This window comes from Macrotis lagotis, chromosome X (assembly GCF_037893015.1).
Source record: "Macrotis lagotis isolate mMagLag1 chromosome X, bilby.v1.9.chrom.fasta, whole genome shotgun sequence".
Classification (NCBI taxonomy): domain Eukaryota; kingdom Metazoa; phylum Chordata; class Mammalia; order Peramelemorphia; family Peramelidae; genus Macrotis; species Macrotis lagotis.
In genome coordinates, this window is record NC_133666.1 from 48,398,865 (window position 1) to 48,520,429 (window position 121,565).

Consider the following 121,565-nt stretch of genomic DNA (forward strand, 5'->3'; position numbering starts at 1 on the left):
TCAGACCAATGCTTGTTGTTATCCTTTTGGATCCTGACCCTTTCATCCACTGTGTTAGGGAAATCTCCCAGCTTTGATTCATCTGTACATTTGATGAACCTTTGTCATGTCATTGACTCCTCTGGAAATCCAGAGAAACCTGGAGACCCCTTTTCAGAACTCTGCGGTTTTAAAAAAAAATTCACAATTGAAAGAAATGCTAAATTTCAGCTAGAGATTAGTGAAAATAAATGTAAAGGGTTTTCCCTTCCAAGTATATGGACCCTCTGAAATCTGTCCCTGATCTATATCTTTATCCAAGTCATTGATAAAGAGTTTAACAGCCCAGGGACAAGCACAGATCCCTGGAGTCCTCCACCAGAGGACTAAACCTTGAAAAATGACTGAGTCTGGCTATCCAACCAGTTCTGAATCCATCTGATTATGTTATCTGAGCCATCTCTCTCTTATCTTCTCCAAAAAAATAATAAGATATTTTGTCCCATACTTTGCTTAAATTTTAGGTAAACAATATCTATAGCACTACAGCCATCAGAAATTTCTCTGATTAGAAAAAAGTGAGGAAATGTGGCAAATGGAGCTTAAGCTACAGAAATCATAAGGTGTGTCCTTTCCCCTTTCATTGGGAGGCACTGCTCCTGATACCAAACCATTTCAGTTTTGAGGGCCTCTGAGTGACAACTCAAACACTAGTTAGAGTGAGGGAAGAAAAGTCCAACTAGTTTCAACGTCCAAGAGTGTTCTAATTAAAGGGGCAAGGAGAAGGAGACAAGAGATGAAATTTCTTGCCCTTTTCACCAAATTTAGGTATTAGGCCTCAGGAAACAAGATATCCCCAATGATCTCCAAAAATAAAGACGAATAAATGTCCAGCCAAGTAGGAAGGGCTCCTTGTTGCATTCTGAAGGGTGAAGCCTGGACTGTCAAGGACTTGGAAGCATGAACAGACTTCAGTCTGGGCCCAGGAGGAGAAAAGCTCCCTCCATGGCCTGAGATGAATTGAATAGAGATCAAGTCCATGCCATTTCATTTTGACTGGGAGCCATCAATGTTTGGAATACTATCTTGAGCCTTCAGTAGCCACTAACCTTGCCTTTTGGAAGCTTCCAGTCAAAGATTACCCTGGAGAGAACTCCATCTTCTTTACTTCCCAGATTAATGTCTTCTTTAATATCCCCAAGTCAGGAAATGATTCTTCTGTGTCTTCTGACTGTGCTCCTTTGAAAAGCATTTTGGGAAAGGAATGGCTGCTTGGAAGAGCATTGGGACTTAGCTGAACAAGAAGAAATGAAATTGTCCAAGATAGAAAGGATGACCAGAATGTCCTGGAAGAGGTCTGGAAAAGGTGGGGACCAGAAAGAGCAAAAGCTGCTGCTCCAACATGATCGGGGGCTATCAGGAATGTGTATGACCTGAGTTGGGGGAAGAGTGTGGAAGGAGTCTCTGTGGGTGTTTAGTTTGGAAAAAACAAAGGCTCAAGAAGGATTTTGACAGCTGCCAAATATCAGAAGGGGATTAGACTGGTTCAGCTCGACCTCAGAAAAGGGGAGCTAGGTGGCACAGTGGAGAGAGTGCCAGGCCTGGAGTCAGGAAGACTCCTCTTCCTGAGTTCAAATTTAACATTAGACTCTTACTAGATGTGTGAGCCTGGGCAAGTCACTTAACCCTGTTTGCCTCAGTTTCCTCATCTGTAAAATAAGCTGGAGAAGGAAATGGCAAATCACTCCATTAACTTTGCCAAGAAAATCCCAAATGGGTCATGAAGAAACCAGACATGACCAAAAAACAACAACAGTAAAGTTTGATTTCAGAGAGCAAAACAAGGATACAGGATGTCAAATTTCCATTCAAAAGCAAAATTATATTGTTACTATTATATTCCCAAAAAGAGAATCCTAGAACTGGGATGCTATTAGAAGAGAGCAAGACAGAAGTAAGAAACCTTAGTCAGAGAAGATAAGAGCTGGGAGGACTTGAGAATATGGAGAGTCAGAACCAGGAGACACCTTAGAACAGAGAATGTCAAATTTGATAAGGATCTTAGAATAGGGAATGTTGGAAGGAACATTAAAAATCATCCAGTCTAACCCCTTTATTTCACAGATGAGGAAACAGAGTGAAGGAGATGGAAAGTGATTTACCCAAGGACACAAAACTAGTTAGTGTCAAAGCCAAAACCCCAAACCAGGTTTCCTGACTGACTCAAAGTACTGAACTCTTTCTACTATACCACACTTCCTTCCTCCCATGCTTTTCAAACAACCCATCAACCCAAATCCTTCCTTCCAGGGTATCTCCAGAAGGATGAGGTGAGACTTATTTTCTCTACCATTCATAGAGTACTATGAATCATAAACATAGTGCTGGAGGGGGCAGTTAGGTGGCACAGTAATAGAGTACTGGCCCTGGAGTCAGAAAGACCTGAGTTCAAATTTGACCTCAGACATTTAATACTTACCTAGCTGCGTGACCTTGGGCAAGTCACTTAACCCCATTGCCTGGCCAAAAAAAACACAATGCTGGAGCTAGATGGAACTTTAGGGATTGTCTACAAGATCAACCATCTTATGGATGAGAAGATTAAAGTCATAGAGATTAAGAAGTTTATTTGTCTTTGTTAATCTTTGATGTGCATCTACAGTATCTTATCTCCCCAACTACACTATCAGCTTCCTGAAGACAGGGATCAAATCTTCTCCCTCATATCAAAACTTAACATAGACCTAGCTACATAGTAGATGTTCACCAAGGATTTCATTGATCTCCCTGCCTCCAGGTTCTCCTCTTCTCTAATCCATCCTTTACATAGATACCAAATAATCTGCCTAAGGCAACATGATTATGTAGTGCTGTGAAAAGGAAAAGTCTGAAGTCAGAGCACTTGGGTTCAAAGGTCAATCCTTCTGTGCCTTTGACACAAGTCATCTGACCTCTCTGGGTCTTATGTGCCTCTTCTGTAAAATGAAGACATTGCCATCAATGACCTTCCTTTTCAGCTTGAAAAATCCATGCTTCATCATTCCCTATTGAAGAAAGAAAGGTTTTGGTGGCTCCCTATTGCCTCTTAAATAAAATATGAAGGCCTTATCCTGGCATTTAATGCCCTCCAGTGTCTGCTTGCAAGCCAAAAATCCAAGCTGTCTCAAAGCCAAGCAGGTTGCCCCCAGGGAGTAAGCTCTCCCTTACTAGAAGCCTTCAAAGACTTTTGGATGTTGTAGAGAAAGGATTCTTGTAGAGGTCTGGGTTAGACTAATTAGCCACTAAGCTTCTGGGATAGTCGAATTTGGCAATTTGAGACCAGTCCCATTTCTTACAGTCCTTTCCTAGGATCCCTCCTTTGCCTGAAATGCATTCTCCCTTGAATCATACCTATGTATGTATGTCTCGTATCCATCCTTGAATCATACCTATGTGTGTGCCTCTCAAATTCATATCTCTTCCCATATCCCCAGTAGAACATACTACTCTTTGCAAGCAGGGACTGCATCATTTTCCATTTCTATATCCCTAGCAGCAAACACAGGCTTTACACATATTGGGAGTTGAATAAATGTTTTTTTAATTGAATGCAATTGTACCAGTGGCTTAATTCAGTTGGGGGTGGAGGAGTGTCTCTCTATTTATGAGGCCACACATGCCTCAGGGCACTCTTGGAAAGAACATGTGACCGAAAATTACACTTCCAGAATAGTCTGAGCCTGTGGAAAGATCTTTTGATTTAGAGTCCAAAGACATGGGCTCAAATCCCAGCTCTGTCACTTCCTAGCTGGATTCCCCTGGGCACATCTCTTAACCTCTCTAAGTCACAGAGCAGACCCTCCTTCCCCACAGGGCCCAAGGTCCCTTGGTTTCCCCTTTCCAGTGAGGGGAGGGTCACAGAGGACCAGGTCAGAGAACTTATGGTCCTCACCACCAGGCAGTCAGCACCATTCTCTACAGTTCTCTGTTGATCCTGGACCTGATCTCAAGGCCAGACAAAAATAGGCCCTTGGCTGGGAAGACTGACTTTCCACCAACCAATCACTTCCCAGTGGCCAAAACAAACGAGGCTGGGGCTAAAACCAAACAGGCCGCTCTGGGCCATCAGCCATAGACCATGGGCCATGGGCCGGCCAGTGTGGATAGAGGAAGGCACTGAATCAAAAATACAACCAAGGACCTTTGGGTTCTCACCTTCTGGATCATCCTCCAATAGGTCTCCCTTCCGGGTTTAAAAAGAATACACTCTGCCACCCCCAAATTAGCTCAAGGCTCCAGGTAAATACAGCAATGGTTTCTATAGCAGTTATGGAAGGATATAGAAAAAGCACATTGAATAATAGTGTTTAGAGCAGAAAGTAACCTTAGAACATTAAATGTTAGAGCTGGAAGGAACCTTAGAAACCACCTCATCCAACTCATTCATTTGACAAATGAGGAAACTGAGAACTAAAAAGGAAATAACATGCCAAGGATCATAAAGTCAGTTAAGATCAAAACCTGGGATCCAACCCAGTTCATCTGACTCCAAATTGAATGCATTTCCCACAATACCACACTGTCTACATCCTTACCCTTTCTATCTCAGGGAGAGCCAAACACCAATACATTCTCCCTACCATCATATCTACCACTTCCTTGTCTGTATCTACGACAGGAATGGGAAAATTAAGATGAGTGGGCTTGGAGTGGGGGTGGGGGGTGGAGAGAGGAAAAGTCCTAAATTCTACTTTGGACATGTTTAATTCAAGATGACTGCAGGATATTCAGTTTGAAACATCCAATTGTAATTGGCTAAGCATAAGTGAAGTACAGGGGAAAAAAACAGAGCTGAATATATCTGGAAAAAAATATACTAGTCAAACCCATGGTAATTGATGAGATCACCAAAAGGGAGTAGAAAAAGAAGAGGGTCCAGGACAGGGCCTTAGGGGGCACCTACATATAGTGAGTATGACATGAATGATGACCTAGCAAAAGAGATTAAGTAGGGAATAATAGGGGTGGTTAGGTGGTACAGTGGATAGTGCTGAACCTGAAATCAGGAAGACTCATCTTCCTGAGTTCAAATTAACCTCAGATATTTACTAGCTATGTGATCCTGAGCAAGCTACTTCACCTTGTTTGCCTTAGTTTCCTCATCTGTAAAATGAGCTGGAGAAGGAAATGGCAAACCACTCCAGTATCTTTGCCAAGAAAGCCTCAAATGGGGTCACAAAGTGTCAAACACGACTCAAGTGACCAACAACAGGAATAAATAATCAGACAGGTAGGTAACAAAACCAGGAGAAAGCAATGCCACAAAAACCTAGGGAGGAAAGCTATCCAGAAGAAGGAGGCAAGGTCAAAATAGTCAAATGCTTCAGAAGGATCAACAAGGATAAAAATCGAAAAAAGGTCATCAGATCTGGCCATTAAGTGACCATCACTGATGACCTAAGAGACAGATAGACATGGATATAGACAAAGAGCAGTTTCAGTTGAGTAATGAGTTAGAAGCCAGATAGAAAAGAACTGAGAGAGGTTACATGAAAGGAAAGGAAATGGAGATATTGTGCATAGACAGGAGCTTAGCTCTGAAATGAAGGAAAGATCTAGGACCATAGCTTGAGAGGATTGTAGAGTCAAATAAAGGTTTTTAAAGAATAAGATACACTTGGGCAATTTTTAAGGTGGCAAGGAAGGATTGAAAACATGAGAAGAGACTGAAACTTAGGGAGCAAAACTCAGGGTATAGGGTCTATCAAAGGAGACAGGAGGGGATGGGATCAAGGGTTGGGGTTGGGGCTGGGGTTGACCTTAGGAGGAGAAAAACCATTTATTCAAAGACTGGAGTAAAATATAACAAGGGGAATAATGTCCAGGGCTTTTGAGTGGAACGGGGAGAAAAAGGAACTTACGGGGAATGATTGTTGTTTTCTCAGGAAACTATGGATGTGAGATCCTGAGCTAAAAGGGTAGGGAGAGACAGTATGATAGGAAAGTTGAAGAATTAGTTTGGAATAGCTCTAGTGGGGAAGGGGGGGGTGCCAGAGAAAGTCAATTTGGAAGGAGTATAAGAATTGCCTTGCTGCAGTGAGGTCCCAGTTGAAAGTAAATAACACAAATTTGTAGTGTACCCAATCAACATAGTTCTGTGACTTCTTTGAGGCCCATTCAGCAGCATGTAACAAAAACACTTCCTAACAATCAGAGCTGTCCAAAAGTAAAATCAACTGCCTCAGGAGTGACTCCCTGTTACTAGAAGTCTCCCTCTCAGTAGAAGCTGGATGTCATAGCGATTTCTGTTCAGGTTCACATTGTATTGTATATCCTTTGAGGTCCCTTCCAAGATGCTCAAACCAGATAATCTCTAAGGGTTTTTCCCCCAGCTCTAAATCCTATAATTCTGTGATTTCTTCGCTAGAAAATCATAGACCCAGGAGGAGAGGAAGATGGGTCAGGGTAGAAGGTGATCTGACACTTCACTTGGGCAAAATGTAACAAGTGAACACAGAATTCTCACTTCTTTGCCAAGTGGGCATGTGCCCACTTGGCTTTTCCCTCTCTGTGGTAAGATCCAAACTATTTTCTTAAAAATAAAAGCACCAGTGATTTGATTCAAGTGTCCTAAGAGCTTGAGACCAACCCATGCAACCCATCATTTTACAGTAGAAACTGAGGCTCAGAGTTTGTCTTCTGCCCAATGTCACAGTCAGATATTGGCAAAGATTCCATTTGGGATGAGAGAATCATGAATTTAGAGCTTGCTAGGACCCTGAAGATCCTCTAGGCCAAAGAGGTCCATGCACTTGATTATTTTTACTACTTTTATAACTATTTCAATATAATTTCTTTCCTTAAAATCTTTAAGCATGAATATTTGAAAATATTCTGAGAAGGGTCTCATTGGCTTCATCAGACTGCCAAGAGATCCACAATGCAAAAACTCCTGATCTAGTTCAATACCCTCATTTGAAGTCAGAAGAGTGAAACAAAACAAAGTGACTTGCCTTGAGTTCCATAGATTAGTAGACAGCACAGCCAGTGTTTGAACCCCAGTCTTCAGACTCCAAATAAGTTCCTATCTCTGAAATTATTAAAAGGAAAGCTGGATGGGTGATTGTTGGGTATCTGAGGTTGGACTTGGACCTGGGTGCTCCTGACTCCAGGGCCGGTAGTCCAATGTGCCACCTGGCCACCCCTACTACTACTACTACTACTACTACTACTATTATTATTATTATTATCATTATCATTATTATTATTTTATTTTATTTTATTTTGGGTTTTTTTTTGGTTTTTGCAGAGCAGTGGGGTTGGGGTGACTTTCCCAGAGTCACACAGCTGGGTGATTGTTGGGTGTCTGGAGCTGGATTTGGGCTCGGGTGCTCCTGACTCCGGGGCCGGTGCTCCATCCAGTGTGCCACTTAGCTGCCCCTATTATTATTTTTTTATTTTAATTTTAATTTTTTCCTCTTTACTTTATTGCTCATGAGGGTCTATATTTTGGGGGGAGAGGGGGTATTATGTTTACTCTTAAACAATATTTTAATAATGTATAAAAAATCATTTGTACAAAAATAAAAGAAACATAAATAATAAAAGAAAATAATACTGAATACTTATCTGCAGATGGAAAAAAAAAGGAAAGTTGGATGGTGACTTGTAGAATTTCCATCCTAAGATGTCTGTCAAGGACATTGACCTGCCAGTATTGCCCAGACTCCTGGAGCATGGATCTCACTGCAGGGTGAACAAGGCAATGGTCCTGTAGCTAGGAACCTATTGGAAACAAACCCAGAAAGACAAGATAGCTAGGAAGAATACCCACCCCTCAGTGATATGGGTCACTTAGGTTAAATGAAAAGCCAAATAATCCTGGATAATATTAGCCCAACAGCTGCAATTAGCTCCCTTGCAGTAGCACATTCTGGGAAGGTTCAAACTAAACTCTCCTTTTATAGCATTCAGCTGGAAAGCAAAGCAAACTCCAAAGTCCCAGACACAGCCTGCCCTGAGCCATTTTTTTAAAAAATTTAATATTTCAGGGCAGCTAGGTGGCACAGTGGATAGAGCACTGGCCCTGGAGTCAGGAGTCCCTGAGTTCAAATCCGGCCTCAGACACTTACTAATTACCTAGCTGTGTGGCCTCGGGCAAGCCACTTAACCCCATTGCCTAAAAAACAAAAAAAAATAATATTTCTAAAGTGAATTTGTTTGGTGGGTTATGAGATGGATTCACTTGGAGAATTTAACTGGAGGAAGGATGGGTATCGAATGGGGAGGGAAAAACAGTTACCTAAGTTCTTGGAAACCACCTTGTCACCTGGCATCCGAAAAACTAGCCTACCCTGCTTAAAATATTAGGGAACTTTAAAAACATAGAAACAGAATATCAGAGCAGGAAGGTATCTCAGAGCAAAGAATATTAAAACTGAGAGGGAATTATACAATAGAAAAAAAGTAAATGCCTACTCACAAAGAAAGCTAAGAACATAGAAGCTAGAGTACTCTTCCAGTCTCTATCTTATTTTACAAAAAAAAAGGAAATGAGGCACAAAGAGGTGGAGTAGCTTGCCCAAGGTCACTGAGTCTGTGGCAGAGCCAAGACTAGAACCCAGGTCTCCAAAACTCCAATACAGGGTGCTTTTTGTCAAATCACTTCTTCTGTTTGTGCCACAGGGTACAGACTCCATCCTTGATCTCACAGAAGAACCCACTGACCAACTCCAAACACAAGAGGGCAAGGGAAGCAGTGTCTGAAGTTGATGAAGTTGCCACTGAGGTGAGCACTCACTCCAGAGGACAACGGGGTCCAGGGGTGTGAAGTTCTTTACCTACTGGTGCTTTCCTAAATAAATGATGCTGTTAATGGGTATATGCCTAGTCCCCTAATTCCTACTCCAATGTCCACACACACACACACACACACACACACACACACTGGATTATGGGCCTCTAAAGTCCATCCCAAAGGACAAGAAGAGGAGAACCTGAGACATAAAGATGAGAAAGTGATGGAGAGAACAGGGTGGGGCAGGGGGAGAATGACAACACAGGACTTTGGGTCCCTTGCTAAAAAAGCATGCATATAAGTCTGTGGCTGCCAAATGAGGTGGAAAAAGGTCCATCTCCAAGGTTGGCTCAAGTTGAGAGGGGTACTAAGTACCCATGAAGGCCTGCCCCGAAAAAATATCCACCCCTTCTGGAAAATCCTGGCCTTTCACACATTCCCCAGGATGATATCAGCAGGGGGAGCCCTGCCAAAAATGTGACTTTCACATTTCTGCAACAACAGAGGATCCCACCACCAACTTACTCATGTCTCAGCCTCCTGCTCTGCCTCTTCCCCCCTACCCTGTTTCTCCTTTTCTCTCTCATTTCAGATTCTCCATTCTCCCCATCACTGTGCTCTCCCCCTCTTTTACTCTCCTTTTTCTGTGTGTGTGTGTGTGTGTGTGTGTGTGTGTGTGTGTGTGTGTGTATGTGCATGTGTGCATAAAGGATCTGGTCAACTGTTCCAAAAAATGTTAATATTAGTAATTATTAATAGAAGTGAGTGACTGTGCCTTTGAAAAATGTTGTTTGATGTACTCCTTTTCTGGTTCTTGAGAGGAGATTCATACTTGCAACCATGCTGAACTGAAATAATAAGAACTGACACAATGACCACACCGAAATGGATTTTTCCCCACTTGATTTATATCACTAACCTTGCCGGCCGTGAATGTTCCAGTTGATCTGCCCAGTAAATGTCTCTCAGGCTGCTCACGGGGCTGGACCATGCAGAGTTCACAGTGTCTGGGGACCTGATCCATCAAGGAGGCAGGAAGAACAACAGTGCCAAGGGAACATAACTGAGACCACCTCAGAGTGGCATAGGACTCCCCGGGGTTCAACAAAGAGATGATTGGTTGCTAAAAATCAGCTCCCATCACTAGTCTCTATCTTCAATAGCTGCTGTTTTGGTGACCTTCCCTGCAGGCAGATTGACCTCCCTGCTCTTATCTGGGGGATCTTGATTGGGTCCCATACAGAAACCCATGTGGTGAAAGCACAAGGGAAATTTAATAAAGTTAATGTAGAACCTGAAGCCCCTCACAGTGAAAAAAAAACTACTTGAAAGCTCAGTGGTTTTCCCGCTGAACTTTGTTTGTTTCCACATCCCTCTGAGCTCCCAGTTATGTTGACCCTGACCTACCAGCTGGGTTTGCTGCAATGCTACCTGGATCAGAAGGAAAGAGACATCTGGCAAGAAGGCTGGATGAAAGATTGGGAAGAAGGCCAGCCCCCTACCTCAGTACCTCCAAATGGCTAGAAAGGCATCAAATACTTTGATAGATCTATGATCCATGATAGTACAAATCATAAGCCATCCATGTTCCATGCAAAGGAAATCTTGCCCATGTCCTCCCATAAAACTGCCACAAAGGATTCACCCAACAAGCTGGGGTCCTTCTCTACATCTCTTAAAATATGTATACCAAAGGGGAGTATAGACTATTTATCAGCTATCCTTTACTTTTAAATGTTCAGTTCATCATTTTCCCCCTTTCCACATTTTTCTAATGCCACTTTCACTGTATAATACTTCATTTGTAATATTGCAGCTGGCTCACACTCACTATGTACCTATAACTGTTTTTCAATTTAATTTTTCTTTCAATTGACCAAAATTGATTTCTCTCTCTTCTAATGTCATGCCCCTTCCCAATGAAAAAAACCCCTGGTAATAAATATATAAAGCCAAACAAAACAAAGTCCCACATTGACCATGGCAAAAAAAAAACCAACTATGTTTCATTCTGCATCCTAGTCGATCTTTTCTCCATCTGGAGATGGGGTAGCATATTTCCTCATAATTCCACTGGAATCATATTTGGTCTTTGCACTGATTAGAGTTCTAAGTCTTTTATAATTGTTTGTCTTTGCCATGTTGTTGTTATTTTATAATTTGTTCTTCTGGTTCTACTCACATCAGCCTGCATCATCTCATACAAATCTTTCCAGGTTTCTTCAAAGTGAACCCTTTCTTCATTTCTTATACCAGAGTAGTTAATATTCCATTACCTTCATATATTATCATTGGTTCAAACATTCCCCAACAGGTAAGCACCCCTATTAGTTTCCAGTTCTTGGCCACTACAAAAAGAGCTGCTATAATATTTTTACATGGGGTCTTTTTCCTCTTTTTTTGATCTCTTTAGGGTATAGACTTATACTGATATCACTGAGTCAAAAGTTGTGCACAGTTTAGTAACTTTGGGGGTATAGTTCTAAATTGCTTTCCAAAATGACTAGACCAGTTTACAGTTTTACCAACAGTGTTTTAATGTGTCTGTTTTTCCACCACCTCTCTAACACTTATTTTCCTTTTTGGTCAACTTTACCATTTCATAGATGTGAAATAGAACCTAAGAATTCCTTTAAATTGCAGTGCTTTAATTATTGAAACGTGTTTCATATAGCTTGAATTTTTTGTTCTAAAAACTACTTGTTAATACTTTTTAGTCATTTATCCAGAAGGGAATAATCATTTTTTTCAAAAGGATCATAATATGATCTGAGATTTTTCCAAATCTTTGACATCTTTCTTTCATACTTTGAGAATCAATCCCTGTATTGTAAAATATTGTAAAAAATACATTACTTTCAGTATGAACCTCTGTGTATAATTGGTTCAATTAATCTTACTATGTTTGTTTTCTTCTGTGCCATCTCCACTTCCTCATGTAATAGTACATCTAGGATTGTGATGATTTCAATTAGACTGATGGTTTAAAAAGTTTGTTATAAAACCTTGACAGAATTTTTCCATTGTTCATGTATTTGTCATCCTACATCCCATTTTATCGTTAAAAATCTTCAAGCTGACTGCTAGTTTGGGTATATTACAAATTCTTTAAAATGTTTTCATTGGTTAGAAAGCTATGAGATCAAATTAATTAAAGGAGAAAAACAAATAAAAAAGAGAAAAGGAAGAGGACTTCTGGCAAGATGAGACTAAGTTGAAGTTGTTGTGAAGTTGAAGTGTTATCTAAGTCAACTATCATTTCAACATAGCAAGAACTGTGCCAGATAAAGTGAAAGAATAACAAACAAACAAGAGAAGATAATTCACAACAAAAACCTCAGAGTAAAACCAGCTGAACAATTGATGACAAAATAAAAGTCAGTAAAAAAAATGCCAAATACTGTACAGTAAAAGGAATTTAACTTTGGGGAAAAACCCCTAAGGGAAAATACTGTGATAATTATCATGAGATCTCCAGAAATTATAATAAACAATTGAAAAACCTACAGAATGGTTCTGAAGTGCAATAAAGACTTAAAAGAAGAAATGAGGCTGGAAATTGAAGCTCTCAGGAAATAAATTTAAAAAGCAAGCAAGGGGGAGGGTAGCTAGGTGGCACAGTGGATAGAGCACCAGCCCTGGAGTCAGGAGAATCTGAGTTCAAATCCAGCCTCAGAAACTTAATAATTACCTAGCTGTGTAACTATGGACAAGTCACTTAACCCCATTGCCTTGTAAAAACTAAAAAAAAAAAGAAGAAAGCAAAGGAATAGACAATTTAGAACAAAATTACTTAATATCTCTTGCTGAACAGTAGATTCTCTGAAAAAATGGATGGAATATTTGTTAATCAAAAATACAAAGGCTGAAGATTGACAATAAAATTAAAAGACAACAAGGCTGAAAGAACAGATGAATTCTCTGTTAGCCATGACAAGTGACTTTGAAGATAGAATGTGCAAAGATAATCAAAGGATCATAGGTCTTCTGGGAAAAAATGCTGAATGAAAAAGTCTGAATGCTATACACTTCAGCAAATCACACAAGAAAATTGCCCAGAAGTATTAAAAACAGAAAGTAAAATATAATGCAATAGAATCCACAAGATTGGGGCGGCTAAGTGGCATAAGGGGTGGCTAGGTGGCAAAGTGGATAAAGCACTGGCCCTGGAGTCAGGAGTACCTGGGTTCAAATCCAGTCTCAGACACTTAATAATTACCTAGCTGTGTGGCCTTAGGCAAGCCACTTAGCCCCGTTTGCCTTACAAAAACCTAAAAAAAAAAAAAAAAAAGAATCCACAAGATTCTAATTCCAATGGTAGAAAGAAACCCTGAATTTAATTCAGTAAGAAATATTAGATGAGTTTCCTGCCTACAGTATTAAACTATAAGACTTGTAAACTGTTACCAAAACAAGGCTCTAATATTCCAAGGAAAAACAGTCCAAAGCTAATATGCAATATGAGACATGCATTTTTGGAATGACCAATATAGGAATTGGTTTGGGTTGACTTTGCATATTGGTTGCAAAGGTTTTGTTGTCTTTTCTTTTTTTTTCCTTCAGTGAAGGGGAGGTAAGAAGGAGAAAAAATTCCTCATAATTGAAAACTAAAATTTAATTTAAAAAAAATCCAAAGCATCTAGTATAATAAAAAAATAATAATACTATTGAAATTGATGTACAGATTTCAGCATCACACAAGTCAAACTACTAAGGAGTTAATTTATAGAACTAGACAAATTTTTTAATTCATTTGGCAGAACAAAAGGTCAAGAATTTTAAGAAAAATAATGAAAAAAAAATAGGAATGAAGGAAGCCTAGGATTACCAGATCATGAATTACATTATAAAGCTGTAATCATCAAGAGTATTCGGTAATGGTTACAAAAATAGAAAAGTAGATCAGTAGAATAGTCTAGCCAAGCAAGATCTAGAAGGAAACAAACATAGTACATGCAAAAACACAAATGACAGAAGGAAGGGCTCTGTATTCAACAGCTGCAGGAAAAATTAGAAAGCTGTTTGGCAGAAAATAGGATTAGACCAACATCTTAAGCCATATGCTGCAAGAAGTTCCAAATGCATTAGAAATGAGTAAATCAAAAAAAGGGTTCCTACCAAGTTATTAAAAAATTATTTTAGTTTTAGGGGGTCAAAAGAGAAGATTAAAAAAATGAGTTCTAGAATATAAGGTAGTACCTTATATTTTCACTTAGACAGTTGGGGAAATGACTGCACAAACTTATACATGAACTTAAGAAAATATTTTTGTGCCATGAGAAATAATGAAAGAAGTTATTTCAGAGAACGCTGGGTAGGAAACAGAAGCAGAAAAACAATTTATCCAATGACAACAATATTATAAAGAAAAACAGCTTTGAAAGACTTGAACTCTGATCAATGCAACAACTACCCCCATCTCCAGACATAATATCCATCTCCCGATACAGAGGTGATGCATTGAAGGTACAGAAAGAGACATACATTTTTTGGACATTACCACCAGGGGAATTCACTTTTCTCTCTGATGTTTATTTCTTACAAGGGTTTTTTAAATTTTTTTCTGTTTTTAATTGGGGTAAGTAGTCTGGGGGAGGAGTAGGTCGAAAGTGTTACCAGAAAAGAGAGCCAGGGAAACATTTTTTTAAAGAACAGAATAGATCAGAAGTAAGCACAGACAAGGAAGTCTGGATGTATATGCTTTTTTCAAGTAAGTGGCATGAAATGAAGATTAATGGTTTCATATAGAATTCTCTTTTTGTGTTCTGCTATGTGTGTAAAAATGCTCTTTTGGGGGATGTTTAAGTTCAGAATATAAAACTAAATTTACCCAAAGAAAACACTGTCTCCTCACTCTGTCACTTCTCAAGCCCTTGAAATCTGGCTTGTGAGTTCATCACTCAAATGAAACTGCTCTCTCCAAAGTTACCAAAACTATCAACTTTTGTTTGCATGTGTGGTTGATGAACGGTCAGAATACTCTACTGGTACCCTCCATATATAAAGCAAAATGGAGGAAGTCTACTCTGTCCTCATCTTTCACAAAGATGAGGTTGTGAAGGTCATGGAAGATAAAATGAATGTAGTCAATAAAGCAGCAGGTGTAAACGTGGAAGCATTCTGGCCTGGTTTATTTCTTTGCAATGTAAATACTGGAAGTCTCATCTGCAATGGAAGAGATGGTGGAACTGCCCCAGCTGCTGCTAGCACAACTGCCACTGCCCAGGAGATGAAGAAAAAGGAAGTCAAAAAAAAAAAAAAAAAGAATTTGAGAAGTCCAGTGATGGCATGGGCTTTGAGCTATTTGACCAAATACTATTTTTTTTAGGTTTTTGCAAGGCAAATGGGGTTAAGTGGCTTGCCCAAGACCACACAGCTAGGTACTTATTAAGTGCCTGAGACCAGATTGGAACCCAGGTACTCCTGACTCCAGGGTCAGTGCTTTATCCACTGCACCACCTAGAAGCCCCTTGACCAAATACTTTTTACAATACTTAATAAAAAGCTTAACTCAAAAACAAAACAAAACAAAACCACAACTCTTGGGAAAATGCAGATATGTGTAGCACAGGATGGACAGGCCTGGATGGCTTGTCATCTACATTGAAGTAAAGTCCCAAATCGGTGAGATTGCAGGTGCATTTGTTCTGAGCTTGTCATGTACATGCATGTCTTTCCTTTCCCATTTGAATATAAGTTCCTTGAAAGCAGGGATTGTTTTTCTTTTGGTCCTTTAGTACTTTACAGAGTTTAGGACACAGCTAGTATTTAAAATATGCTTGTGCATTAATTTATCACCAAATCCACTGTCCTTTTCCTCAATTCTCATCCTTCTGGACCTCTCAGATTCATTTAACATTGCTATTTTCCTCTCTCCTCCTGGATATTCTCACCCCTGGGTTGACACTTGTTCTCAGGTTCTTTCTCAATCTCCTTCACTGGCTCCTCCTAAGTGTAGATAGACCCCAAGGCTCAATCCTGGGTGCTTTTCTTTCCCATGTTGATCCTAAGGGTTTAATGATCATCTCTATTCAGATGACTCCTAAATCTTGTCTGGCCTCATCTCTTTCTCTATCACCAGCAACTTACTGGACATTTGCAAATGGATGTCTTATTACATATCAAATTCAAAGTGTTCAAAATAGAACTCATTCTCTTTCCCAGAAAAAAAACCATTCTTCCTCCTAGCTTACTATTTCTATGGGGGCGGGGGGGGGGGGGGAAGGTGAGCAAGGGCAATGAATAGAGCACTGGATTTAGAGCTGGGAAAACCTGAGTTCCAATTCGCCTTCAAACACTAACTGAAAATGTGACCCAGAGTAAGTCTGTTAATCTCTCCGCCTCACTTTCCTCATCTGTTAAATGGGCATAATAATCGCTTCTATCTCTCAGGATTGTGGTGTGGATAAAATGAGATAATATTTGTAAAATGCTCTACAAACCTTAGTGTTAAATAATGCTGGTTATTATTATTATTATTATTATTATTATTCCAGTCACCTAGGTTTGTGCCCTACAAGTCATTCTTCACTCCTTGCTCTATCTATCTATCCTTGGAGTCAGTAGCCACCTTGTCTATTCCAATTCTGCAATTTCTCTCACATTATTTCTCCTCCACACAAGGGTCATTATTCCAGTCCAGCCCTCCTTACCTCTCACATGGACTTCTGCCATGGACAACTGATTTGTCTCCATGTTTCAAGTCTCTTTCCTCTTTGATCCATTCTCTACAGGCCTGATGATATTATAAAGCACAGCTTTGATCACGTCACTTTTCTATTAGGTAGGATCAAAAGGCCCCAATGATCCCTGATTGCCTCTAGGATCAGACTCCAACAATTGACTTTTAAAGCCCTTCATGTTCTGACTCTGGGCCTATCTTTCTGACCTTAATACATCATGCTCCAATCAAAGCCTACTGGTCTCCTTGCTGGTCCTCACCCTTAACATCCCATCTCCCATCTCTGGACCTTTGTACTGACTGTTCTCTCTTCTCATCTGGTGTATTTTTTTTACTCTTAGTGGCCTCCCCAGATCACCTTTACATTTACTTTTGATTTATTTTGTCTCAGTAAGCTCCTTTGAGGACAAGAGACTGTTTGTTTTGCTTTTTCTAGTACTTAACATTAGAGCGGGCCTTAATAAATGCTTGTTACTTCATTGATGGATTGATTGCTACCACTTCCCCCTGATTTCTCTCTAGGGCAGCCATTCTGCTTTCGTAAAGTTTTGAATGGAAGGTCTGAATTTTGAACCTAGGCAGCCGAGATTCAGCCAAGTCCAGGGCTACTTCCAAACTCCAATGGGCTAGCAGTCCCTCTAAGCAGCTAGGATTCCTAATATTATTTCCCAATATCACTTACTGAGTTACTATCTCCTCAATATCAATTAACCAATTAGCATCAGTTAGCTGTTACAAAGGAATAGTTACTGGAAGGTATGGCCAAGCCCATGGTCTGTCACCATCTCTCCAAACAAGGAGGCTTACTCTCCCCTCTACACTCCTGCTTGGTCCCCAAGGAGAATGAATTCAATGTGGTTGCTACAAAATATTTTCCCCCACCACCAATGAGGAACTAGATCTTTCCTAACCATGGAAGTCCTTTTCTCCCTTTTTGGAATCCCCACCAGGTTCAGTCCTGATTGTGGTACAGCCAAGGGAGAAGATGCTCCCTTGCTTAGATAGCATGGCCAAATCTTGGCTGAATTAGATCAAACAGGACACTTCAGGAGTGATGGGAAGTCTACAGGATGACTCTGAAGGAGATCCCAATCTTACTGGCCAGCTGAGAGCTCTCCTTGAGAGTTCTCCCAGTCCCACCTATTACCTGAGTACCCCCATCTCAGGATATTCATTGACTTAAAATCAGGAATGAAAAGTCCCAGCAGAAAAAGAAGCACCATGTTTGTTCATAGATACAAGAGCTCAAGCTAGGGAGACAAGCTAGCAGCTCCTCTTGCTCCTTGGATCCAGAGATTTACAACAGAAACCATCAGAGATGCCAGATAGTCTGCTCAAAACTTTTGTATGAACATTCAGTTGTAGCTCAGCAACCAATCAAAAGGCTTTTTGTCATCAGCATTAAACCAACAGGAAACTTCAGGAGATACCTGCAGGTGGTCTGAAGAGGGAGAAAGGGGGGTGGGTAGAAGGCTGCCAAATTCTTATGTGGGTTGGAATAAAGCAAGGAATTCTGAGCCTGCTCAAAAGGCTGGGCCCTCATTGGTCAGTTCCTGTCCATCACCCAGGCCACCCTATTGCAGAGGAAAAGCAGTAGAGTAAGGATTGGAGACCTAGCCCCACTGACCACCAACCTAGCATTGCCTGCCTACCATCTACCTTGTCAGTATGAAAAAGCATTTATCACCACACACTTTCCAGCATCAGTTTTCTCCTCATGTATACACAACACATTCAATTTTCCAGGCCCTGTGCCTCCTCTGAAACATTGCCTAATGGATAATAGTTTGATAAGGATAGCAACCCATTTCTTGGTTATAAATGGAATTTTATTTGAACAGCAGCAGGCTGGATTTTAAATAAGCAATCCAAAATCACCCAAAAATAGCAAAGTATCCATTCTGAAGTTTGTTGAGTTTGGGGGGTTGTTGTTTTATTTTTTCCAAATCCTTCACTTAGTCATTAGGCACACATTCAGTTCCCTGATACTCAGAAACATAGGATTTCTAAGTAGAAGCAGAAATAGGATTTCTAAGTAGAAGCAGACTTAGAGACCATGTAGTCAAACCTTCTCCATTAACAGATGAGGAAACTGAGGTCACTAGAAAGGTTAAGTGGTTTGTCTGAGTAAATCAGCACTCTCCTCACACATCAAGTAACCAAAATATAATAGTATCTGTGACTATGGATACAAAATTATAATATAGTCTTCAAAGTCTTTAATACCAAACTGAGAAACTATAAACTTAGGCTGATACGCTATGAAAATCAATATCCTTATGTAAAAATGAAATGCTCACACAGTCTAAGTATCCAGAGCAAAAAGTTCAATTTTTCTTTCATTTAAAATGAGGAAAAGAAAGAAATCTTCCCCTGGCCTTGCTTCCAAACTTTTGGCAGGAATTATAACATTTTTAAAAGAAACATTAGAAATGTTTTCCCTTTTAGAAAAATCTAGAGGAGCCGAGTAGCAAAAAAGTATAGCTGAGTTTTACCACATGACTCCTCCAAACAAATATAGAAAATCCACCCGTCAGACCTTTGTTTGGGAAAGTCAAGATAAAAAAAAATCACACTGAGTAATTTTTCCAGGGCAGATTGGCAAAGGAAGAAATACACAGAGGTTTATGGACATAAAGGAGAGGGTCTAGCCAGGAGCATTCCAGCACAGGGAAAGGCTGTGGACAAGGACATTAAGAGATTCCAGATTAGTACAGAAGGGTCTAACCTTGTACAGGATGGAAGATTTGGTGCCAACTGCAGCACTGTTGCTCACTATCTAGTTTTGACCAGAGATACTGGGCTAATTAAAGAAGGGACTTGAGCATTCCAAGGTGGGATGGTGCCAGAGAAGGGAGTGGCATTCCAGGGTGCGGAGTGGTAACCAGTCCTATGTTCTGGATTGATCCAGGGTCTAGTTCAGAAGCAAGGGGCAGCTGTGTGTATGGTTCTGAACACAAGAACACAGCAGGGTCTCCCACCCCTAACCCAATCTGAAGCCTGCAATAGTATAGCCAGGACAAAATTCTCAGACTTGGAAACAGCAGAGTTTTGCAGACAGATGGCTGATAGGGGTTGAATCCAGCAGCAGTCAACTGAAACTAAACTAGGCAAGTTGATCAGATCAAAACCCAGGACAAGAACTTTCAGAGTTCAGACCTAGAAGGCAGTGATTATACTTTGCCCATTGAATAGACAACACTGAGAGCACTAAAATCTTAAAAGTCCCCAACCTGAGCTGTTCCTGGAGAACCTGGAAAAAGGGCAACATTCCAAGAAAGTAGCAGCAGGACCAACTAAGATATTTCCTGTGACAGTACACAGAATCCCTAGCATAAAATTTTAATTCAGGAAGATGACTGGAAGTATGAGCAAGCAAAAGAAAACTCCACTATAAAAAGCTACTGTGGTGACAGAGATGCACAACACACATACTCAGAAGATGAGAATGACTCTAAATCATTCTCAAGCAAAAGGTAGAATTCCTGAAAGAGATGAAGCAAGAGATAAAAACAAAGGAGTTTAAAATGTTTTTAAAAGGAAGCAAAAATTCTAGAAGAAAAAAAATTTGAAAAAAAGAAATAAGAGGAGCAGCTAGGTGACGCAGTGGATAAAGCACCAGCCCTGGAGTCAGGAGTACCTGGGTTCAAATCCGGTCTCAGACACTTAATAATTACCTAGCTGTGTGGCCTTGGGCAAGCAACTTAACCCCATTTGCCTTGCAAAAACCTAAAAAAAGCTATGAAAAATAGAATTGGAAAGGGAACCAAAAGCTTGGCCTAAAAGGTATAAAACCTTGTCCAAGCAACAAACTCCCTGAAAATTAGAATGGACCAAATAAAAGATATTTATTCCATGAAACAACAAGAAATATTAAAAAACAAAGTCAAAAGATTGATAAAAATAGATCAAAATGTAATATCTCATAGCAGAAATAACTAACCTAGAAAACAGATCAAAGACAGATGATTTAAGAATCATTAGACCACCTGAAAACAATGATCTAAAAAAAAGCCTAGATATCCTATTTCAAGAAATCATAAAAGAAAACAACTCATATCTCTTAGAACCAGAGGGCAAAATTGAAATAGAAAGAATCTGTTGATCACCTCCCCAAAGAAATCCTAAAATTAAAACTCTCAGGAACATTATTATCAAACTCTAAAGTTTTCAGTAAGAAAGAATTCAAGTACCAAAGACCCATATTCAGTATCACACAAGATTTAGCAGCCACCACCTTTAGAATACAATATTCTAGAAGGCAAAAGATAATACAGGCTTATATTAAGAATATCAAAGAAACATTATGGAACACTATTGTTCTATTAGAAACCAGGAAGGATGGGAATTCAAGGAAGCCTAGAAAGATTTGCATGAACTGATGCTGAGTGAGATGCGCAGAACCAGAAGAACACTGTACACCCTAACAGTAACATGGTAGTGATGATCAACCTTAATGGACTTGCTCATTCCATCAGTGAAACAATCAGGCACAATTTTGCGGTATCTGTGATAGAGAATACCATCTGTATCCAGAGAAAGAATTGTGGAGTTTGAACAAAGACCAAAGATTATTACCTTTAATTTTTTAAAAACTGTTATCTTATTATATAATTTTGCTATCTCTTATCCTTCATTTCTTCCTTAAAGATATGATTTCTCTCTCATCACATTCAACTTAGATCAATGTATACCATGGAAACAATGTAAAGACTATCAGACTGCCTTCTGTGGGGGGGGGGGAGGAAGTGAGATTAGGGGAAAAATTGTAAAATTCAAAATTAATAAATGAATAAATTTTTAAAAATTAGTAAAATCAAGGAGTTAGATCACACAAAAAAAGAATATCAAAGTAAAGACTGACAGATTGCTTTCTGTGAGGGGTGGGGGAGGGAATTAAGATTAGGGGAAAATCATAAAACTCAAATAATATCTTTAATAAAAATTAATTAAAAAAGAATATCAAAGGAATATAATTCTATAGGAAAAAATACATCTTCAGTGAAAAAGAAGACTCTAAACATTCCTGAGGAAATATCAAAGGTGCATAGAAACTCTGATGTGCAAATATAGGAGTCAAGAGAATCATAAAAAAGTAAGCAAAAGCAAACAATGATAAGGTACTAAAAACAGAATAAACTGTTGGGGGCATCTAGGTAGTACAGTGAATAGAGTACTGGTCCTGGAGTCAGGAGGACCTGAGTTCAAATCTAGTCTCAGACACTCAATATTTGCCTAGCTGTGTGACTTTGGACAAGTCACTTAACCCATTGCCTTGCAAAAACAAAAAAAAAAAATAAACTGTTTACATTCTAATATGAGGAGATGAAACAAGTGCTCCCTCAGAATCCTATGATCATCAGGGATCAGAGAGGGAGTCTAATTATACAGAGGAGTTGTTCTGTTTTTAATGATCTTAAAAGAATGGAAAGAGAGAGGCAAAGTAATATACTGGGGTGGGGAGAAAGGATGGGGAAAATATCTCAAATAATTGGGATGCATAAGTATAAAGTTTGTACAAATAAGGAGGAAGGGATAAGGGAAGTAATTGATACTTGACTCTTACTTTCATCTAAAGTAGTGAGAGGAGGAAAAAATACACATTCACATACAGCTGAGTAAAGAAATACATTTCACTCAACAGAGAATCAGGAGGGAAAGGGGAAAAGGGAGGAAAGGATTAGTCTTAAGCAAAACAAAGTCCAAGGATATGTAAAAATATTTTTAGCAGCTCTTTTTGTGGTGGAAAAGAATTAGAAACTGAGGGGATGTTCATCAATTGGTGAATTGTTGAACAAATTATAGTCCATGAATGTAATGGAATACTATTATGCTGTAAGACATGATGAAGAGAATGGTTTTAGACCCAGGAATAAGTGCATCAAAATGATGCAGAGTGGAGTGAACAGACCCAGGAGAATGGTTTAGACAGTTGACAATATTGCAAAGATAAGAAATGTCAAAAGACTTAGAAATTCTAAATAATAAAATGACTAACCACAATTCTAGAGAACTCATGATAAAACATGATAAAGAAGTCCATAAAGTTCAGAGTACAGACTGAGACAGAATTTTTTTTTGGACATAGCCAATGTGGAAATATTTTGCTTGATCATACATGTTTGTAACAGGGGTTTTGTTTTTCCTTCTTTCTCAACTGGTACAGGGAAAAAGAGGTGAAAGGGAGAGTAGGACTTTTGTTGATTGAAAGAAAATAAAATTTAATTTTTAAAAAATTGAGAATAAGCCTTCTTAATATTTTTTTATATATCAGAGACCCCTTTGACAGTCAAGCGAATCTATGACCTTCTTCTCAGGATAATATTTTTATATGCATAAAACCCCAAAAGATTATAAAGGAAACCAATTATATTAAAATAGTTATCAAAATATCATTTTTTAAAGTTTTTTTTTGCAAGGCAATGGAGTTAAGTGGCTTGTCCGAGGCCACACAGCTAGGTAATTATTGTCTGAGGTTGGATTTGAACTCAGGTCCTCCTGACTCCAGGGCCAGTGCTCTATCCACTGCGCCATCTAGCCACCCCAAAAATATTATTTTTAAAACAAGCTCACAGACCCCAGGTTAAAACCTCTGACCTAGAAAGTTAAAGGGGTTTTTTAATGTTATTTTCCCCAAAAAAGAGCAGAATTTTTAAATGAGTTATATCATTACCTCCCAGGACTTTGATAACCATGAATATTGTGTTTTTAGAACTCTAAAGTTCTGGCTGAATAGTTTTCTTTTCCTTGTTTATTTTCCTATGAATATAGGCATATGGTATGTTTCCTATTTCTCTGACTCTATTAAAAAATTATATTGTTTTTTGACTTATGCATGACTCTTTATTGATTTTTTTCCTATAGGTCAATCCCCTTCAAAAGAAGAAAAAAAAAAGATTCTCTGTTGCTGCCCTCAACAGGCCTTAGGCAGGAGGGTTGCAGTTTATACAGGAAGAATTATCCTTCCCCCCCCCCACCTTGCTGCTAAAGGACATCTGGGAAGAGTGACTGATGACACTAATCTAACAGAGGAGCTCCAGCATTTCAGACCATCAAGAAGTAGGCAGTCTACTGTTGTCAGTGGCCAGAGTGGTTGATTGAGGTCAGCCTGGGTCGGGTACTGCCAAAACGTGCAAAGATCTAGTAGTTGTGGTGATGAGCTGGGCCTTTTGGTGTGAGAGCAGTGAGTGATTGCACAAGGAGCAGAAAAGCCTGGAGGTCGGATGGGGCACGCTGGGAACCTCCTTCCCCTGAACAGCTGTCATATAAAGGAGTGGAGCTGGGGGAGGGATCTGGATGTACACAGCTATTTGCTCAGAGAAAGGCACATGATTTGACTGCCAGCCTCCCTTACCCAGGATAGAGAAAGCAACGATTGGAGAATTACCAAAATGGCAACCAGAAGAGGCTATGGAATTCATCTTCCTCATTTTACAGAGGGACACAGAAGAGAATTACTTTACCCAATGTCATTCTAGTCTAGTGATAAGTAGCAGAATCAGGATTCAAATCCAGATCTCCAGATTCCAGATTTGGGGAGTAAGGTTTGGACAGTAAGAACTTTACACATATCTCATTTGGTCTTTACAACAACCCTAAGCGATGAGTGCTTTTATCATCTTCATTTTACAGATGAGGAAACTGAGGTATACATAGGTGTTCTGACTTCAGGCTCAGATTTTCCACTATACCAAGCAGTTTCCCCACAGGGGCTACAAAATCTGCTTCTGTCTACTGCAACTTACCTATTATTAGGTATGAAGCAGGATCTCACCTCTAGTTTTCATGCCTCTTTGAGTTTTGTCTGGTAATCAGGAGTGGGGATCTGAGTGATCTAATGATCAGAAGTCTTGTTTATTGCACTGTTCCTGCAAAGAAGGTGAGAAAGAGAAGCGTGGAGGAGCAAGGTGGGAGGCTGGGAAGGGAAGTATAAGGCATTTATTAGAATCCCCATCCTAGTTAGAACAGACCTGACCTAAGGGAATAAGGGAGAGTGAGAGTATATTCACCTTCACCCATCAGGTCCCAAGATTCTATGCAAGATCCCAGCAGAGAATTGGAAATTGAGGGATGCCCATCAATTGGGGAATGGCTAACAATTTATGGTATATGAATGTGATGGAGTACTCTTGTTCTGTAAGAAATCATGAGTAGTCAGACATTAGAGAAGCAGGGAAAGACTTGCATGTACCAATGCAGAGTGAAGTGAGCAAAACCAGAACATTCTATGTATTAATTACAATATTGTGAGATGATCAACTATGATGGATTGCAGCTCTTCTCAGCCTTTCAGAGATCAAGGACAACCCTGAGAGACCTACTATGGACAAAAACCATCCACATCCAGAGAAAAAACTGTGGAGTCTGAAGACAGAGCAAAGTATACTGTGTTCACTTTTTTAAAACTTTTATGTTTTTCTTTTCTTTCCCATGGTTTTTTCTTTCCTTTTAATTCTTATTCTTCTTTCACAACATGACTAATATGGAAAAGTGTTAAATATGATTTTACATTCACAACTTTACCAGACTGTTTGCTGCCATGGGGAGGCAAGAGGAAAGCGGGGTAGAAAAATGTGGAACTCATAAATTTGCAAATGGATGAATGTTGAAAAATACTTTTGCATGTAATTGGAAAAATAAAATAACATTTCAATTTTTAAAAAAAAGTACCTAGCAACCATCAAAAGCTCCAGTCCATAATCCTTCTCCCAATCAAGGTGTATTTTTTTCTGCTGCCTAGGGAGAATTGGCAATACCACTTTCCAAGCCCCAGGGAAATCCTGCCTGAGTTGATTAGAAAATCCCACACAGCCAGCACTGTGGACCATCTGAGACTCATCCAACAGAATTAACAAATTATCTCATCTAGCTGTAGCCAGACTTCTGAGAGATTCCTCTCTCCACTGAACAATCCATGTTTCAGTCATTGCTCCCTGCCTAGTAGCCAATAGGGAGGCCTCTATCCCTCTCTCTATTCAAGAACCCAAATCTTGGGTTCACAAAGCCCTTTTCCCTAGGAACCACAATGAGGCTCCAAAAGGGACAGATACATTTCCCTCTTACCCCACCCCCAACAAGAAGGCGAATTGAGAATATGTCCTTTGGGGGAGGAGCAACCATTATGGTAAAGGGACTTGAAACTATTTCACAGGAGCAACCAAAGATATTTGATCTGGAGAAAAGAAAAGAAAAGAAAAGGTCATGTCACGCTTCTCAAAATTATTCAGTAGGTGGAGCTGAAGTGGATAGAGTACCAACTAGCCCTGGATCAGGATGGTCTGAGTTCAAATTTTACCTCAGTATCACTGTGTGACCCTGGGCAAATCAGTTCACCCTGATTGCCTCAAAAAAAATTATTTAGTGTCTCCCTATAACCTATTGGGTAAAAGTCAGTATCCTCTTCTTGGCATTCATGCTCCTTCTTAAACTAGAACTACCCTAACTCTCCAGTTTTTATCCTCTGCTCTCTGCTCTGGAAATATGCCCTATGGAGGAATCTCTGGGTCTTTGCATACAATGTCTCCTTTGCTAGAAATGCACCCTCTTCCCTCTCCTTGCCTTGCAGAATTGTTATCCTATGAACCCATCATTTAAATCTGATTTCTAAGAATCTGATATCAAACATCTCCCTTAGATCTTGTTGGTTCCCCACAATTGGAGACTGAATGACCATTTGTGAAGGATGCTATCAAGGGGATGCTTGTTGGGGCAACTCACATATTTCAGGACAAGATGACCTCTGATGTCCCTTCCAACTCCAATAATCGATGACTCTGTGAGGTAGTGCTGGTTGGTTCTTGTCCTTCATTATCAAATAAGACCCAACAATGACTATGTTAGGGTCTTATGGTGTTCCCAACTATGTCTGGGCAGATCAAATCAAGCTCAGAATGCACTACCACAGGTAGGGCACAAATAGACCACGTGAACATATGAGGTGGTAGTGCTAGAACCACGACCCAGTTCTCAGGCCAGGTCTCAATTCAACCAGGTTCTTCTTCATCCTTTATCTAGTGCCATACCAGAGATATACCAGAGAGTGGGTATAATTCTGGATTGAGTGCCTCTAGAAAGGCTTCTAAAATATATGTACAGTAAAACTTTCTTGCCCCCTCAAATCAAAGGGGATTGATGGTGGACCCCCAAAGTAGTAAGGCAGATAGGATCAAATATAAATCTGACTATATACATTCATGGATGGGAAAATAAAATTTAGACTCCCAATATCTAATGAAAATGAATATAAAATCCCAGACCTTGGAGTTAGTTGAAGGTAACCTAAGAGCTCATTGAGTCCAAATTTTTAATTTTACAGATATGTAAATATGCAAGAGGAGTTGAAAAGAGGAAGGTTGGAGGCAGGAAGACAGTAAGGAGGTTGCAGCAGTACTCCAGGTATTAGTTTATTAGGCCCCAGACTAGAATGATGGCCACAGAGATATAGAGAAAAAGACAGAGAAGAGGAATAATTCTAAGGTAACTTAAACCTCCAAATGGAGAGGAGTGGTCTACCAAAACCCTCATTCAATGCTTCATTGGCACATAGAGTCAACTCTGGGTTCTCAAAGGTTCAACCAGTAGGTCATAAGCTCCAGCAGATTTTGCCAAGCTGTAACAACTTTGAGTCTAGGCCTGGCCACAAGCTATATACCTGTCATCTAAGGCTCAACCTAGTTGAGTTCTAAGAGGCTCATCATCAAAAGGTTGTCCACTAGGAGATGAGGGGTTTTTTTTCACCATAGGAGCTCAAAAAAGATTTTTTACTAAAGCAGTAAAGGGTTGTAATCCATGACAGAGAATAAAACAACCATGTGGATAAAATCATTTATCCCTAAAGTACTCAAGTACATAAGGTGAGCATTTTTTGGTCCTCATAAGAGAAAGCTGAAAAGATGTGTATAGGAGAAACTGAAATCCTCAGCCTTCTGGAATCACTTGTTCTTCCCTTGTCCCCCGTGCATCTGGAATAGGCGTAGGTCCCCCTTTTCTTGGAAGCATTAATTGGCTGACTCTTCCCATCTCTCTCCCCAAGTCTGGCACTAACGAACATTTGGAGCCATTCAAGACAAAGGGAATTCTGACTTCATCAAAACTGAGGAAATAAAACCCCCACAAACACGTCACTAGCACTCATTTGGAACAGCCCAGGACCTCCAAAATGCATGTAAATATCATTCACAAAATGACCCTTTCCTAAATCTAGCCAAGCTTTGGGAATCCTGCCAGTCTGCGCAAGATGCTGCTTTGGACCTGAGATATTGACATAGTCCGTCTCCTTCATCAGGATCCAGGATTTCAAATCTCCTCAGAGCCACAAACTCCTTTACGATTCATGTTCTTCATGGTCCACTGAGCAGCTGCGTGACCTTGGACAAGTCCCTGCCCCTCTCTAGGCCTCAATGTCCTCCTCTGTGAGATGAAAAGGTTGGACTACATGTGTTCCAAGATCTCCAACTCTGACATTTCTCTTGCTTCATTCTTGATTGGGTGTGGTTTGTACTAGATGGCCTCTGGGGTCCTTTCTAACTCTGACATTCTGTGAAGTATCCCCTCCATAACAACATCCTTGACAGGGTGTCATCCAACCTTTGCCTCAAGACCTCCAATGAGAAATCCATTACTTCCCCAGGCAGCCCAGTGCACTCTGGGGCCATTCAAATTATTAGGAAGGTTTTTCGGTCATCAAACCTTAATCCATCTGCCTCTCTGCACCTTCTACCCATTATTTGGTTCTTCCGAATGGGGTCAAGCAGAATAAATCTTACTCCCTCTTGCACAAAACAGTCCTTCATATACTGAAAGACTGCTGCCTAGTTCTACCACTTCCCTTCCCCAAATCGCTTCTCTAGGTTAAATGTCCTCAGTTTTCTTCAAATGATCCTTGTGTGACATTATCATGAGGCTTTCACCATCCTAGTTACCCTCCTTGGTAGGCCCATAACATAATACTCCAGAGATGGTCTGGCCAGAGTAGAATATAAAGGCTCCTTCTCAGACTTTAACAATTTTGACACCCAGGGCAAGCACCAGGAAATGGACTCTTTTATTTCCCTCCTTGCTCTCACCATCTCCTGCTAATCTGCTGAAATAGTACAAGTTTTACATTTTTGCACTTCCCAATTTTCCAATCTTGGGAAAAACCCTGGTGCCCCAAGCTCGTTACAGCGCTTCACTTTCTTATTCTGTGCACTATGCTTCTCCTAATGTAGACCTAATATTGCATTATTTTGACTTCTAAATCATAATGCTGACCTGTTTTAAGCTTGCAGTCCACTAAGACAAAGATCTTTTTAGACAAACTACTACCTACCCTTCTTGCATTTGTGAAGTTTATTATCTGGAATTCAAGTGTAAGGTTTGAATTTTATTTTTATTAGATTTAGCTCAATATTCCAGTTGGTTAGGATCTTTTTGGAAACTTGTCTGGTGTGTTAGTTATGTCACCCAGTTTTATGTCCTCTGGAAACTCTAAGAATCTGTAACCTACCCATGTGTAGAGAAATAATAAAAATCACAGAATAAGAGAACTTAGAACACAGAACACCAAAACTAGAAGCATTATTAGAAGAGAACACCCTAGTTCAGGTCCTCATCACCTCTCACCTTCAGATTGGTCTGACTCCAGTTTCTCCCCTCTTTAATCCATTCTCTATGATATTCCTAAAATGCAGGTCACTCCCCTATTCAAAAAGCTCCAATAGGGGCAGCTAGGTGGTGTAGTGGATAAAACACCCACCTTGGAGTCAGGAATACCTGGGTTCAAATCCGGTCTCAGACACTTAATAATTCCCTAGCTGTGTGGCCTTGGGCAAGTCACTTAACCCCATTTGCCTTGCAAAAACCTTAAAAAAAAAAATCTCCAATGGCTCACTATTGCTTCTGAGATCAAGCACATCTATTTTGCATTTAAGATCATTCCCAGGCTATTCTGGCCCCACCCTATCTTTCACAGGTTTATTGTACATGACTGTATTTCTCTTCATTCAGTCTATGGGATAGTCAAACTAACCTATTTGCTATTCCCCATACATCACATTCCATCTCCTGCCTCCACACTTTTGCATAGGTGGTCTTCACAGCCACCTCCTGGAACCCCTGAGTTTATCTCAAGCTTCAACTACCTCCTTATGAGATCTATTTAAATCCCTGCAATTGCTAATGTCCTCCACTACTTTATTGGTATTAGCTTTGTATGAGTTTTGTATTGATTTAACTGTGTACAACTAGTATCACAACTCATGAAGCGTTATAACCTCTCTACTTCCAACTGAACACATATGCCAGCCCAAACCCTGAGTGGACTCTCAGTCTCATGATGACAGTAAAAAAAAGGGACTGGAGGGGGCAACTAGGTGGCATAGTGGATAGAGTACTGATCCTGGAGTCGAGAGGACCTGCATTCAAATCCAGGCTCAGGCACTTCATAATGACCTAGCTGTGTGACCTTGGGCAAGTCATTTAACCCCATTATCTTGCAAAAAAAAAAGAAGAAAGAAAAATGGAGTGGATCAATTTTCAAAAGGAGATCATTTTCTTTTCTCAGCTCTAGCACATATATTGACCTAGAAGAACTCAAAGGTGGACCTCAGTCTTTGTTGCCACTTCTATTTGGCATTCATTGCCTAAGTATATGTGATCAAACAGTAATACTCAGATGAACATGTCTAGTCTTGGAGATGACCATGTCATTTCAAGAGGTCTATACCTGGTCCATTGGTCAAAGGTGAATGGCAGCTGAGGAGTTTCTGCATTGGAGAAAATAAAGACATGTACCTAGAAGGAATTGTCTGGATAGTGCAGAGTAAAGTGAAGTGTAAATTGCCTATAGTAGTACTGTAAACTACATTGTGTTCTGATGGTTAAGGCATGTCTTCCTGGCAAAGTATAATAGTAGTTTTAAGTTATTATATCCTGTTTTGGGCCTCTGTCAGTGTCTGTGTGTGTGTGTGTGTGTCAAAAATAAATAGCTAAAAAAAGAGAAAGTTAAAAAGAAAGAAAAGAAATTGCTGTCCCATACATGACTTGCATTATACATTGTAGACTTTCTACTCTCCTTTGGGGAGATGAGTCATGCAAATATCTAAAAGAAGCAAACATGCATCAGTGAAGACTAGAAGAAGTGAAAATCACATTGACTTCCAGCCACAAGGAACCATGGAGGTCCTGAAGTCCTTCATTTGACAGATGAAGAAACTGAAGTCAGGGAAGTGATATGATCTGCCCGAGGTCATCAATCGAGTAAAGATACAAAGAAGTAATAATGATAATGATAGCTAACATTTATATTGTGCCTACTATGTTCCCAGCTCTACAATAAGTGGTAAACAAATATTAGATTCATTTGATCCTCACAACCCTGGGAGGTAGGTGCTGTTATTATCCCCATTGTACAGATAAGAAAATTGAGGCACACAGGTGAAATGCCTTGCCCAGGGTCACAGAGTTAATAAGTGTTTTGAACTGTGGCCTTTCTGAATCCAGGTCTAGTGCTCTATTCATTCTCAATCTCACTGCCCCAAGTAGCAACTTGCCATAATTGGTATATAGCTGAAGGGGAATTCGACCAGAACTCTGACTTCTAACTGAAATCTTTCTAGAGAGCTGGATTTTGTACTCAATTCTCTGATATCTATGTCACTGCAAGTCATTCAGCTAACAATTGACAGTCCAGGGACTAGAACCTGGCTATTCTCTCTGCAAATTCAGTGGTCTTTTCCTCATATTGCGCATCACTTAGGGCTTTATTGTTTGTATGTTGGGATAAAAGGTTCTAATTCCAGAGCCCAACCACACTGCTCCTAGCATTTTTTTCATGATCTTTATGGGGTAATGGAAAGAACATTAGAGTTGGCATCAGAAAATCTAGGTTAGAATCTCATACCTGTGCAATGAAGCAAATCATAGCCCCTTCTTTCAGACTCATGGGTTTGGACTAGATGACATAAGGATAGTGTCCCTCCCTCTCAGCTCTAATTCCTTGAAAAGGGGGAGACATGACCAGAAGTGGGAGAAGAGTAAATCTGATGTGCACCCCAAGTGGTCCATGGGAGAGTCACCAAAAACAAAGTACAATATGAAACAAGCAGAAGCAATAAATAAAAGCTGCACACCCTGGAGAACATGGCAAGATGGGGCAGGAGTCATTTGGGAACAAATAAAATTTAATTTATACTGAAGTAGAACAAGATTGGAGACTTGTGGCACATTCTTCCTGGGGAGCATTTCTTTTTTTAATATGTTTTTATTTCATTAAGTATTTCCCAATTTTGTTTTTTTTTAATTTTAAACATTCATTTTTTAAAATTTTGAGTTCCAAATTCTTTCCCTCCCTTCTGGTCCTCCCCCATCAATTGAGAAAGCAAGCAAGATGATACTTCTTAACAAATTTAACAAACATATTTCCATATTAGCCATATTGTGAAAGAAAACATACCCACACAAAAATAAAAGAACCAACAACAAGAAAAATAAACTGAAAAGGTCTACTTCAATCCCCACCCAGTGTTTATCAGTTCTCTCTCTCTCTCTGGATGTGAGATAGGAGTATTCATTATGGATGCTTTGGAATTGTCTTGGATGATTGTATTGATCAGAGAAGGCTAAGTCTTTCACATTTGGTCATCATCACAATATTACTGTTACTGTCACAATGTTGTCTCCTGGTTCTGCTCACTTCACTTTGTATCAGTTTATATAAATCTTCCCAAGGTTTTCTGAAAGCATCCTGCTCATCATTTCTTACAGCACTATAGTCTTCCATCAATTGCTCAGTCATTTCCCAATTCATGGGCATCCCTGAGGAGCATTTTTGAAATTTAGAGTCAAGTAAAAGTCCTCCTGTGTGGGGTCTGGGGAAGAAGAAGGAATGTATAGCATTCTCTACATGGTCACACATCCTATAGGGCTGGTAACTAAAGTTAGGGCATGTAATACTAACCAGTTTTTCCAGCTCAAGGAGTGGTTTTCACTTATTGCCCATATACCTCTTATGCCTAAGAGGTCATGAATTGTAGTACAAAGAGTAGAGCGATGAAATAGGCAAGGTCACACATTAGCAGTGCCAGGATTTAGGTCCAGCTTTCCTCGACTCCCCTCTTAGCACCTAGGCTGGAGAGCACTGGTCCTGACCACAAAGACTATCAATTTAGAGGTATAATGGAGTCATTGATTCTCTTTGAACAAATCTCCTAGGATCCTGAATGGATCCTGTAGCTAGAGGCTTCCTTATACCTATATTCTTCCAATGTAGGGACACATCAGGCCATAGAAGGAGCCCTCAGACTTGGGGGAGGGAAAGAAATCAAAGGGTATCCTCTGTGCTAGGCCAAGGAGAAGAGAACTCTCATTACTTAGTAGGCCATACTATTTTCTCTAGAGACCTCAGAGTCATCAGGAGCAAAAAGGGAAAGTAACCAGCTCCAGTGGTCTCAGCAACCTCTCTGGTTTTGACCCTAAGCAGTAAATCTCCTACATTGCTACTTGGTGAGGGATGGGGGTTAGAGAAAGGGGGGCCTCCCCCAAAAGGCACTAAGGAATGTCCCCAGAGGCTGATGGAGAACTAAAGCAAGGGGGAAGAGCAGAACTGTCATCCCTGAGTACCTAGACATTTAGCCATTATGGGACTCTTGGGAACAACTCTAGCCATTATGAGGGATAGCATCCTGCCTCATTCTTATGCCTATAAAAAAAGAAGTCATAAGGTAAAGCCTAGAACCCCTTTCCCCTCATTCATTTCTGGCTCTGAATCTATATCCTGCTACCAAAATGCATAGAAGTATAGAAGAGCAGTGTCTAATTCAAATAGAAACAGAGGTTGCTAAACTGTACGTCAGGATTCCTGCAGACATACATTGATATAGACAACCACATATTAACATTTTTTATTTATTTTGTTAAATATTATCCAATTACATTTTATTCTAGTTCAGGGGCATGAGCAAGTCACAAGCCAGAGCACTGACCTCGGAATCAGGAAGACCTGGTTGTAGGATCCTGGGCAAGTCCCTTTACTTCTCAGGGCCCAAGGCAACTCCCTAAAACTAGAAGTTGCAGAACAGGTGCAGTCTTGCCCTGGTGGAAAGAATATCTTCTCTTAGAGTTCCCAGTATCAACAACATCATAATTCCAGTCTGAAAATAATTATCCTAGAATAATAGGCTCTTCTAATGCTAGAATGACTGAGTGACACAGTGGTTAGAGTACTGAGTGTAGCTGTGGGACCTTGGGCAAAAAATCATTTCACCTCTCTCTGCCTCAGTTTTCCCCAGTCATAAAATTGAGATAATGCCACCTATTGTAAGGGTTATTGTAAGAATCAAATGGGATAATAATTGTGAAAGACTCGGCATACTGTAGGTGCCTATTCAATGCTTGTCTCCTTTCCACATGGAAACTTTAAGCTCCTCTGATCCAGAAAACAGGCCCGGAGTGGGCAAATATTTGGCCAAGGTCCCACACAGTCAGTCAGGGGCACGGTTAGGCTGAATGCCCCTTCCGTCTATCAAAAGTCCTGCAGCCCTTGAGTCTGCCCTCCTCTCCCCATCACCAAATCCTACTCTGGGCTCTGTTTGGCAGTTGGGGGTGGGGGAGGACATACAGAGCCTGCCATCTATGCTGTTAAATCAGTCACTCTTTCTGAAACATAAACAAGCCTTGAGCTGGCTCATTTCAAGCATTTTCCAAGTGATCATATCCCCAAATCCCAGTATCACCTCTAGTGGGGGGTCACTGATAGAATGCAAAAGCAATATTTTCCATCCACAAAGACATCAACACTTGTGCATGCCAAGACCCCGACCTTCTGAGCAGTGAGTGTCCAGTGAGATCTGAGTCCAGGCCTGTATTCAGACAGGCCCAAGGCCTCTCACCCATAACATTTCAGGGATAGAAGAGGAGAAGGATACCCAGCCCGGCTAGAAATTTTTGCTGAGAAATGACAAGGACAAGCAGGGTGTGAGAAAGTAGAATGCAGGCCTAAGAGGTTGAGCAACAGATCCAGGAGGGCACAAAGGCCATGCTTTATGATGCCACCCATATCAGATATGGACATGCACAAGTGGGAGGTTTTGCTTCGATTTGGGTTAAGATGCATTGTGACCCCAGATGTCCTCACCACCATTGGTAGATACAAGACACAAGTGGCTCCAGCTGAGCCTCCACTGATGCTGTGATTGAAACCAAAGGGAAGTTTACTATTCATTTCCCAACTTCTTTCGAGGTTTGGGAATCTTGCACAGACCCTGACCAATGGGTTATGAGCAAGACAGGAAGAGGGCACCAGACCTGGGTGCCTTTTCTTGGAATGGAGGAAAGAACAACTCAGAAAAATTGTTGTAAGCTAATTCCTCCTACGGTCAAAGGACCTGAGATCTGCCACTCATTAGTGTGTGACCTTGAGCAAGTTACTTCCTGGGCTTCAGTTTCTTCTTCCTTTCCTGTAGCCAGACTCCTCTGACTGGTCCTGCTCTTAGGAAACTCCTTCAGACCTTTTGAGGAGCAGCCTCCTCCAGGAAGCCTTACCATATCAACTCCTCTCCCACTGACCTTGAACAGATTGAAGGCACTGAAGGTTTATCACACTGCCTCTCTTTCTGGTTTCATTGATTATGCAAGGGACTTAAGAGGAAACCGAGCCTCAGAAATATTAAGTGGTTTGCTCAGAGTCATACAGGCAGCAAGTGACCTAGTCAGAATTGGAAACCAGGTCATTTGATTTCAGAGTCACTGCTCTCTCCTCTGTCTCACATGGTTTCCCCATTTATCTGATGGAGCATTGCCCCTTCACCTCCCTGCCACTCCATATCTTCCCAGATTTAGGCACAGTGGGAGGTGAGGCAGTGCTCCTAGGCACAATAGGAGGTGAGAATTTCAAGATCATCTCATCTAATGATGTCATTTCACAAAAGAGGAAAAAAGGAAGGTACCATGAAATAGCAAAGCCAGGATTTGAACTCTGGTACCCTGACTCTTAGTTTTGGGGTCCTGGCAGGCAGTGCATTGTACTGCAAAGTTTTAGGATTTGAAATGAAAAAACCCAAGTCCCACTCTTGATCTGATACTTACTGGCTATATCACTGTGGGCAAGACATTTTCCCTCTCAATAGCTCAGTTTTTTGCCTCTGTAAAACAGGGGGAATAACACTTGTACCATCTACCTCAGGCTATTGAAATATGAGAACTGAGAAATATAATTATAATGTGCTCTGTCCCAAAACATATAACAACTGGCAGAATGTAGTCAGACTGTGGCAGATCTCAAATACCAAGCTGAAGGGTTTGGGTTTTATTCTGCGGGGACTGGGGAGCCATGGAAGGTATTTGAGGTAAAGGGTGAGACAGATTTGCCATTTCACCATTCCTTACTCTACTCTTTGAACCAAAGGGTAGTGTGAGTCTGCCATCCCCATCCACATATTCCAGTATCAGAGCCTGGGAATTTACATTTCATCTTTCACAGGTTTGCTAGCAGCTCCATTGTTACCTTTAAAGAAACCCCATCCTGTCCCATCTGCCCTCCATTAGTACCTGTTTTAAAGGGAACCCAGGGTGGCCTCGTGACTGAAATTACTAGGAATGCCAGTTTGTCTAATCTTCAAAATCTGATCCAAATAGTCACTCTGGACATGGAGCACTGAAGTGGTGATTGAGTTCTTCCTGCACATTCTTGTCAAACATGCATTTCACCTGGCCCTTTCTCTCTTTCTCAGAAAACATATGGTGCACGGTTTTCTCTTCTCTTCTCCCACCTACAGATGATCCTGGAAACCAAGAACTTTCTACATGCTCAGCTAACTTTCTCCTAGTTTTGTTCCTCAGAAAAGAAAATCAGGAAAGTCAAGATGACATAACAAGGAGGATTTGATTGCATGGCAGCCATTGCAACCAATGGGTCCCACTCAAAATGATCATCTCCCTCTGGCCCAAGCCTAGGAGCTTTCCAAGTGCCCAAAATGGCACCACTAAGATATCTCCTACTAGCTATAGCTTGGTAACAAGAAGTATCATCCCAAAGTAGAGTAAGCTGCCTGGGGTGGGGGAGGGTGTATGGAAGTGGTTTCCTTAGGGTCCTTCAAGCAGAGACTGCCTGGTCCCCATTGCCGTGTTCCAGAAGTGTTTCTTGGTCTGTATGGGCTGGAATTCTGAGGTCCCTTTGGTTCCTGAGATCCTCTGATTCAGTGTGATTTCTTTTATGGTCAAATGTAAATGTGCTGTCCAAGTGGGGAAGTGCTAATTAATCCATCCCTATTCCTTAGCCCCTTCTCACAAATTGCTTCATCAAGGGACACAAGATAGGCAAATTTTCATGGTAGCCACAGGTCAGAGGACTGGGGATTCAGAAAGATAGTCAAGGTTTAGTACAAACCTGAAATCAAAGACAGGAAGGGATTTATAGTAAGCAGGGTATAGAGGAAAGAGGTTTGAACTTGGAGTCAGGAGAGACCTGGATTCAGATACTTCCTAGGAGCTTCACCATAAGTGAATCACTTAACTAGGGAAGCAGAATGGCAATGGATTGGGAATCAGAGGCCCTGAGTTCAAATTCTGACTACTTATTGACCCTACACAAAACATTTCCTCTGGCAGGGCCTTGATTTCCTCATTTGTAAAATTAAGAAGTTGGGCCAGATGACCCCTAGTAGCCTATGATCCTTGCATTTCAGCTTCCTTATGTGATAATAAAACTTATTTCATAGAATTGTTGTGAGACTCAGATAGTAAGTAATATGTAGCTAAATACTACCTATGTGTTGTTATTATTATTATTATTATTATTATTATTGAAGTTGCCCATGTTCACCCAATCAAATCCATCTCTCTCTCTCTCTACTAGGAATAGACAAGGCAGGAGGTCATCTACAAAAGTCGACAACATGTTTGGAGACTCAGGGATCATAGAAGAGGCAATGCATGGGAAAAAGGGAAACTGACCAAAGAGGGCCCAGTCCTTGGCAAATGCACAGTATGTCCTGCTTAGTACCATGTGGAGGCTCCTCAACTTTCAAACTCAGAGTGGATGTAGACCAAAGACTCCAGCTAGTGATTTCTCACTTTCTCTTCCTTGGAAACTCAAAGTGATGAGAAGGAAATGCTATAGGCCCCCAGGTGAGGGGAGAGGTCATGGCCATGAATGATTTCTCTCCCCACCTGGCTGTAAATACACAATGCCTCTACATTTCTTTTGTCTCAAACTTACTTTTCCTTGTTCTTGTCACACCAAGTTAGGACCTTATGAACATCAGAAGAACAGAAAATTAAAGTCCCAGCAAGTGATGCTGGCAGCAGTGTTCAATAGCTACCACAATCCTGAGGAGTAACTTGTTCTACCCAGCCCAACAAATAGCCAGCCCTGCTAAATGAAGAATAAAGATCTGTTGATTAGCTGTCACACCCAGGTGGAAACTTGGTGGAGATTCTGAGAAGAGGGAAAAATATTCCTAGGGTCAGGACCAAGTAGAACATCCTTCCAGGTTTGGGGGGGGGGGGGGATGAAGTCCTAGCAATAACTTTTTTTAAATGTTATTTAAAAGTTATTTTCAGATTCTCTTCCTCTCCCTTCCCCTCCCCCACCCCTTGAGAAAGTGAAGTAAAATAAAACCCATTACAAATATGTATAGTCTTGAAAAACAAATGTCCAGAGGCCTTTGAATTGTGTTGATCATTATGTTGATCAGAGTCCTTAAGTCTTTTAAAGTTGGTTATCTTTACAATATTGCTATTACTGTATAAATGGTTCTCCTGGTTCTGCTCATTTCACTTTGCATCAGTTCATGTAAGTCTTCCCAGGTTTTTCTGAAACCACCCTTTCATCACTTCTTATAGCACAATAGTATTTCATTACAATCATACACCACAATTTGTTCAGCCATTCCCCAATTGATGAGTATTCCTTCAGTTTCCAATTCTTTGCTACCACAAAAGAGCAAACAACCACTTTAAATTTGAGTCTGCTTTCCCCAGAAACTAAGTAGGAATGTGGAAAGAAAAGTACACCTCCCAATTTGGAGAGATGCTGCTGTATTTTGGTCATTGAAAGAATTCACTAAATATGCCTTTGTAAAAGGTATTGTAGCAGCAGCTAGGTGGAGCAGTGGATAGAGTCAGGAGTACCTGAGTTCAAATGCAGCCTCAGACACTTAATAATTACCTAGCTGTGTGACCTTGGGCAAGCCACTTAACCCCACTGCCTTGCAAAAAAAAACTAAAAAAAAAGGTATTATAAAATCTGATTAATGTTCATTTGTTCAGAGAATTAATATTCATTTGTACTGAGGGACTATCAACTGGTTAGATGATATTGGGGAACATTGGTTAAGAGGTTCATGAATTATAATATTAGAAGTCACAACTTCTTGGGCTCACCCTTAGAAGTAAGTAGCTGCTTCTAGGTACTAGTCCAAGTAGAAGTTTGGAAAGTGAGCCCAGAGTCTGTGCTGCACATTCATTTTCGGTGATAGAACGTTCCCTTCTTCATGGCCCTGAAGGATTAATTTGGTGCTGCCAAGTCCACTGGAAAGTGTTACAGAGAAGATTAAAAAGCTCTAATGGATGCAGGGGTCTGCATTTTTCCAAAATGGCCTAAGGCACACAGATGCCTCTTTTCAGACTCCAGTAGTGGGCCAGATTTTCCAATTGGGACATGTGGTAAGACAAAGGATATTCCCTTTCAGAAGATAACAGAATGTCAAAGCTTCAAGGGTCAAGATATGTAAAATTTTGTAAATGAAAAAAAAATGTTAAATTTCAATTAAGTGTTAATAAAAATAAAGGTGTAAGGGCAAGCTAGGTGGAGCAGTGGATAGAGCACCAGTCCTGTAAGTAGGAGGACCTGAGTTCAAATACATCCTCAGACAATAATTACTTAGCTGTGTGACCTTGGGCAAGTCACTTAACCCCATTGCCTTGCAAAAAATAAAATAAAAAATAAAAAAATAAAGGTATAATTTTTTCCTACCCAAGTTCATGGATTCCCCCCACCATGAAATCTTTCCACAACCCATTCTACCTCCAGTAATATGAACCTCAGGTTAAGGACCTGAGATAGATGGTCAAAATAAATTCTTTGAGCAATCAATTGAGCTCTAGACCAACTCCCTCACTGAACAGATGGAGAAACTGAGGACCAGATGGAGAATGGGCTGGGTCGAGGTCACACAGTTTATATTTCAAACCTAAAATTTCTGACTCCAAATCCAAAGCCTTTTCCATTACTCTAGATAACAAAGCCTCATTAAGTCTGGGCTAATAATGATTCATATTTCTCTAGCACTTGAAAGTAAATAAACCACAACCCCTCCCTCCTCATTTCCACCTCTCTGAGTCCTTCACAGCCCAGCTCACTGGTGTGGAACCTCCTCCATGGAACCTTTTGCTATTACTGCCTCCCTCCAGCTAACAGGACCTCATTGGCCTGGAGTCCTTTGGCTGATCTCTCCTGTACTCTCTTCACTCACTCAAGTCTCACATACAGATCCCAAACGAACTCCACCCCTCTCCTCTTCCTCATTTCCCAACCATCCTGCCAATCCCCTGGGCTCTCAGCCTGGATGTCATCCTTGATTCCCCACTCCCTCTCAACCTCAGAGACAATCTGTTGCCACATCCATTCTACCTTCCTGACATCTCTCATTTGTACCCCTTCTCTCTTCTGACACTGCAAACACCCTAGGTGCAAGCCCTCATCACCTCACCTCTGGATTATGGCTCTAGGCTACTGCTTGTACTCCCTACCTCTGGTGAGTGACTCCCTGCTCCAGTCCATCTTCTGCTTAGCTCTCAAACTAATCTTCCCAAAACACAAGTCATGTCCTCCCCATTCAATCAATTCCAGTGCCTCCAAAAACAAATAGAAAATCCTCTATTTGACTTATAAATGATACTATAACTGGCCCTTTTCTGCCTTTCCAGGCTTCTTACACCTTACCCATCCCCTTACCCCCATCCTCTGGGATCCAGTGATAGGGGCATCGATGCTGTTCCTTCAACAAGACATTCCATCTCCCACCTCCAAGTGTTTGGACTCACTGCCTCCCATAACTAAAACTCTCCTTCTTTATCTCTATCTTCTGCCCTCCCAGCTTCCCTAAAATTCCAACTTCTACACAAAGCCTTCCCTAATTTCCCTCAACTCCACTTATTATTTCCAATTTATCTCATATACATATATATATATATATATATATATATATATATAACTTATTTGTACATAATTGTTTGTATATTGCCTCCTCCATTAGACTCTGAGCTTTCTGAGATCAGGATTGGCTTTTGTCTTTCTTTGTATTTCCAGTGCTTAGTATTGTGTCTGCCTGGTCTGGATGATACTGATCTGTAGTTTATCCCTCACCCCATCATCCAGTAAAATGCAAGCTCCTTAGTGTTCCTAGCCCTGGCACAGGGCTCTATTCATACAGTAGGTAATTAATAAATGCTTGTTTCCTTCCTTCCTAGCCCCCGTAAAGGGTTCTGTGTAAACAGTAGGTACTTAACAAATTCTTTCCTTTTTGGCTCCAGTGCACAACTCTGAGTGTAGTAAGAACATAGATTTAGAGCTGGAAGGAACCTCAGAAATCCTATCAGCTAACCCCTCATTTTACAGAGGAAGAAACTAAAGTACGAAGAAGGTAAATGACTTGCCTAAGGTCATAAAGGCAATAAATAGCAGAGTCATTGGCAGAGCAGTTGCCCTGAATAGACACTCAGCTTGACAAATGTCTTTGCTGTTGTCCAGTCATTTTTCAGTCATGTTCAACACTCTGTGATCCCATTTGGGGGTTTTCTTGGCAAAGATACTGAAGAGGTTTACCATTTCCTTCCCCAGCTTATTTGACAGAGGAAGAAACCGAGGCAGAGTAACTTGCCCAAGGTCACACAGCTAGTAAATATCTAAGGCCAGATTTGAACTTAGGAAGATGAGTCTTCCTGACTCCAAGCTCTCTCCTTTGCAGTGCCCTCAAGCTGCCTGCTTGTCATCTAGGAAGCTCTAATTGCTAGGAAATTTGCCCTCATATTGAGCTGAACTCTATATCCCAGTAGCTTCTCCACAGTAACCCCCCCATTTCCCACCAGGCAGAATAAGGTCACTCTTTCACATGATAACCCTCTTAAGTACTTGCATCCCCTGTGTCTTCATCTTACAGTTCCTTCCATTTCTCCTCACTCTCTAGTCCCCTCAGGATCCTGTTCACCCTCCTCTGGACACTCTCCATCTTGTCAATGATTTTATTAAAACAGACTACCCCCAACCAAGACACAATAGTACAGCTGTGGCAGGACCACAAAACATGGGAACCATACAGCCTAGATGTTCCTACCTCGGTCATGAGACTGAGAGTAAAGCAGCATTAACTTTTCAACTCCATGGCTGTCACAGAAGAAACTTAGACCCAGAACAGGAAAAAAGGAACCTGCTTAAGGTACCCAGCTGGGTAGGGCTGAGACTTAAATCCACTATCCTCTAACAAAAGGCATCCCTTTCAAAGAGCTGCCCTAGTAAGCCACTATTAGCCATTTACATCTTAGTTTGAAAAGATTTGGTACGAGTTCCCCCAACACCTGGCTGGGGTCAGGTCTGCTAACTTCTCAGGTGGAGAGAAGAGAAAGAGAATACTGAATTGGTTCTCTCAGCCTGGTCAGAGAAAGACAGAGGAAGCCTTTGACTTCCTCACAAATGTGTGGGCCAGCTGGCCTGCCTTGGAGCCGGACTTGGGGTGAGAGGAGGTGCTAATTATCAAAGAGATCCCAGTCTTGCCTACACCAACCTGGCCTGCCAACCCAGGTTCAACTGTGCCTTGCAGGCCCCCACAGGAGCCCAACTAGTCTGTAATTTATAGGCAACCAGAGAGAGGCCCTGTGGTAGTCAGAGAGGACCAGAGAAGGAGGAAAGCTCTCATCTGTTAGAATAATTGTCCTTCTTCCCTTTTCCCTCCTAGCTAACAGGCTCATTAGGTCTTTGGAATTCCCTTGGGAACCAGGGCCAGCCCCTTGTTGCTGACAGCTCCCATTAGCACACTTTCATTGCAGCCTTTTTATTGCATTGGTCAAATTCCTCTCTGAGAACAATTCCCCAGCTTCGTTCTGCACACTGCATAGCAAGACCATCTGGTCGAGACAGACAGTTGATGCTTTGCCCCATCCAGCCTGGGTGCCTCTGTGAAGAAGAGGATGGAGAGGCCAAGCAGCTCTCAGACAGGTGGGCTCCATCACACCCCCCCCCCCCCCCCCCGCCCCAAAGAGAAGATCATATAGGTGCATCCTAGAAGACTGCAAAGTCCAGGCCAGGGCCAACAGGTCAAGGCTGAAGGGGATCTAAGTTCATCTCAAAATAAGGAAGAATTTTCTAACAAGCAGGACTGTCTGATTACAAAACAGACTACCTCAAAGTGTAATGAGTAGCTACTTGATGGAGACCTAATGGATAGAGTCAGGAAGATGAGTTCAAATTTAGCCTTAGACACTTGCTAGATGTATGACTCTAGGCAAGTCACTTAACCTCTGTTTGTCTCAGTTTCCTCATCTGTAAAATGGGGATAATATTAGCACCTACCTCCCAGGGTTGTTGTTAGTATAGAATGAGCTATATTTTTAAAGCCCTTTGAAAACTTTAACATACTAATATAAATGCTAGCTACTATTGCCCAAGACATCTAAGGAACTGGTTCAAGTTTATTAGAATAAGAAATGTTCCCCCAAGAAAAATAGTCAAAGAACATAAGTAGGAAGTTTTCAAAGGAAGAAATTCAAGCTATCGACAACTATATGGGAAAAAATACTTCAAATACCTAATGGAGAAATTCAATTTAGAGCAACTCTAAGATTTGACCCATTTTATCAGCAAAGATCACAAAAGAGGAAAATAACAAATGCTAAGAAAGGTTGCAGGAAAACAGGCACATTGATGAATTCTTGGTGGAGCTGTGAATTGGTGTGGTCATTCTGGGAGGCAATTTAGAACTATGTCCAAAAAGTTATTAAATTATGCAAGTCCTCTGACCCAGTAATATCACTACTAGGTCTATACATTAAAGAAATCAAAGTAAAAGGAGAAAAGTTCCATATGTACACAAATATTTGGAGCAGCTCTTTTTGAGGAGGCAAAGAACTAGAAACTAAGGAAGGGTTCATTGATTAAGGAATGGCTGATTTATGCTTTAGGAACATCACTGAATACTATTGTGTTACAAGAAATTATGAAGGAGACATTTTCAGAGAAACTGGGAACAACTTGTATGAACTGATATAAAGTGAGAGAAGCAGAACCACACAATTTATATAATAAAAACATTATAAAGACAAACAACTTTAAAGGACATAAGAACTCTGTTCAATGCAATGACCTCCCATGATTCCAGAGGATTAATGATACATAATGAGACATATTTTTGTACATAGCCAAGGTGGGAATTTGTTATGCTTAACTATACATAATCATTTAGACAGCTTTGTTTTTCAGAGGGAAGGGAGTAAGAAGGAGACAAAATAAATGATTCTTAATTGAAAAAATAAAATGGAATTATGAAAGACTCAGCTTAAGCACTACACCCTTCAGAAGGCCTTTCCAGGCCCTCCACTTTGTATTAGTGCCTTCTACTCTACACTACCTTCCATCTACTATTCATTTTGTATGTAGCCAGTTGCATACATGTTGGCATCTCCGTTAGAATGTAAGCTCACAGGGGCGGCTAGTTGGCATAGTGGATAAAGCACCAGCCCTGGAGTCAGGAGTACCTGGGTTCAAATCTGGTCTCAGACACTTAATAATTACCAAGCTGTGTGTGTGGCCTTGGGCAAGCCACTTAACCCCATTTGCCTTGCAAAAAAAACTAAAAAAAATGTAAGCTCTCTGAGGGCAAGGATCAACTTTTTTACTTTTCTTTTTATGCTGATAAGCATTTATTAAATTCTTGCTGATTAATTGATAATCATGATTTGGGGGATATTTTATTTTTTAATAGTATTCAGTTTCCTAATGTTGAAACATCTTTAAACGCTTGGTTTAAAAAAACCTAATTGTAGTGAATCTTTTCACATGTTCATTAATCCTCTTTTCCTATTTTATTAGTTTGTTTTCAGAAATGATTATTACTCTTGAGATTCTTTACCTTTTTGTTCTTCCTTGTGAATTTCCTTAATATTTTTCTATCTCTAAAAAATATTTGCTATTTTGGCACAGCATTGAACAAGTAAGTTGATTTAGGTAGGATTATTACTTAAATTACATCAACTCAACCTACCTATGAGCAATTAATGTTTTACCAATTATTTAGCCATGGTTTTATTTCTATGTACAAAGAGCATTTTCATATAGTCTCTGGGTGACTCAAATAGTTCATACCTTTTTTAGTTATTTTGGATGGAATTTCCTTTTCTAGCTCTTTCTGCTGGGTTTTATTGGTTATATATAGAAATATTTTTTGTAGATTTTTCAACCTTCAACTTGACTGGTTCTCTAAGTACCACACTATATCATCTGCAAAAAGGAAAATTTTTTTCCTATGCTTATTCCCTCAATTTCTTTTACTTGTTTTATTGCAATAGTTAGCATTTCTATAAATATGCTATATATTGGGGGTGATAACAGTCATCTTTGTCTTAGCCCTAATCTTACTGAAAAGGTCTCTATTAAAAATAATGCTTGCTCTTGGATTTAGCTGTAATTTACAACATTAAGGAAAGGTTCATTAATTCCTATATTTTCTACTGGGTTTTTTTTTTCCATACAAGAGGTATTGAATTTTGTCAAAAGCCTTTTCAGGATCCAGTGATAAAAATCATAAAGGTTTTATTACTAATACTATTAACATAGCTTTATTATGTTTATAGTCTTCCTTTTGTTGAACAGTCTTGATATAATCCAATTTGGTCACAGTGTATAATCTAATAGGTTGTTGTATCCTACTTATCAACAGCTTATTTTAAATGTTTGCATTAATACTCATGAGGAACAGTGGGCAAGGGTTTTCTGTCTCTGCTGTGCCTCTCCTTGGCTTAGGTATATTAACATAGAAAAGGTTTAGAAGGGTGCCTTTTCCTATTAAAAAACAGTTTATGTTGTATTGTAGCTATCTGTTTTTGAATATTTGCTAGAAAATTCACTTGCAAATCTATCTGGTCCTGGAAGATTTTTCTTTAGCTTACTTATGACTTGTTCAATTTCTTTTTTCTGACACTGGGTTAAGTACACTACTTTTTCTTTTGATAATCTGGGTAGCTTCTATTTTTTATAGTATCAATTTCTTCTGTTAACAGTTTTATTAGCATATAATTGAGCAAAATAATTGCTGATAATTTCCTTTTCGATTGTGGTAACTGCATTTTTTATGCAATTTGATTTTATTCATTCTTTTTAAAAATCAGGTGAGTTCTTGTACTAGCTTTTTTAAAATAACTAGTTTTAGCAATTCAATGGTTGTTTCACTTTCAATTTTAATCTCTTCCTTAATTTTTCAGAATTTCTCTTTTATTATTTAGTTGGGGGTTTCTGATTTGCTATTATTCAAGTTTTTTAAATGGCATACCCATTCATTGCTTTATTCTTTCTTGTTTTAATGAAACAACACTGTTCAACCATGGACTTGGTAGGGATGCATCACTCATTCCCTTCTGCTTCTACCCCACCTTTTTCCTTTTCTAGTGGCCCACAGGTCACAAGAGGTCTTCAAAGCCCATTCATGGAGGCTTTTTCATGTAACCAGAAAATGAAGAAAGGGATGAGCAGGGATGAGCACATGTGCCAATGTTGCAACATCACAGACTAGCTTGAAACTTAACTAACAGGTCTTGACTTTTTCATGTCACTAACACTGTGTGGTCTCACAGACTGCCAGAGTTTGTTTTGTTTTTTACAAAAGATATTCATATAGGAATTAGGATCTTTATTTCAAAACATTATATGACTCATAATTGCAAGACAACTTTATTGTATACAACATTGTTATTTTGTCACAGAACTTTGAGAATAGATTTCAAGATTTTAGAAAACACCAACTGCCAGGGAGGCTAGGTGGCACAGTGGATAGAGCACTGGCCCTGGAGTCAGGAGGATCTGAGTTCAAATCCGGCGTCTGACACTTAATAATTACCTAGCTGTGTGACCTTGGGCAAGTCACTTAATCTCATTGTCTTGCAAAAAAACAGGCATTTTCTATATTATAAGCAAACTAGGAGAGCAAGGAATAGCTTATTTGTCAGATCTATGGAAAGGGAAGCAATTTATAGCCAAGGAAGAGATGGAGAACATCATTAAAAACAAACTAAATAATTTCAATTAAATTAAAAGGATTTTGCACAGACAAAACCACCATAACAAAGATCAAAAGAAATGTAGTAAATTGGGAAACAATTGTTACAACTAGTATTTCTGACAAAGGACTCATTTCTAAAAAATACAGAGAACTGAGTCAAATTTAAAAAAAAAAAAAACAAGCCATTCTCCAGTTGACAAATGGTCAAAGGATATGCAGAGGAAATTTACATATGAGGAAATCAAAGATCCATAGTCATATGAAAAATTGCTCTAAATCACTACTGATTAGAGAAATGCAAATTAAAGCATCTCTGAGGTAACACCTCACACCTCTCAGACTGGCCAATATGACCAGAAAGGACCATGATCAATGTTGGAAGGAATGTGGGAAATCTGGGACACTATTACACTGTTGATGGAGCTGTGAACTCATCCAACCTTTCTGGAGAGCAATTTGAAATTATGCCCAAAGGGCAACAAAAATGTGTATACCCTTTGATCCAGCAATACCACTACTGGGTCTATATACTGAAGAGATTATGAAAAAGGGCAAAAACATCACTTGTGCAAAAATATTCATAGCAGCCCTGTTTGTGGTGGCAAATTGGAAATTGAGTGAATGTCCATCAATTGGGGAATGGCTGAACAAATTGTGGTTTATGTACGTTATTGAACACTATTGTTCTATTAGAAACCAGGATGGATGGGAATTCAGAGAAGCCTGGAACATTTACACGAACTGATGCTGAGATGAGCAGAACCAGAACACTGTACCCTAACAAACAGTAGCATGCGGTTGATGATCAGTTTTAATTGACTTGCTCATTTCATAAGTGGAACAATTAGGGACAATTTTAGGGTATCTGTGATGGAAAATACCATCTGTAGCCAAAGAAGGAATTGTGAAGTTTAAAGAAAGAGCAAAGACTATATTTAATTTTTTAAAAAAGAAAGGTATATTATTATGTAATTATACTATTTCATATTTTATGTTCCTTTAGAATATGATTTTTTCTTTCAACACATTCAATTTTGATCAATGTATGGCATGGAAACAATGTAAAGACTATCAGACTGCATTCTGTTTGGGGGAGTGAGATTAGGGGGAAAAATGTAAAATTGTAAAATTCAATAAAAATAAAAATAAAAATAATAAAGTTTGATGTCAGATAAAAAAATGGCATGTTCTTATTCTTGTTTAAAAAGTAAATGTTTTCATTGCAATACTCATTGTTTTATTATATTATTACACTATTATACTCACTGGTAATATAGGTTATATTCATAAGTATTAAATTTTATCTATGGCTCTCGACAAACTTTAGTTGGACCACGTGGCACTGAAGAGCTAAAAAGCTGGACACCCATGTTTTATAGTTAACTCATGGTCTGCTACTTTATTCCACCAAAAAAACTATTCATCTCTAGGAAGATAGTCTATACCTTTACTACCCTTGAGGCTTTACATTCTCCTGAAATATTTAGCTCTTAGTTCTTTGTTCTTTTGATGAATTCTGTTTTTCCTTTTATCCTGCCATAACAATTTTTTTCTTTTCCATATAAACAATAAACTATGAACTTAAATCATGATTTAGTCTTTTCTTGGTAGGGGCATTTGCTTACCTTTTCTGTACTTTGGTTCTGGTTTAGGGTGTCTACATATCAAGTTGGTTCACCTCTGGCTTGTTTTGGGGTTTTTTTTTAAAGAAATGACTGGAATACCTCTTTTTGATTTGAATGTCTACCTTTTCTCAATAAGGTTAAAGGTTTTAAGGTTGTGTAATTTTCAAGTGTACCACGAGTTTAATTGCCTTATGAAATGTGTTAGTCCTCTGCCTTCTGATTCTTGTAAATTCTGAATATTCATATTATTCAACTTGTCTTTCCTTCATATTTGAAGGTCTTTCTCCTCTCTCTCCTTGCAAAATTTGATGTTGAAATTATTAAATTTAACCAGTTTGTCCTACAGTGTGAAGCATGGGTTTTCTGGTTTTGGTTTTTCCACTTTCTGGCAGCAATCTGTGGATTCTTTGAATTGATCCTTTGCTGTCTATATTCAGACATTCTAGACAATATTCTTACATTATTTCTTGCATTATGGTACTCAGGATTTTTGATTTATCATGTTATTTGGAGAGAACTTTAATCCTTAAGTTTTCTCTGCATAGCCTGCCTTCAGGGTCAGTCACTTTGGCTTATATGGAATTTATGTGTTCTTTTTAAATTAATAGCCTTTGCTTCTCTTCTGCCAAATTTTCCTCCACTTCCATAATTTTGTGTTCCAAATCTGTTAAATCTCCCTTTTACTTCTTTAAGAAAATTCTTCAGAATAGATTCGATTTTTCCTAGTCTGCAAATTTATCTGATAAATGCTCTGCTGGGGAGTTTGAGTTTGAGTCAAATTCCTTCCTCATTCTTTCCTTTTTTAAATTTTATTTCTCTGAGTCTTTCTGAGATTTCAGATTGTTGCTCCAAAACGTCTGGAGTCTTAATGTGGGCCCAGAATCTTGGTTTGTCTATATTTTGATGTGGTTCAATAGAATTCGTTTCTATTACAATTCCACGTGTTCCACTATATACATTTTAAACCATAGAGGGCAGGGGTTTTAGGAGTTTCACCACCATGCCAAAGAGGGTCAGGGCACAAAAAAAAAGTTAAAACCTCTGGCCTAAAGAAGTCTTGTCTTTCATCAGACACGCCTGGTTCACTCAAGTTTGTATTATATTTGCTAACATTGGTTTCTCTTTGCAGTTTTGCTGGAAACTCCTCCTGATGGTCGGGACATTCCCGGAGATGTTTTCTCTTTTGGGGGCCCTGGGCTTCTCTAGAACTCGGGCATTTCAGCGCCATTGCTCGCATTTCCCATCATTCCACTCGTCCTCTGGCCTCTCCTTCCAAACCTCCGAGCCCGTGCCCGCTTCGGCTCCAGCGCGGCCTCAGCCACGACCTGTAAGGATAGCTGGGGAGGCGAAAGGTTAGGCCGGCTCCCAACCAGCTTTCCTTCTCATGTGAAGGGAACCCGCGAGGCCTGGCGAAGCCGTGCTGCTCTTTGCCGATATCCCTCTCGTCCTCCTCCTGCTTTCACTTGAGCGACCAGAAGTGACATCACTTCCTGTTTGGGCGCCGGGTCCGTTCAGGCTCGGGAACGCTGGGTATCCTTGCACGGAGGAACTTCCGAATCTGCTTTGGGCCAGTTCGGCTTCCGGTTCATTACCCAGAAGCCTGAGAGGCCTTGCGCAAGCGCACTGTCAGCTCTCCGATTTCCGCTTCTGCTCGCCTCCGGTATTTTTTTATGCGGCGGAGCCGATTGCAGCCCCAGGGGACCGTGCTGACGTTGAGACTCAGAAACCCCCTCATCTCGGGGGCCCCAGCTGTAGCCCGTGCCCGCCGAGCGAACCCGATAAGGACTAAAATCCTCCGAGTTCGCTGCAAGCATTCTACTTCCGGTGCGCGGTTCCTAGGGCATCCGAGGAGGAAGTTGGCGGAGAGAGCGCCTTTACCGGCTTGTTCGTTTGGAAATCTGTGGGTGAACCCCAGCAAAGCCTTCTCCGGCTCCGGCCTCCTCCCCGGCGGCTTCTTCTGTGGCTCCTGCTTTGGATTGAGCTGGCGTGCTTAAGCCCCGAGCTTCACCCTATCGGACGTTCTCTTCCGCGGCTCCTTGGAAAATAGAGGAAACCAAATAAGAACTGGCGTCTCGGTGTTAATCTGTTAACATCATCCCACCTGCTCCCAAGCAGCATTTGGGGGGATTTGTTTTGCAAGGCAGTGGGGTTAAGTGGCGTGCCCAAGGCCGCACAGCTAGGGAATTTTAAGTGTCTGAGGTCGGATCTGAACTCAGGTACTACTCCTGACTCCAGGGCCTGTGCTCTAGCCACTGTGCAACCTAGCCGCCCCTGCAAGCAACATTCTTATACATAAGCATCCTTGTGCATTCTTTGAGCCTCCAATTTTCCACACTACAGCGTTTTGAAAAATTAATCATATATTATTTATTTTTCCAACTGCATGCAAAGAGTTTCAATGATCATTTTTGGTAAAGTTTTGAGTTTCACATTTTTCTCCTTCCCTCCCCCTTCCCCCTGACAGAAAGCAATCTAAATAGGTTATACACGTATAAGGATGTTAAACATATGTCCATATTCATCATGTTGTGAAGGAACAATACAGCTTTTTTAAGTCCCCTTCTTTCTGTATTGAGCTTTCCTCACCCAACTCAATTCTCCCTGAAGTTAAATGCATCTGATGTGATTTTTTTATAATCCATTTATTAGTGCTCTCTCATTAGATATTACTTTGTCACATAACAGGAAGTAAGGAGTAGGAAAGAGACCTGAGAGTCAGAATGACTCGGATTGAAGTCCCCTGTAATATGTACCAACTGTGTAACTATAGGGCAATCATTTGAATTTTCAGTGCCCTGGGCAATGCTCTAAATTAGGCTATTGGTATAGTTTAAATATATTTTCTATATAATTATATATACACATATGTATACAAACACATGTATGTGTATGTTGTCAACTTCAAGAGAATGTAAGCTCCTGGAGGATGAGGACTTTCATTTTGTTCTTTGTATCACATTTTGAGAGCCTAGCACCCAGGTACATACAGAATAGGTGCCTAATAAATTCTTAATGACAAGAGCTGCTTAGAAGAGCAAGTTTCCTCATAAAGTCCCTTCTATGAATTTATTTTATATTTATTTACTTGCATGCATGTCATCTTTCCAGTACAATAAACATTTCTTGAGAGCTGGGACTGCTTCATTTTTGTGTTTGGACCTCCAGCACCTAGTATATAGGGCCTTGCACTTGCCTTAAATGTTTGTTGGATTAAATTGAATTTTAAAAACTATGCCATGCTTTTTGTATGCCTCCTTTCTTATTTACTCTTAATTCTATCTCCAGTATACCTTTTAAAAATTATTTATTTAATATTAACTAATATATAATATAATTAATAATAAAATATTTTAAAATAATAGTAAATTTAATTCAATATTGTCTTAAAATATTTTTAAAATTTCTTTTATTTCTCTACTTCCTATCTGCCCCTCAGTATCGTTTTAAGATAAAAGTTGGTCAGTCAGTATCTTTAGATAATTCTCCCTTTCCTCTTCATCAGAATTTTTTTCTTTGTGTCTTCAGAATTTTATACTTGAGAGATTCCCATTATTCCTGAGCCAACACTGCCTGTAGAATTTTAAGCCATGAAATCCTTCCTTTTCCCCAAATCCTGGTCAAGCCTTTCCTCTCTATCAAACTAAAACTCAGTAGTCACATCTCTTCTTCCCATCCCTGAAAGTTTCCATTACTTTTCCCCTGACAACTGGTTCCTTCTTGTTTGTGAACATCAAATAGAGAATAGCTGAACTTAGTTCATCTACTTTTCAAAGGATGAAATTACTAAGACAAGAAATTATTAGCTGATCTGCTTTTGTCAAAGCAAGAAAGCTCTAGCAGATGGACAAATAATTGAAGCTCTTCATCACTACCATCATGCTTCTGTGCCAGGCTTCTGAAATCCTCATCTATTTCTTCTTTCTGTCGAGGTAGTGTGCAATCTGTTCTGATAAAAAGATTGCCTCTGTTGTATCCAATACTTGATCCAAATGCTCTCCAGCATGCTTCCCTTTTTCTAATGGATAGATTTTCTCATATGACTATATATTCTCAGTAACCCCTCTAACAATACATCTAAATGATATCTGATAGCAAATTTACCTTCCTACATCAGGATCTCTAGCTTATTTTATTTATTACACACACTCTCCACAGCTATCCATAGATACCTGGGGCCATAAGTTTTTGCAAAGTAATATGGAAGAGTGGCTCAAGTGCTGCAAAGATCAGAGTTGAAATTCCAGCTCTGACACTCACTAACCAGGTGACCCTTCTGTGCTTCAGTTTACTCAAAAGTCAAATTGTAATTTATTATTATTATTATTATTATTATTATTACTATTATTATTATATACCAGCAGTCCCAATGACACAGGGTTGCAGTGAGGTTCAAATAAGATGTCTATCAATTGTCTGACAAGCCTAAAAGCTGCCAATAAGCATTAAGCACTTGTTTCAATCACTCTTTATACACAGCCTCAGGGAGCTCACCTTTTTAAAAAATTTTTTGCAAGGCAATGTGGTTAAGTGACTTGCCCAAGGTCACACAGCTAGGTAATTATTAAGTATCTGAGGCCATATTTGAACTCAGCTCCTATCTCCAGGGCTAGTGCTCTATCTACTGTGCCACCTGGCTGTCCTGGGAGTTCACATTCTAATGGGATAATAAAACATGCAAATAATTATGTACATACAAGATACATGCAGAGTAGATGGAAAATAATCTCAGAGGGAAGGCAGTAATAGCACTATATGAATGTCAGTTACTTTTATTTTTACTGGCTCCCATGGATTTTGTCTCATGAATTTGGGTGTCTCTACTGTTTATTCTATCTAGTATTTCTAGTTCAGTAGAATATATAGGCAGTTTTCTCTTTTTCCTTTCCTCTTCATTCCAAAGGCCTTTAAAAAATGGAATTCCTCAGATAGAGATGTGATGATAATAATAGCTCACATTTATGTACCACTTTAAGATTTGCAAAGCTCTCGACATGCATGATCTCATCTCATCCTCCCAAGAACTCTGTGGGGTAGATGCTATGCCTGTATTATTATTAACTTCATTGTACAGATAAGAAAATTGACTTTCAGTAAAGCTAAGTTGACTGTTCAGTCACCCAGCTATTGGGATTGGAATTTAGGTTTTCCTGCCTTTGAGTCCACAGCTCTCTACTGTACAGACCTCACTGTTTCTATGACAATTGTACAATTCAATTTGTAAGAACCCAGGTAAATTCCTTTTTATCAGCCATTTTAGGTGCACACCAACCTTGGCAAGAAGCCAATTCAAAAATCTAAATTACATTCTCAGACACCATCTTCTTAACCAGCTAATCATTTCCCCAATCTGTCTTTCTTTTCTGGAGCCTTTGCTTTCAATCAGCAACTTTGATGATAACACCACCTGTGCCCCTAAGGTCCTCAGTCTCTTGTCCTGGACCTTAGAGTCCTTAGCAGTGTTTGCTAGATTCTTTCTGGCAGTATAATTTAAACCCATGCAAATTACCAGACATGAGTAGTCGTTGTGGATGTCCACTGTCTACACTTTAATATGCAGTTAGATGCAGGTCTCTTAAACTATAGCCTGTGAACTTGTTTTCCAAATATTTCCAAACAATTTATTTTCTTTTTTAATTCTATGTACTTTATTTTAGGCATTTAAAAACATCATTCTGAGAAGGAATTCATAAGACTCTAGAGTGGTCCAAGGCAACTAAGACCAAAAAGGCTAAGAAGCCCTAAGTTCACTAGGTAATCTATGGAGTTTGGACATAGCCATGAATAGGTATATGTATATATCTCAGATGGCCTGAACAAATGAACAAAGAGTTGGGTCCAGAATTAAACTGAAGGAAGATGGTAGACTAGATCACTTTTGAGAAATTACAGATCTCCTTTAAAGACCTTAAGCTTCCTGCAGAAACAAAGACTCATCATTGTAACACGAATGTTTTACCAGTGTTGTTACATGACCATGAACTCACAGAACACTATGCTATTTGAAAGACTGAAAACTAGGCATCCTGCAGAGGTCAATCAAACAGAGTATAGTGGGTGTCAGTGTGCTGCAATATGTAACTAATGAGGAACCTTACAGATTCTTCTGAATTTGAATAAAGGATGTCATCAAAGAAATGTGAGCTCAAAAAAGAAAATGAGCTAGTCACAGGATGAGAGTAACAGATAATCAGTGGATAGGTCAGATGCTCCAATGGTATTTTTGCAATGTCAGGAGAAAGAATGAAAGGTCTCAATAGTATTAGGTGAACCAGAAGACATGGATAATATCTGACAGGATGGGCAGACATAGGTAGATTTGGGCTTTCCAAACTGGAGGGAGCATATATATACATGGAGATAATAGATCCATTTGAATATTTTCATATTCACATGAACCATTATTATCACTGAATTATTTAAAGTGAAATCAAGCTTGTAAACCCTTTTAAATGTATACATTAGGTTAATATATGAGCTAGAGTCTCAGAATTTATCTAATCCAGATTTCTCATTTTACTTATGGGGAAGCAAAAGCCCAGAATAGTTAGATGGCACTGCAGTGGATAGAGCACCAGTCCTGGAGTCAGAAAGATTCATTCATCTCCCTGAGTTCAAATTTGGCCTCAGATACTTACTAGTCATGTGATACTGGATAAGTCACTTAACTCTGCTTCAGTTTCTTCATCTGTAAAATAAGCTGGAGAAGGAAATAGCAAACCACTCCAGTACCTTTCTCAAAAAAAACCCTAAATGGGGTGACAAATATTTGTATACTACTGAAAAACAACTGAACAATAACAAAACCCAGGGGAGATAAAGTAATTTTCCCAAGTTACCCAGCTAGTAAGTGGCAAAGTTGGGATTCGAACTCAGATTTTGTGACTCAAAATCTAAGCCTCTTTCCAGTCCATTCTGCCTCGCTGCCTTTACTATGTCATGTAAATTATCATGCAAATCTTGATATTCACTGCAAAAAAAACCCTTCTGATCCCAAACAATGTGGTAGAGTGTCCCCAGAAAGTAGAGATAACCCATTAGGATTCTGAGAACACCCTTTGAAGGGGGTGGGGCCCGTTTCCCCAGTGCCCCCAGAAACCCTCCTGACCCTGGAGAGGCACAGCAGGTCCCTGCCGCCAGCCCATCTGACAGGTCATCTCTCACCCTGGCAAACACCCTGCAATTTGCAAAATCCTTTTCATGTTGTGCCCAAAGTGCTCATTTATTACCTCTAGAGACATCCCCTGGAAAAATGGGGCCCGTCTGGAGCAAGGCATCTTGGAAGCTCCAAAGAAGAGAAAAGGGGAGAGGGGGGGGAGGAGACAGAGACAGAGAGTCATCAGAAACCTCTTCTACCTGTCAGAATAAGGAATCAAGAATTAAAATAAACAGGATTTCAGGGTCCTAGGAACATGATTTCAGGTTACCAGCTCCACATTTACTTTTTCCAGAGATTATATAGGAAATAGCAAACCTGTGCATGGGGGGATACTGATTTGAATTCTCTCTCCAGCCATGCTATTCTCCCCACTTGTTACCCCTACCCCATTTTACACATTCCTACCACCAAGCCTTTTCTCATCACCACAATGTAACTCCCCCTACCCCCCTCAAAAAATATCTTCCCATACCTAAATTTATTACTTTAAATTCCTAAAGCATATTGTGATACAGTAGAAAAAGTGTTGGGAGATCTGGATTCTAGTCTTGACTATGTCACTCATTTGTTATATAACCCCACATAATGAAATTTGCCTCTCTGGGATTGGCTTTTTTCATCTGGAAAAATGGGGTAGGGGAATGAATTAGATGAGATCATAAAGGCTATATTTTAAAGTCCCATGAAGCCCTAATTTCTACTGTCCAACTTGGAGAAGCTCTAACATTTCGTGTTCTAGGATTCTTACTGGTTCTAACACTCTATATTCTAAAATCCATTCCAATTCTGACATTATGTTCTAAGACTTTTTCTAGTTCTAACATTTTATATTCTATAATCAAAAGTCACTTCCAGAGGTAGTTTATGTTCCAGAGACCTTTTCAGATATGATATTCTATACTGTAGCTTCCAAGGTTCCTTTCACCTCTAATGACTTATATATGACTTCCTGAGGGTCTTTCTGATCTTGACATTCAATATTCTATCCTTAAGGTAAAACAAAAACAGTGAAATCTTCCCAAGAGTCCTCAATCCTACTATGGGGTTGGGAGCACAGCAGCAAACATAATGGATTGGGAGGTCAAAAGTTGGCACTCTGGCACTGGCTCTCACCCTAGTAGTTATCCCTAAGTGGCTGCTTCCTCATGTGTCTTCTTCACTGGGTTACTAGAGGGGAATTGAATAAAACCCTGAATGTAAACGCACTTTGTAAAATGAATGACACAAATACAGAGGATAATGAAGGTGGGGATAGTGATCATGTTCACTAATATTTATCTAGCATCTTGACAATCAATATAATAGAATGGATGGAGTGCTACATTTCAAGGTAGGAAGACCTGGGCTCAGCCATCTCAGCACCCCCATTCCCCCAAATTTTCTAAGATTCTAATCCACACAGGACTTGTCCTCCAATGAAATCACAGATCTGGACCAAAAATGACCAAGCACAAACGTTTACAAAGTGCTTGGCATGCTTTATCTCCTCACAACTTTCCCATGAGGTAAGTGTCACAAATAATGCTAACTCCACTTTAGAGAGAGGAAACTGGGGCACAGAGAGGTTAAGTGACTTGCCCAGGGTCACACGGCCAGAAATTAGTTAAGAGTCACACAACCCAGGTCTTCCTGACTCTGGCTACTATGTGATACATTATGCAATGCAATTTTTACATTTTGGGGAAAACTAGTGGTGGGAGCTGTGGATGCTCATGATGCACTGTTGTTGACCTTACCCGGTCACTTGGTTAAGCACCAAACATTTGCAGAACCATTTTTCAAGAAGGGCCAAATTTAGTACCATTCCTTCCTTGCTCAAAGGCTTAGGCACATGACCATTTTCCTTGAAATCGACATCCACTCACAAGAAGAATGTTGTTTTTAATGATGTCACCTAAATGATATTCCTTCGAGTGAGTGAGACTGGAAGCTGGGCCCAGAAGCCAGCTTCAGTACGTTATTTCACTATTTTAAGTTATCATGGGTACTCAGAGCTGACTTGGAAAAGAAAAATCCCTAGGGATTTGGCTTTTCTCCTCTAGACCTAAATGTGGTCCTAGGTATTACTAAGGAATGGAAGATAGACCAAAGAAATCATTTGATATCTTGATATTGATTAGTTCAAAGTATTTTAAATGAGGTATCACTCATAAGCTAAGCCCTGGAAAACCCACTTCTTCCATGAAGCTTTCTGAAATCAGTCTGAAGACCCTGATGGTTTTCCAGGTTCTCCTTAAACCATAATACATCCCTACCAACTTCAATTATGCCATGATCTCCAACTCCCTCTTCTTCACTGTTTCATTCATATATCAAACATACAGAGAGGTTGATGGGTATGTCTTATAGGTTTATGGGAAGCACTTGTGGTGCACTGGTTGGAAAATCAGGAGTTTGGGTTCAAGACTCAACAACTTCCCATGTGATTGGAACCAGTCACTTCCCATTTCTGATTGATATCTTTACACAATGAGAGGGCTGGGCTAGACGCACCCTGAGTCCCCTTCCACAGCTGTTATTCCATGTTCTAAGGTTTCTCTAAACTCTGACATTCCACATTCTTAAAACCTCTCAACTCTGACATTCCACATTCTTAAAATTTCCTTCCCAGCTCCAATATTTCATGTTCTAAGAAACCCCCCCCAGCTCTGACATTCCATGTTCAGATTTATTATAATAATAGCTCTTAGTTACAAGATACTTTATCCATATGATCTCATTCAAGCCTTATAATAATAACTCCTTGAAGTGAAGTACAAGTATTTTTATCTCCATTTTAGAGAGGAGACAAGGAGACCCAGAAAGGGTAAGGGAGTTATCCAGGGTCCCAGGTAGTAAGTGAAAGATCCAATACCAGAACACAATTCTTCCTAAAATCTATGATTCTTTCAACAAGTATTTAAGTACTGCCAAAGTACCAAACACTGTGTTAGACACTAGGGACTCAAAAGCATAAAATAGTCCTTGTGCTCAAACAGCTTACATTCTATCAGTGAACAAGGATGGAACATGGGAGCCAGTGCCAGATAACTAGTAGGGTGGGAGCCAGTCACTACTACCAAGCAGTTAACCCGGTGATAGAGGCCAGAGAAAATACTGTTTCCCCTAGAAAAATGAAGAACATCAAGTGATTACTTGGTCATAGTATCCTATAAGATGCCCCATTTTCTTTGCCTGCCTACCAATGGGGTTTAGCTCCAGAGGACAAAATTAAAAGCAAATTTTAGTGTGATGTAAGAAAAAGACTCCCTAATGACTCAAGTCTCCACAAACTGTCTCAAGAAACAGTGAGTTACCTGGATATCCATCAGTCTGGGATGTTGGGCGTACAGGAGATTCTTGTTTCAGGCATGAGTTGGTGAGGTTGGTCAAGTGTGCCTCCTCCATTTCTGAGGCCCTTTCAGAGTCCCTTTCATGTCTTTCAGGAGCTTCCACTACCACAGATTGTTGGGCTTCCTGGGAAGGAGAAAATCATTAGGATAGGAAGCCTATGAACCTGCTGAAGAAGATCCACCTGAGGCCCTTGAACTTGCTGCCCATAGCAGCTTCCCAGGGATTCAGCTCTTTATTGGGGCCTGCTCCAAAAGTCCTCCTTGACTGGAACCGAAACTCATCTGAGCTCTAGCCATGGACTCAAGCCCTAGCCTTGACCTTCAAGGACCTTGAGCTTGGCCCAGAATCAAAGCTCTAGGAATTCCCATGCCTATTATTGAGCCCTTTGAAAGAATACTCTTATGATCACTGGTAAGGGCACCCTGGAAATCAGCCAGCCCTTCTTCCCAAAGGACAGAGCTCTATTGCCTCTCCTTTCCAGCTCCCTCAAAGAGCTGCAGCCAACAAAATGATGGGATGGAGAAGGATCCCTGGGTGTCTTTGAGTCACACCTTCTGCTGAAGAGTGACAGAAAAAATCCTAGGAGTGGAAAGCATTCATCTTTCACTGAACTCTGTGGGGATGCTAGGGCTCCTGGGTTTCATCTCCCTCATGAAGCAGGAGGTGAAAATACATTTAGAAGGAGCGTTAATTACCTTCCTCAAAGTGAGGAGCTGGCTAGAGGAAAGTTGATCTGCAGGAAAGCAACTGGTGGGGGGTGGGGGGAAGGCAGGAGGAGAAGGGCTTCCCATGTCCCCGGCCAGAGTCTACTCCACCAAATTAAACACTGACGACAATCACCCTGCTCTGAACTCTCTGGAGCAATTAGTGAATGTGTCTCCATTTATCTTTCTCTGACGGTATATGATTTTAAGGAAATTTGAGATGTTTGTTTTAAGAGGGAGAAACTGGACATTTTAGCACCATCTGCTGGTGTTAAAATTAGCTCTGGAAACCAAACACCAGCTACTTATCTCGCTCACATGCTGGGAGTCTTCTGACTCCAATTAGTAAAGGTTAATTGCCTGGCTTTGGTCCCAGACCCTTCAGATGACTCATTGAGGGAGGCGGGTGTCCTCATGGGAAGGCCCCTCAGGAGCCCAAGAGCTATCAGCCTCCCCAACTGAGCCGTAAGCATAGGCAGAGTAGGTGCCCACCTACAAGATATGCTTGGAAGGACTTTGAGAAGGTTCTCTTGACCCCAAATATCTCAGTCACTGCCCATTGGAATACTTGACGTTCCTCTATTAAAAATGTCTTCTTTTCGGTTTTGGGGGATTTTGGGGTCTCTCAGAATCCCCTATGAAAATGGTGATACTCCTTTAAGAGGAAACACTTCAAACCTTTATTAGCTAATACCTCAAGAGGGATTAATAGCATGCCATCTTGGGGTAAGGCTCTGTGGAAATGGAACATGGAATAGGTGTCTGGCAGAGATGTCCCAATAGACAGGAAGAGGGACCTAAAGAGAGCAATCCTTCAAGCTCAAGCAAAGGAAACCTGTAATGAACCAAGACAGAAGTATCAGTTTACTACCCAGTGTGGAATTAGTTATTGGAAGTCTACTTCAGTAGGGTCAGGGGACAAGAAAGAGAATCAGAAGAGGGGATACTTCAGCCCCATTCAAAACAATGCTAGGCCTCTTGGCTCCAAATTTAGACCTCTCTTGGCCTACACTGGTGTAATGGTTTCCAACAGTTCATAGTGTAACTCATGGCATGGAACCAAAGCTGTGGATTTACACAGACAAGATTCAGTCTTGGGGGTTTTCTCACAAATCATTTTCTGACTCAAACCCCCACCCAGGGTTTTCCTTGGGAACTTCAAAATTTGGCTCATGTCTAGGTCTCTATAGAAAAGGTATTAAAAAAAAAAAGGTTGCATGCAAGCATGGAGTACCAATACCTAAACTACAGAACAAGATTGAGCTAATTCAATAGACAATAAAAAGAACACCCAGAGTCCTTAAACAGTAAAACAACAAGAGCAAAACCAAAAACAAACAACTTTTCTCTGTCCATATAGCAATACCATCATGGGCCTATACAGATACATGAGCTCTACCTTCTCAAAAACTTGCACAGGACTGGCCTGTGGTTGCTTTCCCCACCCCACAAAGGGAAAGCTTGTCTATTCAATTAAAGATGACCCCTCTCTTCAGTTGAGCCCCAGCTTTCCAAGAACTTCTCCAGTTGCCTCAAGACTTAAAATACTAAATCAGTTGAGATATACTCTAAAGTAGAAAGAACCTAGTGCTCATGTAGAGTTAACTCCAGTTCCTGACACCTACACAGTCCAAATAGCTCACAGTACCAATGAAAGACAAGGTTCAGATTTATTCCTAAATACTCACTTCCTCACTGCTGTTAGGATCTAGTTCCTCCTTTGTTCAGGAAATTCCCCACTTGGTCCAGGAATGGCTCTGATTCCAAAGGTTCAATCCCAGAATTCCTTCATATATTTAGGAATTCTTCTCTTGCCATGCCATTGCTACTCCACTACTACCAATTCACATTCCTATAGCTCCTGGCTTGGTCAAGGAACTCTATCTTACTAAACCACTGTTATCTCTGGAGCCACATCCCAGGACCTGTGGTTCCTTGATCTGCACGGTATTCTGGAAGGACCATATAGGTTTCCCTCCAGGAAACTCTAATCTATACGTATATGACTTGCTTTTCTGGTCATTTCAACTGTTTCTGCAGCTACCCTTTTCAAAGGTCTAACCCAAGGGTACAATCCATGTAAAGTCAATGGGAATGTTTATCCCTTATATATCAAAGTCAGGAAAGAGAACTCATCTGTAACACTGTTAACCTTGCTAATAATAAAAACTAAAACTTTAATAAGAAGTTAATTGTAGCTGTCATTTCTGTAGGACTTTATAAAGTTTTCAAAGCCTTGTACAATACATTAATCCTTGCAACAAGCCTTATAACAAAGTAATTAGTACAAATATTATTATCTCTATTTTATATACAAGAAAACTGAAGCTCAGAGAGGATAAGGGACTTGCCCAGGGTCATACAGCTAGTAACTATCAGAAGCAGATTTGAACCCAGCCCTTCCTGACTCCAACTTCAATAATCTTTGCATTATCCCATGCTGCCTTTTAATGAGGCAATGCCAAGAAAGCTCTTTCTGAATCCCTGTCTCTTATATTTTTGGGGCACACTAAAGCCTATGACCTCCCAGCCACCATGACTGCAATCCTTATGGTTGCCACCAGGTGGATAGTGGTACCTGACTTTGACTGCTCAGTCTAGTTGTCTAGGCTTTCCCTGGTGGTAAATTGAGGACACAGGCCATGGGCACAATCTGATCAATCACGCTTTTTTTTTTTCCAATAAAAAAAGAACTTTAAAAAAATAGTAAGTAGAAACCCAAGTTTCTTAAAGCTGTATTCAATGTAGATACTGCACATACAGCATGACTTTAAATCCCTGAGCAATTGAAGAGTTTCCTCAGTGGAATCTATTTTCATTCAAAAAAGATTGGCCTAGCCATAGAAATCAGAAAAATAAAGCAGATGAAAAGACATAGACTTCCCAGATTATGATATGTAGTCATTGAGTCCATTCATTCAATATCATTTCTCTACAGAAGAACAAGAACCTGAGCCCAGAATTATATAGAAGGAAGAGAGCAGGCTAGATCCAATCTTAAGAAAATACAATGCTTTCAATGATTCCTGCTGCTCACTTCCACACAGTCCACCCTTAAAAAACACACTCTATCAGCAAAGCTATCCAGCCACAAATTATGGAACACATTCCAGATGAAGCAGGTGAGCTGAAAGGAAAGGGATGGGTGAATGGTGCCCTGAGGGAGCTACAATGCATTACTGCTGATGAACTAGTTCAAAGAAATGGTAGAAAATAATAAAAAGAAGGAAGGAAGGAGGGAGGGAGGGAGGGAGGGAAGGAAGGAAGGAAGGGAAAGAGAAGAAGAGAATGAGGAAGGAAGAGAGGAGAGAGAGGAAAAAGGAAAGAAGGAAAGAGAGAGAGAAAGAAAGAAAGAAAGAAAGAAAGAAAGAAAGAAAGAAAGAAAGAAAGAAAGAAAGGAAGGAAGGAAGGAAGGAAGGAAGGAAGGAAGGAAGGAAGAAAGAAAGAAAGAAAGAAAGAAAGAAAGAAAGAAAGAAAGAAAGAAAGAAAGAAAGATGGCAGAAAAGACATCAGGGATATGTGTGACTAGCAGACCAGGTAGGCAGGGAAATAAAACAAGAGTAAAGAATACAGGACTGGTGACCATGAAATAGTTCAATTCTCAATTACTCAAAGGGATTCTGTGATCTCACTGTTGTAGATGTCCCTTCCAAAGACAATGGCAGCCCATCCACCCTGGACACAAGGTCCCCCCACAACGTACTGGGAACCTTCCTCACATTCTCCTCACATCACAAGGACACAATTGTACCACCTGGGGGTGGTCACTGATTATCCCCTGCTCTTACCATGATCGGCCCATCTTCTTTTTCAGTCCTCCATCAGTAAAGCCTTCCAAGTCTTGGCTGTTTCCTTTCTAGTGAATCTGCAGAGAGGGACAAAGTCAACCAGGAAGTCTACTCATAAAGCCCACCCTCCGGACATGCCCATTCTGTAGTGTATAAGATAAGAATAACCTGAAAGGCCAGGTAAACACACACACACACACACACACACACACACACACACACACACACGCGCGCGCGCGCGCGCGCGCGTGCGGGCGCGCCCGATATCTATAATTTGCAAGATTAAGCATAAAGGAACAAGCCCACTTTTTACCCTCCTCAACCCAGTATGTTGCATAAAATCCCAGAGAAGTGGTAGAAGGTAGATAATACCTCAGAATGGGGGGGGGGGGGCAGCTTTCAGGTATCAGACCACAGAAACTCAGCCAGCCATCCTCCGTGTTGCTCTGCCCAAAGCTTGTTTCAAGGGCCAATAAGGTTTTTCATCGACCAAGCTACTGGAATAAAGTGAGGGGGAGGGGGGTTCGATGTAAAGCTGGTGGATATACATAATAAAAGTAGGAATGTAGGTCCAGGGAAGAGAGAACAATGACCTTGTCTCCAAGGCAGCAGACTCTCCTTTCCGAGGACCATCCTAGTCTGTGGGAGAGTGGATCAGCAAGGGTAGACTCACCCACCCCAGGATCCTCTTTGGCCAAAACAACCTGTGAAAGGAATATCACCCATATCAATGAGATAGTGGGTTTATTGAGTTATTTGTGTATACATTCACACTAGAAATTCCACAAAGTCAGAGAACATTTCTTTTTAACTTTTGTTATCTCTTCCTAGCACCTAACCCAGGGCTGGCAAATATTTAATGTTGAAGAGATGGTCCTTTGAAATGAAGGAATACTCTGAAAGAGGCCTGCCTTGAATGGAAGCCTGGGTAGACCCAGGACCTATCTCAGCACAAACCTAAAAAGATTATGCCTATAAATAATTCTATTCAAGTCTTTAAAAGACAATGTGCACAAGATGTGGGTGGGTAAGATCAGGAAATAAAGAATCTTTACCATAGAGACAAAGTCAATATCCTTGCTGAGAGAAGATATACATAATATATAATGCAAACAGCTTTGATCCCTCAGGTGCTAAAGGAAATTGAGACCTATTGGCAGCTCACTAGGAGCCTCAGAGGCTATAGACAATTTGCAAGTAGTGTGATAGAACCTTTTCAAATGCAAAGACCAGTCTGACTTAGAGGTTTTAATGGGACAGTGGATTTGAAGGAAAACAACACACTAATTGAGAATCCAGTTCCAAGATTATTAAATTAACAACAACAACAAAACCTTTGAGAATTGTTTTTGAATGTCACAAATTGTTGGGATTTTAATTCTCTTCACTGGTATCTAATCCAATGTCTCTTTACACTTGGTAAAGAATCAGTGCATTTGCAGATGGACCATAAGAAGTTCAGTTTGGGAGCTATTATTCCAACTTCAACTGGTCTAACCAGTAGAATTTCAAACAAAATTGACATTATGGAGCCCTAGGGTGGTCAAACTGCTTAAGGTCCTGGTAGAAGGGTCTTTAGAAGATATTTGAATGCTTATGTTACCAGAAAGTCAATCAGGACAAGCTCAAAAGTAGAACTTCCCCAAAGAGGGCTGCTCCTGTTACCTACAGATAAGGTAATTCCTAGGAGTTAAGGGCACAGTCTGTTCCCACTGGGCCTGCCAAGGTGCCCCCAACTTTTCAATTTGAAAAGCTATGTGCTATTCTTCCTTCATGATGCTATCACTATTATAAGATCATTCTGTTGGGTGTGTCATTGGGAAGGCTGATACAGGAAAGAATTGTGCCCCGGTCCTGTCCTTGCCACTGACTTGCTATGTGATCTTGGCAAAATAGACTGAATGGCTAGAAAGATCATTCCAGCAACCATCAGTAACAGGAGTTGGAATGGGACAAGATGGTAACTAGGCTTCCCTGTTCTCCAGATTCAGTCCAGTCCCAGTCCCTTAAACCTTTCCAGTTCTATGGAGTGCATATGGTGGCTCTTTAAACCAGCTTAATCCACAAGAATTTCTGAACCAACTAACACAAAGATATCTTTCCAGGAGTTTTCAATCCTCTTTCAAAACATTAAAAGTAACAAATCCAGAAGTACAGTTACCATTCTTCTCTCCTTGCCTAGAGGGCACAGAATGAACTGCCAGGGTCCTGGGCCACATAGGGAGGTGCTAGCTACTATAAACCAAATCTGGCCCCAGGCTGGCTCCTAGACAACAGAGATAGCAGCATCCTGGGCAGCTCAAAAGCAAGAAAACTTTGCTGTTGGTCCCTCCCAACTCTGTCCCCTGCTGATTCCAGTAATTAGACTTTTGCCTATATTCCAGGGAGTTAGGTGATAATAGTGTCTGGAAGGTTGGACTAGAATCAGAAAGACCTGAATTCAAATCTCACCTCTGATAATTATTAGCTGTGTAATTGTAGGCAAAACACTTTTCTGCTTTTTTGCTTGGGTTCCTTCATCTGCAAAATGGGAATAATAATAGCATCAACAGGATCAAATGAGATCACCCATGTAAACGTTTCACAAAACCTACAGTGAGCTACAATTGTTGGCATGATATTGATGATGATGATGCTTAAGTTAAGTCAATAGACATTTATTCAGATCTATTTATAGGCAGTGACATGTCCATTGATAAGTAAAGAAAGGAGAGTCCTGCCCTCAAGACCCTTATGTTCTTTTGGGGAGGACAAAGCACTCCTTCACTGTTAAGAATAATATGAGATAGAGTGTGAGAGGGCAAAGGAAAGATCCCAACCAAGGACCCTAGGAGCCACTAACTAGCCTCAAATCCCTTTGAGGTAAGAGGGAATCCTCATCAAACTTCTGAGAAGAGGCAACCATGGATGCCAAGCACTGAGGGCAATAGAGGATTACAGGAATATCTCCCAGATCTGGAGCAGAAGGAGGTCACATGTGTGAATGCTCAGAGATAGAATAGAACAAGACAAGCCTGGGAAGGAGCCAGGGACCCAATGGGACTGGAACATGTATCATCCTCAGAAAGGGGAGAAAGACAAGGTGAAAAATAAAGATGGGGGGCAACTAGGTGGCACAGTGTATAGAGTATGGGCCCTAGAGTCAGGAGGACCTGAGTTCAAATTTGACCTCACATGCTTAATAATTGCCTAGCTGTGTGACCATGGGCAAATCACTCAAACCCCATTGCCTTAAATAAAAATTAAAATTAAAATAAAAAAGAAAAGGTTGCGGTTCAGAGAGTCAATGATTCTGAGCTGTAAAGGAATATAGAAGTTATTTATTTCAACCTCTTTATTTTTCAGAAGAGGAAAATGAGGCCCAGATAGGTCACACAAGGTAACTGGCAAAAACCACATTCTCTGACTCCATGTATAGGGCCCTTTATAATCCAACTGAACCCAAATCCCCAGCAATAGGTTGTTTTCTCATACCCCTCTGTCTGAGCCCCTGGCTAGTACCCCAGGTCTTCAGATGTTAAAACTCTGCCGTTCTCTCTTCTCCCTGTTCCTGGTGCCACATGCCATTATGCCAACTGCTTGCCTACCTATACCTGTCTGCAGTATCTCCATCATGTTGCTATGCATGGCCTGCCCCCTGGGCTAGTCACATGCTGCCTAGTACCACCCTGCTGCTGCCTGCCTTCCTGGCATCTGCTACCAAACCTCCCTGGAATCCTACTTAGCAGTCCCAACTTCTTCTGAGGATACCCATGGCTGGAACCTCTGGGTAGTGCAGGTCATGCCTGTTCTCTCTACCTAGGCCTCCCTGTTCTAGCTCACCAAGCCACTCCACACACAGAGTGAGGCCAGCTAGGCCTCTGCAAAAACCAAGCAGGAAATGAGAAGAAAAAGGGTTTGAGAAGAAGCTTCTCTGAGAGATGTCATAAAAAAGATGCTCAAAGAAATCGGAAAACATTGTACATAGTAACAGCAACATTATGTCATGATAAACAACCGTGATCAACTTAGCTCGTCTCGGCCGTACAGTGATCAAAAACAATTCTAAAAGCCTTGGCATGGAAGATTCTATCCACATCCAGTGATAGAACTATGGAGTGCTGAATGCAGACCAAAGCAGACTATTTTCATTGTTAGAAGTTTTACTCATATTGAGCCCAAATCTGCTTCCTTATGTCTACCTAGTTTTGCCTTCTAGACCTACTCAGACTAAGCCAGCGCCCTCTTCCTGGTGGCAGCCTTTGTATCCTCACAGTGACCATGGTTTTCCCTCCCCCACCCCTGCCATGTCCTTAGGAAACTTTTCTTTTCCTCCAAGTAAGCATCCCTAGTACTTTCAGTGATTTCACTTCGGAAGAGAGATAGCACATATATTGTGAACTCTGGAGGTTCAACTGTTAGTTGAAGAGGACCACCCAACTCCTCTCCACATACATCTCTGGGGAGGGGGGTGAGGCAGGGAGACTCCATCTATGAGAGGACCTAGAATGGGCCAAAGGCAGTGTCCAATCAAATAACCAGGTGTGTCATGTAGCTTGCCCCCTCATGCCACATCTGTAGCCCAGATGTCCTGTGTAACCAGAGCACATCCCTATATCGAAAAGAGAACATTATATACTCCCCAAAGTCTGTGGCCAGCTTAGAGCACCAGGGAGCCCATCCACATGGCAAACCAAAGTTTGTTACTGGTGTCACATCAAAGTCAGGGGCTTGCCAAATGACTGCCCTCTGAGGTCATTTAATTATGATTCAATGAACTTAGAAGCAGGGTAAATGGCGTTGTATACTCTAGTGGGTTAAGGTATGAGATGGAGCTGTGGCGAATAAGATTTACGGCCCAAACTCGTGCAACCTTACAGTAATTTCATGACATTTTTACTGCGAGGCGAACAGTGCCAATTCTTGAAATAATTAAAGCTACACCCCAGGCCGGGTGCTGGGCTCCAGGCACTTACGGGAAGCTACAGGACAGGATAAAGAACAGGTTGCTTTCTCTGTAACTAGATTACACCAGAAGGCATTCAGAAGTCTGAAAACGGCGGGCAACTTTTCCCCAGAGTGTGCAAGGGCCCAACCTCAAACTATGGCTGCTTCAGTACCTACCCACTCAGCCCCACCAACATGCCCACTGGTTTCCAAGCAGGGAACCTCCCCTAGCTTGGAAAACACTGACAGCCCCCAACTCAGGCCAAAGAGAGAGAGAGAGAGGTCAGTGCTGTCCATGGTAGTAAAGACAACTCTTCCCACTGATCTTCAGCAAAGTTGAATGGAACCAAGGAGGGGCAGTAGTCCCACGGAGTCTGTTCAGACAGTCAAAAGATAACCAGGTCAAGGGCTCACCATAAACGGTATCCTCACCCTTTGTCCTATAGGGCTTCTAATGCGAATTCTCCTGATTACCACTGTCAGTTGGTTGGGGAAGGAATGCAGATCTTTTTCTTTGCAGTTAATGACATCTGTGAGAGTTTCTGGTTATGCTAGGTGTGAAGAAATCTGGTTTCATTCTGTTTTCCTTTTTTTCATTGTTATTTAACTTATAATTGGTGTGTTAAACAGGGTAACATATGTTGGTTGGGCATTCAAATAGCCTGGCCCCTTTAAAAAGTCAGGTTGCTGAGTCATTCACTCAGAGAAAGCCTGAGGGGGATAATTAGAAACAGTTGGGGTAGACTGGCACCATCACATACCTCCACTACAAAAAGCAAAAGAGGATGAGACAGGGGGTGATTGTTATAGAAGACAAGATAGAACTCTGATTCTTTAAAGAATAAAATTTGAAACTCTCCAATCAGTGATCTGTTTTTTTAACAGAAAAAAATGAAGTTTTCATCTCAACTTCTCTATCAATTTTTCCAGAAGGGACATTTTTTGACAAATTATGTAAGAAAAAAGGCAAGAAGTTTAATTAAACAACAAAACGATTTGTACAACAAAAAGCAATAACTCTAAAATAAAAATTAAAAGGTGATTAGGAAAAATATTTGCAACACATACATCAGATAAAGGTCAAAGAGTCACAGATTTACCAGTGAAAGGAACCCTAGAGTTCATCTAAACTTTCAGAATTTATAAGGAGCTGGTGCATATGTTTAAAACGAATCATATTCCCCAGCGGAGCAATGATCAGAGGAATTTCTGGCCACGTTTTGCCTGTTTTCCCCCTTCTGAGCACAGGTCAAAGACCAAAGACCTGAAAATGGCCTAATCTGGTCCATGAAATGGCAGCAACTGGGGCAGTGACATTGTAACCTGGAGAAGTAAATTGAAACTCTGGCATGGCCCAAGATGGGCATTTCTGTACACTATAATTCCTGAGCCCTTGTCTCCCAGTTAGAAGATAGAGATTTCCTGGGATTCATGATTGTGGAATCTAGCTTTCTAGCCAGAAAGGGGAGATTCTTTGGGCAGCACAATCCTTGGGGTAAACTCCAAAGAGTAAACCTAAAATTGAAGAGTCTGGAGAACTTATCTTCTATCCAAAGAAGGGGAATTTTTTGAACAACATACTTCTTGGAAAACAGGATGCATATCTATACATACATACACACAGCTGGAGGAGTAGTAAAAGACCAAAGCTATGGGAGAGCACAAAGTCTTGGCATTGTTCCCCACTATTACAATGACTTATTCAGTCGAAGCAGTTCTAATGGGATGGGATTGCCTGTCTAGCAGGCCCAAAGTGTGTTTCCTTTATGGGAGGGAAGCCAAATCACAGTGTAACACTAAGAGGATGGATTGGGGGGTAGGGGGATGGAGGGAGAATTATCCAGGACCCTGTAGGTGAGAGGGATTCACCCTGATGACAACTCTAAGTTCAGGGGAGTCTGAGTCTTGGGGTGGCACCAAGCCTGCTGAACTTTTTGGAAACAATCTATGCATTGTTTATGGGCTCCTTTGAGTATTTCACATCTTCGGCACTTCCTTCAGCATGAAATAAAGGTTGTCCTGTATCCAATATATGTATTTGAGTGTTTTTATGGGTACTAGGGAGTCTTTGATCCCCATCTGTGAAAACCTAGACACAAGCAATCGACAAGCCATGTACAGAAAACCCTTCCGAGTAAACCCTTGGTGGAGAAAAATGAGAGAGAGTAGTGTCTTTTAGAAATGACCCCAGATTAGGCCTCATCTAAGGGGCTTGGATCAGGGGTTACAATACAGTGGGCTATGTATTTATCTGAATAAAGAGGCAATATAATTAAGGGGCTGCAAATAGCCTGAAGTGGAGGAAGGGAAGGAAGAAGGTTCAGATTCTTAGCCTAGATTTCTTTTTTTTTTTTTTTTTAGGTTTTTTTGTAAGGCAAAAGAGGTTAAGTGGCTTGCCCAAGGCCACACAGCTAGGCAATTATTAAGTGTCTGAGACCGGATCTGAACCCAGGTACTCCTGACTCCAGGGCCGGTGCTCTATCCACTACACCACCTAGCCACCCCAGCCTAGATTTCTAAAAATCCCTTCCAACTGAGTTTCTTATTCCTGGGTCTTGTGGCCTAGGAGTATATACACTCAGCAGACTTGGTTTCTCCTGGGTCCTTGATGATCTATGAAGAGATAGTCACTCTCTTCTATACTGAAAGTATACAAATTCCATGGCTCTCCCTTTTCTAACAAGGAAACAAAGATAGGTCTCAATCTAGGTCATCAAAGTATAGGATATCAAAAAATGACTGAGACAACATTTACTTTTGCCTTGTGACATTCCTCAGCACTCTTAGAACTTTTTTTTCCTTCTTTTGATGCTTATTGAATCCTCATTCTAGCTCCTTGGTCCTCTATGGTCCCAAGGCCCAGGCCTAGAGTCAAACCCGCTCTAAGGAAGCTGCCATGTTTAGAAACTGGAGCTGCTAAGCTCTGTCTCCCTAAGGTGTAGATAACTGACAATGGCTGAATGTGTTCTCTAGGGGGATAAACTTGGGCCAAATGAAGGATTCTCTTATGGCAGAATTTGGGGCACTACTATGGAGGAAATACATTGTATAGACTGAAAAACCAGCTTCAGAACCAGGAAGATCTGGGTTCAAGATCTGCCTCTGATATATTCTGGCTGGGTCACCCTGGGTAAATGAAAAAAAACCTCTCAGTGCCCCTAGCTAACTCTCTAGGGGTGTAGATTACAGCACAGTCCCTACACCAATGAAAGCACAAGCATGGAAGGCCCCTCCAAAAATGAGAGCAATCATTTGAAGTTTGTAACGCCTTTCTGCACCCTCTCCCACAAATCATACCACATTAGCATAATCTTTGCATTTGAAACCTTTATGATATGAAGAACCCAATAATAACAATAGCTCTCAAAGTATTTTGGTAATATGTGAATATACCTATTTTACAGATGAGAAAACTGAGGCTCAGAAAAATAAAGTAGCTTGCCTGTAGTCACATGAGCAAGTGTTAAAAGCTACTATTCCAACTCAGGACTCAGGAATTCAAGTCTGCTTCCTTGGGGGATTTTCACATTGATCTGGGCTCATGGCCAGTGTACTTGGAAACCAAAGACCTGGGTCCAAATTCAGACTCATCTATTATACTGCCTGTATGATCCTGAACAAAATCCTTGGCCCCTTTCAGGTCTTCAGTTTCTTCCTCTAAAGATGAGAAGGCTGAGCCAGATAAAGTCCCTTCCAGACTTGAATCTTCTTATCTAGGCCATGATAGTGGGTAGCTTGGGGCCCTCTAGGATGCTGAGATTGATTCCTCACTTTCAGGCAAATAATTCATAGTATTACAGAAGAAAGTGCTATTAAAAAAAAGGAAAACCCAAACCAAATGAAGACACCAAAGCTGTATATGTATCATCCCGAGAGGCAAAGTATAAGAAAACCTTTGGTAGACCCCCTCCCCTCCAAGTCTTGTCTTTATCTGCCAATCTCTGCCAAGGTTGGGGGAGGAGGGAGCAGGAAGACAATTTTTCTTTCTCTCTCCTCCTTTCTTCCATTGTTCCTGGCTCTCCCTAGCTCTGCAGCCTGACCATGGAGTTTGTTTTGTTTTGTTTTGTTTTTTGCTTGTCCATTTGTTTATTTTAAGCAAGGTAGAGCTGAGTTTCTAAAGACCTTCATCTTTGGATGCCATCTTCTCCCTACAAGACAAAGTCCAAATCTGCAGGGGCCCTCATATCCCTGGCTGCTAAGGAGTCAGCCCCACCCTTGGCCTTCCCTTTTCTGGGCTCTTTCACTGTCCCCTAGTCATCACCCCTGCTCTCTGGCAGGTAAGCACCATTTATTCTCCCACTCCTCTCATTGGGGGAGAGACAGAGAAGGGAAAAAGAGACTTGCCCTCCCCCTCCCTCAACATAGGTGTCTGCCCACTTCTGGCTCTGGGGAGGGCCAGCCCTGATGCCAGGCAGCCTGCCAAGCCAAGGCCTTCTGGCAACCAGCTTCAAGAGGATCAGGGAGCCTCCGGAAGGTTCAAAGTCCCTAATGAAGAAGGGGTTCAGACGACAAAACAATTACTTGGCCTCTTGGTTTGCTTTCCAAGTGAGCCTGAGCTCCGGTTCTTGGCTGGCCTCTGTGAGTAAAAAGAAGGAAACTCATTTTTCATCAAGCCTGTTTCCAAAGTCCAATCTGTCTGTCTGCAAAGAAATTCCATGACGGAGTTGGGAGCTTCAGGCGGCGGCAGGTGGAACGTGTTTGGTCCCCGGCGGGAATTCCTGGGCCCAGATCCCAAGGCTCTCTCTATTTCTCCAGCAGCATAGCCTGCCCCTGCCCACCCAACTGGCCCCCATTTCTACTACCCTTAGCCCAGTCACAATGCCTTTGCTGGGCTCTTCTCTTTCTCTCTCCCTCCATCTTTCTCTGTTTTAATCTCTTTCTTTCCCTCCTGCTCAGCCTCCTTGTCTCTCCCCTCCTGCCTGTATCTCTTTCTCCCTCTCTGTCTCTCCTCTCCTCCCTGTGTCTCTTTCTCCCTCTTTGTCTCTGTCCCCCTCCCTCTCTCTGTGTCTCTCCTCTCCTCCCTTTGTCTCTTTCTTCCTCCCTTTCTCCCTCCATCTATCTGTCTCTCTCTGCCCCTCATGTCTATCTCCTCCCCACTCCCTTGCCCTCTTTCTCTGTCTTCTTCCTTCTGTTTCTCTGGGTCTCTCTCACTTGGGAACTAGAGAGAAAATAGGAAGCAGGCTTGGGCATGAGCACATGGTGGGGAGAGGGAGAAAGGGGTAGCAACTACCAGCCTCTCCTCATTCCTCATATCTTACTCTGCCCCCCCATCAGCAGCACCTTGATGATGTTATGCACCCCCCTTTTTTTGACCCAAGTAAGTGGAGCTCGGGTCCATACACTGTCTGCCCTCAAGAAATCAGCTACAGGAGCAGAGGATCATGGGGAACTTCTACTAGAAAATAATCTATCCCGATCTTTCATTTGACAGATGAAGAAATTAAACCCTAGAGAAGAAGGATTCAAAGGCAGCTCCCCTCAATCTGACAGCCCTATTGCCTAATGGGAAGACAACCTGGGAATTTCTCCTAGATAGGAGAAGCTAAAGGAAGTCACAAACCCCTGTCTGAGGAACATCCCTACAACTTCTCGTTTTGGTTAGAGAGGCAGGACCACAAGATAGGCCAGTCGTACACTGCTTATTATGGAGAGTTCACTGTCCCCCACTCCTGATGGCCTTTCTTGTAGTAACCCCTCCCAATGGCCTTTCTTGTAATAACCCCTCCCCATGGGATGGTACAGGGTCTGGACTAGAGCAGGTACACACCCCCAGCTCCCAGAATCCCATCATCAGAGTTTTCTAACTACCCACATATTTTATTCATATGGGGAAAATAAGAGACCAAGTTGACACCAAAGGAAGAAGAGGGCTTTACCATCCCAATAAATCCCTTTCCCTCCACAAGTGCTAACCAAACAAAAGCTAATGTTTCAAGAGGGAAGGATACTTAACCAATTAATGGATCAGGACTTGATGGCCAAGTCCTAAACCTTTCATTTGCTGTCCTGGTACCAATCCGGGGAAGGCTCAACTTGGCCATGATCTCCAGTAGGAAAAGTAAAGAATGTACAGCTTCCACAGCTTTGGGAGAATTCAAACACCTTCTCCTTCCTCCTAGCCCATGATGGCTTTAATCAAGGCAGTCCTTTCTAAGCAAAGGATTAGTGTTGACAATAGAAATGAAAACAGAACCCAAAGTCAAGACTTGGCTGATTGCTCTTTTCCCTGCTCTGGCTACCAGTATTTTGACTGGAGCCAAGACTCAGTTTGTCCATCTGTAAAACGAAGGGGTAGGACTCGAGCTCCAAAGTCCCTCCAAACCGTAGGATTGTGTTTCTGTGTATTGATGCACAACAGGGATACACACATGTGAGCATTATTTCCATGCTCACAGAGAATCCAGGCAGTCTCAGAGGCGAATATGAGACTGAGCTTCCAAACAGGAAGGAAAGGGGATGCTGGCAGCAGCCATCTCAGGGAGAAGCCACTAGGCTTTTGGCCTGCCTACACTAATTAAAGTAGGGGAGCAAACTTGAAGATTGAAAGCTGTGTCAACAAGGGCCCCGAGCAGGAGTCTGACCCCTGTGGGGGCTTGCAGAGAAGAGTTTACCTTGCTTCTAACCTGTCACCCCACTGAGGGGGTTTGCAACTTTCCAACAAAACAAAGCTGGAGGTCACTGGGCAGTCCACCCCCCTCCAACAGCTGTTCAGCCCAAGCGCAGCAGCTGCTGACATCGCAGCTGATCCAAAAGCCTGGGAGGAAAAGGGCCCAGAGAGCTGGAATCTGGCTCACCCCATTCCTACAGAAATGTCACCTAGTCACTGTCACCATCACACAGCTGTTCAAAGCTCTGCTGTCTACCAGACATCCTGGGAACTGGCCCCTGGGCAGCAGGGCTAGCCAATGGTATGCTGGGATCCCAGGAAATCACAAGGTCCTATTGAAGAAAGCTTTCATTTCACACCCAGCAAATTGGCAAAGATAACTAAATATGGGAATGGGTAATCTTGGAGGGGTTGTGGAAAGACAGGTGCACTCATTTATACCCTGTTGGTGGAACTACAAATTGGTCCAAATATGTCGGAAAGTCATTTGGGAGTATGCTAAGGAGATGGTTGAAATGTCCCCTATTCTTTGTTCCAGAGATCCCACCAATAGATATACAGCCCAAAAGAGGTCAAAACAAAAGAAAGGTCCCATAGACATCCAAAAATTCAAGGTAGCATGAATGTGACAGCAAAAAACCTTGAAACAAAATGGATACCCGTTGATTGGGGATTGATTCAACAAATTATGGTACATGAATGTAATGGAATTTATCATTGTATAATAAGAAATTATGGGGGGGGGGCAGAGTGGACAGAGCACAGCTCTGACGTCAGGAAGACCTGAGTTCAAATCTGACCTCAGATACTTGATAGTACTAGCTGTGTGACCTTGGGCAAGTCATTTAACCCCATTACCCCACAAAAAAAAACAAAATTTTGAGTATGAAAAATTCAGAGGAATATGGAAAGCCATATGAACTGATGCTGAGAAATTTGTAATTAGCAGAATCAGTAAAACAATATAACCAATGTCTATAACAATGGAAATGGAAATGATTTTTTAAACACCTGAATGCCACATAATTATAATGATAAACTTGACTTCAGACTAAAAATGAGAAATTGTATCTCCCTTCTTTCTTTGCCGAGGTGAGGGACTATGGATGTGTTATACTGCATATACTGTCAGACTCCAGTGATAAAGTTGCTTTCCTGAGCTGCTTTTTTCTCTTTCTTTTTTATTCTTTAGTACAAGGGATAGTTCACTGGGTGTCAGTATGGAGTATTAATCGGGTGGAAAGAGAGATTCATAAACAGAGATGATGTAGAAACCCATGACACCAATACTAATTTTCATTCAAAAGATAAATATGGCAGGAACCAAAAAAAGATAGAGACCCAAGATGCAGAGAAGGACAAAGAGAAATAGGCAGAGATGGGAATGGAGTCAGATAACAGGCACAGATTCAGAGCTAGAAGGGACCCTAGAGATCATCTTATTTTATATTTATATAAAATTTGCATTTTAGATGTTTATTTTATACATTGGATGCTTATGTAATATATACATTTAAAGAGGAGAAAATTAGGGCACAAGTAGGGAAATGACTTAGCCAAAGTCAGACAGGTCCTTTGACTCCAAATCTAGTATTCTTGCCACTGTAGCACTTCTGTCTGCTTTTTTCTTGAACACCCTCTTATCTTTTTGCAAATATAAATGTCCTTGCTTCCACACCACCAGAATCATCAGCTAGTTAAAGTGTTACCTCTCAGGTAACAAAGTTCTTTGGCCCTGTTAGAACCCACGTGGCTGGGACTTCCCATATCACTTTTTCCCTCTCGAATGCTCCTGTCATGTAATATTGTATAGGAATGCTCCTGTCATGTAATATTGTATAGTATAGTCATCTGTGTTAGTGTCTTTTCTTCCTAAGCTCCACTCCAACAGACTCTAATAAATGTTTGTTGACCGAATAAATGAATGAATAGCCTGATTAGCCCCTGGGGGCCATGAAGTGTTTCACAAGGAGAGTTTCGGGTACTGTGGTTACTTATTGTGAAGACAATAATAGGGCCAGTGTTCTAGACTCTTCTTTGAGTCCAAACATGCAACCAATTATGAATTCACATAACTGTGTAACTGTCTACCCTACTTTCTTACAAGAATAACAAGAGATATTTAATGCAAAAATCCAGGTAAATTATAGCGACATCAGCCCCAATCTTCCAGTTTAATAACCCTGTTGAAAAAGGTCATGGGCCTAGTCTGACATGACTTGCTCTGGATGAAGACATGCAAGCACTTGGTGGTCACAACTTTGTTTTCTACATGGTTACTATCCATACCTTTCTTTTTGGTTTTTGCAAGGCAAATGGGGTTAAGTGGCTTGCCCGAGGCCACACAGCTAGGTAATTATTAAGTGTCTGAGACCAGATTTGAACCCAGGGACTCCTGACTCCAAGGCTGGTGCTTTATCCACTACACCACCTAGCCACCCCTATCCATACCTTTCAATAAAGTTCTAGAACCCTTCTAAGAATTGAAATCAAGCTTGCTGTCCTATGGTTTTCAGGCCCCATTCTCTTTCCTTTTTTGAAAATCAGAACCTCATTTGTCCTCCAATCCTATGATACTGCTATTCCCTACCAGCCCAAGTCCAAATCACTTTCTATTGTATCATACTGATTCTCTTGAAACATTAACGTTCAGAGGTGTCCAACCTAAAATGTTAACATTGAAAGGGACCAGATCAACAAATATTGATAAAGCACCTGCTATGGCCAATACAGAGGATGCCAAGAAAAGGCAAAAGGTAGGCCCTGATCTTAAGGCACTCGCAGTTTAATGAAGGAGACGATGTGTAACAAACTATTAAGAGTAAGCTTTACAGAGGATAAATTGAAAAAATTGAATAGAGGAAAATCTCTAGAATTAAGGGAGATAAGGATAGGTTTTCTGTAGAATGTATGATTTTAGCTGAGACAAAGGAAGCCAGGAGATGGAAATGAGGAAGAGGAGCAAAGAAGATAAGAAAGTCGGTGACAAAAAGGCAGCACTGCAGTGGATAGAGCACTGGGCTCAGAGTCAGGAAGACCTGAGTTCAAATTTGACCTCAGACACTTACTAATTCTCGATGTGGGGCAAGTCACTTAACTCTGTCTCAGTTTCCTCATCTGTAAAACAACTGGAGAATGAAATGGCAAATCAGTCAGCAAGAAGGCCAGTCAGTTAAATAATGGAGTATGTTGGAGGAAGCAGAATATAAGAAGAGAGGAAAGGGAAGAAGCAGTCAGGCAGTGAAGGGCTTGAAATGTCAAGTAAAGGATTTTATAATAGAAAGCTACTGGAGTTTGAATAACTGGCAAGGGTTGCAGGGTCAGACCTACTCTTTAGGAAGACCACTTTGACAGCTAAGTAGAGGGTGAGTTAGAACAGAATGACATTTTAAGAAAGGAGGACTAACCAGAAGGATTACTGAGACAGTCCAGGAATGAGGTGATAAGGCCTTACACCAGGGTGGTGCTTATATCAGAAGAGGAAAAACAGCATGTAGGGGAGATGTTATAAAGGGTGACCTCTTCATGTGAGTCAGGGGTAAAGGAGGAGATAATGGTGGAAGGTATTTGAGGGATGGGACATAAAGAGAAGAGGAAAGGGAATTCTCAGTGAATGGCCTCAGTTTGTTTCAGTGAAATATGAGGCAAGGTTCTCAGCTGTGAAGATCAAGAACGAGGGAGTTATGAGAGGTCAGAGAAGGAATGAAAAGGTTTGGGAGAGTTATTATGGTGAGTTAAGAAGTATAAAAAGTGCCTTGGTGAAGTGAGGACCCAGTTGAGACAAGAGAGAAAGTCATGAGGAGATGGTAGGAATGATCCAAGACTAAGGCTTGACCGGATAAGATTAACAATAGGATGAGGGGACACAGGACTCAAGAGAAGAGGGAACCAGCTCCAGATTCATTATAGCAAATGAGGAGGCAGACTCACATGTATATCTAGCACTAATAGATGTTTATACATATACAGCTATATAGAAGGCAGACACATGCACTTGTATATGCAGGCCATGCTGTATAGTTGAGTCCTGAAGTAGAAGCCAGGAGCCCCAAATTCAAGTCCATATGCTACATAGTCCGTCTCACTTTCCTAATCTTCAAAATGGGAATAATAAAACTAATAAACACTACCTGGCTCATGAAGGATCTAGGTTCTGCAAGACCTCATGGGAAGGAAGAGATAGAGTTTGTGTAGGGAAGGAATGGACACTATTCAAATCAAGTCCTAGTCTCTGACTCCTGGGCACTCTATCCACTATGCCACCTAGAAGCCTCTCCAACCAAGTTCCCATGGGCATCATGAGTATCCTGGCTTCCATTTCATGTACTGACTTCAGAAGGCTCCTCAGTCATCATCTAGTAACTTACTCTTCCCCCTCTCTCTTGAAATTCAAGAAAAAGGCAACAAAGCTCACTGAGTCTGGTCTTCTCATTTTATACATAGTAATATAGGGGACTTGTCCAAGGTCACACAACTAGTCAGTGGTTGAGTTATGGCTAGACTCCAGCGTTTCCTTTCCACCATACCACCCAACATGTTTCCTACTGGCCCCGTCATGAGGGCCACTTCTGGGTTTTGCTCTCTTGGCCCTAGGACATCACTCTTGGGTCTTGGGCAAGCTTCCAACTTCAGGGTCAACAGCAGCTTTTGGAGTCCCAAAAGGTTGCATAGCCCTGAGACAAGGAAAGAAACTGCCATGAGAGCTCTCAGCTGCCTTCCAAGGAATCTCAGGGCTAACTGGGAGTGCAGGGGTTGAGTCATGTTTTGGGAGAGGATAGTGTTTTTATACCCGCGATGCAGGGTGTTGTCATAATATTAATCATTATTATGGTTAAAAACAAATCAACTCATTCTACAGCTATGACAAATCTGGGCCTTGGCTCCTTCTTCCTCCTGCATTGTCTTTCTCTGGTCTCCAGCCTCCAGCCTCCAAAAGTCAGAGTTTAACCCTCTGCTGCTGGAAAAGATTCAAGGAAGAACTGGGCAAAGGCCCTCTGGCTTAGGCCCATCTGGGTATTTCTGGGGTGGGGACTTGATGCTCTGTCCCTGCCACAACCAAGAGATGAGAAGATAGTCTGGCTGCCCACAGGTAATCCCTCCAATGAGGATAGCCTCTTGCCCAAAGTCGCCCCTGGACCACTATTGGGGTGGGGAGGGAAGGTGAGATGTTGAGGAGTAGCATTCCTTCTACAAAATGTCTCCCTATCAGTAATGGATGTCAACATAAGCATCCTTCTCAGGGCAAGGGAGGGCTCCTGTATCTGATACAATACATCTGTACCTTGGGTGAACCTTGAGTAGGCAGAATAGATGACCACCTACATGACATGATTTACAGTCCCCAAATTGCTTTCACTCTCATCCTTACATTTAGGAAGGGCCTGCCCTAGCTTCTTCTAGTTGCAGTAAGAATGACCAAATCCTAAATCCAGAAAATAGAGGCCATCTAATCCAACCCTTTCATTTGCCAGAGGAGGAAACTGAGGCACAGAGAATAAAAAGAACTTAACCAAGTTCATCCAAGTGGTAAGGGAAAAAGTTAAGATTTGATTCCAGTTTCCTAGACTACTAATCCAGTATTTTCTTCATTAAACAACTCTGGAGTATCAGACCATTCATTCCATGTCAGGAGGTCTTTCTGTGGGAAACCATTAGGTGTGGCTTTGCAACCCTTGTGAGGAATAGCATCCTTCTGTTAGAGGAGTCTCAGTGGTCAGGGAGCAATGAGAGGCCCAGAAGAGTCTAAAAAGTCATTGAAATTCCCCTTGACTCCCACTCCCACAAAGGGCTTTACCTCTTTAGAGAAAGCATTCATGCCATTTTCATAAAGGGAAACTGAGGTGTTGGGGAAGGAATGGACTTGCCTAAGATCATAACGAAAGGGTAGCACAGAGCCAGGGAACCAGAGCCAGGTCTCTTGGCGCTGGGCCAAGAGCTTCATCCAAAAAGACATGTGTGATTCTCCCCCAATGAGTCAGAGCATATGGAAGGGAAGCAGGGTTATCGGAGGAGAGCGGCTGAGGTCAAAGACCTTTTATTCAGCCTCTGAAAAGAAGCTCAAAGGATGACATTAATAGGACCTAGAATGAGAAGCTAAAGGATTCAGTGACTTCCAGAATTGAAGAAGGGGTGGGGGGACCCATCTACTTGCCTTTAGGACCACATAAACACTGGCAATCAAATGAGTCTAGCTTGTTTTTAAATTCCTTCCAAGAAAGAAATGCTGCCACCACCACTTCCCTCGTGTCCTTGCCTTCTGTACCTCAAGAATTAGATGATCCTAACTATGGGAAAAGTTCTTTTTTATGTCTAACCTAGTCTCGTCTTGCTCCTCCCTTCTCCCTCCTTCTTTCCCTCCCACCCTGACTCACACTGCTAATCCATATGGTCTACTCTCCTGAAGAGTGAGAGCAAAAGAGAAGAATAGAAAGAGAAATTGAGATGAGCAGAGGGAAGAGAGACATCAGAGGGCAAAAAGAAAGAAAATTAAAGAGGACAGATGTGTTGATGGTGAGGGAGAAGGAAAGGGAGGGGAAGAAAGAAGCAAAGGAGAGAATTCCGGGGGAGAAAGGACAGAATACCAGAAAGAAAAAGAAAGAAGACACCACCAGCCCAGGAAACTTTGGGGCTGCTAAATACTGTCAGGCAGAACTTAGGCCATGAGCCAGAATGGAGAATTGGCCTCCCCCTTCTCTCTCCAGCCTTGCCAGGGAAAGGGATGAGGGCGCTGCCCCAAGCCAATCTCCCATCTCTGCTTCCAGAACTAGTCACCTCTCCTGTGCCCTAGCTCAGCCCTCTGAGGCCTAGGGGCTTCAAGGAACTAATGGGGCAGCCGGTTTGTCCACCTGGATTTCCCCAGTGGGGCCTATACATTTCACAGACACTGCCGGCTGACTCTCTTAGCCATTCCCTAGAGACTTGACAGAAGAGCAGCTTGGCAAAGGAGTTTGGATTCCATCAGTTCTCATTACATTCAGAAGGAACAACCTCTCCCCTTGCATTAGGCACCACCCCCATCCCCCTTAAACAAATAGGCTTTTCCCCAAATCCTCTGCAGCAATCCCCTTCACTGGGGCTTGGGCCTGGGTTGCTGAGGCTGGGGGCTGGCCAGAGAAAGAAGGTAGGAGGTTCAAGAAGAGAACCACGTAGCATAGAATTAAGGGACTTATAGCTGGAAAGGCCCTTAACTATCTTCTAGCCCTCCCATGTTATATAGGAGGAAGTAAAGGGCAGAGGGGAAATGACTGACCCAAGATCCCACAAATGGTAAGAAACAGCACTGAAACTGGAGTATGGGCCTTCTGAATCTAAATTTCAACCATGGACCATGATGTTACCATAGAATCTGCATTTTACTCATAGGAAAATCTCAACATTCACTCAGAGTCCATTTAGTCTTAATCTAGAAACAATCCTAATATCCTAATCTTGCAAACCTTAAAGCATGATCAATTTCTCAGCAGCAGATAATGTTGGTAGTTAGGTGGCACAGTGGGTGACCTTCTAAGCCTTCCGTCAAGAAGTTTAAATCCTAGAGGCAGTCAGGTGGCCTAGTGGATAGAGTACGAGGCCTGGGGTCAGGAAAAACTAAGTTCGAATTCTGCCTCAGACACTTACTGTGTGACCTTGGGAAAGTCATTTAACTTCTTCCTGATTCAGTTTCCTCATTTATAAAATAGGAATAATAGTGGCACCTTTGAAGAGTTTTGCAAACCTTAAAGACCTATAGAAATGTAAGTTATCAGTTTTATTGTTTTGGTGATATATGTGTGAATATTTGACTTCTCTGGCCCTCAGTTCCCTCTTTTGCAAAATAAGGGGCATTGGACTAGATAATCCTTTCTGGAAAGCCTGTGTTCTATCTGTCTCCTGAGTTATCCAGCACCTTGAATGACCCAACCCTGGAACCCCAGCAGGAGAGGAGGGAAGTTCCAACAGCTTACTGTAAACTCCTCCCCACCACCCCCCACCCCACCCCCCAAAAAACTATCCCGTTTGGGAGGCTGAGACCTTTGCATTGGATTCTTTCTCTCTATATGGCAGCTTCCCCCAGACTGGGGCCTGGTGGGGGGGGGGGGTCAATCTGCTTTGGAAATCACCAGAACACTTGAGCACACTGAGCTCTTAACCTCTCTAGAAGATGTCATATTAAGAGAAAACATCAGCTCTGGGCCCACCCTTAAGCCATCTGGGCCTTGCTCCATGTTCTGCTCAGGAGCAAGCCCCAGTTGGACAAATATCTTCTCGGTCATCGCTTTGAATTACACAACCCTGGGGGTAAGCTGCCCGATTTCAAAATCCAGCCCTGAGAGCAGTTGTTTTAAGGGTCGCCAAGTTGTGATACTGTCATTTCATCTCAAGCTGGGGTGACCTCAGCCTCTGCTGCCTCCTGCCCGAGGCCACTAATCAAGAGAGGCCCAAGGCCCAGGAAGGCTGAACTTGTCCAGTAGCCAGGACAGCAACACCCTGAAGGTACTGATGATGGAACCAGAGCTGAAACTGAGCTGAGGCAAGGAACTTTGGGAGTCCTGAGTCCCCACCACTATGCCATAGACTTTGGAGCAGGTTAGGCCCAGGTCTCTGATCTCTAGTTCCACTGAGCCCCAAACTGATGGGGACGGGGTAAATGACAACACAGTGACCCATTAGTGCTCTTAGGTGAGCCAGACCATTGTTCTGGCTTTAAGATCTGCCTCTGGAAAGGGTGAATACCTCACTGCCCCTCAGTCAAATGGTCGGACCTTTGCCATCCGCTACCTGTATGATTGGGAACAAATCGATTCATTTGTCTGGAGAGTCCCTCCTCAGTTAAAAATACATCCTTGATGGGCTTTGAGGTCCCATTTAACTCTAGATTTATGAATCTCTGATAGAGGACATTACTCAAGTCTGGGTACCCATTGACCCATTGATAGCCTGTGAAAATGATTGAGTCAGGGGCGGCTAGGTGGCGCAGTGGATAGAACACCCGCCCTGGAGTCAGGAGTACCTAAGTTCAAATCAGCCCTCAGACACTTAATAATTACCTAGCTATGTGGCCTTGGGCAAGCCACTTAACCCCATTGCCTTGCAAAAACACTAAAAAAAAAAAAAAAAAAAAAAGACAGTTTTTGCCAGCTTGAGTTACTTGGCCTATAAAAGGGACCAGGAAGAAGTAGGTAGGAAACCAAAACAGAGTTGGTAAGGGTTCACCCTTGGGTTAATGGGATGGGGAACCCACTTCTCTTCATAGTCTTTCCCTGGGTATCTTTTGGTCCCAAAGATAGAAGCCAATGAAAAGCAATGGTTGAGCAAGTCAGGAGTTCCTAGGAAGGGGAACCTCAGAGATGACACAAGATATGGAGGCTTGAAAGTATAACCATGGACAGAGCCAAGCTGCCGAGTAGTCCACCTTAGTCACACCTGAGTCACACTTGAGGCTCAGAGCCATCAGATGGAGAAGGACATTTGGGCCTTGTTCGCTATTATCACTGTGGACTCTGCAACTGCAAAGCCTGATGGGAAGGGAAATGGCTCTCTAGCAAACTTCCAGGGAAGCCCTGACCAAGGATGATGCTGTGCATCTGTAGGTCCCAGGAGAAGTTGGGACTAATTTGCCATAAAGGAAAAGATAAATTCAGGAAATGTCCTCTCTAATACTGAAATTGGTCCATGCCAACAGTTCTGGGCTGCAGTTCATAAGTAACTGGTTTTTTTTCTCTATTCCTTCTAGGAATGGATGTGAAAGGAAGACCCAGATGGAAAGAAGTTCAGTGTGGTGGTAACAGGGTAGAGTGTAGAAAGACCACAAGATGTAAGAGGTCTGGGTTTGAATCCTGCCCTTTACAAAGGGGCAGAATAGGAAATGAGACTGGAAAAGTTCATGGGAGTTAAACTGTAGGAGCCTTATTACTAGATTGAATAATTTCTATTTTATCATGAAGGCAATAGGGTTGGAGTGCAATGGATAGAGTGCTGGGGCTGAATCTAGCCTGAGTTGTATGCTAACTTTGTGACCCTGGGCAAGTCACTTCACCCCATTTGCCTCAGTTTCTTCATCTGTCAAATAAGTTGGAGAAGGAAATGGCAAATCACTCCAGATCTTTGCCAAGAAAATCCCAAATAGGGCCACCAAGAGTCAAATACGACTGATAAACAATCCGATTCAAAGAGACTCTATTCTGATACTTACTTGCTGGGTAAACTTAGCAAGCCATAGTACCGCTCTAGGGCCTTAGTTTCTTCATCTATAAAATGAAGGGGTTGAGACTAAAGGGTTCTATTAGGGGCTTGGGATCTCATAATCCTAACTTCATAATCTGGCTTTTGTCAAGCAGCTTCATCTTAACATAGAGCATTGTTCCTAAAAATTGGCTAAGACTCCAGGGTCCCCATCCCCCCTCAAAGCAAGGTACCCCCCCACACCTGCTCTTCTGCACCTAGTCTTCCAGATGCAACAAGGAACAAGGCCCTCTCCTCCTGCCCCTGGGCTTACACACCACCACCACCCCCAGTCACAAATCACCAGAGACCCCTGTTCCCAGCCGCACACATTCACACAGAGACCTAGCTGAGAGGGGGCCAGGGCTGGAGCCACATTCCAAGGATCATGTCACCAAAATGTCATCACCTGCTGCCTGATGTGAAGGGCCGAGCAGAATAAATGGCTCATTATCCCCCATGGCCTGCAGACCCCCAGGAGGAGCAGGACACAGACAAAGGAAGCTTTTTGCTCCGTGTCACTGCAGAACATGCAAGAGGCTGACCAGACAGATAGAAATTCATGGTGGGGGGGGGGAGGAATGAACTATAGAGTTCTCAGCCAATGGAGCCTTCTCCTTCTCCTCCACTATTCAAACCCCTCTGCTTCCTGTCCTGGCATTGGGGAGGGGTGCCATAGAGAATCAGTGAGACAACAAAACCTAGAAATATTGCAGAAAGAAGACCTGGGTTCCAGTGTTGCTTCTATCCCTTACCACCTGTGTGAGCTGGGAAAGTCACTTCTTTATGAGTACAGTTTCTTCCCAGGTGATTAGACTATAGGATACCTAAGGGTCCACCAACTCAAGGATCCTATTATCTCTGGCTGGCCTTGTCTTTTCAGCCTCATCTCTGCCTCCTGCCTTCTTTTAAGTCCCAGTTAAAATCCCACCTTCCACAGGAAGCCTTTCCCCACCTCCCTTAATTCTAGTGTTTTCCCTGTGTTGACTATCTCCAATTAATTCTTGTGTCTATAGCTTTTTGGTGCATAGTCACCTATATGTTGGCTCCCCCACGCCTCACTGGCAGCCCAAGAGCTCTCAGAGAGGAGAGGAGGATGGGATTAAAAGAATGACTTGGAATGTCACATACGGGGGATATCAGTAGGCTGGTTCGTCTCTACTGTAGAATAGCATAGGGAGGAGGATAACGTGAAATCAGGTTGGAAAACTAGGTTGTAGCCATAACGTGGGGGCCTTTAAATACCAAACAGAGAAGGAACTTAAGTTCTCTCCATTGAAGCATCTAGATTATGGGAGGAAGAGAGTCAGATTACTAGGATCGCTAGGATAAAGTCATGTGACTAGGTTTAGGAATATCAATGTGGCAGCTTTTCAAGGAAGATGGATTGGAGAGGTGAGAGACCTGAGGCTTTTACAATGGTCCTGGGAAGAGGTGATGGGACCTGACCCTAGGACTGTAGCCATGGGAAGGGCCAGCAGGAGACAGATGCCAGGGATGTTTTGGAGGCAGAAGCCACAAGACCTGGCAACTGATTGGAATTAGAGGGTGAGGGAGAAACAAGAGTCAAGGATGACTCCTAGGTTGTAAATCTGGGTGACCGAAAGGATGGTGCTGCTCTGACACAAACTGGTAAGCAAGGAAGAGAGTTGGGTTGTAGGAAAAATATGATGAGCTCCATTTTGAACATGGATCCTGTGATGGACTTCAAGTAGAAAGAAGCCTTTTATTGCAATCCCTTCATTTTACAGATGGGAGAAATGAAAAGTTAAAGGACTTGCCTGTAGCTACTCATTCAACAAGCATTTTAAGCCTTGGTTATGCGACATAGAAATGTAAAGACAATCCCCTCCTTCAAGGAGTTCACATTCTAATGGAGGAATATGATAGATTAGTAACTAGATAGATATAAAATCCAAGCAAAGCAGGTGGAAAGCATTGAGAGAAAGGAATGTGTTAGCAGCACCAGGGAAGAGGCACAGAAAAAGGCCTCTTTCAGAAGGTGGCCTGTGGGCTGAGGCCTAAAGGAAGTCAGGGAAACTGAGGAGGAGGTAAGAAGAACATGCAGGGGCGGGGCACAGTCAATGCAAAGACAAAGAAAGGGGAGATGGCACACTTTGTGTAAGGATCAGTAAGTAAACCAACATAGCTAAATCATAGAGTCTGTGTAGAGGAGTAATGTCTCCAAAGACCAGAAAGGAAGAAAGGGGCCAGGTCATAAAGGGTTTTAAAATCCAAACAGAGGAGTTGGTATTTGATCTCAAAGGAAATAGGGAGCCACTGGAACTCATGCAACAGGAGAGTAGGTGTGGGGAAGGAGAGACAATGTCAGACCAGTCACTGTGGTAGTTGAGTGGAGGATGGTTTGGAATAGGGAGAGACTTAAGTCAGGGACACCAATCAGAAGGCCTGGCAAGAGTAGAGGTGAAATGTGATGAGTTGAAACTAGGATGGTGGTTGTGTAAGTGGATAGAAAGGGACCATCTGAGAAATGCTGCAAAGGTAGAAATTACTAGATCTGGCAACGAACTGAAGGATGATGGTGCTTTTAACAGTCATAAGGAAGTTCAGGGGAGGGGAGGATTTGGAGGAAAGATAATGAGTTTTATATTGGACATTTTGAGTTTCAGGTGTCACCAAGTGTGAAATGTTCAATGGGCAACTGGTAATCCATGACTGTAGCTCATCAGAAAGACTTGGGTTGATTGGTATAGAGATGGTCAATAAATTCATGAGATCACCAAGTGAACTAATATAGAGAGAAAGAGAAGAGATCCAGGACATAACCTTGGGGTCCCACAGGGCTAGTGGGTATGGCACAGATGAAGAGCTAGCAAGAGAAGCTGACAATGAACAGTCACACAAGTAGGAGAATATCCCAGAGTGATGCCACAAGAACCTAGAGAAGAGAGATCAGACAGGAGGAAAAGATGTCAACAATGGGTCAGTGCTATCAAGAAATCAAGAAGGCTCAGAAATGAGAAAAGACCATTCAATATGGAGAAATCATTAGGAAGTTTGGAGATGGCAGTTTCAGTTGAATGACAAGATCACATGCCTTATTATAGAGAGCTCAGAAGAGAGAAGTGAATGCTTGGAATATAAGAGGACTTTCTCCAGGAGTTCATAACCATGAAAGGGAGGAGATGTAACAGATGATAACTTGAAGGCATGGTAGGCTCAAATAAGGGTTTTTAAGGATGGGGAAACCTGGACACATTTGTGACAAAGAATCAATATCTAAGGAGCATATGAATAGGAGGGTGGGAGAACAGTAAGAACAATCTGCTGGGGAAAGATGGAAAGAAAGGCAGGTTAGGTTAGCCTTTGGCAAAGAGAAGGGCTGCCTCTTCATTTGAGATCCAAGAGATTATGGGAGAAGATGTTGGAATGAGGTGATATGAACAGGAGTGGTGAAGGGGGATCTTAAGGTAAATGGTGTTTTTTCAGTGAAGTGGGGTGCTCATGGGGAGCTTGAAGAGAGATGCAAAGTTTGGGAACAGTTCTGTGGAGAGTGGGAGAGTGAATCAATTAGGAATGAGTAGAATGTTTGTTTTGCCACAGTGAGGATCCAGTTGAGATTAGATAACAGAAATTTGGAGTAAACTCAATTAGCAGCTCTTTTCAGCAATATGGGAATAGGTGCTAAGGAGAAAGATGCTGGGAATAAGCCAGGGTTGAGTTTGGCAAGGTATGATGGGTGATAAGAGAAGAAGGTAAGCAATTCAAGAGCAGAAGATTGGCTTGTAAGGGACAAAGGATGTCTCTTGAACCCAGGTCTTTTGACTTCCAAGTCCAGTATTATATCATCTAGGGTATATTGCCCATGGTATATCCAGTTGCCGATGATGTATAGACAGATAGAAAGATGGTCCAACAGACAGTTGGTGACTGAGACTGGAATTCAGTAGAGTGATTAGAGATAAAGGAATGCAATTAAATAAGAGATTAAGGGGTGACACTCATGGAAGAGGGAGAGGAACACTGGGAAATTAAATCAGTGTTTTAAAAAAATGCCAAAGTCTAGTTTATTGAAAGAGTTGAGGGTTAGAGTTGGGAATCATCTGCTTAAAAGTATATATATATATATATATATATATATATATATATATATATAGTTACTCACCAAGTATTTAAGAACATACCATTTTGCACTGGAAGGACCTTAGGGATTCTCATTTAAGAGAAAGCAATGGAAGCTCAGAAAGTGGATTCCAGCATCATACAAAGTATAAAGACCAATGCTTTAGACCTACTTGGTGGGCTCATTACCTCATTTCAGGAAAACCTAGTAACTAGGGAGAAATCCTTGCCCGTTTAGAGATGGGTAAGCCATGGTGGAGATAGAGGGGAAGCTGAGGTCCCAGCATGATAAAATTATGGGATGGCCAGCCTAGGTTCTATTTATGCCATTCATCAATGAAATGGAGTAGGGAGGGATTTCAGACACTACTAGCCCAAGATACCCAGTCTTCGATTCAGAAGCTCCAATTGACCTAAATCTCTGCCACCTTACAGCTTCTAGAACCAAGCAGAACAAAACTAATCCCTCTTTCATATCTCAGCCCCTCATATACTTGAAAACTACTCTTCCTAAAATTTCGCTAAAGCTATATGAGAAATTAACCTGAACAGACCATTTGCAATCTTTTAAATAGTCATCTGCCCAAGTCTTTGGGAGAGTGACCTTCAGACAGTCACTGGGAGCAGCCAATATAAACCAAAACATGGAAACCCAGGATATAGCTCAGAGGGAGATAATATGATCACAGTTGCATATTTCAGATGTCATTATTTTCCACCTTAGTGAAAGATTTTTCCAAATATTGGCTGGCTGAGCTGCCTCTTTAGTAGCTAACCAGGGTTGTACTCCATCTCTGGAAAAGGAGGAAGGAGGGCTGAAACATTAGTTCATTTCCAATTCACTGATTCAGATGGAAGAGCATCGGAAAGAAGAAAGGGTGGCAACATGGGAGAGAAGGAGTGTTCCCAGGAGAGGTGAAACCCCGCTCAGATCATGACAGCAGCTGGAACTTTCCCTATAAAGTTTACCTGGACTCTGGCCCAGACAGAATGTTTTGCAAGGAAATTTCCCTGTGGAGCCAAAGTGGTCAAATTCGAACTGGAGGCAGAGTCCTCTCATGCAGTGGTCTAGATTCTAATAATAAAACACTGTAGTGTTTACAAAACACCTAAACTTTATAGAGTAGTCTCAAAACTCAATATGGCCAAAGCAGACCGCATTAACTTTCCCTCCCAAACTGACCCCTCTTCCAGATTCCCTATTTCTGTCAAGGGCATCACCCCCCCTTCTCAGTCACCCAAGGTCATAATATTGGTGTCATCCTCCGCTCTCCTTCACCCCACACATGGAATTCATTACCAAATCTTGTGTGTCTATCTTTACAAATCTCACATCCATCCTTTTCTCTCTACTCAACCTCTACCTTAGATCAGACTTTCATCACAACTTGTCTAGATTATTGCAACATACTAATAACTGGTGTCCATTATCCACTCAGCTGCCAAGGTCATTTTTCTAAAACTTTAAGTCCGACTATGTCGCTCCTCTGCTCACAAAGCTTCACTGGCTCCCTATTTCCTCTTTGGAAAAAAATGACAAGATCTGAGCACATGCTTTCCAGATTCTCCACAGTTTGACTATAATGAGAAGCCTTATTGCACATCCTTTCGTTTATTTTATCATGCCAACAAACCTGGAACTATCTCCCCAATTCTCAATGCATATTCACAAGCTATGTCTCTACCCCAACCCCACCACTCTACTAACCTAGACTGAACTTATCCCCACTTCAAGAATCCTTGTTTTCCCCTAGGCACTGCTCACGTGCCACTTTACCCTTTATCTTCCCAAATTTCATCCCCCCCCCCACACACACAAACACTGCTTAATGTTCACCACTTATCTTCTATTTACTCCATTATAGCATAACACATTTGTATGTGGATAGGTCACCCATAAAATGTAAAGACTAAACAAGCGCCCAACCTTTTCAATGGATTCCCTGTGGCATCCCCAAAAGTTGCCAGACTCAGATCTTGGTATTTTATCCTAGAGAATATAGGGAGTCAGTGAAGCTTTATGAGCAGAGCAGTGACATGATATAACCTGTGTCATTATTTCATCTCATCTTCAGAGAAGTCCTGTAAGGCAGGTCAGGAATTATTATTCTCATTGAAGGGAGGAAGAAGTCAAGTCCCAGAGTGGGGGAAATGACTTGCCAAGGCTGCCTGGCTAGTTTATGGCACAACTTGGAGTTGAATCCAGGTCTCCTGACTCTCAGTGGCATTTCCAGGAATTATAGACAGCCCTCAGTTCCTCTCTAAAATATATCTTTCTTTTCCTCTTCTCTTTTCTAATTTAATTTTCTCTCTTGCTCTTCTAGTCACTTCTTTCTTCCTCTCCTATGGCACAAGCTTGGCATTGGAACCTGGAAGCATCACTTAGCCCCAGGGAAGGACACTTGGAGATGGAGAAGGTGCCAACTCTTGCCCCTCCACATTTCAGAACCCATCTGGACTGCAGAGCTGCTCCCTGAGGAGCCATCCCATCCCATCCCTCCCCCTCCTCTTTTGTCTTTCCCTTTGCCAAGCTCACCCACTGCTGAGAAGTAGATCAAATGAGATTCAGTGAAGAGTTTTCAAAGCCCCATAGAAATGTTCATTATTATAACCCCAGGAGACACTTATGGAACCTTAGGGAAACCAAATCAGGAACTAATGAGTGACTAGAAAGAAGGAGCTGAAAATTCTACTTAGAAACTTGGCAAATAGCATTACCCCAGGGGCTGAGCATCCCACCAAGGGAAGCTCACCAGCTGCTTGGTCAGTTATCACTGAAAGTAGAATTCACTGGAAAAAGGTTCTTGTCCACTGCTAAGCCACGAAGCAGCAAATAATCTTACTGAGGCCAATCCAAGCAATCCCCATTTATTAAGAATCCACTAGGAGTCTGTGGTAAGAGCTGAGGATAAGACAAAGGCAAAAGACCATCCCTGCCCTCAAGAAGCTTACAACCTAATGAGGGAGACAATATGCAAACCAATATTCACAGTCAACTATAAGAGGGAGAAATAAGAAATCATTAACAGAGGGAAAGCAGGTGAAGGAAGAGGGTTTGGGGAAGGCTTCCTCGAGAAGGTGGGATTTCAATTAGGACTTAAAAGGAGGGGAGGTGTCAGTAGTTGGAGGGGAGGAGGACAGCATTCCAGGAGTGGGGGACAGCCAGAAAGAATGCTGTGAGTGAGAGATGGAGCGGCTCGGTTGGTGGAGCAGCCTGGAGGCCAGAGTCACCGGATCCAAGAGTGACAATCTACTCTCCTAGCCATCCCCAGAAGTCTACCCAAGAATCCAGGCAGGGTTAATTAGAAAGCCCTCTGGCTCACACAAGCTTGGGGAGAAGGGGGGAGGGGAGAAAGGGAAGGAGAGGAAAGGGGGAGAAAGTGGGGGAGGGGAGAAGAACAATGCCTATTCCTTTTTTAAAAGGCTTTTCACTCAAAGTTCTTAAAGAAATGAATGATTCGTGTGCATGGTTTCCCTTTTAGATGGTAGACTCCCACAAGGTTGGGCAAAGCCTCCACCCAGGTGGAGGGAAGAAGTCCAGGCACTGGGCCACCATTTGTCAACCTGGGGCTCTGAAGCCCAAAATGAAACAGTTCCTGCCCCCTGAGAAACTTACAATCCACTTTGAGTCAGTCAATAAATATTTATTAAACACCTACTGGATGTCCCACACAGTCTAAGTGCTGAGAGGATACAGAGAATAGCAAAAGGAGTGACCCTCTAAGGAGGGAGACCCCATACAAAGAATAAAATGGAAACCATCAAATCTCATTCGCCTAAATTGGATCCACTAAGTGCCCCCCCAGTCCTCCCCAAGCAGGAGGGTGCTCCTTAGGGGGTTGGGGAGTATTTGGAAACTTGAGCAGATTCCCACTGCCTGGGGAGCACAGGATATTCCTGGGGTGGGGGAGGGCCAGGAAATGCTTCTTAGAGCCTAGATCAAATGGGACCTCAGCTTAGCCTGGGAGGTTGGAGGGCTCCAGGGAAAAGAGATAAAGAAGATAAAGACGTTCCCTAAATTGGTTTTCAGAAAAAGGAGGGGGGAGGGTGGTCTGGGCAATGTTGAATATTTATCATTCTTGTCAATACCTTTTGCCTATTAGTAATCTGAATCCCTTAACTATAGTCATCAGCCTCCAAGGCCTCAGGGGGGCATCAAGGTGATTTGGGATGAATGGGCTGGTGTTGGCCTCTGGGTTTCTCCCTGGACGACCAGCCAATGTGAGTTCAGAGAGAGGCTCATCGGAAGGGTCTATGGGAAACTGAATTTGTTTTCAGACAAAACAACTGTAAAAGACTGTCTACTGAGGGATGGGGGTTGGGGGGAGGGTGCCTTCTCTCGAGGTGGAGAAAGCACCTTTCAAAGTCTCTGGAGGTAAACATTTTCATTCTTATAGACTTTTTTGCTGTTTCATGGCTAAAGGTGGCCTGGGCAACTGGAAGCCTTGAGTTCCAAACCAACCAAACTATGACACAGTTTTCACTTATCTGGACCTGCTTCCCCGTCGTTAAAATAAGGATTATAAAAATATGAGCTCAGAGGGTTCTGATGGGGCAAGTATTTCATATTCTGCAGTTCTCACTTAACTTTTTAAAAATTTTATGTATTTAAGACAATGGGGTTCTCATCTTCTTCAAAAGATTTTTGACATCTTATTTTCATCTCACCTCCATTGTCCCCTGCGTCCCTTTGCCTCCCTTCTCCCAAGGGTGCCACCTCTGAAGCTGTCTTATTTAATTGGATTTCTTTTTCTGCCCTTGCTTGTGAGCTCCAGTTCCACATCACCAAGTTTGCCTGTTGAACACTACCAGATGTATCCTAGGCAGTGTGGCATTGTGGGTATAAGCTAGTCTTGGGAGCCAGGGAGACCTGGACCTTTCTTATTTCCTTTCATCCCCTTTCTCTCGGAGATCACCTCCCGTTCAAGTAGGCACAGGCGTCTCCTTGGAAAGGGGGGCGCCCATTCTGGGGTCTTCCGTTCAATCCCCAAAGCCCAGCTCGCAGCCAAGGCCTTACATTTTGTCGACTGTGATGCTGATCATTGCAAAATTGCTTCTTCCAAACGGCAATCCCAGCCTTAAGAGGGGAAAGAGGCGGAGGATTTACTAACTCCCGCTTAATTTCAGCCCTTTGGCCCTCTGAAACACTTTCTCCCCAAGCATAAGCTCCCTGAGGGCAAGCTGGATTTGCATCAGGTTCTTTAGGAGCCCTGGTGGGTGCTTAAGGGAGTCCTGCGGCTTGCTCAGCTCTAACTTTCTAGTTCTCCCAGGGCTGGGGCGGCTCTGGGACTTCCCCCCACGCTTCCCTAAGCCTAGGGCCGAGCAGGCGCTCTACGCCCTTTTTCCTGGCTCTCCCAGAAGGCAGAACCCTTTCCTCCCTCACCTGTGCCTCGTGGCCTCCTTCAAGCGCCCGCCAAGGCCCCATCCCTGCAAGACGACTCGGCCCTTCCGCCTAGATGCTATTTGTGCGCCGTCGTGTCCTCGATGGGCGCACTGGCTCGTGGCCCTTTGGGGGTGGCGGCCAGGCCAGCCGGCACCGCAGCCCCGGGGGCTTCCTGCGTGACTGTGTCTGGCAGGGCCCACGGCGTCCCGAGGGTGGGGCCGGCGCCGCCTCGGCCCCTCACTGGGTCGCGCTCCTGCGCCTCGCCGAGCGCCAGGCTTGGGCACCTCCGAGGCTAAGCCGCGGACAGGCGGGCAGCGGTGACGCCCAACGCGTGTCGGCCAGGCGCCCTGGGCAAGCCCCCTTCCTTCCGGGGCCAAAGCGGCCTACCAGGCCGTGTAGGCGAGTGGGCTGAGGCGCTCCGAACCTCCTCCGAGCCCCGGGTCTGGGGGCCGTGGCCCTGCCCCTCTGGGCCCTTGGGCCCCGGGCCCAGTCGGCCCCTTTGCATGCCTTGGGCCTAATAGCCGTGGCCCTGCCCGGGGGCCCTAACCTCCTCCGACCCCCTCCCGGGCCGACCCCCTCCGCCCCCTTGGGCCCTGCAGACGCTTTAGGCCCGGTTCCGGGCGGCCTAATCTTTCCCGACCCGCCGGGCCCAGGCGCCGCGGCCCGCTTCCATTCCCTAGGCCGCAGCTGTGACCCTGTGGAACCCCCTCCGAGCCCTCGGGCCCAGGAGCCCTGACCCTGCCCGGCCTAGTGGAGGCCCCCAGCCCTGCACCCCAAGCACGCTCCTCCGCGGCCCATCCCCTCCCTGGCTTCCGCCTCCTCCCCCCCCCCAGCTCGGCCCGGGCCTCCTCCTCGCCCTGCTCCCTCCCGTGCTCCCCACCGTGCTCCCTCCCCTGCTCCCCACCGTGCTCCCTCCCGTGCCCTCCTCCCCCCTGCTGTCCCCGTGCTCCCCTGCTCCATCCCCTGCCCCCTTGGTGCTCCCCCGCTCCCCCCTCCCTCCCCGCGCTCCTCCTCCTCCTCCTCCCTCTGCCCCTCCTCCCGCGGCTGCTCCTCCCCCCTGCTCCTCCTGCTCGGCAGCCCTGGCCAGCGGCGGCTGCAGCTGCTGCAGATAGTGTGTCAGGGAGCCGAGCACAGGAGAGAGCTAGGAAACACCTGTTTCCCTCATGAAAAAGGTGGAAGAAAAGCCCCCAGCAGGCTTCGAGGCTCCTCGCGTCTACGCGGCTCTCGGGAGGCCCGTAAAAGACGCGGCCTCCAAACCAGGCCAGATCGGTTTTCCAAAAGATCACTTTCCTCCCTGCCCCCCCCCCCCCCGCGAAACGCCCCTGCCAGTCTTCCCTCCGCTACGTGCCGGGCTCCCTTTCGCCCCCCTCCCGGGGGCATCCCCGGCGCCGCGACATCGGGTCCCTCGTCCCCCCCACCCCCGCCGCCCACCTGCGGGGCCGCCGGGAAGGAGTCCCGAGGCCTGCCGGGCTGCTCGGGCGGCCCCCGGCCGCGGACGGCCCGTGTTAGTCATCCGTCCGTGTTGACGAAGCGCCTACTACGGGCCCCGCGCCGTGCTTCACGGTGGGGGACGCGAGGGCACCAGGGAGCCGCGGGGCGCCCCGTGCCACAGCCACAGCCAGGTGGGAAGACGAGGGTGGGGGCGGGGGGCGGCCCTGGCCCGATCTCTCCCTCCGGGGCTCCGAGGGTCCCGGGGGGGAGTGGGCTCGGGGCGCGGCCGGGCCGGGGGAGGGCCCCCTGGCAGCGGCCGGCGCGGGGCCCCGGGCGCGCGGGGCCCCGTTATTTCCGCAGCTTCGACAAGAACTCGCCCCGAGCTGTTATGGCTCGCTGCGATGTGTAGCTTTTTCCTGCCGGGCTTTTTTTTTTTTTTTTTTCAGAATGAGAGAGGGAGTGAAGCTCGCGCACTCTCCACCCCCCTCTCCCAAAAAGAGCCAAATGGATCCGAGCGGGGGGAACGGCAACCCCAAAGCACGCACACCAATCTCGGAGGGGATGCCAGCGAGGTGTGGCTTGTATTTAAATACCCAATATGTCAATGTAAGGGGAGTGAGTGCGGATGTATATAAAGTGGCGTGCGCCGGGGCGAGCCGGACACAGCGAGGGATGAAAGGCAGCCCGAGATCAAGGCCCAGGGGCCCCGCCACTTTTGTTCCCAGCGCCGCCGCGCAGCAGCCGTCTCCGCCGCGCGCTCCCCGCCGCCGCCGCCGCTGAGCCAGCCGAGCAGGTCCTCCCCCCCCGCCCCCGGCCGGAGGGAGGCCCGCGGAGCAGCCGCCCCAGCGCCAGCGCCGCCCGGGGCCGGCCAGCCCAGCCGCGGAGCCGGGGGCCCGCCGGGCCAGCCCGGGCAGCCGGGAGCTCGGCGCCAGCCCTGCCCGCTCCCCTCGGCCCTGCGGCCGGCCGGCCGGCCCGCGGCGCGCACAGCCCGGCGCGCACACCCTCTCCCGCTCCCACTTGTGGACACACACTCTCGGTCCCCCCCCACCCCGCGCACACCCGCAGCCACCACCCCCCCCACACGCACCCCGAGGACGGCCCGGGCCATGGCCGAGCTCGGGGGGGCCCTGGGCGCCTCTCTGGACTGGGACGCGCCCGGCTTCTCGTCGTCCCTGGGGAGCATGCCCTTCGCCGACTCCCCGGGCTTCCTGACCGAGCGGCTGGGCCAGATCGAGGGCAAGCTGCAGCGCGGCTCGCCCACCGACTTCGCCCACCTCAAGGGGATCCTGCGGCGCCGACAACTCTACTGCCGGACCGGCTTCCACCTGGAGATCTTCCCCAACGGGACGGTCCACGGCACCCGACAGGACCACAGCCGCTACGGTGAGGGGGGGCCGGGGGTGGGCGCGCCCTCCGGGAGGAGACGGGTCGAACCGAAGCGCTGGCGCAGCCGGCGGCTGCTTCCACCCCACCCCCCGGCTGCCCTCGAGGCTGGGCGTCGGTGCGCCGAGGAAGCTCCGGGTGAGCGGGGCGCCCAGATCGGCCGCTGGAGGGGGGCGCCGTGGCCGCCCGACCTGCCGTCCGGCGGGGGGGGGGGGAGACAGAAGCAGGTGTAACCCCCGCTCCCCAAGCGGGCTCCTCCTCCGTCGGGGCGGGACCGTTTCGGCTAGCTCGGCGCCCCGCCGGTGCTGTGCCCCTTCGGGAGAGTCCTCTGACAGCGCCTGGCACTGCTTGACCAGGGCTTGGCAAGGAACGGCCCGATCGCCCCGTCTAGCCCAGCTTCCCAGCCCGACCGGCCCATGGCAATGGGAAGTGGAGTGGGGGGGGGCGTCTGGGTTCCAGGTCTCAGCTTTGGGGAGAACGGCACTTTGTTGTAGAGCACGGGGGGGGGGGGGGGGGACGAATGAGCCGCCGGTCACTGGCACAGCTGGCTCCGGTGCCCACCGACGGGGGCTTCGGGCCGTTCCCCAGTCTAGCCGGTCTCCGATCCTCCCGGCCTGGGTCGGCGGGACTGGCTCCCCCTCCGCCTCCAGCCCCAGGTACCTCTCCTCTGCCCAGCTCCTAGGATGGCCCCGCGGCTGCCCAGCTCATGGCAGCTTGTTCAAAGGGCACAGCCGCCTGTCTCACATACAGAACTAATTACACATTAATATAAACCATGTCCCAGGATGGAGATCATTAGGTCTCTAAACAAATGCGCTCACTCCTTAGCAATGTGGCCATTTTTATTTTCAATTTCCTATTCTCCCCAGCGCTGTCATTCCGCAGGTGCGGTGACAACCAGGCCAATCTTCAGGCCCCAGCAACCCCGCTTTCCCTTCCTAGAGCCTCTGGAACCCCCAAGCAGGAAGGAGATGACCCTTCCTACCCCCCTAGCCAATGCAAATTCAAGGCTCATCTTCCTAAGCCTCCCTTGCACTACTCCCCCCCCCCCCAACCGCCCCCCCCCAATTATCTTTCCTGCCACACTTAGAAAAGCCAAAAGCAGGCACCGTGAAGGACTGTAGGGGTCTGAGGGCAGGGCCCAGCCTGGAAAATGGCTTTGGGGACAGGGCTGGCCTGCTCAGAGCAGGCAGGAACCCTAATGAGGCCTATGTCATCTTGGAAAAATGCATTCTGAGCTGAAGGAGAGTAAGTTTGGGGGTGGGGGGGAGTTCAGTTGAGGGCTGCAGGTGTCTGTATAAACTTTCAGCAGGTCCCTAAGGGGGAATGGGAGGGGGTGGGGCCCACTGCAGGTTGCTAGCTTGGCTCAGCTCTCCCCACTTCTCCAGGGGAGGGAACCCTTTCACCTTTGCCCTCAGAACTGGATTTTTTTTTCCATAGAGGACTGGCCTGAGGATTCTGGGGTGGCTGGCTGCTGGTGTGTGTTAGAGAAAGCCTCACAGACATAGAATGAAGGAGCAAGCCTTCAGGGCAGGGATGGGAGGAGGCCCTCCTGGTACCCAAAGCTGAGAACCAAGCTTCAGAAGCCCCAAGCAAGGTCAACGGAAAGGCAAAATCCAGCACACTGGGACCATGGGTGTTTAATTCCCACTTAGGGTCCCCAAGACCTAGCTGAGGGTTGCAAAGGCAAAGAAAGTGGCCTTTGAGATCCAAAGATCTGAGGTGAAGTCCCAGCTCCATTTAACTAGCCTGGTAATCTGGGACAAGCCCTTGAATTGCTTTTGGCCTCAGTTTCCCCAGCTACAACATCCTAGGCTCTAAAGGATCTCACAGGTCCATTTGGGACACCCGATCCTGCCAGACCACCAGGAGCATGTCTTCCCCCCTCCTCCTCTCCTCCAGCTTCCCTCTTACCTCCTTTTCCCCCACACAACCTCTGCCCCAGAGAGACTCAGCATCGCCGGGTCCCAGGACTCTCCCTCATCAGATTGGTGGATTTCCCATAAAGGCCATTGGAACATTGCTCCAAGTTGTCTTGTGTCCGCCTTCCCAGCCGACTTTGAAGCTAGCAAAAGCCCCAAGCCAAACCTGGGTCTAGCTGGTAGGAAAGGATGGGGGAGCCCTTCCCCCCACCCCACCCTCCTTTTGGACTTAATCAGGCGGAGTATTCAATAAATCGAAACTTGAACATTCCATAAGTGTTTTAGCAGTCAACATTCCTGCCGAGGAAAGGAGACCAGACTGAAGATATAAAATATTATAGATTTCTGCTTTGGGGGAAGGGGGGTAGTCTCCAAAGGCCCCGTAAAGTAAATAGCTATTTGTTGTAATTGGAGAGCAGGGCCCCCGAGGATTACCCTGGAATCCGCATGTTCAGAGAGAGCCCGGCTGAGCCCGAGCACAGCCCTGACTCCAAGTAATAACGTGTTGGCACGGGGGACTGTTTCCCCATCTGTATTCGGTAGCCAGGAGGATTGAAAATCTCTGCTTGGCTGGCCAGCCGGCCCCTTCTGCTCGGACCCCAGCCTTCCCAATGGGCACTTGGAGACCCAGAGGCAGACAATACCCGGGGCCTGGCAGCCGGAGGAATGGAGGCGGGAGGAGTGGGGGGGGGGGGCGGATAGTCTAGTCTCTGCCATAGGGGCAGGGGGCCAGGAACTGATGCAGAGCCCAGAGACGTTGGGGTTTGCCCATCAAGCAGTGCCAACCGTTCTGGCACTGGAAAAGGTCAGAGAATTGGGCAGGGGGGGTGGCAAGCCATGCTGCCCCAGCTCCTCCACTTTTCATCCGATTCTATAGTGCTCACAGGTGATTTCTCTGCAGCAAGCCTTGAGCTAATTCCCATTACAATTCAGCCCCATCCAACCACTTTTGAAGCACCTACTACACCCACTGTCTGTCCTAGGCAACAAAAATGAAACAGTCCCTGCCCTGTGAAGCCTACTTCCTACTGGAGAGAAACAACACTCACCCAGATAAGTAACTGCAAAATCAAGTCATTTGGGGGTACAGGGCGGGGAGCATCAATGCCAGAATTACAAAAGACCTTGAGCTGAACCTTGAAGGGAGCCTCAAGGATTGCATTAAGCAAGATGACAAAGGAGAGCATTTGAGGCAGAGGGAACGGCCTGGGTACTAACATGGAGGCAGGAGATGGAATGGCATGGTCAGGGAACAATAGCACTAAGGCTAATTTGACTGGAACATAGGAGGCGTGAAGGGGATATCACGTGGAAAACCTGTAAAGAGGAATTGGAGCCAGAGGAGGGAAACTGGAGTCCCAGGAGAGAGAAAGGCCTGTGGCCCTGAACCCAGGTTTTCTGTTTAGTCACAATTCTTGAGGTTTCTCAGAAATTTCTGGGACGGTGGGTCTATTTACTGCAGATGGGGAGGGAGTCTGGATTATTAGTGAAGTTTTTGAATGAGGATTGTTCTTTTGTCCAATGGGTATGGCCACAATTATCCTTAGCTGTAGATAGAAGGCTGGATTTGAGATTGGACCAAGAGGTCCATTCATGCTGCAAAAATTTCTCTTCCAAGCCAACAATCTACATCTGAGGGTCATTTCCCCTTTGGAAACTTCTTTGAATAAGGTGTTATTTCAAGAAAACTCCCATAAAATTTGATGACCATCTCAGAGAAGCCAGAAGGAATAGGACACAGGTCTAAGTTTTGATTAGGGAGGTTGATGACGAGAAGGATTTCCAAAGACTAGAGATCGCTGGTCCAGACCCTCAGTTTAAATAGAAGAAAGCCCAGATAAGGGAAGAGACTTGCCCAAGGTTACACTGGGAGGAAGGAGTAGAAACTGGACTTGAACTCGGGTCCTCATCTAGTCTTTTAAAAAGTTTAATGGATGCCTTTTGTTCATACAGCACAGTTCTTTCTAGACCTATTCCCCCTCTCCCTGCCAAACTGACCCCTCCCTTATATTAAAAAATAAGTCACTTAAGCAAAATCGTTGCTACAGCAATTGAATCTGACAATGTGTACAGACAGCATATCCAGAGCTCTTTCCACTTCAGTCTGCAAATGCTCTGGGCCTGGAGGGTTGCAGGCCTGGCTGCTGACAGGGAGTGTTAGAGAAAAACTTTAGCCACTTAGCAACTTTGCCCTCCGACACCTACTTCCCCTTAAAACTCCAAAAGGGGGGAAAGGACTTGTTCACCCTGCATTCCTGCTGGCCAGGAATGCCAATCCTATCATCACGTACCTCTCAGCAGGCCCCCTCCTTGGGTGCACTCCAGCTGAGAAGAAAATTGGCAAACCAACATGGTGCCCAAAGACAGCTGGGCAGGGGGATTTCAGGAGTAGGGAGAACAGGGACGTGGAAGATTTGTCTGACAAGTCCACACCTCTGAGATTTAAGCTTTCTTGAGCAGTAGTGGGGCCCAGGAGGGAAAGTAATGAATTGAGAATCAGAGCATCTGCTCTTTACCATGTGACCTTGGGCAAGTCACTTAATTTCTAGTCCTAAATTTTCCTCCTCCATAAAATGATAAGATCAGACTACTAGACAACACAAAAATATTCTTGTTTTGTTTTGTTTTAGGTTTTTGCAAGGCACATGGGGTGAAGTGGCTTGCCCAAGGCCACACGGCTAGGTAATTATTAAGTGTCTAAGACCAGATTTGAACCCAGGTCCTCCTGACTCCAGGGCCGGTGCTTTATCCACTGCGCCACCTAGCCGCCCCCCAAAATATTCTTAAATGAAGGCTAAGGAAAACTGAGTTTTTAAAGTTGCAAAGAATCTTAAAGATGACTTAGGCATCATTACTTAGTGCATGTCAGTCCTTCTTACAAAGGAGGAAACTAGGGGCAGCTAGGTGGTACAGTAGATGGAACAGCCATCCTGGAGTCAGGAGGACCTGAGTTCAAATCCATCTCCAGACACTGTTTAATTACCTGGCTGTGTGACCTCGGGTAAGTCATTAAACCCCATTGCCATGCCAAAAAAAAAAAAATGACCAAAAGCCAACAACAAAGGAAGAAGCTATAGCACTCTTCCTCTTGTTAGAGGTTACAATGAGTTATGGGGGAAAGTCATGCCCTTTCACCCTTAGAATGGTGGAAGGTTTGAGAAACCCATAGAATACCTTCCCAGTGTTCTTGCAGGCAGCAGGGGAATGGACTAGATGCAATCAAGGATTTCATATGGAATCAACAGAGCAGGGTGAGCCAGGTTCTTAGGAAAGAAAAACCTTAGCCATATGGACCACCACATAGAGCGTTGTATAAACACAGTACACCCCTTTAGATCAGGGTGGAGGAAGTTGACCTAACCATCTGAAACACAGGCAACAAAGACAGCCACATGACTATCAGATGAAAAAGCCCATTCTGCTTACCTAGTTTGGATCCAGAAGCCTTCAATAGGAACAGCATTGGCCCGTAGGTCCAGTTTGAAGTTTTGCGTTAGCCCTGACTTCCTTTCCCCACCCTTACCCCCCCACCCCACCCCATTTTCCTTTGTTTCCAGGGCCTTCCTGATCTCTCCACCTTTGCCTAGTTAGCTCTGAGTATAAGAAAATGATCTTGGGTCTTACCAACTTTCCCCAAGTCTGCAGAAGCAGGGATATTCCCAGAAAGAGACTATTCCAAGTCTGACACCATCCATTATCTTTTTAGCTCTGAATTGGGAGATGGACCTCCTAGAACCTAATATTTCTCTTCTCCCCCCCCCCCCCCGGGATGTTTTTGGAAGGCCATTTGTCAATTCTCAGGAGGGAAATGGCAAATGATGAGCTTGACCACTTGCTGGCTGTGTGACCTTGGGCAAACCAATCTGGGCCCCAGCTTCTTCCTCTATAAAATGAGGTGTTTGCTCTGTTCCCACATCCTTCCAGCTCTAAAAATGGCTAATTAGTCACTTATATAGCAATTAAAGATTTGCAAAACAGTTGTCTCCCTGACCCTCCCAACAATCCTATGTGGTAAAGGGCTACTGTTCACCCCCATTTTACAGAAGGGGGATAACATAACTAATTAGTGACTGAAGCTAGATAGGAACTCAGGGTTTCCTGACTCCAAGTCCTGGACTCCATCCACTCTGCCACCTAGTAGCCTAATGTTCTAGGTTCTAGGTTTCTGGTTAACCTTGACATTTTAGGAGTCCCACTCAATCAGTGCCCCAGGTGGCACTTTGGTTTTTTGTTTTGTTTTGTTTTTTGAGTTAGCTGCAAGGCCAGGAGGGAGAGAAATGAGGCAGGGGTCACTCTAAAGGATAGTAAGCCAGTGTTCTGTCCTCTGTCAAGAGGTAAGCTAGGAAGAAAGCTGTTGACCCCTTTTATCTGTGAATTAGCTGAGATTCTCAACACAATAATGGCTTTGGTGTCAGTCCTTTCTCTTTCTCACTGTGCCCCTCGGCTGGATATCTTTTCATGTGGATCCTCCAGGGCTGAAAGCCTAAACCCAACCTATCCATTCTTGACTTGTCAATACTCATTCTCTAGGAATTGTGGTAGAGTGTGAGATTGGGTCATTGGTTTTCCTCACCTTGGGACTGGACCATCTATCTTTTCTTTCATGTTCATATAGCTCTCAAACAGAAATCCTCTCTTTTGCTTCTTCCCCAAAGTGTCCCTTTGGGCAAAGCTTTTGAGTAATTCTTGGCCCATAGTCATCCACAATCAAGAGTTGACTCTTTGTTTTAAGAGAAGCTTAAAACAACCTGCATTCCAGTCCCACTCCTACTCCTGTTTAAATGTAAGCCCCAGGCCATTGTCCATTTGGGTCCAAGATGTAAGTGCCAATGGGCAAGCTGGGTTCTCCATTTAAGCATGTTTCCTTTTATGACACCCATGTGGTGCTGATACCTAAATCCATTTAAGTATGTATCTGAATCTGCACAATAAGCAGTCTTCATCCGCTTGATTTTGTAATTTTGTAATTTTTAATTTTATTCATTTAAGGCAATGGGGTTAAATGACTTGCTAGGCAATTATTAAGTGTCTGAGGCCGGATTTGAACTCAGGTCCTCCTGACTCCAGGGCTGGTGCTCTATCCACTGTGGCACCTAGATGCCTCCATCCACTTGGTTTTTAATGTGTGAATAGTTGGGCTGAAACTCTTGAGTGACCATGAGGCTCATAGATGCGATTTGAAAATGTCCTGGGGCTTGAGGCAGTTCAGTAGCGGCACAAACTTTAGTATATGGAGGATCTACTCCCACAACTCTTCCATTTGGACTACCTTTGGGGAAGACATTGTTTACTAGGGACTTGATGCTAATAGAAGCAAAGGGTCATCAAACAAAGTTATTTGGTTGTGGCATCTTGCAAGAAACTTTGCATGGCTTTACCATATGCATGGGAGACACGTTGTTGGGGCAGAACCTTTTAAGATGACTTTTGGCTCTGCCTTAATTGAATACTTCCTGAAAGTCTCTAATTGGCACAGTAGAATGTGGGATTCTCAACAGTCTGTTGATTTGTTGGAAAATGTTTTTGATGCAGACCCACTGGCCTCTATCCTCATTCATAAAGAATGGTTTGAGGTTAGTTTTGAAGATTTCAGAGTTGGGATAGGAAGCATACGGGTTGCAAATCAATGATCGATTGTTGTTCCCATTTTATGGATGGAGCAATTTGAAACCTGGAGAGGTCTAGGGGGTCCTGGCAGAAGGCAAGCAGAATGGCCCTGCCAAGACTAGACCCCAAGGCTCTTGAACCACTCCCTCTCATCCTTCACTCCAGGGCTAAGCATGGTCATTTCTTAAATAAAACCACTTTGACCACGTAACCTACCAAAGTGTTGACAATCAAAGGAAAAAAAAGACCAGGGAAGAGAGGAGGGAAGTTTCCTTTTTATATCATTAATGATGACTATGTTTTCCGTTTTCATTATAGGAATCTTGGAATTTATCAGCCTGGCTGTGGGACTGATCAGCATCAGAGGAGTGGACTCAGGCCTGTATCTAGGGATGAATGAGCGTGGAGAGCTATATGGCTCGGTAAGTTGAAGATTCGCCATTTCTTTTGAGTTTGGGCTAGCTCGAAGTAGTAGAAATCCTAGCACTAGCAAAAGAGGGAGATGATTCTTCTGAAGAGAAGGCCAGAAGATATTTTCTGAGTGGTTTGTTTGGGACCCAGATTCTGACTTTCCATTGGTGACACAAGAAAACATTCTGAGGATATATTCCATTTTTTTTTTAATGAATAACTCTTTTAATCATCATCAGAAGTGATTTCCCAAGAATCAGTTTGGTAGCAGGATCTGGGTTGCCCACTCCTCCTACATAGCCTAGCTTTTCAATAGGTCGAAACCTCAGTAAAATCACTGAAGGGTCCCTCAATCTGACCACATTCCCTGAAGGGCCCAAGGCCCTTACTCTTCCCCAATTCTCACTCCAGTGGCCGCCTGCCTGCCCAGGCAACCTTCTCCTCCCACCTAAACATCAAATCAATTGAATCATGGGATGTCCAAGCTGGAAGAGATCTCAATTGGTGGCAGAGAAACTTGAGGTCTATAGAGAAGCCTAAATGACATATCCAAGGTCACGTAGCTTGTAAGGAGTAGTGCTGGCTTCCAAACTTAAACAGAAAGACATGACTTCCCTCACTTTCCCATCATCCACTTAGGGCTTTGCAGTTTGGTGAGTGACCTTTCTCCTTATCTGTCAAATAAATTCACCCTAGTGGGTGCTGATGGGTTAGTACTCCTACTGCCAGCCCTCTAAGGACTTATTTTTAATTTTAACAGGAGCCCTGAGGAGAGAGAGGAAGATCGAATCCAAAGGATTAACTCTTAATAGTAAAGTGTTGGGCACTAAGACAGGTGGTCAGAGAGAGATTTGGGGGCAATGGAAAGTCAGCATAAAGAGTAATAAACTAGGAATTGAGTTTGGATTCTAGGTATAACTGACTAGCTGTGTAAGCCTTTGCAAGTCAATTTTTCTAAATTTCCTTTTCAGAAAGGAAAGGAAGCAGCCAAATTGTGCCATTTCTTGAGATCCCAAACAGCTTCAAAGATCTATGATCTAATTTGAAGACCAGGCCAACTTGTACCACATAGGCTGCTATGTACTCTTCCCATATTTGAAATTGCCTTTAGTTCTGGGGATTTCAGCTATGCCAACTCATCCTTTGTCTGAAGCAGAACCCCTACCTAGCACAGCCAGAGAAGGGGGTGGTGATAATTTCTCTTTCTAGAGGTGAGCAGCCCAGGAACAGGCAGATGAGCCTCTGCCCCAACTGGGGAGGCTGCTGTCCCCATGTGTGCCTCAGTTTGCCTTGAACAAGCAGCTATATGCCAAACCCCTTGACACCAACCATCTTTCCAAATAGGCCTAGACCTCAAGAAAGATGAGCCCCCTACCCCTACTACATGAGATATAATGGATAGAGAGTGGACCTTGGAGTCAGAAAGACCTTACAAACTTCTTTGTACCTCAGTTTCCTTCTGTGTAGAATGATAGGATTCAACTTGATGATCTCTAAATCTGACTCTATGATCTTATAAGGCTTCATGATGGGTAGAGGAGTAGCGCTGAGGGATGTCAGCTAAGCACCAACCTTTTCAGTAACTGACAGCTTAGGCTTAGAGCAGAAGTACTGGGTGGTTCCAAAAGCAGAACTACGACAAGAATGACATGCTACCCGGAAAGGGGAGAGTGGTGTGCATGGCAGGACATTTTGCTGAGGTAGCCTAGAGGGAAGAGAGTTATGGTTTTAGATTTGTAAGGGATCTTGGGGGGGGGTCTTCTCATCCAACTCCCCCCCCCCCCATTTTTAAAAGAGGACACTGAGACCAAGGGATAGTGAATGACTTGCCCCAAGGGCATGGGGCTAGTAATTGGCAGAGCTGAGATTTGCATCCAGGGCCCTTTCCACCACTGCAAAGTGCAGAAAGAAGGAAACCTATTAAAGGCATCAAGAACAAAACACTGGCACTTGGGGTCAACCCATTTAACAGGTCTCTAGGGAGGTTAGCACCATCCATTCAGGAACAAGGGCAGTGACTAGCAGAACTGTAGCTCAGCCAAGCTTGGCAGAGAACCCACAACTATTTACTCAATACCTTAGGCTAAGGGCACAGACAGGGATGGTAGCAGGTTGGATCTGTATTTGTTTTGACCTGGTATCAAGTCAGATCAAAGCAATGCCAAAGGGTTGCAGAGGATATAGAAGACATTTATTCATTTTATAGGCCACCCTTAATCAGGTGGCCTGGGTACAGGTGGCATGTCCACATGCTTAATTTCTTTTCTAATGGACCAGGAGATCAGGGATCTACTATAGTTAGAGCTTAACTGGATTTTGGCAAAGCATTTGACAAAAGTCTCTCATGGTTTGGTTTGGTTTTTGACAAGATGGAGAGATTGGACTCTGATAATATAGTTACATGTATTTGGGACTGGTTGATTGACCCTAGCCAAACAATAGTCGATTATGGTCCCATAATTCTTGGGAAGGAGGGATTTGTGCTGGACCCTGTGCTTTTAAACTATTGTTTTCCAATGACCCAAGTGAAGGCATGAGTGGTCTCTTTACTCCTCTAATCATCTTCTCCAGTCCTCTCATTTTACACATCAGACTCGAGAGGTAAGATGACTAGCCAGGATTTGAGGTCAGCTTTCTTGACTCTTGAGAGGCCACTTGATGTAGTGGTGTCAATTTCAAATAGAAATGGGGGCCACCAAACTGTAACTAAGGATCCCCATAGACTATATAGTGATTGAGAGAACCATAAATGTTTATAGATTTCTTTTTTATTAATACATTAACTCATTAAAATTGGATAGGAACTCCCCATTGGTCTGGTTTGGGCTACAACCTGAAGAGTGGGGCTGTGTGTTGAACACCTGGTATAGGGGAAATGATGGGGGCTGACCTCAAAGTGGGGAGCCCTAGGCACATCCATGCTCTAGGCAGTTCTTAAGTCTAGGTTGCAAAGAAAGTGCCACTCTCTGTCTTCATTCAGATTTTGGCAATATCCAGAAAATCACACTTCCTGCTCCTTGTCCTAACTTTCTTGTCTCCAAAACACACTTTCCCTAATTTGGGCCTAAAACTGTTGGTTCCGGGGTTGGTTTTCAAGAACAAAGCAGGGTGGGTGAGGATCATTCCCATTTCTAAGAAAAGAAAAGAGATGATCTACCTTAGTCTTGCCTCCATATTTTGCCGAAGAGGGAAACTGAGGCGCAGAGAAGGTAAGGAAGTGACTAGCTTAAAGCAAACTGCCAAAGGCAGGTTAGACAAGTTCAAGAACAGTGCTGCTCGCACAGTATAATGCGCTGCCTGCATGGTTCCTCTCTCCCCCTCACCCCCCACCATAGTACGTCAGAGAGAGGCAGGCAAGCACTGGGGACACCTCTAGGCAATCATGAACTTTTATGTCAGCCAGAAAAGAAAGCCCCTCCCCTTGTTAACCTTGGTGCTTATGGGGGCTTCCCTTCATTTTTTTTTTTTTTTTTTGGTTTCTGCAAGGCAATGGGGTTAAGTGAATTGCCCAAGGTCATATAGCTAGATAATTATGAAGTGTCTGAGGCTGCATTTGAACTCAAGTCCTCCTGACTCCAGGGTCAGTGCTCTCTCTACTGCGCCACCTAGCTGCCCCTTTCCCTTCATTTCTAATTTCCATTCTAGGCTGGAGAAAATCTATTCTCCAAAGACCTTAACTAAATCACATTCTTCTTTTGGGTCTGTTTCCTCATATAACAAGAGGAGGCTGGGCTAAATAATCCTTGGGGATCCCTCCAATTCTAACACTCTGATCCTGTGACCAGCTCAGACCCCACCATGCCAGATGCTTTTAAGGTTAGGGAGCCCACAGGGCAGTCCTCCTCCCAGATGGTCTGCTTCCCAGGCCACTTCCCCTCCCCCCCCATTCTCCCCTCCTTGCAGTAGGACATTTTTTCCTGACATCTGAGAGATAGGCCTGTCCCCAGCACTTGGTATCATTGTCCCCTTCTGAAATGGCAGTCACATCAAGGGTGAAAGGATAAGCCGCCAAAGCTGAGGTTCTTCCAAGGGGCCCTTCATCTCTTGGGAGCCCTATATAGGTTTGAGACTATTCTACCTGGCAGCTAGTGTGGTTGACTGGAATCCCACCCAGAGGATGGCAAGGGGCTCCTTGCTTCCTCAGCCAGAAGGGGTTTAGGGTGAAGCTATCCCATCATAGAAAAGAGAATGGCCAAGCCGAGCATCCAACCTCATTTTATACACAAGGAAGGAAAAGTCCAGTAGAGGAGAGTGACTTACTTTCCTCATCCCCCCCCTTTCACTTATGCCACTCTAGTATTTAATACCCACCAATGTTGTGGGAAGTACCTCCTCAGCTCGAACCTGAGTCTCTTGTGTTATAGCTCATGTCAGGTTTCTTTCTAAAGTGATTTTTTTTTTTAGTTTTTAATTTTCTTTTATGTCAGGTTTCTTTTTCTACATTTTTTTTGGGGGGGGATTCTCTCCACTGTTTAAAACTTCAAGCCCTGGCTTTCCTGGTAGAGCAAAAGCTCTGAGTAATTCTACTCCTTTCCCCCATTCCCAGCATCCTTTTGGCTAGTAGTCTAGGTACCTGCTCCTTGGCTCAGAGATTTTTTTTAGTTTTTTTTTTGCAAGGTAATGGAGGGTTACATGACTTACCCAAGGCCACAGAACTAGGTAATTATGAAGTGTCTGAGGCTGGATTTGAATTCATGTCCTCCTGACTCCAGGGCCAGTGCTCTATCTAAACTACACCAGCTAGCCACCCCTGGCTCCAAGATTTTGATAGACCTGGCAGGAATCTTGGGAGGTCATTGAATCTATTACCCAAAGGCACTTTGGGAACAAGTAACAAAATCACAGTTCGAACTCAGGTCTTCTGCCTCTTCTGCCATCCCTTCCTGTTGTTTCTCTGGGCTTTCTCAGAACAGGAGATTTCTATACACAATCGACACATTCAGTGATTGATGCCTGTGGGATATCATTTCCAGGAAACCTCACCCAGACACAAATTGGCTTAAAGCCCTAACCGTGCCCCTGTGCCCATTATGTAGAGGAAATGGGGCTGCCTTTCAACCGAGGCTCAGGTCAGGTCATGTACAACTGCATGACCTCGGCCATGTTACCCTCCCAGGAGCTTAGGTTTCCTCAAGTATAAAATGAAAATAACACCCCCTGGCTTAATTCCTCCAAGTTATCTGGAGGAAAGTAGAAAATGATTGGAGACAAGGGAGTAATTTTCATCCTCATATTTATTCTAAGCTATTCTGTCACTGACACCTCTGTGTGTGACGACTATTCAGCTCCTTTACTGATGGTGGGTTTTTAGAAGGGGAGGAGACTTGAAGAGCAAGGGAAGAAATCAAAAAAGAAGTTGATGAGCCAAGGGCAAATTTACCTCCATTGGAACTTAAGGCCAGGCCCTACTCTTTCCCACCTCCAGGCTTTTGCTGTTGCTGTTCTCACCCTTGGAAGTCCCTTTCTTGATACTGGTATCTCCATAGCCTAGCATAGTGCTTGGCAACTATCAGGGGCTTAATATGTTTTTTCTTCACAACTTGTTGAGGAAATGATGATGATGATATATTTATATACATACAACACCCAACATCCATCCTTCTGTCCCTGCTGAGAAGAGGGAAGTATATTTCCTCAATTCTCGAGAATTTCATGTGTGATCTAAATTTCTCTGGGCCGTTTGAAAAGAAACGTAATGGGGTCTGCCTGATTTTCTCTCCCTGACAGAAGAAACTCACCAGAGAATGTGTTTTCCGGGAGCAGTTTGAAGAAAATTGGTACAATACCTACGCGTCCACCTTGTACAAGCATTCGGATTCGGACAGACAATATTATGTGGCCTTGAATAAAGACGGTTCACCTCGGGAGGGCTTCAGGACTAAGCGGCACCAGAAGTTCACCCACTTTTTACCCAGGCCTGTTGACTCCTCTAAGCTCCCTTCCATGTCCAGAGACCTCTTCCGCTATAGATGATGTGCCTGGTCTCTGTTTCCCCTCCCCCGCCCCACCAGTGATGGGGCCACAGTTATGTCCTTGAGCTCTATATACTCCTAGCCTTTCAAGCGATCCTTTTTAACAACTTCGATAACAGAGAAGCACTTAAGTTGAACTCAATCCAGCCGAGCCCTCGTTGTTGAAAGTGTATTTACAGGTTGCGTGATTTGGGGGAGGGTTGGGTGGGGAATGGGGGGGGAAGAGGGAGGGGGGAATACGACCTACACATCACCCCAGAGGTGGTGAAAGAGCAGTTGGGGGAAGGGAGGAAAGGGAAGGGAGGGGAGGGAAAGGGAGGGCAATGGAGGGGAGTTGGGGGGGGGGGTGCGTTCCCAACCACACAAACCACACAGACACCCTGACATCAAGCACATGAAAGAAGACCCCCAGAGATTGCTGCCATCCACAAAATCCCTGGGGAGCCAACAACCCCATATGTAGGAAGAGGGAGGAGGGGAGTAGGAAGGAAAAAAATATAAACTATTTAAGATTTAAGCATGAACATTGTGCATAAGGACAAACACTATTTATGAAATATGCTATTTATTTTGTATGTTTATTTATTTCAAAAGAATTTTATTTTTAAGAGAGATGTTATGACTGGATTTTAGTCAGAAAGAATAAGGTCCTACTGAAACAGGAAACAAATGAGTTTTTGATGGTTTACTGGCAATAAAATGGGCTTTATGATGTGGATTGCTGGTGACCTCATTGATTGGCTCACTCTTTCAGGAGGTCAGCTTCCTTTTCCTCTCCAACACCTTAACAGTGGTGTTGACCAGCCTGCTTAGAGGCAGGTGACCCCATTATTCAGTATTTATTGAGTGCAGACTGAATACTCAGCAGTGCCACTGGCTGATGATGACTATCTTGGCTAGCTTTTGCTTCAGTGGGCATCGCAAGTATTCCTAGCATCCTTGTTTTAATGATCAAGCTTTCTCACTGCTGTGGTCATGTAGCTAATGAATACCTGTTGGTTTGGGCAACAAAACCCAGGTCTCCAGAAACAAAACCAATTGTTTGCAAGTTTTTTTGTCCATTTTACTACCAACTGGCTGTGTGAACTCTTTAGGGGTCATTCAGATCTTAGAACTAGGGCCAGAATGCAAACATAAGCCATTTGTCTAATGTCCTCATGTTACAGATCAGGAAACTGAGGTCCAGGGAAGGGAAGGGACTCAGCCTAGGTCACACAGACTTTTAGAGTAACTTCTTCCACATGTCTCCTCATTCATCAGACATTTAAGCACCAATGTGGCCCACCCTTTCCATTGTGACTGGAGGAATACAAAGGCAAATCAGATGGGGTCCCCTACCCTTCAGAAGCTTACAATTTATTAGGAGAAATGGGATGCTCATACATATAAAAATATTATGAGTTCAAGAGAAACAAACAATATGGAATGAGGCAAACAATCCAAAACCCTTCAACCCAGAGGGTAGTGTAACTGTCAGACAATAAGGGAAAAATAGGAAGAGTCAGAGTCAGGAACAGGAAAGAGCTTTTAAGGTAGCAGAAAAGTGAAAAGTGGGGAGAATCAAGGTGGTTTAACAGCATGGGGACCAGAACGATCAGAGGCAGATTGCAAAGGGCTTTGAATTCTATGTCAACTTTGGTCTTCCTTTAGCAGGCAGTAGAGAGACAGGCAATAAAGTTACTTGAGTCAGGGAAACACATTGCAGTCAGGTTCTTTTGGCTGCTGTGTGGACAAGAGGTTAGGGTAGGAAGTGACTAGCTGGTCGAGAAGATGATATTTGACTATGAGTTTGGGACTTCTGGACCACAACTAGAAAGATGAAATGTCTAGTTCTGAAGAATGAAATTCTGAACACCCAAAGAGAAATAATTCTGTTGAGCCCAATGGAGACTGATATGGATGCATAGGCTGCTCTCTGACCAACTTAATTTTCAAAAGATCAGTATAGAAAGACAGGAGGAAAATAAGGGCAAATAACAAACCTAGAACAAAACCATGGCACTATTCACTAAGAAGTCCAGGAGGACTAGAAGTCAGAATGAGTTGAGTCTGGCAAGGAAAGTCAAGAACAAATTGGGGAGGGAGGAGCTATACTAGGCAAGAAAGATCCAAGTAGAATAATGGTGGGAATGATGATGAAGAAAAGGTAAGAATTACCCGGCTCTTACTTTCTTCTATTCAGAAAAACTAAAAGCACGCTTATCAAAGGTACATATCCAGGGCCTCACAAGTGGATTACTTCAGTGGAATATGAGTTCGGTAGAAATATTCAAATCTATCAAAATAGTGGAGAGGGAATATTAGCACTAGCATTCCTACATGTTCAGAGACTGCCTAGATTTGGATCATAATTCATTGGAATCTAAATGTTATAAACCTTTCTGTTTAGTTATAGTACTCTTCTGTATGAACCTCGTAGCTAACACATCTTACTTGACCAGAGCGTTAGGGAAGTTTTTGGGTTTTTTTCCTGATTTAAAAAAATAATAGTTGTATTAGTGCCTTATCTTTTGATATCTAAATCATTTCTAAATAGAATCCCCCTCATCACCATTCAATGAACCTTCCCTTGTAGCAAAGGAAAACTGTTAAGCAAAATCAATGTGCAGTGTTCCACACCCATAGTCCCTCATTTCTCCAATTAAAGGAGTGAAGCGTGTTGCCTCATCTCCTGGGCCCAGGTTGATTATTACAATTATACAGTGTTCAATTTTTGTTGTTGTTCTTTCCATTTACATTTTTGTAGTCATGCCTATTATTTTCCTGGTTCTGCTTAATTACTCTGCATCAATTCATAGAGGTCTACTCATGTTTCTTTGAATTCCTCATACTCGTCATTTCTTATGGTGCAATAATACTCCCATGATGTTTATAGATCACAGTTTGTTTAGCCATTCCTTGGTTGATGGGCATCTACTTTGTTTCCAGCTTTTTGCTTCCACAAAAGTACAATTATGAATATTTTGGTACATATTGGGACCTTCCTTTGTGTCTGACCTTTTCTTTGCCAAAGAGAATAATCTTAGACTTAAGAAAACGGAACAAGAATGGTTAATGGGAAATTGACATCCAGTATTGGTAGGAAAATTGTAAAGAAGGCACCTAGCTATCTTGAGTGACTGTGAGAAATTAGACCCAGATGAACTATATCTCCTGATCCTGGAAGAACCGTGGAATGTATTCTCATGTGTTCTTGAATATAGACTTAGATCTGGAAAACCCCTTAGAAGTCACCTGCAGTCCACCCTTCTCCTTTGGCAGATGAGGAAATGAAGCCCAGAGAGATGAAGTGATTTGCCCAAGGTCACACAGAGTCAGCATTCTCCCCATACCATACTACCTTTCACTATGACTGAATCATCATGAGATGGTTGGAAAGAGACATGTGCCATGGGAATGGAGAAGGAGAAGTGTCCTGATTTTTTTTCAAAAGGAAAGTTTGATAGCATCATGGAAGATGATCTCCAGTGAAGTATCCAAGGGATCCATGCATGGCCACATGATGGTGAACACATTTGTCGGTGTCTTGGATAAAAGTTTATGAATTCTGCAAATGACACAGAGCAAATAGGGCAGTTGAAATATTGAATGACAATCTGTCAGAAGAGATCCTGGGCTGACTAATGGGACGTAACTTAATGGAGATAAATATGAAATCGTATGCTCAGAATTGTAAAAAAAAGCCACTCCACAAATATAAGATGAGGGAGGTGTTGCTAGGGAAGAGTTGATACAAGACAGAAGAATTCTCCTGCACTGATTGCCAGCTCAATATGAGGCAACAATGTGACAGGAAGGCCAGAATGACTTCCCAAGATCTCCAGACTCATTAAGAGAGGCAGTATTGAGAACTATGGAGCTGACAACCACTATGTGTCCTCATGGGCACAACCTACCTCACAGGATGGAACCTCCATTCAAATCTAGAACCTCTGAATCCAAATCTGTTTCTCTTTTCACTGTAGGGTGCCAGAAGTCAAATCAGTGACAAAAATCTTTTCATTTTATTTTAAAGGAGTTAGGTTCAGAACAAGCAAATTCCCAGTAACTAAAGTATGATTTCAAATTTAGGAACAAGGAAGTATATATGTGATAACTCTTTTTGGGGGGGAGGTGACAGGGCTTCATTAGTTTTGCTGGTATTTTTAGTCATTTTAGTTGTGTCCAACTCTGCGTCTCCATTTGAAGTTTTCTTGGCAAAGATTCTGAAATGATTTGCCATTTCCTTCTCCAACTTATTTTACAGGTGAGAAAACTGAGGCAAACTGGTTGAAGTGACTTGTCCAGGGTCACCCTGCTGTTAAGTGTCTGAGGTCACATTTGAACTCAGTTCTTCCTGACTCCAGGATCAGTGTTCTGTTCCCTGAAGCACCACCCAGCTGGCTGAGCCTTAATATCAGTAAGGTCCTACTAGGATGGTCATTCATCAAGGCAAGTGGCCTTTGAGATGGAATTTCATTTATCAAGGGTTGTATAGACTCAAGAAACGAGTGTATTCTCTTTCCTTTGAGTTACTGCTCAGTTTCCTAAACCAAAGTCATGAAATTATCTTGCTTCCCATCTTCAGTGATGACCCAAAGTCACACTGACCACTTCTTGAAACCACAAGGAGCCCAGCTAGTTCTTCCTTTTCAGATTCTGGAGGTTTGGGAAGAAAGGGCAGGTAGGCCAGATGTGGTCTGGGCTTCCCTCACTCCCTTAGCAAAAATTTGTGCCTTTCTTGGGTTATGGTAGAAGAGACACCTCATCCCCTTTCTTGGAAAGAGGGGGACAGGGAAGAGACATGCCCAGCCCATGGATAGATACCAAAAACCCAAACACTTCAGAGGGGGAATCTCATTGAATAAGTACCTGCTAAATTCCAGTGTCTTTATTTGTTTGCTTATTTATTTGTTTGGTTAGCAAAGACAGACACAATAAATGGGGTCATCACCTCTTGGTCCTTGGCCCACTGGATGAGAATGAAAGTGTAATCTGGTTCATAATCAAAAGGTTCCTCACCCAGGATAAGGACCAGTGGTTGGATCTTATTGCTAGGATTTTTTTTCAATATCATCCTGGAAATATCTTAAAACCAAGTCCAAAAACCAATGAGAAGACTGAAGGATCTGGGGCTATGGGAGCCCCCCCAAAACCGCAGACTGTAACCGTCCATGACTTAGTAGAGAAGCATTTGTTCATCCTTCGTTTTTTGAAAAGGACCAGCGACACCAGGGGTGATATCTTGACTGCAGTGTGAACTGGCTTTCAGTGAGGCAGAGCTTCGCAAAGGCTTGCTGTGTCTTCCAGAGTCATCAAAGACCAATGACAGAACAAAAATTAGGATGACTAGTGATGGCCCAGGATGCAGTAGATGAACTTGGTGTCGTTGATGCCTGGCCAAGCTCAAGGAGTTCCACAGTGGTCAAGTAACACCTTTTAGAGCCTGAAGAGTAGCTTGAAACATATAGAAGTTAGGTGCCTAGCTTAGGATCACATTGCTGATAAATACCAAAAGAAAATAGGATTTCAACTCAGATCTTGCCCACTTGAGGCCTCTTCCCCACTCTGATCTTCCCCATCCTATCCATTTTTTCTTTTTTTTTTTTTTAGTTTTGGTAAGGCAATGGGGTGAAGTGACTTGCTCAAGGCCACACAGCTAGGTCATTATTAAGTGTCTGAGGCCGGATTTGAACCCAGATACTTCTGACTCCAGGGCCGGTGCTCTATCCACTGTGCCACCTAGCCACCCCCATCCTATCCATTTTTAACCAAAGGAAACCGCTTTACTGACATTCTTCTTACTCATAACCAGGGTAGGAACACACACATGGCCTCTAATGCTTATGATACAAATCCTAACTCTTCCAAAGACTGTCTGCAGTTCAGATCTGTGCACTGGCTCCTGATCTCCCTTATACCGTGAGGCTGGGGCCCAGTATGCATTGCACTTTCAAGTCTCCAAGAAGTTCCAGAATTGAGGTAATTGGGGTGGGGGCAGAGAGGGAGGGGAGGAAAGAGAGCTATCACCTGAACAAGAAGGGAGAAGGATCTGGATACTAGGGAAGATACAAGGAAGACCTAAACAAAGTCATAGCGTTGGCAGGCATAATTAGCAAACATATATAATGCTTTGAGATTCACAAAGCATAGTCCGAGTCATCTCCTTTGATCCTTAACAAGAACCCTATGAAGGAAGCCCTATTATCTCCATTTTTACAAATGGGGAAATGGAGGGGGGTTAAGTGATTTGCCCCGGTTACATAACTACTAAGTATCTGAGGTGAGATTTGAACCCAGGCCTTTTCTAACTCCAAGTCCAGTACTCTATCCATTGCCTCAAAAGTGTCTGAAAAGAGGTCACAGATGATGCTAGGAGAATGAGGGTCTAATGAGGGTTTCTTCCCAGTCTATGGGGTGAAGCCTGGCCAAGGCAACTCAGAAGGCCATCTAATACATCATAGAGGGAGGGGCTGGTATAGGAGATTGCAGAATACGGCTGGGAAACAAGATCTTTTATAAAACTTAAGCCCAAGGAATGGCTGGTCCACAAGCTGACTTCCTTCCCCAAAGTCAGTTTCCTTAGCAAGGAAGTTTTGTTAAGCACTTGGGCTTGGGTGATTTGCAAATACGGATCAGATCCTGAAACTTATTTTCTTCCCGGAGTTCCAAGGGCAGGAAGGAACACAGCTTTGGGAGCGCCTCTGGGCAAAAGATAAAGGAGGCTACACCTAGTGGAAGTGTTCATTAGAGCCAATTACAACTTGGTTCATCCGCTTTGTTATTAAACAACATCCCAGAGCTTTCAGTTGGGGAAGCAGGAGAGGGAGACTGAAGACACAGCTTACTTAGTAGGATGTAAAAGTAAAGTCGATAATGGCTTCTTCCAAGTCTTTAACTTCCCAGGCTCTTCCCCTCACCAGAGCCCCCAACCCCTTTTATAGTGGAATAAGATGAAGCTCCAAGGGAGGGAAAGTTGTTCAATGTCACGCAACTTGGCAGAAGCAAAACCACAATTTGAACCCAAGTCTCTGGACCTCCAAGCATGATGTTCTGTCCTCCATCACGCCACATTGTCTAGTTCCAAGTTGGGAATTTCTTTGATTCTCAAATACTGTCAAACTGGTGATAATTCTATTACCTTTGGGTTTCAACCTTTTACTTTGCTCATAGCAGAATCATGAAGTTTAGGCCTTGAGGGACATTGGGCTGTCATTTTACAGATGATGCAACTCAGGTAAAGAAAAAACCCAGTGGTCCTTGGCGGGAAGGAGGTGGGGGGAAGCCTGAGAATCCAGGCTTTGCCTGCTGGTACAGTTAATTTGAACCACTTCTTGTTAGTGTCATCTCTCCTCACAAATTACTTGCTGTATGTATATTGTATTTGCTTCTTTGTACACATATAGAGTAAAAGTTCCTTGAAATCAAGGAAACGGGGGCAGCTAAGTAGCACAGTGGATGGAGCACAGGCCCGGGAGTCAGGAAGGCCTGAGAGTCAGGAAGGCCTGAGTTCAAATTCGACCCCAGACACTTAATAATTGCCTGTGTGACCTCAGTCAAATCACTTAACCCCATTTCCTTAAATAAATAATTTTTGAAAAGTAACCAAGGGGGGCGCTAGGTGGCACAGTGGATAAAGCACCGGCCCTGGAGTCAGGAGTACCTGGGTTCAAATCCAGTCTCAGACATTTAATAATGACCTAGCTGTGTAGCCTTGGGCAAACCACTTAACTCCACCTGCCTTGCAAAAAAAAAAAAAGTAACCAAGGAAAGGCCCCATGAGCCTTAATATCTCCAAAACCCAGCACAGGGCCAGGCTTTTGATAGAAGGCTTGTTAAATTTAATTGAATTGGTCTTATCACCTTAGTTATAATGGACTGGGGAATACAGTTATGTTGGCTTTTCTCTTTATTTCACATAGGGTAAAATATATATATATATATTTAACCACAAAGCACTTTGGAAATACCGAAGGTTGAACGTTATTACAGCATCTGAAAAGGGAATCTTCTAAACAGAACAGTACCTGCAGAGATGATAGCATGGTGAATGGAAGTGTCTCTAGGAAAACAAACAGGGACGGGCTGCCCATGTTGAAGGGTTGACCTGGGAAGAGAGAAGGAATTAGATATCGGTGAGTTGCATGGGGTCATTTCACTTTCTACAAATGTCAGCAACTAGAAGGGTACAATTAGGAGCAACCAAAAGGAGAGAAAGGAAGAATACTCAGGAAGAGATTGTTAGAGAAAACGATCATACAAGAATGGGGCAAGAATGATAAAGGGGGAGGAAGGGGGTGTGCAGTTTCAATTAGAATGAAGAAAAATCTCAGCCCTGAACAAAACTCCTAGCTGCTCCTTTCTATCTCTAGGTTCCATATTCTCCAGTCCTGTAAACAAAAAATTAAATGATTTATTTTAGAGTCACAGAATCACAGTTCTCTGAGGCTTTTAAAAATTTTAAAACTGTATTTCCAAATCATGGATTTCTTTGTGATCCTCTAGATTTGATTTTATTTATTTAAAAATGTTATTTTGAGAAGGGGTCCAGGGCATTAAAAAAAAAGGTTAAGAACCTTGGTAATTTTGTTCCCTTTACAGATGAGGAAACTGAGACCAGGAGGGAGACTTACCCAAGGTCAAACAATTAGTGGCACATCAAAACCACCTGGGGGTCTTCTCTCGGTCCATTAGCAAAGCCTGTTACTATCCTCTTCATACAGGTTCGACAAGTCTTCCTTTTCCATCTTTAAAACTGTATGTGGGGCCTGGGGATCAAATAGCTAGACAACTACTCATTACCAGCCTTCCTGTCTCCAACCCTTTCCCATCCTGTATTCTCTAAGCCATCCAAATTACCTGCTGCTTTGACCACATCACTCCCTGCCAAAAATCCCTCCTCACCCTCCGTATCAAATTACTCTTTTACCTTTTAAGTCCTTCCATCAATCCATTCCATTTTAGTCTCCTTCCTATCCTTCCACCTGCCCTCCTTTTCTATCAGCCCCTTTGTCCCCAGCTCACAATCCTACTACATATCCCTAGAACAAAGCTCCTCTTACCTAGCCGCTAAAGCCAGCTTTCTTCACATTCTCCCAATCATAACACAGGCTGACTAGTTGTGGGTGGGGTAGAGCTTGGTTCCCTGTACTCCATAGGCTGAGAGTAGATTTAAAAACAGATGCGAGACAAGGATGTTCCCATTCAAATCCAATTCCAACCGCTTCCCACCTCCCCGTTCTCCAATGGTTGTGGTGGCCAGGCAATAAGACAGTGTCCTCTTCTTCAAATGTCACCTGGGTGATTTAGCATGGGGAATTAATTCAGATTGACTTTGTCCCAAAGCAAAAGGTGACTTCTGGGGCTTAGCCAGTAACTCAACTTTTCAAGCCCTAAATAAATACCAAAATTCTCATTTTCCCATCTCACCACCCAAAATGATATATACACACATACATATGTGCACACACACATACATACAGATACACACATACATATAGACAATAATCATTTAAGTGTGAGAATAGTATTTTGCAAGACTTATGCCTAAAATTCTATAGAAAAACAAACTCTATGGAAATGAGTCATTATTATTTGAACCACCAAGTAGTCTTGATTGATTGGGAGGTATGGCCAAACAGGACACTGGCATCATTGGCACAAAGCAGGTTAAGTCTATGCAGCTCAGGTTTATTCAAGCTTCATGGCATCTATAGTTCTTTCTCATATTCTCCTTACTTTTTACATGGGGCTGCAGCTCAGAAAAGAGCAGATGATTTGACGGTGGACACACACTGGAGTTGAAGTCATCGGACCTTCTGGCTTTCGATTCAGTGCCCTTTCCTCCAAACTACAGTTGATGAGCCCAGTTTTCTTTGATGCCTTTCTCAGTGGAATAAAAGTACAGTCTTCCCAAGCCAATTACTGAAGGGAATTTGGATTATAGTTGTGGCATGGTTAAAGAAAAAAAATCATTCTCTTTGTGTGAATAACAATATACATATGGGTGACCAACTGATTTGGTAATGACAGAAAAAAGTGGCATGGGCAAGAAGTGTGGTGCTTCTTGGAGCCCTACTCATATGAAATGTGGCAAAGTGCTTTGCAAACTTTAAAGGAATATGTAGATTATGGCTATTTCCTACCACATTAGGCTTTTTGGGTGGTTAGACAATGTAGAAACCCTCCAAAAATCTAAGGGCAAGTTATTGGTGGTGACTCCAGTGTACAATAAAGCTGCCAAGCAAGAGGCAGTGAACTTGCATTTAAGTGCCCACTGTGCTAGGCACTGGTGCAGAGAGCTGGGGACATCAAAAGAGGGCAACACCCCAAAATCAGTCCATGCTCCCAAGAGCTCTCAATCTAATGGAGGGCACGACA

The 121,565-nt window shown here is 43.1% G+C and overlaps 1 protein-coding gene and 1 long non-coding RNA gene across 2 annotated transcripts; one reads left to right on the forward strand and one right to left on the reverse strand.

Moving 5' to 3' along the window:
• Positions 1-45,203: 45,203 nt before the first annotated feature.
• Positions 45,204-97,274, reverse strand: LOC141497976 (uncharacterized). The gene is made up of 5 exons (XR_012471501.1): positions 97,186-97,274; positions 63,282-63,358; positions 58,753-58,912; positions 55,527-55,653; positions 45,204-50,335 (listed from the first exon to the last, which is right to left on the reverse strand). It is a non-coding gene; the product is annotated as an uncharacterized LOC141497976 (long non-coding RNA).
• FGF16 (fibroblast growth factor 16) lies at positions 97,018-111,394 on the forward strand. Its single transcript, XM_074200877.1, has 3 exons — positions 97,018-97,294; positions 105,142-105,245; positions 110,962-111,394. The coding sequence occupies exons 1-3, from the start codon at positions 97,018-97,020 to the stop codon at positions 111,205-111,207; spliced, it is 627 nt and encodes a 208-aa protein (XP_074056978.1). The 3' UTR covers positions 111,208-111,394.
• Positions 111,395-121,565: the final 10,171 nt, after the last annotated feature.

Excerpts from the sequence above, each read along its gene's own strand:
- FGF16 (XM_074200877.1), top strand. The coding sequence starts at position 97,018 with ATGGCCGAGCTCGGGGGGGCCCTGGGCGCCTCTCTGGACTGGGACGCG. Across the intron at positions 97,295-105,141 it reads ACAGGACCACAGCCGCTACG|GAATCTTGGAATTTATCAGC; the intron begins GTGAGGGGGGGC and ends TTTTCATTATAG. Across the intron at positions 105,246-110,961 it reads GTGGAGAGCTATATGGCTCG|AAGAAACTCACCAGAGAATG; the intron begins GTAAGTTGAAGA and ends TCTCCCTGACAG.